Source organism: Struthio camelus, chromosome 9, assembly GCF_040807025.1.
Source record: "Struthio camelus isolate bStrCam1 chromosome 9, bStrCam1.hap1, whole genome shotgun sequence".
NCBI lineage: Eukaryota > Metazoa > Chordata > Aves > Struthioniformes > Struthionidae > Struthio > Struthio camelus.
The window spans coordinates 4,759,283-4,890,467 of record NC_090950.1 but is presented as its reverse complement, the minus strand read 5'-3'; the positions used below and the strand labels follow the sequence as shown (position 1 = coordinate 4,890,467).

Below are 131,185 nucleotides of genomic sequence, written 5' to 3'. Positions count from 1 at the left end.
GGAGTGTCTAGCAGAGCGGTCAACAAATGACTGCTGTAACTTGACCCTCTGTATCCCCTCTTTTTCCGTGGGGGCAAAGCTAGGCCTTTTTTTTGAGGAAAATGACCTCCCCTCTGCTTTGGTTGATGTGTTGAGGGTGGAAACCAAGCCAAGAGGTGGCCCGTGACCATCTGTCAGAGCTGGAAGAATGTGCACGAGGAGTCCTGACGTCTCCATCTCAGCTCTTCCTAGGGCACAGAGCGCCCTGTTTAGATTACCATCATCTCTTCCTTGTCACCCTACCTAGGCTCTGTTCAGCAGACCGCTTCGGCATGGGATAGATTTCCATATGTCACTTGTCTCGTTGACTGCAGTGGAATTCCCTGTGTGCTTAAAGGTTGGAATACATTTAGATAGTTTTTTCCCCTGGCCCAGCTTCCCAGCCTGCAAGAGCGAGGAGGTTTTTCCATCTTGACCTCAGCTGTGAAGATGGATGAAAAGAAAATGCTCAGGGCTTTATTGCATTTTCTTCTGGTGGTGCTGAGCATTTACCTTGAGAGACTTCCCCACGACGTGGGGAAGAGAGTGCTGGGTCAAAACCTGCTGCCCACCCCCTCCAACAGCTTCAGCTTGGTTCAGTTTCAAACGTGTTTTTCTGATAAATTTTTTATTTAGGAAGAGAGAGCTTTGCCTTTTTCTCATGGTCAAAAAGGAAAACATTTTCATGAAAACGAAGCAAGCGACGGAGACCTGGGGTAATTTGCATAAAGTTTAGGCTTTGTCAAAAATCCCATTTTCCTCTGGGAGGAGAGAGAGGGCAAGGCCAGAAGAAAGCACCTAACGTGTGTCGGGTGCTTATGAGCGTTAGCATAACTTGTACGGTATTTGCCTTTGTTTCCTCTGCCGCCTCCTCTCGCCACATTCCCTCTGACAGGGTCTCCGTTGCAGAGCCTTCTGCTTTTCACGCTCTTAAAATTGATTTTTCTATAGCGCTGGTTATTTGTTCTTCATCTTCCAAGCTCCGTCTCACTCCACCATTGGCCTCTGAACTTCTCAATGGGCTTTTGCCACTATATTTTCTTTTTACTTACTGTAATCATTTCTGTTTCCCTCTCAGAGTCCCTCTGACCAGTTCAGCAGATTCATCTCTCTTTTAATCATCTGCTCTGCATTAAAGCCTCGGAAGCAGTTGCAGTTGCTGTCCTCAGGCCTGCCCTTACCGAGAGGACTGCAGGATGGGCACGAGCTGATATTGCTGCCACCCCTCCCTGCTGTACATCCACCTTGAGAAATGTTCCTTTTGAGATGAATTTTCTCAGCTTCTCTCTCCCGGCTCCTGCAGTCTAAGCTGCAGCAGTGATTTAGCAGAATTTGTTTAGACAGTAGCAAAAGATATTCCCAGCCAATTAAAAATATGATAATAGAAGATGGGAAAGAAATGCAGTGCTTCCTCTGCTTGAGGGGTTTGTTGTGAGTTGTCACTGTGCTAAAGGGATTAAAAGAGCATACTGGAGGTCCATGTCAGACTGAATGTTAAGCTCCCAAGCTAGAGCCACGCTCTGGGGAGCGGGGAAACAGTAATTCATTACTGGTAGGGACAGAAGGATTGCTTCAGTAATTTGCTTATTGACTTGTGTTCTTTCTCATGCCAGCACATACACGCGTATGCACAAGCACATACAATCACAGCACTCGTTTTATTAGCATCTTGCACTGCAGATGGTTGAAATCTAGGATAACTTAAATAGTTTGGTCTCAGATAAAGCGTTCGAGATACCTTGGAGTGATTATTAATAAAGGGCCGAACGATGAAGGCTGGAGGTCTTGGAAGACTGAATTCACATCCCTCCTCCCGTGTAAGGTTCTGGGATAGTTGTGGTAATTTTGGCCAAATTCAGATGCCTTCAAGGAGTTGCTCTGATTTTGTGCATGTTTCTCTCCAGAGTATGAAAAAGGATGCAGGTCTGGCAGCCCTGGGTAATAGATGGCCTGAATTGCTCATCATCCTCTTTCTCTTACGTACCGTAACGGGCACCTTAAGCTGTCTGAGGATGCCAAGTGGCATCTGGAATATAACTCTTAGTTTCTGTGCCTTGTTTTTCTGTCCATAGAAGAGCCCTGCTAGCAATAGCTTCCGTGGTGCTGATGACATGATGCAGACAGCATCAAGGGTTAGCAGGGGCACGGTGTCTGTGGTGACTGAGGCTGTGTAAATACATGAGATGGTAAAAATGGACTCTTCAGAAGTACGTTGCAAATGTTGCTTTCCACTGTGTGCATGGTGCGCTCTGGTTGCTGGGAGTCTGTGTCCTGGTGTTCTTAGGTGTTTCAGTAGAGAGAAATAAAGCCGGGGTAATCTTGATGTGACAATTCAGGGAGTTTTCAGAGATGTCACTCATCTTACAGCAGAAATCAAGGATATGGGGAAGAGCGGTGTAAAGAAATGAGGTGCATCCATCCTCTTGTTCCAGGAGAGAGGCATGCTAGGGAAGCAGGAGGTCCTTGCCTTCACGGGCAGGATCTCTCTCTAAATCTCTTCTATTCTCTTTTTGTCTCCCTTGCTCTCCTAGATTCACTGCTATTTGCTTGGTCATCATCTTTGGAATCTCTCCTGCCCCCCGAAGGGTTAAAACTCCCCAGATTAAACTAGAGCTACCAATTGCATTGGAAGTGTGTTGTGCTCACGGGAGAGGAAGCTGGTGAAGGAGTTCAAATGTGTCAGGCAATTCCTGTAGTCCCATTCTCACCTTTTGTGGTGGGGAGAGTCATACCGAAAGGGCAGGCCTAGCAAAACCTCCCCTACCTGTGCCTGTGGGTGGTAGCAGGAGACTGAGTTCAGATCTCAAATTATACTTTGGTGCTTAGATTCAGACAGACACTCTGGGAAACTTCTACTTTTGCTGCATTGAAACCTGAAACATGGTTAAGTATGTAGCACTAATGAGTAGCATGGTGCCCTGCTGAGCAGGGAGATGCCTCTGGAACCAGAGAGGGGAGCTCGGTTGTGTCTCAGCTGTGTGACTCTCTTCTTGAGCAGGGTGTTTTGCGAGTGATCCCTTTTGGGGCTGGGCCAAAGCTGACGGTGCAATATTGGAAAAAGTGATGCCCTAGGTGAAGTTACGTTTCTGAGGATAGTCTCGCAGCACCAGGAGAGGCTATCTGACCTCCTAAAATGTGGAGAAAATGAAGATGTCTGGGCATAGCTGGAATTCTTCCCATTTGTTCTGCAGGGAGGGCAGCTGGGCAGTGAGCTCCTCGGGAGGTATCTTCTATGAGGGATGCTCTCCGAGCCCATCCCTTGCTTGTCTGTAGACAGTGGACTGAACCTGAAACGTTCCTATCCATCATGACTGCGTGCAGGACCTCGGAGCAGATCTCAGAGAAGTCCCTGTGCTCCTATTTCTTCTCCTACCTGTTGTCCATTGCAATGGTAAACGCATAAGGGGAGGAGTTCCCTTGCTTCACTGTTGGTGTGCACAGGAAGGCGGAGCTCCTAGGATCTCCTCTAAGACAAATTATCCTCCTACTGCCTGGTCCAAGATCACCCTCAGTAAAATTGTTCAAGGTTGCTATGCAGAGTGATGTAGGGTTCGCTTTCTTTCCCGCAGGGAGCTGGAGAAGCATGAGAAGGGTTACAGGAGACAGCAAGGAAAGTCAGACTCTACAGCAGTGTTGTTTTTAATGGGCAGCCCAGACTTGTAATATCAGCATTTACTGAATTAATTTGCTGTGTAGCACCAGTAAAGCTCCACGTTCTTATGGTGAATTCTAGTTTTGAGAAAAAATCAAGAAAGTAATTACTTGGTTTGGTCATTAATTACTCACTACTGGACATTTTCGAAGGTGTAGTATGAAAAGCCTGAGGCAGCTATTAAGAGCGGCTCTAATACTATTGATCTATTTGTGTTTATCGTGAAATGTCTCTGCTTTTATGACATTTTATTGAACCAGAGGGTACAGGTGTGGGCAGCTGGGGAGTGTGAGCCCTTCTCTCTGATGTTGTGCTCCTGGCATTGTCCTGCCGGCGGGGCACCAGCAACTTCCAAGAGTGTCCTGCGGAGGAAAGCCCTGGGCTGGAAAGGGTGTTTCTGGGGCAATGGGGACTCGGATGGTTCAGGCTGCTCTGCACAACCAGGGCTTGAAGACTCCAGCAGGGCTCAGGGCTGTGCTCAGGACTGGTGAGCGAAGCTTGAGATGGCGCACACTGATAGGACAAACCCGTCATGGGAGGGGAAGGAGAAGTGGAGCCAAGTGCTTTCATTTGCACTTTTGTCAGTGTGTCTGGCTGGAAACAGCTCTCCAGACCTCGCTGCTGCTGCAGACAACCCATCACCACTGCTTTCTCCATTACATAACTCCCTTCTCGCGGGTCACTCCCACTGTGGTCACTCACTGACGTGAAGTCCTGGAGTTAGAGACTGTCTGGAAGTTGTCTGTTGAGGAGTCAGAAGGGCAGGTGAAGGATGCCCGGTTAGTGGTATGTGCTGCTTTGATTCATTCCTCTGCAGACTCTAGGACAATTTCTTTCCTATTCCCTCAAAATCACGTGGTCCAGGTGCCATGCCTGAATGCCCTAACCCAGAGATAGGTTAACCCTTTGGAAAAGGTGTAAGCCAACAGTAGTGTGACCGTTTCCCAGTGAGCTGGACATGCAGCAGAAATGAGTGGCAGCTTCTGGCAAACCACAGGCCCATCATTTGGTTTCCATGAGGGTTTCTCTGGGCAGACCAGGATCTTGTGAGGTTGGCATTGGTTGAATCAGGATTTATTTTGGCTAGGTTCCCAGCAGTAAAAGGCGTGGTCTTGCCATATATAAGCTTAGAGGGAAAATGCCGCTGTGCCATTATTTTTTTCCTGTACCCTGAAGAGCTGGGAAAAGCAATACACGTTTAACAGTGCCAAAGGGATGCGGCAGTTCAGCTGGTCCCTCCTGGCCTTTCTCCTTCTCCCATCGTATTTGCTATGCAGAACTGAATCACACCCTTTCTCACCCGCTTCCCACAGGGGGAAAGGTGGCCTTTAAATCATCATATGATTGCAGATGATGTTGCAGAGGGGGAAAATGAGATGAACTTTAAACTCCCCTTTGCTTTACAAATTTGTCCGTGTCTTCCCTCACAGCTGCTTAGTCATGCCTATTACTTTCACCGTTTCCTAGGAAGGAAAAGTGGAACTGAATTTTATTTCTGTCAGCATCTATTCAGCATCTGACTTGGTCCCTTCCCCCCCTCTTTTGTCTGGCTTAATCAGAAATTTGCAGAGGTTTTGATTGGATTCTTTTGATCGGAAAGCGGAGTCCCCCAGGTATGGGATCATTAGTTCTCATTAGGCAACGAAACGTTTTCTGGTGATGGTGCACATCCTCGTACGGCTAATTGAAGAATCATCACAGCGACTTTATTGCTTTGTTACTCTTCATGGGTACCTTAGATGCCTGCAACAACTGACCAGGTTGAAAATGAGTAGTATAGAAAACAAAGAACGGAAGGGACCAGTCATTGAATTAATGAGGAATTGCTAAAGGAAATGCTTTGCACCTTTCCGTTTAGGCTGTGTGATACAGTGTTACTGGGTGAAATTAAAATCAAGAACTTGGCAATTTTTTTAAGGAGGCTGGGTCTGTATTTGCATATCAGAAGTAGCCAAAATTGTTGGAACAGTAACACACATTTTGAAAGGGATTTTACAACTTGTGTTTGAAGAGTTAAATCAGTTTTGGGCTATTAGAGACCGCAGGAGAAGACCTGATTTGCATACGTGCTGTCTGTAGGAATCTTCTCTTCAGGCTGGCACTTGGCCAAATTGGATACTGGACAAGATGGCCCTGGGCCTACTGCTGCCTGTCAGGTCCCCTGGTCCTGGATTTGTGGTGATGGAATGGAGGAAGTGGAAGGGAATGGGCAGGAGGGAGAATATTTAATAGCAAAGAGGAACATCTCAGCAGCAGGCTGAGAGCCAGCAGGTCTGCACCAGCCGGGCCGAAGTCTATGCTCAGAGCAAGTTGCAGAGCTGGATCTCAGCCCTGGCGCTTTTGCAGCCGTTTCAATTAATGTCATCGTTCAAGGCAGAGCTTGGGGATGGAAAATCTGCGCTACTGTGAAATGTGATAGTGTTGTGCCCTAGGGTTCTTCCTTGGAAAACGCTGAAATACTCGGTGCCATTTCCTGAAGTTTAGAAGGCATGTAAGAGGCACCTGGTACCTGAGGGCTCTTCAGTAGGTAGTGTCAGTAGAATGTGACCCACTGGTTCAAATTAAAGATAGCAGACATCTGTGTGGGAGGAAGACGCATCTTCATGTGTTTCTTTTTCTTCCCCTTTGCAGAAAAAGTGCTTAAATGCTGGAACAGGTTACCAAGGGAGGGGGGGGGGGTCAGTTATCCTTCATGGGAAATTGTTCAGGCGGTGCTGGATACCTACCTAAAAGATACGACGTAGCTGCAACATAAGACACTGGTTTTCCTAGAGGACTTTCTGCTGCTGGGCATGGCTTAAACAGGCCAGACAGTCACATCAGGCCCCTGGCCTTCAAATCTAGAATTAGCTGAGGGATTAGAAAATAGGAGCTGTTCCTTTGGACTGGAGAATAAAACAGTGAAAGTAAGAAAACGGTTGGTAAAGCCATTGAGGGAAGGAAGGATTTTCTTACAGGGCACTATCCTCTCACATCTGCCTATGTATGTCCAAGCCGATCCTCGAATGCTTTGCCAAAGAGGTGAGGGGACTGGAATGACAGTGCAGCCCTGTGCCACTGCTTGGCCTGAGGGACACAGCTCTGTGGACCCCCACAGAGAACTTGGAGCAGGTCAGAGCAACATAGTGGCACAGATTGGTGGGACCTACGTTGCGCAGCACAGCTAGCAGAAAGTGAGCTTTCGGAGTGATTTGCAGCAATGGACAAAGCTGTCGCTGCTTCATGCTCTTCCAGTGGGGAGAACTTCTCTCTTGGCTCTGCTCTCCTGTAGCTGTTAGGGGACTGTGCAGGAATCGGTGGGATGTGCCAGTGGCCTGGAAAAGCAACAGCTGGGGCAGTGGCTGTGCGTGGAGGTGTTGCAGCAGCTTAGCCAAGCAACCAGTCTGGTGTGGACACGCTGAGTCTTGGCAGGGCCTTACACTGCAACAGAGTAGTGTTGGTCCTTGCTGCCCTAGGAGTGGTGCCTTTCAGTGGCCCTGCTGCATAGCTGGCCTTGACCAGCATAGGGACAGCCTGTGGAGGGTGCTGCGCTTCAGGGAAAGGGCTTATTGGTAAAGGGACAGAGAGGATGAGGAGCTAGATTTTTTTTTGATTGAATTCTTTTGATCAGGAAGCGGAGTCCCCCAGGTATGGGATCATTAGTTCTCGTTAGGCAACGAAACGTTTTCTGGTGGTGGTGCTCTGTACGTGCTTGTTCACCCTGCTTGGACCTCCGCAAGGCCAAGTGGGCTTTCTTCCACCCACAACAAGCAAGGCAGGTTGCAGAGAGCCTCCAAAGACCCTGCAACATTACTAACCTGCATCCTTGCTGATGGTGTGCTGCGCTAGAATGGAGCTGTGCAGGGTACCCAGCCTCTTAGGAAGAGGGTCCCTAAAATCCTCCTCCTCTGCTGTGACCTGGAGCCATGGCCTAGCTCTGGAAGACACCATCGCGTGGGGTTCCTCGTTTCCCAGTGCACCACCATGCTGTCAAGTGAAACACAACTGACACTTAATGCCCGGGTTTGGCTTCAGGTTCACAGAAGGCTTAGAACAGTCCATGGGAGGTAGGGCTGTGAAATACAAGGGGATGCACGAGGCTCTTTCCATCCTTGCACATCCCTTGAAGATGGCCTGCTGGAACCTGGAGCGTGTGCAGTGGGAAGGGTTGTTTGTACTTGCCTCATTTCGTATGCCTTTTCTCTGTCATCTGCTGTGAGAAATGATGCCTGGGGTAGCCTGACCTGTAAGCTGATGTGGCCTGGCCGTTCCCGTGGTCCCACGTCTTCCATCTCTGACTTGGGGGTGTGTGCTTTGCCTGCATCGTCAAACCTAGCTGGCATCTGGGAGCGGAAAGGTGCTGAATGAACACTCCCTCCTATTTATCATCCTATTTTCTGTGTCTGAAGGGGACACGTGAGGCAGTGGGAGAAAAGGGTGTGAAGAAGGAGTGAAAGGCATTTCTGAGCTGAAACTATTTATCACCATCACAGTGGTACTCCGGTGCGGCAGCCAGGCAGGCACACACACTCCCCCGGCCTCCTGATTGCGTTATTATATTACACCTGACATTCCTTTCTTCCACTAATATGTTATTTTTGGCCTGACAGCTTTATGAGGGAGAAAAGAGGAATCGAGAGCGAGACGTGTACCCGAACAGACACAGACAGTATTCGTTCCTTATCAGCAAGGAATGGGTCTGACGCAGATACGAGAGATCTGCTGATGGAAACATCTTGTTGTCTCTGGCGGCTCACGCTGTGCTGTGGAAAGGAGATTCTCCCTCTGCAAAGGGGACGCAGAGGGGCAGGATCAGGTCTGGAGAATCAGTCTTCCAGCAATCTCACCTTCTTAGCCTGAGCTGTTCCCCAAACTGTGTCTGGTTAGTGGGAGAAATCAAGCTGCTGCCTATCTTGGCCTGTAGCTGCCATGGGGGGCGTATGGCCACCTGTTTGACTACACCATTGCCCACCTAGTTCTTGTGTTGGGTTGATCAGGCTCTACAGGCCGTAATGGCTTGTGGAGAGATGTCCCGCTTGGGTAAGCGTTGCTGGAAGAGCAACGAGTCCAGTGCATCAGGAGTCTCAAAGCCGATTACTTTTTTACTGAGAGGAAGAGGGGAAATGACAACATGTGTGTGGGAAACGCCGTATCAGACATGGCCACCAGTTATTGTGTAACATCCAAAGGCCACTAGGCAGAAGGAAGCGTGTATGGGAAGTGGGAGAGGCAGGAACGAAACCTAAAAAATTGAATGTCGTGACTGTGAAAGTGAGGAAAAAAAAAAAAGGAGTGTAAAATGCAACAGGAGTTCATTTGAACTGGATATTTGCTGTCAAAATGTAAAAGTAGGGAGGGGGAAAAAAAGCTGGGAATGAAAATGAGGGGAAAAATGTTCCAGTACGAAAATATTGCTGAGCTCTTGTCTGTTCTGGATCCCATGATTCATCAGGTGACCTGGAAAATCCATGATCTTTGTTCTCAGCGCTGAAGCGGAGGTTACAGGCCACCCAGAGGCCATTAGACTGCCAGATTAATGATCAGGGCCACAGTTAGAGCCCAGGGGACTTTTTTAATGCGCTTGCCAACTGGAAAAATAAACCAAAACCCAAGCCAGTATCCTACTGATTCATATGCTTCTCTGCCTTTGGCCCATGCCCCATGCCCTGGATGTACAGTCTCGCTGAACACAACAATATTTGCAATGGGCAGCTTGTGTGCTACCCCCGCAACACCCCCTTTTGCTAACAGCCTGTTCCTTTCTGAGAGAAAACAGCTTCAACCTTCTCCCTTCCCACCTTTCAGCAAAAGTGCCTCATTCCCCAAGTGTTACGGGAGAGAGGCCGATCAAACAGAGCAATTAATTCAACAAACAATACAATTAAGCCGTGATCCCAGTGTAGTTTCCACCCTGCAACAGAATAAACAGCCTTCCCAGCATGGATAAATAAACTCGCAGATGGAAGCTTTTGTGAGCGGCAAAGTTTTCCCTCTGCAGCCTTCTTGAGAGCACATAAAAATTGCGGAGTACATAAATCTCTGGCTCGCAGTCCTCCTGGATCATAAGGGAGGAACTGGGCGCCTGCTGCGGGGCAGATGTGTGCTGGCTTGTGATGCCGCAAAGGGACCTCGAGCCGGCACGGAGGAGTGCGTGGTGAGGCTGCGTACAAGCAATGGCTGCTGCAGCTGCCTTCCCCAAGCATCTCCTGAGGCCGTCTCTCGTCATGGTCTTGACACAAAACACATGGCGTGAAAAGCTGTGGAAGAGAAGAGTGACCTGCTTCACACTTGGCTGGACTCGCTTGTTACTGCAGGAACTGATGGAAATTCCCTTTCTGAACTCGGTATCAAAAATGTCTGGGCTGCTGGTGGAAAAAAAGGTATCTGCAGAATCCTTGGGCGATATATAGAAAGCAGAATGGAGTCATTTATCAAAAGGAGAAGGGAGGTGACTCTTCCCAGAGGTGATGCTGGCTGTATGGAGGTGGAGGGAACCAGGTTGGCTGCTCTGACCTGTTCTAAAATGAGCTAGAGACCATTCTGGGAAAGACCATCAGTGCTGGCCTCCATCCTGAGCTATGGTTCTCAGTGAAGTGTGGCCTCCCGTGAGGGCTTCCTGAATGCAGGACCTTCAGCCTGGGGAAGGAGATGGGAGATTTGGAGCTGGACACTGAAGGAAAGAGCCACCCCTTCTGGAGTGGAGGTGCCCTGCTGGCATCTGGCGAGACTGCTGGATGGAAGGGAGCAAAGGGCAGGCTCAGGTTATACTGCAGCTTGCACAGTATTTGGGTTCATTTCTCTTAGAAGCAGCCAAGCCGGAAGCAGAAGGTAATTGTGTAGTTTCAAAGAGGTGTGAAAAGCCGGAGTGATGTAACTGTGGGTGGAAGTCACTTTGCCCAGTTAAGCTCTCCCCGAGAAGAGGTGAAGCCCAGTTTTCTCCTTTTTCCTGCTAGAGGATGTTTCTGTTATTCTTTTTTTCCCTCCTTTCCTGCCGCCGGTTTGCTGGATGTGTTGCTCAGGATTCAGGAACTTGTTGAACACCTAAACGGTTTGATTTAGTGTTCCGAGGTCTCTGAATAGGGACTTGAGGCAGTGAACCTGGTGTCAACCCCTGCCGCTGCTGTTTGAGCCTTGGCAGACTGTTGTGCTAACGAAGAAATTAGCTGGGGGAAACTCTTCCCAGCCTTGAATTGGTAAATCGAGGGAGTGGGAGGAACAGTGCTCGAAGGGTTCAGGCTTATGGCATGTCTTGTGTATGATGCACAAATTTCAGGGCCTGCAGGATTAGCACAAAAGCACGCTCGAGTCAGCAGGCAACTTGTGAGTGCCATGAAAATTGTACAAAGGGAGATGGGCTCCCATATTTGCAATAAGGATGTTTTGCGCTGAAGACATTAGCCTGTCTTGTTGCTGAACTGCAGAACCTATGAGTAGATGCCACTGCTCGATCAGCTCTCTGTTCTCTCCCTCCTCCATAGCCAGTTCGAGACCAAAGGGTGTGTGTGCCAAAGACCTGTTTTTTCTCTTCACAACTAATCTCAAATACAACGGATGAGCTCTCCAAGTAAAATTCCTCAGACACATCCATTAAATGAGTCCAGTGATAACAGCAAGCGTGCTACCAACTAGCTTGGGGTTTCTCACAGTGTCCAAGAAGTTTGTTTGGATTAATGGTGTATTTTCCAGGATCTACCCTGCTGTGGCTTCATATATATTGTTGCCTGTTAAGCAATGGTTTTGATCATAGCAGCGCAGACTTTCTGGGCCTATATATACTGCTCGTCACACCCTAGGTTGGGTTTTGACTTGGAGGAAGAACAGGGAAAACATTCCTTTCCTCCTCTGCCTGGTGACTCCCACAGGTTGAGATCAGAGCCCTTCTGCATCCAAATGGGAAACAGCTGCCATGGTGTGCTTTCTCCGAAAGCTTCTAGAACTGGCTATCATCCAGCTTCCCTTAGAAAAGCCCTTCTACGAGCTGGGAGGCTGCAAGCCGAGATGCTGCAGTGTCTCCCTGCTGTAGGCACTGACACAGGCAAATTCTGGGATGCAGGGAGCGCTGAGGACCACATCGCAAAGTTAGGGGGCAAGGGCATAGCACGTGTTTGGGTTGAGACACTTTGCAGTGGGAACGGCCATATAAGATTTTGAAGGCAGATGCATGCCTGTGCTCTGAGCAGTTAAAAAATCCTGTGGCTGCAGTTTTGTGGTGCTCAGCTTGAGCTAGTGAGCTTCACTGAGAGGCAAGATACTTTGGCTTGGACTTGGCACCACTCTAGTTTAACTGCATGACTTCTGACCATCTCCAAGCAGGTGCACACCTGCCTGTAAAAAGTCATGTGGCTGTCCTGTTTCATGGCAAAAGCCAAGAGACTTACCTCTTATTCAAGGAGAATGCTCTCCACGCAGAGCAGCTCTCACCATACACGAACCAACAGACACAACACCCTCTTCCTCCCACAGTTTGGTTCATTTCTGTGCATGTGTTGCTCGTTTCCCTAGTGGGCCATTGCACTGTACCTGATCAGAGATGGAGCAGAGATCGGATCATAGGAAGACAGCCTATTTTCACTTCTGCTCCCATGAATGGAAATGCTGATGATTGTTAACGGTTCTCATTGCAGGTGTGCTTTGCTCCCAGCCTGTGTCTGCGCAGTCTGCAGGGTCACTCTGCTACAGGGGGTTCACAGCAGAGATCTGGGAGGTGGTAGTGTGCTTCCAGTCGACAGGTAAGCCATGGGGGAACCGTGACTCCGGCCGTTTAGTCTCTGCCATTAACTTTCTGTTCCTGTTGTCGTTTGCAAATTCTGGGCCCCCTTTCAGCAAATCCTGTTGCTATTCCCTAGCAAAGTGCAATTCTCTCATTGGCAACCCTTTTGGGATATCTGTTGGACAGACTCTGCTCGTTGACATGGAACAAGCTCAAGCGAAATGAAATCATTTGTAAAAGTCATGAAAGGATTTGGATATTAGTGGTTCATTTCCTGCTGCGTTCACCCAGCTGTAATTAACACTGGCCTGAGAGATGACACGGTGCTGCTTGTCCCATCTCTCCTCTTTCATCCCTTCCTTCCTCCTTCCTCATTTCCTTCCCCACTGAACTGGCCGTATCATATGTCTCCATTTCTTTCTCAGTCCTTTTTTTCTTTCTCTGCTCATTTCTTTCTCCATTGCACCCTTTTCGTATCTCTTTATACTTTGTTGCCTCTCTGCTTTCCTCCTCTCTTGTATCTTTTTTTCTTCCTCTTGCTTTCTTTATTCTCTCTCTATATTTAAACCTAGGCAGAAACAAATTATTTATGAAGAGCTGTAATTTATGATGCGTTCTTAATGTCTTGGAAGACACAGATAATTTATTTAATGAGTAAAGACGTGATAATTCATAGATGATGATTCCCGTCAGAAAATTAGTTTCATTAATTTGCTATAAATTCTCTGCCTTGATTTAGTGCAGGAGGAGTTCCTGAAACCCAATACAAATCTTTGCCGCGATATTTTTTGTCATCATAGTATCAATGTACAGGTATGATGGCTTTGCCACCCCCTACAACAGAATTATGCTGTTGCATTCCTGCTTCCATCCTACTAACAATTGGCCACAGATAGCAGAGATGTTTCTTCACTCTGTGTGTAGTCGGGAGGCTGGGGGGTGACAGAGATCAAGGAGGCATTCCAGTGCCAGGAGATGAAGTATTTATGTTGCAAAACCACATGCTGTTCCCCAAGATTTTGCATGATAAGGTGAGATCTAGGAGGGAATAAACGGTTTTTTTTGTTTTTTTTAAATAGAGTAGCAAAGACACTTTTTCAAATAAATCTCAAGGCAGACAATTTTACAGTAGAACATTGCTGATAACTGCGGTATATATAAATATTATAGAAAACCTCTAGAAGTGATTCATGGAGCGCTATTGATCTAATCAGATTTAACTAAGTGTTTACATCATGCCTTATTAATCACTGATAATAGGGCTCCAAGGACACCTTGCAGAATCCAGGCCTGGCCTCTCGCAGCAAACGGGCTGAGTCTACCAACTCTAGCCGTAATCTTTCTGGGACCACTGAAGCTCAGGGAGTTTTCCCAAAGAGGAACTCTCCTACTAAATTTAATATTTTTTTAGAGAAGGTCTGTTGGCCCCCAGGGTGGGATTGTATTTGGTGCTTACAGACTCGGAATAAGTTAGTTCTGGGGTTCATGTTTTGAGTAGCTCATCTCTTTAGCATGTAATATGTGATGGAACTGCAGCATGTGAGTCTGTCGTTGCCTCTCATTGGCTTCCTAGCTGTGTAGTTAGTTGCTTTTCGCCTTGGTGTTACCCTGCGCTTGGTATATTTTGATAACCGCAGTTGAGTTGATACAAGTAGCTCTTGAAAAGCCTTTTTAGAAAATTATAAATGTACATCAGACCTGGAGATTCCCCTGCCCTCCTCCTCACGTTCACTACCTGTGAAATCCTGTATAAAGGACCACTCAGGGCTGTGGTTGGGTTGGGGGAGCTGAGAATAACTGCTTTAGCAGAAGGATAAAACCTGCAGTGAATCTGGGAAAATGCTTGAAAAGTGAGGTTCGAGCATTGATTATATGTCCAAACCCTTTTCAAAAATAAGTGATTTTAGTGAGATTTGATTGTGCAACTCTTCCAGGGTTCTCTGAACAGCCCAATCAGCAGGTGCAGTAGGCAATAGCTAATGAAGAGCCGCAAAGGATGATTCCTTTTGCTACAGAGTCCTGGAGCTCTTTGCCTACTTGATGTCCTCTTGAAGCTCGTAGAGTGGAAAAGAGCGTAGGGCAGAGAACTCAAATGGGTATATGGGTCCCTGGGTTTGGGTTGAGGCAGGTGGGTGGTTGATGGGGTGCTGTGTTGGGGCTGTACAGAGCTAGGCCAGTCCTTTGGCAGTTGAGTGCTGCCTGTGCACTGCCTGTGCTTCTGCTTTTGGACCTTGGGACTGCTTTTCTCTTGATTATATCATGGGATCCAGACCCTTCTTGCACAGGTAGTGTACAGTTTTTGATGGGCACTTGGGCCATGTAAGTAATCACAGCGGTTCTCTTGCCATTCGGTGGTGGCTCTGCTAAAGTGAGGGGCGTGCAATTCAAGGACTTAGCTCCTGAGGGCATGCTTGTCTGAGACTTGAGCCCTTGGTGGGAATCTGAGGCACAGTGACTCATTTTTGGACTAGCGGAGCCTTGCATAATTTCTAGTTGCCTCTTAAGAGCATGTGCACCTGTGCCTGAACCCATCTGGCTTTCTGAGGTGCAGGGCTTAGTGGGAGCTTGCTGTGGCAGTGAGCATCTTGGGGAAAGCGTGGCTGCTCTGAGAGCAGCCTGCTGTGAGCACGGAGCTGGAGGTTCAAATGGACCATGGCACATCCTCAGTCAGTGGCTTTGGAGCAGAACCCTTCACTTCTTGAGACATTGCTTTTGGAAAGAGGAGGTGTGGGCTTCCCTGTGCCAGAGGGCAGGATGGGTGAGGACCCTTGAGTGGATAGGTTGTGTCACCTTGAACCTGTGGGCTGAGCCCCGGGAGGGACCTGAAATTCAAGCCTTGGAAGATCTGGTACCACTAGGGACCTAAGCCCCTGAAGGATGGGAACTTTCTGTGGGAAGGTCACCGTTGCCTAACGAGGGTGGTGATTTCAAAGCCTACTCACAGCCTGGGGAACATAATTTTTTGCCCTTGGCTCGGGCTGCCAGTCAGAGCTCATTGATCCTTCTTTACTAGCAATCATCACAATGTGACTTGAGCAGGAGTTAGATGTTGGCAGAATTTGTCTTTCTTCCTCTGCGTATGGGACGAGGGCTCCCCAGGTGCTATCTCTAGTGGACACTTAAGAGCGTTTGAAACCTCTGCTTGAAACTAGACAGACGAGGAATGAATATCCCGTGCAAAAAAGTCACACCTTTCTGCTGCTGCTGTGGTTTAGCAGCATGTTGGAACCAGCTGTATAAACCCTGGAGTGCCATTAGGGTGTTCCTTGGCCAGCCACCCTGCAGCGTGTCCCCCACAGACAGTAGGACTCTTTTTCCAGAAGTAGTTGCTTCCCCCTCCTGCTACCCCCCTAGGGCAAGAAGAGCAGTCACACATGGTATTCTTGACTTCCAGTCTGGCCTCATCCCTCCGTGTAGCTTTAGAAGATGTGACTCGGATGCTTTGGGTTTGATAATACTCCAGCCGCTCTTTCCCAGAGCGGTCAACGAGGGCCCTGTATATGAGCATCCCCACCCCCCAAAATGTTCCACCCTGTTAGTCAGATGCAGTGTCCTTGTTTCTTTTGGATGACTTATCTCTTTTCCTACTGGCGTGGCAGAATTTGCCAAGAAGGCCCATAAATTGCTTTCCCTTTGCTGTAGGTGGGAATAAATGAACCCTGTCACTCTGGCCTCTGGAGCAGCTTGGCTGGCAGTGGGTTAGGTAACTTGTGGGGTAGTCCCCCACATCCCCAAGATGTCAGGCTGCGCTAGGAGCTTGAAACAAGAAGCTCTTGAGGCCATCATGGTCCAAAATTGAGCAGCTGCTCAGACAGGCTCCCAGGGAAAGGGGGTAACTGGCCTGGGTCCCCAGTGAGGAGGAAGCAGTTGCCTCCTGGAACAGCTCATGCTGCTTGCTGTGTGCAAGTCTATGCCCTGAGACCCTTTGCAAAGCGCATGGAGGGATATCCGCCTGGGGAAGGCAGTAAGTGGCGAGTCCACAAGCCAATCTGTTTGTGCTAATCTCATATGGCACATACTAATAGTGTGCAGAACTAGCTGACCGTTGGGCAAACTTTAGTGTCTTTTTTTACTCATTGCAGAAGCTCAAGCTGATCACCCTGGGTAAGCTACAGCATCTGCTCCTTCGAGAGACCTGGGGGAACTGGCTGGAGCCTGGGTTCCTCCTGGGCTGCCTCTGTGGGGCTCGAGAGCGGATGCTTCAGAGGAGGAACAGGGAAAGCCAGCTGCTCCCCCGATACAGTGACTGGCAGTGAGAACTTGGGGGACCCGTTCTTGTTTGCATGCTGCACTTCTTTTCCTCCTACTTAGCTTCAGGGCTGTCCTTGCAAATTGCTCCCCATGACTTGTACCCTGAAAATGCGCTGTGTTATTCGCATGGGGGTAGCTAGTGCCAGGAGCTGCAAATACACTGCTGCACCCTGGCATATCTGTTCCAGCATCGGCTGCCCTCTCCCTAGAAGCGTCAGGCTGTTCATTACCATTGCACCACTCTGTACATAATGAGCTAAAATGAAAACAACTTCTCTCAGTGCAGCTATGTGAGCTGGGAACTCATAAATGCTAAAGCACTTTTAATTATGAGCTTGTTCCGATTATGCCCAGGCTTTCTGTTTCCTCCCATGGAGCAGGCCAGCCCTCAGAGGTCAAGATGAACTTGAGTTACAGAACTGCTGGCACATATGGTTAGGAAAACTGAGAGTTTCTCCCTCCTAAAACTAGACACCTGCACTGTGTGATCTATTGTTCCCCAGAGGCCCATTCTCCTGGCTATAATGTTGCTGAAAGCAGAACAAACACATTTATTTCTGGGCACGAAAGAGCCTTTCTTTTTTTCTCCGGCTCTGCAGCCCACCAGGAGCCCCATGTTCTTGCAGCTGTGAGATCATAGGGTCTGATGAAGCAGGGGACCTTAGCCTGGAGTTAGCTCAAGCTTTTGCCATTCCTGGTCTTGGAAATGGTCCCCGAGCTCACCTAGAGCCTGGGTTGGGGAGCAGCGCTGCTCTCCTAGCAGTAGCCTGGCAGCTCCCGAAGGTGACACAGATGAGCACCAGGCCAGTGACCGCCTGGGAGAGTGTGGCTAGTGTCACCTTCCCACCCCAGCTGGGAAGGTCTCGCTGCAGAGAGTTAATGCCAGCAGCTGGTAAACTGAGGAAAGAAGGTGCAGAGGGAATCAAATTTCTGCAGTACTCCAGGGACCCTGTGTCTTGCGGCGCTGGCCAACCACGTAGCAGCAATGGGAGCAGGCAAGGTTCTTCTAGGCCAGGGTGTCCATACAATGCCTCGGTGCGTATGCGTTTTTCTTTAAAAAAAGGCATTCTGTGAGCTAATGATGCTGGTTTCCTATGGGTTCGTTTCTTGGTTCAACTGCAGGACCTTTTTCCTGATCAAACTCTGTTGAAAGCACCCCATGGCCTAAAAAAAAAAAAAAAAAAAAAAAAAAAACCCAATGGGAGTCAGGACTGACTTTTCTTTAGGAAACAAGAATAAGTGTGGGGTTAGTGCATCGGAACGGATGTGCTTGTACATCTCTTAACAGCATCGTGGGGGCAAAAAGTTCATTTTATCCTGGCTTGAAGCTGGGTTATTGGGGACATTTTCAGTGACACTGCATCTCTACCTAAGAATCGATGCCCTGTGTTTTGCTGGATGCCAGTACAGCTGTAACAGTTACGGCCAATTAATTAGAGCTGCTTCCCCTTGTTTTCCCCTTATAAATCACTTCCTCTTTAGTTAGTCCACAGAGAAAACAAGGGAAGAGCAAAATAAGTCTGCAGTAAAATATGAATCTCCCTTTTATTCTGTAATTCAGGCAATAGTGGCCCCCAGGACACCCAGGGAATAGGTTTTCTGAGCCAGCGCTCTGTGAATTCACACTCTCTTTATGAGCCTCTTCAGTGTAGAAAGTGAAGTTTTTAATGGCCGTTGCTGCTCCTTTGGAACAGCTGTGACGTCTGGGTCATCATGGATGGGAGTAACTCCCCCTCCCTCTTTGCTGTTGGCATAATTAATTCTTCCAAATCGCAAAGCGTGATGAAGGTGGCTCAGTCCAGAGCTCTTCCAGGATGAGGCTCTTAATCAGGGCTCTGGCCAGTGTGCCGGCCCTAACTGGAAAGGAAGAGGGGGATGATTTCTTGTTGTTGTTTCGTTTTGGTTAAAGGCTTCCAAGGAATGACCTTGGGCCATCTCTGCGGGTAGAATACTCCTGCCACTTCTCAGAGGGGATTTATCACCATTACTACTTCACGTGCTTGTGGGGAAGAGAAAGGAGGGACCCTCCAACAGATTGGAGACTTGCCTAAAATCTTGTGCTCCCCTGAAGCTAGGACCAAGTCCCATGTGCAAAACCTTTTCCCCTACTCTGTTACTCCCTTGCCAGAGGCTCTGGTTGCTAGATCTTCCCATGAAACCTCACTCCATGCTGCAACCATACTGTTGTGTGACCTGGTGTGTCCAAGGAGCACAGTCTTGTGCCCTGCGAAAGGTGCTAGAGAGGTGTCTCCCTCTAGCCACTGGGCGCTGTGGTGATGAGGGAGAGCACGATGGGAAATGGACCAAGTTATGCATGGGATAAATTTGGGCCGTTGTACTTGGAGAGGTGGTTAGCAGGTTGTATGATTTTGGCTAGGTTTCTTTAATTAGCCCAACTTGGGACTCTTGTCCGTGTGTGCCTCCCTATAAAAGGTCCCAGATGTGAACGTGATTTGCCTGTAAAGCAGTAAATGGGAGACAGGTGTTGGGACCCTGCAGGGGCAGCGTGATGGATGGATGTGATGCCTGGGGCTCTTTGAATGACTGGATGAAGGGGAAAGGAATAGCCCAGCTCTGCCTTCCAGATGTCTTTGCCAAAGTCCCTCCCTAGAGGGACAGGTAAGGTGGTAAGATAAGGGTGACCAGCAAGCTGCTGGCAGTTATAGATCAAAAACTAGCTAAGAGAAGTAACCGGTAATGCTAAATGATTGCAAAGCTCCTGCCAAGGTGAACTTGGCCACAGTCTCTCTGTTGCTTCCCCACATTGTTCCCTTGTGGCTTCATCCTCTCTCTGTGTTCAGTACAGGAACAAATGGTCCAGTGCTGTGAAGCTACTCACATCTCTTGAGTCTGGAGACAAGTTAGAAGCTGCAGGAAAACCCAGACAAGCCTGAAGAATGAGTACCTGTTACGTATAGCGCACTCAGCTCAGGGACCTCAAAGCGAAGGCTTGGGTCTTCCAGTTTGGAGCCTCTATAGGCTGTGCAGACACAAGGCCGGTATGTGTTAGTAAATCCCATCTGGCCAACCCAGGCAGCTGTGCTGATCACAAGGATTCCCCCACCAGTCCCAACAGTTCTGGAGTGAGCCAGAGTAGACCTTTAAGGAAGATATTCTGGGCTAGACTTAAAGTTCACTAGGAGCTGGAAAATATGTCAGCCTCGACTTAGCATCTGTCTGCAAGATGGGGCAGGCCAGGGAACTTGGCTCTTGGTCCCACTGCCCATCTCTGAAGTGATCACTCAGGATCATCCCAAAGCCATGCTGTTGATAGGAAGCACTTGGCTATTTCAGGATGCTGTTGGATGGAGCGACTTGCACTTTCTCCTGTCCTTTTCTTTAGAGTCCACGCTGCCTTTTGTTTTCCATAAGCTATTGTTTGCAGTTCTTCATCATCTTCCCAGATGCCTTTGCAAGCACCCTCCAGAATTGCAGAATGGTTGAGGCTGGAAGGGACCTCTGGAGACCATCTATTCCAACCCCCCTGCTCAAGCAGGGTCACCTAGAGCGTGTTGCCCAGGACCCTGTCCAGACAGCTCTTGAATATCTCCAAGGATGGAGCTACAGCTAATGATACAGCTAACAATGAAACGTGCAGCCATATGTATTTCCTAAAGCTTTAATGGAAGGGGAAGTGCAGACACTATGTGAACCATGCTTCGTTTCTCTTTTCCCCAAAATTCAGAGAGCTTAAACAGAATAGCCCCATGACCTTGTTCCTAGGAAACCACTCACCAGGCAGTCTGAAATAATCACACAGATAATTTACTTGAACATTGCCAATATGCACATTTTAGTCTTTCTTTCTGTTTCAAAAGAATTGAGAAAGAGGGGCAACGTTACTATCTTTGAGAAATAGTGGAGGTGGAGGAACACCAGCTCTTAAATTTCTTTTGTAGCATGAAGGGGAAATTTAAAAAAGAACCCTGTGAGATAGCAATAAGTAAGGAAATTTTGTTCTATTTTAATATAGAACAAAGATTTTTGGTGTTTGTTTTTGTTTTTCTGTAAAAGTATCCAAAGGCTATTTAGACTTCTAATGAGCGAATATATTGGTCCCTTGTTTTGAAGGGGGATTAACAAAGGAGTTTGGGTGGGAAGCAGATTTTGGCTGACACTGTTGAATTGTTGCAGTCTTCCCCCCCTTCCTAAGTTTTCATCTTCCAAAACTACAGCTTTTAATTAAAAAAAAAAAAAAGGGGGGGGGGAGGAGATTCTCGGCCTTTCAGCTCGGCAGCACATGCAGACAAATAAATTAAAAAGTGGGAGAAGTGGAACTAACCCAATAATCCGTGAAAACCTAATTTCCCTCACAAGCGTCACTGACGTAAGCGTCTCCCCTCTCCCTTCCCGTTCTCTGGTTCAGGGGCAGTGATTGGAGAAATTGGCTAACAAGATCAGAAAATTTAATTACCGTTCTGCCACCCCTTCCCAAGAAATTGGATGTCACACTTCCTTGTAGCTTGTTTTTAAGATGTGCTATGGCTGGTTTTCACATGACTCGAACCTGCCTCTGCCCTTTCCCTCCACCTTTCTCCCTCTGTTCCCAGTGGAAATATCCATCCATTGTTGCTCATTTTTTGGCTCAGTAACTGAGACAAGAGGGAGATCATGGTCCTGTTGAAGACAAAACTCCACCAGCACTAAATGCCGGGCTTCATCCGTGGCATTGTAGGGAGTGCTGAAGGTGAGAGAATGGGTTAGGTCGTCTTGCACTGGGCACCGTCGTCCCTGTGTGCTCTTCATCTCTCTGTTTCAAGTTGGAACAAAGCTGTGTGTGTAGTTGTTGTTCTGCGTGTCTTGGCTTGAGACCTCTCTCAAGGTTGGGGCCTGGTTGTGTCCTGGCTAGTGGAAGGAGATGGAATTGCTGCCTGCGATGGTCTACAGTCGCATGTGGCTTCAGTGTTAGCCACTGATGGGAGTTCAGTAGCTCCAGATACAGCTTCTGTGGACTTTGCTCTGCAAATCTTGGCTTTAACAGAGGAGATGGAGACCGAAGGGTCTCCAGCAGTGCCACAGACAGAAACCCCTCACCAGAGAGCCTGAGTGCAAGTGGGTCAGCAGCCCTCGCTGGAGAGGGCTGCTCTCTTTATTTTTCCATTGATATTCCCAGCATGTCCCTTTTTCTGCTCACTGTAAGCCTGGCTTAGAAATTCGGTGCAAGCACCTTATCAGATAATGAATAATGATTTATTGAACAGTGCGGTAAACAGCATAGATAAGATAAATACGCTTCAGAAACACAGTCTCATTTGTAAGAACGTATGCCAAATCAGCTTCGTGGCTTTCGACTCTGTTTGCCAGAAGACATCTTCTGCATGGGCTCTCGTGCGTCCCCACGGGCTCCTCTCTCTGTGCTTAGGCACATGCGCACCTGCAACAGGAGAAACCTAAGTGACGGGGAGGGAGGGCCAAGAGAAATGCCCAGGGACATGTGCTGTATGAGCTGGTCCCATGAGGGTTAAACTGACCCCAAGTACACCCCGGTCCAGGTGAATTCCTGCTGCTAGGATGTTGGGACGAGCATCTGTTTGCATATAGTCCTAAACGTATGGGGGTGCTCTGCCCAGGCTGACTGCACTCCGGAGCGCTGGGGATACGTGAGGCAGTTGCATCCACAGTTATGTAGCAGCTGGAACCCAGGTCAAGGGAAAATGAGCCTGCTTGTGTCCACGTCTGATGTGGAAAGGGTGGTGCTGGCTTCCTAGGAATGCGTTCGTATCACTGAACCTTTTCACGTGCCTAAAGCAGCTTGCTGGGGTCCCTTGCCAAGCTCTGCCTCACATGTTACTCACATGTCGTATGGTATAGCTTGGCCTCAGTGTACAGCCTGCAAAGAGCTAGGTTTGTTCTGCAAGTGTCACATGTGGGTACCTAATATTAGCTCCTTGTGCTATAACTGCCTCTGGAGGAAGATGGAAGACAGGATTCACTTGTTACACGTAAGTTTTATGTGTATGAACGTGGTTTTGCAGCTACTGTTGGTGGCGATCCAGCACAGCTATGTTATGAATTGTCTCTGCTCCTCTGCTAACCTCAGATACCCGTTCATGCGCCTCTGGGCATTTTCTCTTGCGTCTCCACGCTCTTCTCTGGACGTGGCACGGCCTACTTAAAGTGATCTCTCCCTCTGCAAGTGTCCTGAGATGCCTCCAGAGCTCCCTTCTGCCTGTGGACGAGCTCACAGCAAGCTGGCCACCTTATTTATTCCCACTGCTCTCCTTGTTATCTCCTCCTTCACCTTCTGATCAGGGACCCTGCCATCAATAAGCCAACATTATTTACATTTTTCCAAGACCCCCGAGGGTCATGGTTAAATGAGAGCCACTCTTTCCCCTCTCTTCTGTAATCATCAGTCACCAAAGGAGTGATGTTCAGATCCTGTTAATGAGAGGAAAGTTGAGCCATATAGAATTGGTTGCTAGGTGTGGAAACCACATATATGACAGGGATGTAAAAGACCTGGCTAACCCTGAAATATTTTAATTCAGAGGTGGCATTTTGACTGTTTTGATGCCAGCTTTCAGAGCTGAGGGAAGTAGATAGAGGTGATGCGTTTTATTTTTCGAGCTAATATGTAGTAGTTCTCTAGGACACAGAAGAGAGACAGTCTTAACGTTTTTCTGGGTTTTAGTAGTTTTTTCTGTTTTTTTCCCCCCAGCAGGCCTGGTTTGCCGTCATGTGACTTCTGAGTTAAAAGGTAAATTACAAAAGCCTGGGGACTGAAAGCTTGATAAAGCTTTGTGATCCAGTCTGTTGGTGAGTACAGCCCTGGAGATGATTTGAGTTGCATACGTTTTCCACCCTGGATTCCTCCAGTCCTATTGGGAGTCACCATAGTTCACACCATCTTTGGACCGTGGGGCTTATCTGCATGCAAGTGCACCTACTTTACTGAAGCGATTTTCATACTATTGTCCTCCCCGCTTCCTCTCCATCAGAGGACTTTGTGCTGCTAGAGGGACTCTTTGATCTGAGTTAATTCTTTGATGAAGCTTCACAAGACAATAGCAAAATGGAGCAGCTCTGGGGAGAACGTGTCCGTCTCCAAAGAAGCGGGAATCACGATAGCGAAGCAGTGACATGGTGGAGCCCAAAGGCAAAGAGCCTTTCTGCTGTCACTGCCTGTGTGTGGTGCTGCTTCACTGGTGGACACCAAGCTGTGAGGACTGCTCTGGGTAGGGGGAAGATGTGGGAAAGGCTGGTTGCCCGAAGGGTGCCCATATCAGCACGGGAGGAATTAGGGTCAGTGATTATCCTTGGAGATATTCAAAAGCTGACTGGACGCGGTCCTGGGCAGTGTGCTCTAGGTGACCCTATTTGAGCAGGGCGGTTGGACTACATGATCTCCAGAGGTCCCTGCCAACCTCAACCATTCTGTGATTATCAACGTGGCTGTGGGGAGAGCCTCCTGGGTTGAGGAACAGGGACCACATGCACTTCCCTTGCTAAGATGCTCAAGGAGGATGTTCCGTGATCATGGCAGTCTGAGGTGGGTGGACAACCCTGTGGTCTCTGCTGCTTTTGAGAGAGACCCGTACTATTTCAGTCTGTCCCAGGGGTTGCTGTTAAGAGGCATGTCAGGAAGCTAAAAGTTCCTCTTTCTTGAGGAATGTATGTGCAAGAGCACGGCTCAGGATGAGGGTGAAGGGCTCTTGGCTTTCACCATGCAAGTCAGGGTGGATGTAATTACGGATTCCGGTCCTGTCACATTAGACTCTGAGCTTATCTTCACCTTGGTGAAGCGTTTTGCAGAACAAAGCTGTGTACCAATGCCTGCATTTGAGTTGGGTGCTCCAAAAGATTGGCTCCCGTGGGAAAGTTAGCAAGCTGTATCTTGTTGGTCTTAGTCCTTCCTCGTTCTCCTTCTTGTCTGGCCGCCCTGCTAATTGATTACCCCAATGTCCTGCCATCCCTTCTGGAGCTGAATACGTTGAGTTAAATTACAAGAGCAGAGAATGGGAACAGCGATTCAGAGCGCCAGGCTCGCATCTGAAAGATTACGGCACAATCTAATGAGCTCATTAATTTCATTTCATTAACCAAACAGTGCTTGTGAAGAACGGCAAATATTTAAAGAAGCCCAGCAGGGTCAGAAACACATTTAATTAATGTCGTCACATGATACAGAGAACAGGAGGGGGGAGAAAAATCCTGATGCTATATATTAGCGTCCATGGTGACTTCTCTTTTATATTTAATGTGCTTCTCTGGGAGCAGTTTGGGAATTTATTAATCTCCGTATTGTTGAGATGGGCTGTAACCTTCTTTGCCAAAAGCTCGTTTTGCTTTGGGAGACTACATTCATTTGTAGCTCCAGAGCTAGCTCTGCTGTGAGGTGTCCGATGGAAGCCACGTTTTGCTTTTCTGATTGTCTGGGTACGCTCTGCTTCTTTGTGAAAATGGAGTTAGGATGGATAACCTTGAGATCTGGCTTTTTCACTGGCCAATTATTTCTGTGGTTTCAGGGAGAAGGAGTGTAATGGCAAAACCAATCGCAGTTGGAGTGGAATTGTGTTTTTACTTTGCGTGCTGCTAATGCTCCTGTGTTTGTGCTAAGACGTATTACTGTGCTCTTAGCCTTGGCAAAGGGCCCTGCTTCAGGGAGGGGGAGAAGGTGGCTCTGATTTAGGGTTAATGGTCCACTGAGTTCACCTGAGATGTTGCCAGAGCTGAGCCTGCAGTTGCAAAGGGCTGGGGAGAGGAAGACAAAAAGCAGAAGTAGGTAGAGGGTCTTCTTTCCCTTTGCTCTGTGGCAATTAGCTCATTAGCCCATCACTCACCCCTCGATTAGTCATTGCTCAATTCTACTTTATTGCAATAAAATGAAGCTGCGCCGAGGGCTTGGGAGTTCATCCTCCATCACTGAGCACCAGCCCGTGTGGCTGGAGGCCAGGCTTTCCTGGATGTACTCAGTCAGCGGGAGCATTGCTTGGCAAAATTTACTGCTATCCATGGGACTTATCATGGAGAAAGGGGCTGGTAAGCTGGGCTGGATCTGGCCCTTGGCTAGTGCTGAGAGGTGAAGTCCCTTTAGGGATGCCCAGGGATAAGTTGCAGTTGTTCCCCTATGGGAAAAAGGGCACAGTGCTCAGAACTGCAATAAGACTGGGTTTTAGCAGAAATATCTGTTGATGTAAATACCTGCTGGTTGTTTGGTTGCTACTTGAGCGTCCCTTTTTGTTCACCTAGATGGGAAGACTCTGAAATGAAATCGTCAGGCCTGTCTCCTTGGCTAGCAGATGTTATCTGCAGGCAGCCCTGGGGCTTACACTATATGAGTATTTGGCCCTTAACGTCTGAGATGCGGATCTTAACGGATTCCATGGTGAGTTAGTTGCAGCGTCCTTCCCGTTTCTGGCATATGGGTCTCGGGCAGTTCCAGCTTGTGCCTTGTGCTTGGGTGGATGGTCCCAATATCCAGAGTAGTATGGGAAGAGGCAGAAGGCCTCATTTTCAAGTGGGAAGAGCAGTAGTAGAGCTTGGCATGAGGGAAGGTCCCTCCAGTCCAGGCTTAGATAGCTTGATGCAAGAGAAGTCTTTGCCTTGCTTGGAGCTGTGGTGCTGGGCTGGAAAACTGGCAGGGCAGAGCCTTATTTTGGGGGATCCTGCCAAGCATTTTTGCTGCTGGGAGGCCAATACCATTTCAGTTGGCTCAGTAACCTGTGTTACTCTTCCTCAGGAGGCTCTGTTTTTACCTTCTCTTTGGATTCTGGTGATCTCATCTCCTTTTGGCTGTGACACTGGGTTTTGCTGCTGCAGTAATTGCCTTGTAGGGAGTGCCAGTGGGGGAGCGTGATGTAGACTGCCTCTTTAATGGGACCATAGATAACCTCTCCCTGCCCTCTTTTTGGGCATGCAAGTAGTCCACTGAGAGATGCAAGTGGTCGGGGTAGAATCTAGCTGGTGAGCAAGCACCCAGGGGTCTCCTGGGTGGAGAATCAAAGCTTTCTAGTTTTAATGATGTCTCTTCTGTTGCTTCTCAGAGGAGGAAGCTAGAGTGAAAAACCCCGTAACAGCAAAATGCTCTCTGAAGTGCAGCTATTTCACACAGTCCCGTTCCCAGGCTGTTTGAGTGAGTGTTTGACCAGCTTTGAAGATAGGTGTTTTCTAATTCACTGGGGTCATCCTTGAATAGGTTTTCTTGCCCCACTCTCTGAAATTTGGACCATGACCAGAAGTTTGCTTACCCCTTCTAAACTCAGGATGCTTGAATCCCTGTCGATCAGCTGGCTAACTTTTTTTTTTTTTTTTAACCTTTCCATCTGTATAACCAAACCAGAATATTTCTGGGATCAGTAAAAATCAGCTTTGCCAGCAGAAACCGTCGCACTGAAGGGCAGAAGGGAAAAACAAAATTGTGGATTTCCACAGAACTTAAAATTAACATTACTGTTGCATTTTTTGGGTCTTTTTTAGGGAGCGAGTATTTCCCATTTGTGAGCTGAAAGGCACGTATTTTTTCCAAGCTCTACCAGTGCCACCTTCTGCTGTCAGAATCGATGGTTTAAATTCTCAAGATACTTCAGGCTTCAATAGTTTGGCTCCCTTAATTGAGGTATTACAGCCACTATGGATTATTTTTAGCAAATCCTTTACTTTTTGTTGTTTTCCATGGTTCAGTGGTTGCCTCCGTAGGTGAACTTGGAGCTCTATCCAAAAGGTAAACAGAAATACTTAAAAAATAATAAAAGAATAAAAAGAAAGTGAGGCTAAATATAAATCTGTCAAAATCAAATTCTTCTCTGCAGGAGCATTGAAGGAAACCAATTGATTGCTGGTACCCGTGTCCATGAGCTGAGTGAGTGAGTCCGGGGGAATATCCTCCATGGGTTTGTCAACGTTGGACCTGGCAGCAGTGGTGCCAGGTGTCCATCATGGAGCTGGGGTCAGATCCATGAACTGCAAATAAAAACCACACAAATGTAGTCCTGACTCTACAGGAGTCTGTGGCAGAACCTCCACAAGCTTCCATGGATTTCATCCTGGAAAAGGAAAAAAAGACATGTTCTTCCTCTCAAAGTGTCTGGACTACAGGACTGTAGCAAGCATTTATTCATTTTAGTCTTCCAACTTAGGTTGCTAGTTGGCAGCAATCGTCATCTTCAGAAGATGCCGTGTATCTACCTCCTGAAAATCCAGCTTCTTTGCTCTTAGGAGATGCGTGCCCAGAGGCACTAACAGCTTTTGAAATTACTGACCTTGGAGAAACCCACAGAAACTGGTTTCCCGCACCGCCTCTTTGCTCTGCATAGTTTTTGGTAGCCCAGTGCACTTAGTCCAGGAAAGAGGGTGCATCCCTTGTCTGCCTCTTCCATTGCAGTTCTCCTCAGGCGCTGTGGCCGTCGCTTGAATTCAGGGTATTTTGCGTTGTGGCTGAAATATTTTACTTTGCACTTTTTTACTGGAGAAGACCCCCCCCCCCCCATGGAAGTTTAGACAAAAAAGGTTTTCCTTTAGAAATTCTCGTGGGGAAGGACGAGGAGACAAATCTTGTTTTCTGACAAACTCTTACTTTAAGTATCCAGACAAAGAGAATCTTTTATAAGCCCTTTTAGAGGGGGGATTGTCAACAGAATCGTCCATGAAACTGTCTTGTACATCCTAAAAAGCGCTGGGTCGTCGTCGTATAGAGGTTGCAACTGCTCCACCTCTTCTGATTAAATACTAACACACATCATTTAAGCAAAGCCTTCAGGCAAACTTTCCATATTCATAAGGCGACAGCTTTATCAGGAAAGGAGGCATTTTGGGGAAATGTCAATACGAATATAACAGTCTTTTTGCTCTTTGTATTGTCCTCTAAGTTGTCAAAGTGAAGCTGTAGGAGATAATGTGCAATTATGCTGTCACTGAAGTTTGTGGATCCATTTATAGAAGCTTTTGAGAGATATCCTTCGAGGCACAGAGGGGCTGTACACTCCAGTCTCCTCCTCCTCTCTACTGTGCTTCAAAATGGAATGGAAATGGTGTTTGAGTGTATGTGCAGGGGAGATTGACTGATGTTTGAGTGAGGGGTTAATGCTGTCTTCTTCAGGGATGACAGTGGGGCAGCACAGGAGTGGCAAAGAGGCTCCAGAAGAGCCTCCACTATTGATGCTTCCTGTGCCTTCCTTCAGGAACGTCCCTAGACTTCCTAGCAGTCACAGACTCCACGACCTGAAGAATGTTGTAACACAGTTCCTGCCCCAAAAGCTTTTCTTTAGTTGGTGTCAGTTGTCTTCATCCACGTGACATGGATAGAAACCAGGGGGTCCCATCTTGCCTGGCTGCTCCTTGCACAGAGCCCCGATCTGGGAGAGGCTCAAAGAGAGGCAGCCTTCGTGGAGAGGAGGAGTCTCTGGGCTCAGGAGGGAGGGGTTAAATCACTCTGGGAAATGGGTTTTGGACATCTCTGTGGTTTTTGGCAGTGAAAACCTTTCTCTTGCCACATGCTGTATTTCTTGTTTCAAGTCACTGAGCGGTTCTGTGAAGCACTCTGAGCAGCAGGTCCCAAGAGGCATGAGACTGAAGGCCTGCAGCGTTGCGCTTCTGGGATGGAGAAGCTAAAGGGCAGAAGGCAGTGTTTTGCCCGTGGTGACTCAGCAGCTCTCAGAAGTATCTTTACCCCTTAGCCAGCTCCTTAATTCTGCTGAAGGAGACAAATGAAATGGCATATGAAATTGGTCTAGGTCCCGCAAAGCATAGTGACTGCCACTCCACATCCAGATGAGAACAGACAGTGTCTAATGCACTGCCACCAGCATCTCCCAACAGGAATGTCAGCACGCTCTCCGAGGGGTGGAGGAGAGGCTGGTTTCTTGTTTGCTGTCGCTTTTTACAGTCCCAGGGACAGGATCCCTTTGCTGCTTTTCTTCTTGCAGGTGATGTCTCCATTTAGTGATAAATAATATTTTTCATTCTATTTATTATTTATTCCCCCCTTTAATATTTAAACATACTCAATCTATAAATTGCACAGTTTGTGACGACAGGAGCTAGGAAAGCCAGGAAGAGGCAACATGGATAAAACACAAACATGGCTAGAGAGCATGTGAGAATGAGTTGGGAAATGGTTTTAACGGCCCTGTTGCTTCTGGGATGGGTTAACCTCTTCCTTGCCGCTGGGACATGCAAGAGTCTGTCCTGCTGGCTGTTATATGGGCCTTGTTCCAGTGAAGCCCTGGAAGGTGCTGAGGGCCTGCTGCAGCAAGGACTTGGGATTGCTGGCCCAGGAGGTCTCTCCCACCTCTTCCTTTCTTACCCCTTCTGAGAAGGCAAAATCCATTTATTCCTGACAGACCCAATTGTATAGCACCATGGAGCCAGGCTAATGCAGAGTGGGGCTTCATTTAGTTTTGAGATGAAGTGTCCTTCTGACTACCCTGGTTGTGCAGCCCCAGAAGGTCTGAGCAACCTTGCAAAAGGAGCTCGTCTGCCCTGTGCTCTGCTTGAAAATTCCTGGCCAGGTTGCTAGGGCTGTATTGAACTTGTGTCCTGGGGGAGGAAAATGGTTTTCTCACGTACCTGATGCTTGAGACAAAGCTCCTTGGCTCCTGGTAGCCAAGGGGGAGCTGCTGCGCGTGGATGAGAGAAGGTGAGGAAGCCCAGGGGAGCAGTGGCTAAGAAAAGCCTTCTGGTGCCAAATGAAGTGGTTTCATTGCAAGTCTTACGGTATTTACTGTGTTTTCCTAGAGCCCGGTTTTGTGTAGTTCAGCTGTCGCTGAAAGCAAATATATATTTCTAGCCCTCCTGGCTCTGTTGACAGGCTGAAAAAGATGATTTCTGAACATGAAAAAGCCAGGAGGCAAATACCTTCTCCCCAAAGCATCCTCTCTTCAGATCCAATAGCGAAACCTCACAGCTTGGGAGGCCACACTTTCAAGCACGTGGGGTTCATCAATACCGAACATCTGTCCAAATTCTCCCTGGCTTGTTCAAGCTGTTTCCAAGACCCAAAAGGCCTGGTCTGAAAATGGATCATTCAATGGGACTGATCTCTGTGGCAGTAAGCTGTTTTATTTAATTGTTCTTTGTGTCCTTGGGCATTTGAATTGTTCTTTGTGTCCTTGGGCATTTGAATTGTTCTTTCTTTGCAAGTATGTCCTTGCTAGTTTAATCCTACATAGAGTGGTCTGGGGGAATCACCCTCCTCATCATTGGCCAGGTATGGATAGGGGATGGCACGGTGGCTGTGGGGACGGGGCGATGCTTGTGACAGTGGGTGATGGAAACATGACAGAGAAGTTGGTCGCTGGCACTATTGGGAAAAATTGCTCTGGGATAGTTTTGTGTTCTCCTTCCATGCATGAAACATTGGGTTCCTGTGGGGGCGGGGGGGGGTGGGGGAAGGATTTGGAGCAGATGATGGAATTTCAGCAAAAGGAGGTGCAGGTTGACTGCAGAGAGGTGCAACACATCCTCTGTCCTCATTCCTTGTGAGTGAACAGCTATGATCTTCACAGGGAAAGACGTGAAGGTGCATGTGGGGATCTCAGGTGAGGTTGGTGCACCCCAGCTGTATTTTATGGGCAGCGAGGTCACAACATCTAGGTCCATAAACCTCATTCCGGGATATCCAGTAGCCAGCCCCAAAACGCAACAAGCCTCTCCAAAGCCTGGGCAAGCCTAAAATGACATCCCAAAACACTAACACAGTCACCTACGAGACTGCAACAGCAGACTATCGGTGGCTTGGTAGTGGTTTTGGGGGTTCGTATTAGTGGGGCAAGCCAAATGTGGACCTTAGACTAGCTTGTTGTGCATTTCCAAGGAGAAAGTGTGAGATACTTATCTCCTCTGTCTTCCTGCCCAGGGATTTTGGGTCTAATTTGTCCCTTCTTGGATTTTGTTTCTCTAGACTAAGTGAGCTGAGCTCTTTCCATCTCTTGCAAAAGGGAAGGCAGTTTGTTTCTCGTATCACCCTTTTTTGCAACTCTTTCTGGTCTGAAATAGATACAGCCTCCTAAATCCCGGCTTTGCAAGGCGACATGGCCCCTTCCAGGGAGATTTTTTTCTGTTGTGAAATATGATATATTAAAAAAAAAAAAAAAAGGTAGAATTGATTGCTCTTGGTGGCTGATTAAGGGTTAATCGATACAAGAACAGTTGCCACCTTATTACAAAAAACGAGCTGATTAGAAACTTGATGAATGGGATGATTTTTCCTGGCTGTAATTAAAACACCGCATGGCTTCTCATATAATTGATACTTAATGCTTTCGTGGAAAGCTGGTTGTCTGTAAGAAACACATTATTACTATTATTATTTTTCAGTCATTCACCCCTGGGTAGGGGAGAGGAGGCCAAGCAGTGCATCAGTGCTGGGAAGGGAGAAGAGGGTGGGAGGAGGTTGATTGGGACCAGAAAGCAGCTCTGCTATTACTAATGATACATAAGAAGATCAATGTCATGCAGCCATGCATACGCTAAGGCATAGCTGGATTATTTTTTGAACTAACATGAAATTTTGGAACTCACCCTTGCCACCCCCCGGCATGAAGGACCCAGGTGTCTGTGGGAGACCTCACGTGCTGGGGGATGCTGTGGAGGGTCCAGGGTCCTTGTTGGCCAGGTCCACAGAAGACAGCTATTCTCCTAGGAGAGCAGAGGAATTGGACATAGGTTTTCAAGCAGGTAGTGCTGGCGGCTTTTGAGAGAGAGGCTCTGGAGACCGTTGATGGGATAAGACCATCTGCAAGCCAGGTTCTCTTTTGCCTTGTAATCAGCCAAACGGCAGAGAAATCTTTGGTGTAGCAACTTCTCTTGTCGATTCCGTTTTAAAAGTAACGTGATGGAAGGAGTGGCATATGCCAGATCTGATAATTCATTTTTTTTCTAAGCTGGGACTGCATATGAGCTTTTGGCTCTTCTTTGAAGGAGAGCAGGAGAAACCACAGGATTCAGAAGCTTTTACGAAGCCGGACTCCAAATCTGCCTCCGAGATGTAGCTTTGGAGTTTCTTTGGAGTGAACTTCCCTGTGTGTGTCTCACTATGGGAACAGGAAGGAAACTGCTTGCTGATCACCAAGGGCCAGGAGGGAAGAATAAATTAATTAAAAAGATTAAAAAAAAAGAAAAAAGTCTAGCTACTTCCCATTTTCCAAAGTGCCCATTTTCTTAACTGTTCCTCCAAATTACCATCTCGTTAGATTTATTCTGTTTCCTTGATGATGATGTTGTTCTGTTTATCCCCCATCACTCGGCAAACGTCTCCCGTCTCCTTGCAGCCAACTTGCACAATACGTTACAATTATATAATTACGCCATTGTAATCAAATAATTAAGTTCCGCATTAAACACGCATTAGAGCTCCCGAAGGCAGGAGCTTCAGACACAGGCACTGAATAGCAGGGAGGGAGCCAGGCAGTGTGGGCACTAATTGCAGCTGGCTTTTAATGACTCAAGGACTCCAGGTTTTGGGTCTCAGGTGGCAAAATGGGAGTGGGTGGAGACTGAGTTTTAAATAAGCCAGCAGGTTTATTGAGTAGAGAGAAACAAGGCTCAGTGACCAAACACACAGAAATAAAAAGGGAGTAATTGTGAAGACTGTTGGCTTCAAGTCTATTGAAATCTGCGTTAATTGAAGGACAGAATCATCTTTCCCAGGAGAAAAAGGGCACCTGTCCATTACCATCAGGAGACTCAGCTGGTCTAGCAGGAGGAGGGCATGGTTTCTTTTGGTTGTAGTAATTTAGTAGAGGTAGGAGAAGAGTGAATTACCCTGTGTGCAAGTCATCTGCTTTTTTTTTTCTTTTTTGTATTTGTTGATTTGGATAAAATAGCACCAGACAGGCCCACAGCTGTAGTTTGGCCTCATCCTGACTCTAATTTGCTAACTGCATAGAGAAGCATGGCAAGGAGTGGGTTGGGGGTCTCTATTCAGTTTAGGCCCGTGAGACAAAAGCTGTGGTGCTGCTGCTCATAATTCAGTCCCTATAGGCTAAGGTCCTCCAAAAGATGCAGGGACCAAAAATCTGCTTTTTGGCATGATTTTGAGTGATCCTTTCAGAGGATCCTCTGAGAGTACTCGACAAAACATCTTTGAATCCTATATCTCAAAGGTAACGCCTATCGTAGCTGGCAAGTGGGTTTGCAGAGAAGGCTGAGACAACATGACTGCTTTTCACCAGAGTTCAGAGGCAGGCTGTTCTTCAGCCCTGGAGAACAAGGGGTGATCTTGACCTAAATCTCCACACTTGTGGCTTGTGTGGTAGTCAGCAAGTGGCATGAGAGCTGATGGTGGAGCCAAGCTTCACTGAGGATACACAGCAAAGTGGGAGAGTGGAGGTGTCTCGTTTCTGAGCTCTGCGTTCATTTACTAGGCAGCTGTCCTAGGGAAACTGGAGATGGAACTGAAACAGAAATTGTAGGGGTGGAGGAAGGATTCCTTAGAGAATACAGTAAAAGTGTATCCTGTTTGATACATTCTGCTAAAAGGGGCTATCTGCTAGGTCTTTACAGGTTTATGTGATAGGTCTTTGCAAGTAGGCTCATGGTCCCTTCCTAAAACCTTTGATTAATAAGTCTCTAAGAGCTTTTTTTTTGAAAGGGCTCTTTAAATTTGCAATGAAAAGTCTTAAAAGTAGCCAAGAGTTGTGCTCTGTAATCACATGGGGGAGGTGGGGGGAAGGATGTTCTTGGATGTGTGAGTAAGCATTAGAAAGAGAAAAATGTTTATGAATCAGAAAACAATGAGCCACAGTAGGTTGTGAGAATCTGTCTTTTTCAGTGACGTGAAGGTCAGTGTGTCAGGCCTTGGTCTCTTGGGAAATCAAAGCAGTTGAATCCAGCAGAAGCCCACTGAGAAGTGAGCAGCAGCTATGTGCTCCTGAGAGGTCCATCATGCCACTTGCCATTAGCTTGGGTTCAGTGTTGCTAACCAGAGCTCTTTAGCACTTCCCCCTTTGGAAATGCAGACTCAAAGCATTTGGGGGAACAGGAGGGAGTGAACTGAAGGGACTATCACCATGTTTTCCCTTGAATCTTGAGAAGAGCATAGTCCAAAAGAGTTTTCATAAATCCCTACTTTGAGCATGCATGCACATAAAATTGGTGAGCTGTAGATAAGGGCTCTTTGCTCTGCTCAGTCTGATTTACTGCGTTTCTGTACTACGTATAGACCTCACAAAATGCGAATTGTGCATATTAGATAAAATAGTTATATGAAGGGGAGGGGGGGAAAGTATCCACTCTTGGAAGATGATGCAATTCGATTAGCAGAACCAACGCTGTAAGTAGAGATTGAATAGGCTATAAACAATTTAAGGCTTGGGAGAAGGCCAGCATTGGCTGGGTACTCGTGCGTGGTCCAGTGTGCTGTCTTGTTAATCCACTAGGAGAAGGCAAGCAGGATGGGGAGAAATTTCTGGGCAGAGCACTCTTTCACACTGAGAGTTCATCACATCATCTTCAAAGATGTCAGCATCTTCATGTCCATCTGATAGTCCATGCATACGAAAAAAAAAAAAAAGCTAAAAATACTGAAATCTTAGAGCTGTGTATTTCTTCAGCCCTTCTTAGCTCTTCAGCCCTTCTTAGCTCTATTGGCTATGTGTGTCTATCTGTCTTGTTTAAACCTTGTTCTTTCTTTTGCATTCACATCTGCATGAATTGCAGGGGATATCTGGGTGAACTACCATGAGTGCCTGACAGACAGGTTACAGGTAAATCCTGAGGTTGTCTTTGGGACCCTCATAGTGAACGTTGTTCCTTCTTTCCTGTTTTCTGGACAAAGAAGCAAGCAAAAAGGGGTCTGTGCATGACTCTTGAAAGGTTATGTTTTCCAGAGGAGCTAGTCAACAAAACTTTGTTAGACGTTTTTCCTTTGGAAAACACACTTTGTTCAGAATGGAAATGCGGCTAAGATTTTTGCTTTGAAGGAAAATTTTTGGTGATGTTGAAATACCCCATTTTGATATTTCTTTAGAGTGAAAGATGCTCTTTATCTTTTCACGATGACTGCTTTTCTAATGGTTTAGCTGTATTGAAGTCAAAAGGAATGGTGTTGGGGAGTTTTCCTCTGGCCCCTCTTCCCCCAAGCACCTTCTTTTGGGCACAGTTTGAAGAGTTCTGGGTTTTGCTTAACAGCATCTGTAAAAGTGAAATATCAAAATCCTTTGCAGAGCAAAATTTCCGGTTGCAAGGGTGCTTTTGAGTCCATCTGTAAATCTGTCTGGATAGACGTTTCTCTCTGCTGTTCTTTATTTTACACCCTGATTTCTAACCTGCCTCCTAATTTGTTTTATGTTCCTGTCCTTCCCTGGTGATGGCAACACCTCCTAATATAGCATAGTCTGCCAATTCCATTATTTGCTCTTTACGTCTTTTTCCAGCTCGTTAATGAAGAGGTGATGAAAGATGGGTGTAACAGCGATCTCTGCAGAGCTCCACCAGGCCCATCTCCCCCTCTTGACAAGATGATGTTTCTCATTTTGCTTGGTTTATGATTCCTCAGTTACTTTCTGAAGCACTCAACATCTCTCATGTCCAAGCCAATTTGAATGGAGGCTCAGAGTGCACTTTCATGGGATGCTGAATCAAATCTCTTAAAGCTGAAGTATCCTTCTGCTCCAGTTTGCTCTGTGGTGGGGTGGCCAAAGGACGTTGGCTGGGTCAGGGCTGGAGAATCTTATTCTTTTGGCTGCCTTTGCTCTTGCATAGCCTGCAGTGGATAGCTGAAGCTTGGGAGACTGACAGTGTCTGTCCCAGTCCTGGTGATCTCTATATCTGTGTTTGGCTACAGCTCTGTCCCCTGAGCAGGTGTGAAGCCTTGAGGTAAGCCTGCTGCTTCCTTGCAATAACCAGCAGCTAAGGCTTGCAGGGGTAAGCAGTACTTCTCCTTGATGTACCTGAACATAAGGAACAAGCTGTCCAAGTGCAGCGATAGGTGAGGACGCAATGGACCCTCTCTGACGTCCAGATGCAGGCAGCAATGTGGAGGAATTGAGGGCCTTTGAGGAAACAAAACTAAGAAAAGAGGTTATAAGACAGTGCTACCCACCCATCCTATCCCAACGAAGAGCTTCATTTCTTGAGGGGCCTGGTCTCTGACCAACACATTCCTCAACAGACACCTTCAGGGTGTGGTTGCTGCGAAACTGGGGAGAGAAAGGCAGTGAATAATGTGTGGCAATTTGGAAGCGCTTCAAAAAGAAGCGTGCTTTGTCTTTCCTCCCCTCCCTTGCCTGGGCACCGCAAGGAAGTCTTTGCCTGGCCCTCCTCAGATCCAGCAGGATATCTCAGAGTGACTGTGGCCCAAAATGTACTTTGCTGTTATGCTGGCCTGGATTTACCTTATGGCATCTGATGATTTTTCCCTCCTCCCTAATTGGTTCCGTTAATTTATTGTGGACAGGAGCTTGTTCTGCCAAGTGCTAATTGCAAAGGTTATTGTTTCTGCCCTTTCTGAAGAACAGCAGGAAAACCTTCAATTCCGTTGCATTAAAAATAAGATTAAAAAAAAAAAAGGCAGAACGTTTTTGGCCTGGATGTAAGCGTATCCCATGCAGTGTTTGCAACCTGGAGCGAGTGCTGCTCTGCTACTATCTTCATGTTAACAAAGGAAGCCTCCTCTCTCTGCCCAGGACACGGACTTGTTCCTTATCCTTGCCTCTGTTTACAAATAGAGGCCAGAAAGCTGGTAAAGCGGTGCGGTCTTCTCTGTGGCCATCCTTCCTCCCCACAAGCCCATCTGGCAGCCTCTTCCCATGGAACAAGGAAGCAGCCTGAGTTGGTGCAAGGTAGTGGCAGTCTGTGCTCAGCTGCTGTTTTCTTGGTGTCATATACTGCCTTCTCCATCAGGTGGATGATGCACAGGTTGTTGTTAAGATAGCTCAGTTCTGGCCCATCCTTTCCCTGTGGAAGGGAGCTGGACACGTTTTACTTTGTGGGACCACTGTGGAAGAGATTTTCTGGTATTCCTTGTTAGAAAAGTCAAGTTGCTCAGGTGCAGTGGGGTTTCTCAAAACCCAGGTTTTTACCTGGCACATGAGAGGAACAGTTACCTCTTGGCTCACTTTTCTCTGGAGCTGCCATTTGCTGCCAAGGCTTCAGCATCTGCCTAGATTGACCTGGACTTTATGGTGGGCACCAGCCATTTAGCCCAAGTGGCCAGCATTGCTGTTCTTTTGTCTTTCAAAGGTGACAATCCCCTATGGAAAGGTCCATCTTGAAGAGGCCCTCAAGGGGTTGCTGTAAAACTTGGCTTGGTTCTCCAAGCTGTCAGAAAACCAGGTAGCACAACCCTCTGGGCTGTAACTGAGGACATCTCCCTCCTTCGTTTGGCAGTAGGTGTTCGTGCCACGCACAACAGAGTGCTTGCCTCTTGTTTCATGTGGTCTCTCTCCCTTGTGGCTCCGTATTTGCTATGCCGGGCTTTGTTTCCACTGCAGTATTTACTCTGGCACACGTCCTGTTTATCACATAGCGTGGCTTTGTTTGGTTTTGTTCCAGAGCCCAGAAGCCTTTGGAAATGCCTGTTTATAAACAGAGGGTTGTTGGGGACCAGATTTTGCTCCGTTGTAAAGCAGCAAACTGCAGTGACGTATTATACCAGTTATGGATCCGAATTTGTACTTTTTCTTCTCTATTCTGGCCCCTGTCTCAACATCCTCCTGCTTCAATCTTTTCTCTTTTAACACTCCAGCTCTCCCGCTCCCCTCCAACTCTCTCCTGTCTTGCTCCCAGCGTCTACGCAAGGCCAACCAGCCCTCAGCAGGCAGACATGCTCAGGGTACCTGATGAATGAAACTTATGACAGAGGAAACTAAATACTACCCATACATTTATCTAGGAAGTCTGGATAGTATCTGTGAGCAGCACTTTCATGTGAAGGAGGCACAGTTAAAATCTAGATTCTTGGAGAGGTGTATATATCATATTTAAAGGAGCTTTTGAGCTTACAGTATAAAGGAGAATTGTATTTTATATAGCAACTTTAAGAGTTGAGGAGCTGTATCTCAGAGTGCTTTACAAAGCAATAGGTAGATAGTGGTGGTTCAGGCAATGTGTAGGAGAATGTGGCAGCCAGATGTGTAGCTGTATCTCACATGCAGCCTTACTCTTATTAGTAGGATGAATTGGCCAGGTTATCAAGACCATGTCCTGCACTTCTGAAGCAGTGCTGTGTTGTCTTTAACGTACAACTGGCTGGTGACAGGAGGTAAGCCAGCACTGTCTTTCTGAAGTGCAGTGCTCTGAGGACCATGGCAGCCAGCAATGGGCCCCCAGGTCCACCTTGCCCAGGCTGGGGTTTCTGCTTGTGGCCAGTACCACATGGAGCAGGTGAAGGTACTTCAGGAAAGGTGTTTTTTGGTTATCCTCCTTTATGAAAGAGCTCCGCTGTTAGCAGTCCCATCCTGTCCGTTCATCCAGCTGGCATGGGGAGCCTTTGGGAGCACCCCTTTCAGTAGGCTGTAACTGCAGCGGTGGGACGTGTTGCACATGGCTTTTGCCATGTTGCACAGTGGCTTTTGCAGTAGTTAAGTGACTTTTCCCTTCAGCTGTTACAAGAAGTTTATAGAAGTGGGCAGATGAGTCCCTGCCACCTCCCTGGCCTTACCAGGCGCCTTCTCCTTCTTTCCGTGCTGTTCATGAGCGTTGGTGAATGTAGGCCAAGCAAGCCTCTCAGCTTAATTCGGTGGCCTTTTCTCTCCATAGTAAGAGAGAATGATAATATATCAGGTTTCCTTCCATCTTCCGCAAAAGCTTGACCATATACTGCTGACTGCATGAACCAAATGATGAAGCAATTTCACAGCCTTTACCAAAGAGAGACACTGCAGATGCATGTTCTCCAGATGTCGCAGGACTTATCCTAGAACTCTTAATGGTGCTCCCTCAATGCCAATTGTAAGAGAAAGGCGGCTCCATGTGTTCTGTAAAACGTGTTTTGTTTCATGAGCCCTACATTGAGCAAAAATGTTGGTCATCAAAACAAATAATATTGCCAAGAAATCTTTCTTAGTTATCCAATTTGTGCAATATCTTATTATAGGGAGAAACAACTGTTATCTGCCTCGTAAAGGTTAATATAATAATAAGCAGATACTGACTTCTATTGAGATGAACATGATGATTTATTGACCCAAGAGGTAAATATTCAGTGAAGCGAAGTCAAGGTCAATACTTACCATGAGGAGAATAAATTCTTGTATTTTCTGCAGTGGGGAGACCATACAGAACAGTCACCACTAAAAATGTCATCTGCTTTGGTGATGGCTGTTGCCATTTGCAACGAGACAGCTAAATACGGTAGTCTACTGCTAGGATCTTCACTTCATATTTTTAGGGAAACTATCGATTAAAAAATGTTTTCTTTGGATGTTTTTCTTCTTTCTTAAATATTTAACAGTACTTTCCTAAAAAAAAGAAAAAGGTAAACCCCCAAATCTGAGTTTTACCATGGTTTTGAATTGCTAGGCACATTTCCTGCATCGCTGTTATAAATTCATTATGTTTTATTTGATTTTACTCTATTAGAGAGACATTCAGCTTCCAATTCGTAAGTCTGGCAACTTTAAACCAAAGCGGAGATTTTCCACGCACGCATTCATTTTGATTGCAAAGCCATTTTTCTTTTTGAGAAATGCTTCAGTACAGAAATGTCAAGCATCTCTTGTAGTTCCTGTGGATAAAAGACAGGCTCTGAAAGTTGGCACCTGCTTCAACGCCCTCTTCCCTGGGCAGGATGAAGTCTTTCTGATGCCAAATCAAGGGGAAAGGAGAGGACGCTGGGGTAGGACACTGTTGTCATCTTTACTGCACTGTTTCACTAGTGATGTGCATGGTAGAAACCATAAATACATTCAGTGAGGGGGAGGGAGAGGAATCGCACTATTATCCAACTTGAGCAAAGTGACATGAACAAGGATATTATTTTGGTAAGTTTATCTCTTTTGTATCTATGGTGACAAGATCCTCACCAGCGTAAGACAGACTTACAGGCTGTCTGCGCCTTGTTATCTCAGTGTAGGATGACAGTATAAGTATCACTGCTGGAAATGTTATCTATCCTTTATTATTTCACTTGTGAGGGGCTAACAAGACTGTTATCAGGGTATTTACAATCAAAACACGTGCAGCTCGAGTGATAAAAGGGAGAACAGACATCTGATCTCCAAGGATATGAAGACAATGCTTCAGCCTTGAGCAGAAGGAGATGGATCTTATTATTGAAGACGGTTTGGCAGGCTGGGAATGGTCAAACCAGCCCAGGTGACGATTCAAATCATAAGCTTGAGAGATGGAGTAGGGAGAGGCACATGTACGCGCACACACATAAACTCACAGCACATGAAAAGGCAATCGTATCAACAGCACTCTCGGCTCAAAGAGAAATGTTTTATCCAGTACCTTTTTTTAATGGTTTTTCTTCTGGGCTGTCCTCTCACTTGAAGTGTAGATGTAGCAAGCTGTCAGGAGCAGCAAGTGGAGTTGAGTTTCTTCAAGTAAGTCCAAAGCAGTGAAAGCTTAGCCTGGGACTGGAGGGTGGAGAACAGGCAGCTGCCAAGATCACTTATCAGGGGGTTTATTTAGGTTAATTCATTATCTTGCAGAAGCTTTCATCAGTGCTGTGTTAATATAGGGTTTGTGCAGGTAGAGGATTAGCTGTGACCACAAACCCTATCCCAGATCTCTTTAGGGACGGAGAGGCTAACAACTCCACAGAGGACAGAAATCTGGCCCTGGGACGCTTCTGTTACTGATGCTGAGAGGAGTTCCCGGAAGTAATAGAGGTCAAATTCTCATCACTGTGCAACTTATGCAAACCAGGTGCAAAATGGTGTCAAATTCTGACCACCTTCTCTGACGTGGATTAGCCTTGCTTTGTTAAAGATGAGGCTCTGCAACACTCCATCCAAATCTAGGTCTTATCCTAGAGGTGGTTATCTCATGTAACATAACCTGGTGGCTGGTTTTCTCTCGTGTTGGAGAGGTCACGGCAGGGGACAGTTTGCGTCTTCATTCTCCTCTTGTTATTGAAGTTCCCTAAGCTGAGCAGAGGGCTTCTACACCATAGGGCACAGAAGCTTATGCTCTCAAGTGCATCTGGGATCTCTCGTAGATCTCTGAGCCAGGAGGGCATCCAAGCAGAAAGCACAAACTCCAGTACCAGGTTCCCAGTCGTCTTTTGAGAAGGAAATGGAGAGGATGGAAGGTGTTCCTGGTGGCAGCCACTCTGTGGGATCTAGCTGGGCCGCAGACATTGTGAGAGATGAGGCAGGTGGGCTTCTAGAGACAGCCCCATCTCTGAACATCTCTATTAGTTTGGCTGTAAGGCTAGGTGGAAACAATGTGCAAAGTAGGTAGCTTCTTCAGATAGCGAGTAGGGAATGAATGTGAACTTCTGATGTGCGGCGTTATTCTGCGTTAGCCTGTCTGATTAACTCCGTATTCACCTTGCTTTGGGTATCATGTAAAGCGAACTACTTTCAACCTGTCTAAATGACTCTCGTATCACTCTCTAATGGCTGTTGACCACCAGTAACCCTTTTTCACCTGTGGGGACCGGCAGCATCACCTCTGCCTTGTTTAGGAGAAATAATCTGTGGTTGTAATACACAGCGTGGTTTTTTTTTTCTTTTTCCCTTGAAATCCTAGCTTTGGAGGGCCAGTGGTCTGTTTTGTATGGTAACGTGTGACCTATCACCCCTCTCCTGCCCTTCATCTCTCGCGTCTTTAATTGCACTTCTGTTTCTGAAGCATATGGAATTCATTATTCGGCAACAACGTCCTTTGTGATATCAGCCTTAATTAACTGTTTCCCTCTGTCTTTTCTTGCTCTTATCTTCTCCCCATCTTCATACCGAGATGAGCTGACAGCCCCCCACCTGCATCAGTGCTGGCCAGTGAGCCATGACCAGATAAGAAGAAATGGAATTCCTTATCTCTTTATTTATAAATACGTACACATACACACAAACGTGGAAAAAGGTCAAGGTTGGTGGGAAGGGAGAAGGCCCTCCAAGACAACAAAACCCCCTTCTCTTTTAAGTCTCCATAGCAACAAGATGGAGCATCATGGGATGTCAGGATGAGAGGGGCCTATTCTTTTCCTACAGCACTCTTTCCACTTCATTAGTCTCTTTATCAAGTATCTCTGCACTGGGTTGAGCCTTTTTGTTTTTGTTTTTTTTTTTTTGTGCCAGAGAGCAGTGCAGATGACTCAAACGCACGTTGACCTTTTCATCAGGACTCAGGAGTTCCTTGTCGGAGTTGTATCCTCTTCCCATCCCTTCCTCCCCCAAAACCCTCTCGTCTCCAGTTCACACGACCTCCGTCTCCGGGGCCTTCTAATCAAACCCCTGTGGCTGGTGAGGTATGAAGAGTTTCTTTAAAAAGAGAAAGAAAGAAAGAAAGAAAAAAGCAGCAAGAGTATGAGAATGTCCTTCACTGGTGCTGGAGGTGTCGAGACCCTAGCTGTCAGAGCTGTGCAACTAGGGGTAAGATTAATGACTCCGCTCAGAGAAAACCGAAATAAAATAGAAGAGAAGTAGTACCAAGTAACTGTGTGGATGATGAGGGGAAGGAAGAGGAAGGGACCAAGGTATTCCTCAGTCTCAGGCGTGTTTAAATTCCCCGGGGACGGACAAGTTAGCCTAGGAAGGCTCTTTAGTTTTATTCTGGTGGTCTTGAAGGGACATGTTTGTCTATCTGTATTTGTGAGCACACTTTCAATGTGGTAGCTGTACTGAGGTACAAACGCTGTGTATCCTTATCTTGGCTTCTCCGGAAAAGTCTCTAACCTTTTGTTTGCCTTTTGTTTTAAGCTTCCCACCGCATAGCCTGTTTTGTCCTCAAGGTGTCTTGAGTTGCTTCACGAATCAATGCACCAGTTGTTGTTATTAGGAAACGTGAGTGTCTGCGCTATGTCAGGCAGTAGCATGCAACACAGTTCCTAGTGTTAGGCTTACGTCTGCAGTGGATGTAAAGTGATTTATGCCTTGCTAGTGGATGAAGGAATTGCAGAGGTTTGCACCGCTGATGAAGCTGGACCTTGAACCTGCCTCCTTGAAAGTACCAGGGCACCACCGTTAGCTTTTAAGATGATCCTTTGGATTTTCACTTCTTCCAGGAAGCCATTACCTGACAGTTTGCAGCTTAATTTGAACAGACTTCACACTACGAGAACCTAGCTGAGCTTCTTACTGCAACAGCTCACGGTGTGAAGCTCTGTATGTTTGAAACTGTATGTACTGGACAGGAAGAGGGCTTGTTAGCATGGATGACTGACAAGGCCAAAGTCATCTGAAGAAGTGTTTGTAAAGAGCCTTGAACCTGGATGCGCTTCGACTGTGTGCACCTAAGCTAAGAGATTTACATGGGTGTTTTTTAGGGAGAAAAAAACATATAAAAATGCTCTGCACTTAGCGTAGGAGTCAGGGTTATGAATATCCCAGTCCAACTGCTTCAGTTCTCATAGGAGTAATTTTGAAGTGGGAAATCCCATTAAATCATAACAGGGCTCTTAAGTAGTTCTCTCTGATGAATTTGTGGCACTCTGCAAGTCCCATAATTTCCCCTATACCAATGAGGAAACTGAGGTTAAGTGACTTAGCCAAGGTCATGCAGCAAATCAATACCCACTCCAGCCCGTGCGGACACCTCTCCCTTTGGCTTCATGCAACTCTGGCTTCAGCGAGCTCGCTGTCAGTGCTTAACGAATGGGAATAATCGTCCTGTCCGCTGTCCCGGTCCTGGCAAAGAAAGTCCAAGGGCTGCAGTCCTGGGATTTATTCCTCCCTCCTCCCATACAGTACTTTTACCTGCTGATGCTGTCCCATGCAAGCAGCCTGTCACATAAGCAGAGAAAGCTGGTAGAAGCCCCCCCTAGATCGTTCTGTCTTGTTCTTCTGTATCAAGGAGAAGGTCTCCGTGGGAAGGTGGGTACAGCTTGCAGCGGAGGTGTTACAGCTCTTAGGAAGGTCTCATTTTTTCAGCGAGGCTTGGCCATGCAGGCAGGGACGATTGGTGTAGTCTCCCCCCCCCCCCCCCCCCCAGCCCAGAGCAGTGCTGGTTAAGCAGCCCTGACGGATGGCATCTTGCTTGTTCTCGCCATCCTTCAAATACGGAGACGCCGCAGTCTCCTGGCCCTCCTGCTGTCCCAGTTTATCCCAGTGCCCTCTGCCATCTGTCACAGCGCTGTTGCTTGCATTTGGCATGGCAGGCATCAATCTGAATCCCATCGGCTCCATCTGTGTGAGGTGCTCGAGCTGTGCTCCACAGTGTGCGTCTTGTCAGCTGTGGCTTGTGTCTGAAAATACAGCTATTCTCCTTAACTTGTTTGGGCACAGCGATATTTCCCTCTGGGCTTAGGGAGCTGTGCTTTTATACCCTGGTGCAGCATGTTTTGGAGTGTGTCTTTGGCAGGTGGGTTGATTTTTGGGACAGAATTGTCACACACAAGGTCTGTCTGTTATGATGGAATGTGAGAGCCTCTTCCAGTATCTGTGGGAGACTTGTCAACCTGTTTTCCTTCCTTCCTGCTGATCAAGTCTCATCACAACGTGTGTTTGAGCATCCTCTACTTGGTGTTTTTGTCCTGGGTTCATGGAGGGGAATGTGCTGGTAGTTTGAGGGTATTTCAGGAGTGGAGATGTAGGTGTTCAGCCTAAACTTCCTTCCCACATGTGGTTTGTCCTGAGGAAGCAGACTGTTTTTCCCAGGAACAGGCAGGCTGCAGTTCTGGGAATCTTTAGCTTGCTCACTGCAGCGACGTTGTTGTTCATCTATGTATCTTCATCTTTTATTACTCCTTCCAGCACTGCTAGCTGGAGTCCCACAAGAACGCAAGGTGCCAAACGTATGTAGACATCTAGTGTGACACGAGTCTTCAGCAGGAGTGTTTCCCCCTCCAGAGATGGCTTGCTTCCCTGTTCCTTTTCTTTAGCTAATTCATAGCTATTTGAATTGCTGCTTCTGCTCTCACTGTTCACTGTGGCCTGGTGTTAATGATCTGCGTTTATCTCCCTTCCCAGGTAAATGGGACAAAAAGCACAGCGAGTTAACTGGGCATGCTGTCTGAAAGAGCATGTATTGGGATTAACACACTGCCAAACTGCCTCACTGTATTCTCCGTATTGTCTCCTGCAGCCAAATCTGGCAGGTTCTCCAGAAGGCTGGACGTCAGTGGTCTGCGATGAGATGTAGTTCTCAATGCCAGCTTCCGTCCTTCGTTGCTGCAAGGTGCCCCAAGGATGGCAGGTATTTCAGGTACGTCTCTGCTTTCTCATCAGCATTTCTCCATGCGTTTGACACTTGCTTGCCCATCCTTAGTCCTGTTTCACCAGTAAACGCAGCATGATCCGCTCCAGACGAGTCAAAATAGGCTTAACTTAGAGAAAAGGAGGAACTCTGAGGAGCACTGCAGGTACAGCCAGGGGGCAAGGAGCAGGTTAGCAGGTTTCCAGAAGTCTTTTCCGTTGCTATTTTCCATTGCTTTCGGGCACCTCTGGCTTTCCAGCTGCTCTGGAATGGCTCTGATATGTTCCTGAGAATTTGTCTGTTTAGCGACCTTCGCGTTAGCTCCAGCTGCCTGCATTGCTAGCACTGAGCTCTGTGCTCAGCCTGTCTCTGTAGCCCAGCAACTGAGCGGACAGTGTGGCACTGGCACTGGTGTCTGGCCATTCTGGCAGAATGATGGATGGCACCCCTTGTAGAGTGTTGTATAGCTCCTGGAGGTTATCCAAGCCTTGCTTTGAAGGTGGCAAAGCTTGTTCGACACTTGTCACATCTTTGGGCAGTTTTCTGAATTTCTATTGGGGGTGAAGATCTCAGCACCCTGCACTGGTGCTGGAAGAATGTCCTGGGAGAGAGACAAATGACAAAGCACTGATACACAAAATTCAGTGGGAGGTCCTGGAGATAGTTTGAACCTCAGACTGTGGCTTTAGAAACAAACCCCAGCAGTGGTTGAAAATCTCCTTCCTGAAGTCTTACTGACCTTAAAATTACGTTGCTTTGCTTTTTGTATGCTGATGCTACAGCAGGACAAACTTGTTCCACTGATTAGTAGGACCACAGGCATTAGCTGGTGCTTTTGCAGGAAGGCTGACTTAGACTCCCTTTCTCTGCTCTCATGTGGTGTGATTTCACCTTCATTCACATCACGGTGTTTCTGAAAAAGCTTCTTGTTTTGTATAGCAGCTGTGTTGTCTTCATGCATCTGTAAGGTGTGTTTGTCCAAGCCTCACCTTTGGGGTGCTGCAGGACTAGGAAGATGTTTTATTAGATCATTCACAAGACCAAATAATCTCTGTAAGAGAGCCTCTGTAAGATCTTTGGATGTCAGCTGTGCTGCTTCCACGTTGTAGTAGGGGGCTGTAACCTGAAGATGGGCAGGTCTCTTGTGTGTGATCCTGTATCTGAATGTAGGTTCATCTTGGAGAGCTGAAAGCTCCGCTCTCCTGGCTGATCCTAGCTGTCAGGGTGGAGTTGGTCCTTACCTGCCAGATGCTAAACTACGTGTTTGGAGTTCGCCCATAGACCAGCATAGCTCCATCGCTTGGAGCATTGTTCATGCAATTTGGAGGTGGCACTTAAGGTCTTCTCCTGCAGACTGGGTCCTGGACAGCGTTTTCGGCCCCTGACTGCCAGTAAGGCTGCAGCTTCCCTGGCTGTGAAGTGCTACGTGTGTTCTGCTTCCAGAGCTAGAATATGCTGAATCCTTTTGCTTTTGCCATAGGAATTGGTATTTGTTCAGTCTCTTGAATTTAGATGGGAGCTCTGTGACCAGCGGTGAAGTTGCTCACTGGCATGCGAATGTGTTATTTGCTAGGCTCCTTTGCCTCGCTACTTACCGTGAGTAGGAGACGTTTCTGGACTGGGAATGCCCATTGGTCTAATAATGTGTTTTTTTTTTTTTTTTAATGTAAGGTGTTCTCTCCAATATATTGCTCTCCTTGTACATAGTTGTAGGTGTAATATGCTTGAGAGCCATCCCACGCCTTCAAATACCATTTGACGGTCCTTCTTGGCAGAGATGGTTTGGGGATTTTAGAAGTCATTCTCTCTTTCAGCTTCTTATTGTTTGTGTCTCTACTTTATATTCATTTGCTGCAGCTTTTGCCTTTGCCAAAAAAAACCCCAAAAACCCACCTTTTGCAGCTTCATGGATGAAGTTGTTTTAGGCTCATGTAGTCAGTTCCCCACTGACTGTCCTGCTTAATATTTCAGTCTCTGTAGTTTTCTTTGGCATTCAGCTTATGACTCGTATTTATGGTATTGTAATGGGATGGAATCATCGTAATTTGCCTGTATTTTGTTCTCCCATTTTTCTTGCAGAGAATGCAGGGGAGATCTTTCCTCTCCAGCATGTTCACTGATGATTTACTTGGCCATCTCTTGCCGTCTCTTTGCCTACTTGTTTGTAAACTGCTGGTTTCGTAAAACTCAGCTGGGAAATGGATACAAGCCTTATCCTTTGGCTGTTCTAGTCTGCACTGCATTTATGCCTGTTAAACACAATGCAGATCAGTAGCTCTTTTGAGGCTTTTTCCTATGATGGACTTGTCATGCTATTTAGCAACGTAAAGGCAGATTTAGCATCATGTCCACAAGTGCTGAGGTGGCACCTTTTGTGTTTGAGGTTTATGTGGGTTAAAAATGGCTTTGTGGAACCCATCCAGGGTTTTGTTTTGTTTTCTCAGCTTACTGCTGACATGGCCAGTAGCTCTTGCAACACAGGTCAGCCTTTCCCTATAGATGTGCTTGTTATTGCTTTGTTTTCTCCTTTATCCAGCTCCTCTTGTAGTTTTCTGGTTTTTCCATAGTGAGCTGAAGAGCATCCTATGGCTGAACACAACCCTTTTTGAGGCCATCTGCTCAGGGACAGGATTCTGGGCTACTCATCAGCTGTTTTCTCTATTTATTTTGTTTTTCCTCCTTGCCACGTTCCTATCCTTCTGCTTTCATGGACCTGCAGGAGCCAACTCGCTTCTGGCACCATGTTCAGTCTCCACACATAAAAGAAAGTCAAGATGCAAAGATGTTTAGGCTTTCTTTCTTCCTCCATACCTGCTGTTCTCTCCCATCAAGCACTTCCTAAGGGTAGGGTTTTCCAAGTTCCTAGTCATTACCCTTTATATAAGCATAATATAGCGCTGTAACGCTCCCTATGGGGAAGCTATCTATTGTAGCAATCGGTAAAACAAAAACTGGCTTGATCCTTCTCCTATTGCTCTCAAAAAAAACCCCGCATGCCGTTCTTCAAACGGGACGCCTGAAAGCCTTCATCAGAGGTCAGTTCATCCCTACATGACACTTTACTTGAGCAAAACTGAAAGCAGGGCATAATTTGAAACAGCTAAGCTAGCCATTAGAGCAGAGCCACGCAAATAAAATGCCTGGGTCGATGTAGTTGAATATGGTGCAGTTAGAAAAATGATAGTGTGCAAGGAAAAAGAAAAACTATTCGAATGAATGTGAATAAGTAAGGAACAGACTTCCAAGGCAGAAAAATCAGATTGAGTGTGTAGGCTGTTATGTTCAAAGGGGTCAGGTAAGAAGTACTCCAGAAGGTACCTTGCGCAACAAAATAGGTACCTCCACCTCCAGACACAGCGGATGGACTTGAGACCCAGGAGACATAGCTCCTGGTTTTGTCCTTGCTGCCAACCTGCTTCGTGACCTTTCTTAGATTGTTGTACTTCCTTGTGCATCAGCTTCCCGGCCTGCAAAACGAGGTGGTCATCTCACCTAAAAAAATGCTTTTTAAGCTCTGTAAAGGAGAATAGCTCCAAGATAGCCATCTGAAGTTCTTTGCTGTAGGGACTCTCTTGGCGCCAGTCGTCTTCCAGGAGCATCACTAATGTCTATTAAATATGTAGCTGGTTCTTTAGCTTATTGTTTCTGGAAGAGAAAGAACTGTACGAGGCATGAAATGGTTTGTTTCATTGATGTTGAATTTTTAAGGATTTACTATGTGTGATTATACTTAAGGAACTGAGGCTGAAACAATACAGTTCACATACAGTGGCTCTTAGCGGCTGTGGGAAAATGTTGCTTGGTTTTGGACCAGAAAATCTGACCTGGAGGAATTTGTGTTTTTCTAAAATCAAACACATTTTTTCCTTGGACAATCTTGCAGGTCACTGCATAACTCAGAACTCAAGGTCACACTTCTTGAGATGATTATGAAACCCCCAGATGCTCAGCATGATAGTCTAGACAAGGCAGCAGAAGGAAGTTCCTCTGATTGGGACAGAGAAGAAAAGCCCTTTGCATGGACAGCTTCCAGGCAGAGCTTTCTTTTGGATAGTTCTACCTTCCTGCTTCTGTGAAGAGGAGAGTGACTCCAGCTGAGTCCTACCTTATGGTCAAACTCCTAGTTACAGGTGAGCCACCTTGTCCAAATCCTGTCCAGCTGGTTCCCCCCAACCCCATGTCTGAGGTTGACAGACTCACCACTTCTGATGGGGAGGTAAACCCTGAGAATTTTAGCTCGGATATTTCAGCGATAATTATTCAACTGTATTATAGAGAGCAGTCTGGATTAGGCATACTGTTAAGTGAATGGTAATATAGAAGTTCTCCAATAGTGGCTGAAATACTTTATCTCTTGCTGGGAATATAAGCCAACGCACTTTGCAAAAAGCAGAATTCCTCTGATTGTTCCTAAAATTATGATTCCTACGTTAGTGATATAAAAGTGAAGGAAATTAATTGTCTTTCATCCCAGTTTTAGATGCATAAACAAGTGCCTGAGCAGCAGCTGATCTGAGGATATTGTGCATGTGTATATTCTAAGTGCACAGCAATTGAGAAGTATATCCTTGTAATCAGACTACGTCACATTTTTTGTAGGCCAGGAGTAAGCACACGGAAGGTTACCATGAATTAGCTGGCACCCAGTAACTTGTTATCTAGGCAAAACTTTCTCTCACATTGGAGCCTGACTGAATCCAAGATTAACTGCTATAATTATGTACAAAATTTGCCTTTAGTAATTAATTTCTTGTGCTGTCACCAGCAGAATGGGAGCTTGGGTACTTTTTTAAACCTATACAAGTAAATATCATTTAATTAATCTTGTTTATTAATTTAGTTAATGAACATTAATATTAAAAGCCAGGGTTTGACAGTGCTGCATGGACCTTGACTTTACCCCATCCAAACTAATTTTCTCAGATTACTTGCAACCCTAATTAGAACCCAGTTTGTGTCAGGGCAGCGAATGCACCAAGAGGCTCTGCAATCCCTCCTCTTCTCCTCTCCTCCTCGGGCTCAGCTCCGATAAGGCACAGCTGCGTAGCCTTGGGTCAAACTGCTGTGGAAAAAGATGTGAGAAGCCTCCCTGGGGCCTCTCTTCCTTGCTCAAAAGCTGTGTTGAGGATATGGCTCCTCTTTATTGGCTTGTGTCTGAGCTGTGTTGCAGCCATGTTCATGGCAGGCCAGCTCCCTTGCAGATCCTGACCTGCTGACTTGGCTTAGGACCTGTCTTGTCACTATGGATTTGCTGAGCAACGTGGACGCGTGGCTGACCCTGGTTATGTCACCCCATGCTTGCCTTGCTCAGGGTAGGGTGGGACTGTGCCCTCATCAGTAAGGACTGTGCCCCATCTGTCTTGCTGTCACCCTCGGTGCCTGGCTCACCCTCCCGTATGGAGCAGCCACTTCTGCTGCTCTACAAACCGTATCACAGGTGAAGCAAGATCTGCCACAGCCATTTCTGCCAAGTCTACAAGGTGCCAAGGTCATTTGATTTGCCCCCTGCCTTTGGCTTTCAGCTGCTCTTCTGGTTCAGTTCTGCACTCTCCCCCCCCCACCCCCTCAAAGCTAAATATTTGAGTAGGGTATGGCTGCAGTGAGTTTCATCCTAATGAATAACTAGCTAAACAGTCTTTTCCGGTGTTATTTTCCTGCTTCACCAAGCTTTTACTTTGCTCTCTTTATCTCTGAAATACGTGAATGAAGTTAGTGGACTGAAAGATAGCAGGTGAACATAAGCACGAGTTGAGGCGGTGATTCATAGACTCAGGGCAAACATGCTTGGTGTACAGGTGCATGGGGAAAGAGAGTATTAGAGCTAATCTAGAGAGATGAAATCTCTCGGGTAACGGGTCCTGTGAGTTTCCCTGTCTGGGTCGTCTTCTGTGGAAGGGTCTCAGGATCTGTTTTCGAAAAGATGAGAAGGTCTCAGGATCTGACAGTCATAAAGTTGAGGCATGAGTGGAAATTCAGGGTGCTCAGTGCACTAGTAGGTACTCAGACCTCACAGTGCCAGGTCAGAGGAGAACTGGTTGTGCTTGAGGCCACAATGTCTTACACCAAGTGGAGAGTGAGGAAGATCACAGAGAGACAAATGCTCTTGGGCAAATAATGAATGACTTAGAGAAGAAATGGTGCCAACCTGGGAAGTAGCTCTCATGGCAGATAGGAAAAGTAGTCAGTGACTTGTCCCATAACTTTGATCTCTCACATAACTTTCTCAGCTCACGGTGCTCTGTTGAGTAGAGTTGCAGCCAGGCCCCTGGTCGTGTTTTTCCAGCAGCCGGGTTAGGAAATGCTCTTACTTTTTTGGCCTCTTTGGATTTTACGTTGGGTTCTTGCTGAGACCCCTAATGCCTCATGTTGTCCAGACGTCTGTCTTTCTGAAGGCATTTTAAATCTGCTTGTCAATGTGCAGTTTTCCAGCTTTCCCAACCATACTTTTAAGAGGGGGAAAACCACCTCACTGCGGTTGGTTGGGTCACCTTTCTTTCACTAGCTTGACGTTATTTGGTTTTTAATAAATACTCTCATTTTTATCCAGGGCTTTATTGCTGAAGAATCTCAGCATGTCCAGGCACTTTCATTTTACTTAGCAATCTCCCAGGTGTAAACCTGCTATCACCTCTCTCACAGCTTTGTTTGTTTCAGTGAGAGATGTAAAGAGTGCTTGTTTGGTGGGCAAGTCAGGCTGTGATACGGCTCCACACAGCAGCTCTTAGGAAAATCTTTTGCTGCTGGTTTTTGGAAGTGGTTTTTTGGTGAGTTCGCTTGAGAATGAGTACTGACCCGCTTCCTTGGCTTCAAACAGTTGCTCATACCCTGGCTTTTCCAGATAGGGAAACTAATGCTGTAATTTTCTGTCAGCATTTCACATGCAATATTTTTGGCGTTTGCTGTATGTTGTTCCGTTCTGAGCCAAAGCGCCAGGCAGGGATCTGACCTTTCTTCCCCTTAGATGGGGACAGGCTGACTGGAGAAGACCACCTGCTCAGGGCTTGCGGGGGAGAAGACTAGCTAAGAACTTATATTCCCTAATTTGTAAGTCTTCCTATGAGAAGAGGCTATTTCACCTTTTGCAAAATGATTTAGCACCACATGCAGAGTACAGCACGGTTCAGAACAGGGTTTCTAGATGAGCGTTATTTATTACTTCTGTAGCATCTTCCAGGGTGCTTTCTTTGGTGTCGTGTTGGTTCTCTAGGGATGAAAGAAACAAAGGAAAGAAAGCACTCATCGGAGTGATAAAACAGGAGTAGGACTAATATCTTCTCTCTCTCTGCAGTGTTTTTCCACAGATCAGAAATCAATTAAGGGCGAATTTCACTGGGAACTCTTTAAACAATGTAATATTTCATTAAAGATTATTGCAGACTCCTTCACGTTTGCAGCCCAGGTGTGAATTACAAAATTAGCCTGATTCTTTTAATAATTTCCTCAGAGGTAACATTATTCCAAGCACCCTGTGTTTAATGCAAGCTGTGCAGCTGCTGTTGGAAAAGGCATATTTATTGTCTCCCTCCATGCCCTGATAGAGATACCAGATTGAAGGAATGGGTTTTGTAGCGCGATGGTGGCTGGGTCAGGCACAGTGGTTATGGACTGCAGGGAGATAATAACCAAGACAAGAGGCCAGACTCTGATGTTATGGGAAAGCTAGATAAGGCCTTTAAGATGTGTGGGTTTTTTTTAATCCCTTCTCAAGATGTCTGCTGCTAGCACAAGCCTCACGTCCCACCCTTGAGAAACATCCCTGTTTCTATAGCTCACCATCTCCTTTCTGAGATGTTGCTTGCCCTTCCTGAGATTGCTCCTTGCCTTCTAAACCCCATAACACTGGAACAAGAAGCTTCTGGTAATGCGTTTTCTCTGCTGGGCTCTTTCTTTCCCTGCGTGTGCAGGTGATTCCCACAGCAGCCTGTTTCGAGCTGCTTTCCCCCTTCCCTCAGCGCCTGATGACTTCTCTGGTGCTGTGTTGGCATGGCTTTCTTCTCCACTCCTATCTGGAGTCCTTCAAGTCAGCGTCACAGAGACAATCTGGGTTTTCAGAGAGGAACCTGGTGGAGTTAGGCATGCACCTACTGTTAGCTTCCCAGTGGTATCATACATTAGGTCCTCTGGACATCTCAGCTCTCCTGCAGCTCTCCTTTGAAAATTGTCTCTTCCTAAAGAAATGAAAAGCTGAACAGCCGTGCTTCTGCTCTTCCGCTGGCAAATTCCCCCTTTCAATCATTTGTCCTCACTAGAACTTGCCCTTTTCAGTATCCATTTACTAAGCGGTGCATCTTTCCTTATTCACAGCCTGATTATTGATTCTTATTTGGATATCATCCGTCTTACTGAGATGCAAGGAGTCAGAATTTGGAGGGAAAGTTATTAGTTCAAGTGTGATGTGGTTACAGGGAGGGGAATAGATGAGCTTTCGGGATGCACAGGGCCTGCTTAGACTTGATAACGGGCTTGTTTATGCAGAAGGCTGACTGCTTTCCCCACTCGAGTGGTTGTCCTACCCAAAGATGCTACCTCTCCCTGTAAAGTCCACCTTGCTCTTGCCCTAAGACCATCACAGTTACAATAGCACAACTACAGGAGCTCAGCCCTCTCCTCCTGATGCTCCCCTCCCTCTCGTTTGAAGTTGCCAAGACCTGGACTAGAGTCCTAAAAACAACCGTGCTAGTTCAGACCTGTATCAGGCTCCTCCTGGATTAGCTGGCCTTTCACAGGGAGGATCCTGACAACTGCAGAGACTTTTTTTTTTTTTTCCCCATGTCCCCAACATCAGTTGGATTCTCTGCATTTTTTATCTTTCTGCATAGCTCTCCCCTTCTCCAGGAGGGCTGGGAAGGTTCATTTAGGCTGATTGATACCTGACTCTGCAGGGAGTACCCAATAAAGGAAGTAGCAGTTGCTTAAAAAAACCCCCAAAAAACAAAAAAGCTCTGCAAAAACCCACTGGCCATAATTGCTTTCCTAGAGAACAGTAAGAAGAGGCAAGCATTTACGACGCTTTCCCTGAGTACTCTCTTGGGCTCCAATTATTTTCATCTCAGGATATTTTTCTGATAAGACTTGTCTATCTAATAATCCTTGCCGGATCTCTCTCTTCCGAGTACTCGCCTTGTCTTGCCTTGAACCCCTATAAAATTTGTGTATTTGCATCTTCTGGCAAGGGTCTGCTACCCGTTACATGAGGATCTATCTCCTTTTGTTTGTTCTGGACCTGTTTCTGATTGCTTTCTTCTGATGCCCCTAGATCTTGGCTTAGATGAGATGGTAATGTGCAATCCTCACTCGCCTCCTCCAGTTGACTTGAGATTTTGTAGACCTCTGTTATATCCCCCTGAAGTGCCTCTTTGCCAGGCTGAAGCGTCAAAACCCACTTGGCTGTTCCTCATACAGGAGCCCTTCCAGACCTTATAACGTATGTGTCCTTCTGTGAGCCTTTCCCAGCTGTATTCCCTCTGCTTTGCACCTCTTGGCTAGGCAGTGATGCTATCCTTGCAGGAGACTTTTGTGTGGCTGGAGTGATCAAAATTAGCTGTGTCTTTTGGAGAACGTGGCCCCTTATTCGCAAAGGTTTTTATTGCGTGAACCTTTTCAGTGAAATGGCATTTATTATGAATCCTGAAAGGGGACTCTCTGCCACTTCCCATTACAATTCTAGCTGCATCTGATTTGAATGTCATTTGCTATTTAGGGAACATTGGAAAACACATTTTGGGAGGTGTCTTTCATTTCATTTAGGGAGCCTAACGCTATTTCTGACGCTAAAGGAAATTAAAAAGTGCTTCCTGCTTAGAATCAATTAGTTTTAATGAAAAAAAAAAAAAAAAAAGGTTGCTGTATGCTGGCCACATGGCAGCCTCTCTGTACAGACAGGAAACATGAGTAGCTGGATGCCAGGATGGGCTGTTTGTGCAACTCACAGTATCATTGCACAGTGCCTGGGAATGCTTTCCTGTTCTTGGGCTCAGATCTACCTGGAAACGTGCTCACTAGATGAAAAACAAGGCGTGGTGGATTCCAACGTTTATGCAAGTGACTTTATTGGATTTTTTCGGGGGTTCACTCAACTCAAATAAAAAGCAGGCTGTTGCATGGTAGTCTGGAGCCTTTTGGTTCAGCCTTGGAAGATTTTACACTTTTTAGAGTATTTACTGCATACTGAAATAAGAAGAAATAATTGAAGTGGCATCATGCAAAAATTACATGTTCAGAATGAGATTACTACATTTTTATCTTTCACTGGAACGAGTGTGATATCTTGCCCTCTATTTAAATCAAGTATCAGTTCAGAAAAAAATTAAAAAAAGAATCCCCTAAACCAAAATCCCGCTAAAAGAAAACACTCCATTGCACAATTTTCCTCCTGTTTTTGTGTGGAAAGGTGGTATGGGGTAGTCGGGTTGGGAGGATGCGAGAGAAGGCGACAGATGTTAGTCATGTTGTCGGATGCTCAACCTCAAGTCACGTTTGCGAGGCTTAGGAGACATAGGAACATAACACAGAACTTTAAGTAATTAACCCTAATTTAACTTGCTTAGGCACTGTGTCCAATTTTTGTCTGCTTATGCAGCAGAAGTTCTTGCATGTATGTTTTTATTTTAAGATGCATATTGTCAGGGAATTAAAATTTTTTTTTTTAATTTCTGAGAAGTATTCCTAACTTGATTTGTAACTTGTGGAATCCTGAAAGCTGGAAACTCCAGAAACATTTGAATCTGTTGCTAACTGCATGTGCTGGAGCCTTTACCTTGATTTGGATGATGCATTTAAGGTGAGGTGAGACTGAATGAGTAGGCATGGCCCTGTGTTACTGTGTGATGGATTTTACAGGCAGAAACTTAATGAGATTTGTTGCGTTTTATTCAACAGTGCTGTTAACCGTTTGCCGCTTCTCAAAGCCCAAATTCTTACTGGAAGTGGCTTGGTGTGCTTGTAGGCTTGTCTCTTGTTTTTAACTTTGCATCACAGTGGAGGTCAGAGTTAAGGATATTTATGGTATTTGACCATATTAATCTCTTTATTTTCTTGACACGTTTGGGTTTTTTTCAGTGTTACCTCAATACTGAATCTTCTGGTTTCCAAGATGAGTATATGCTATTGTATTTAAGGATCTTTTTTTTTTTTTAGGCAGTTGGGATGTGTCTACAAAGCAAACATATGGGAATATGTGCTTGGACCAAAATTACGTTCCTTTTCACCCCAAACTGGGTGACCAGTGAGATAAAGCTTTCACGAGTGCAGCCTTGCATGGTTAACACGAGCTGAAATCTGGAGCTTACGGAAGTGATTGAAAAGATTTAATTAGCTTCTGCGTTAGGCTACATCATGCTAGTCCTGACATCCTAATGTGGGAAGGGAGAGAGCCTTTGGTCTGGGCTGTCACCCAGCATGGGAAGATGAGCTGCTTTCTATGATGGACTGAGCAATGTGGCTGGAGGCCATGCGTCAGCCTGCCACTCCGCAGCTGGAAAGCCCTGCTTAGCCCTGAGGGATGCAGTCTATTTCTCCATTCAGGGCTTTCTTCCCACTCACTTGTTTAAACTTTGCTAATCTCTTTGGTACAGTGGGTATTTGCTGTTGGACTTAGCTGTAAAGCTCCTGCAAAGCTCAGGGTGAGGGCAGGGAGCAGCTGGAAAGATGCTCCTCTGATGGACTCTCTTCTCCCCCTGCCTCACACTCTTTTCTCCTCTCATCTCTTTATTTCTCTTACTGTCTCTTCATTGCCTTCTCTTTGCTCCCTGTATTCCACTTTGCGCTTCTTTTTCACTGGGACCTGGCCAAGGCTTGCAGAGTTCCCATCTGCCAGGAGCTCACACTTGTCCCCGATGGCACGTGTCCTTTTCCAGAAGCAGGTGAGGCTCTTGGAGGGCTGCATTGTTGCAAATTAACAGCAACTCATTTCTTCTCTCTCTGAGCAGGGCTGCCTCAGTGACACCAGCAAACGAGGGAACAGCCAGAGCAGAAGCCCGCTGCGATGCTGCATAGTCACAGTGACTCAAGTCAAGACCCTCATTGCTTTTCTCAGCTCTGGTCACGTGATAGCAGGCAGTTATCTGAAAGATTTAAGCCCATCAGACTTTTACCAGCTATGCAGGTGAAGGAAATCCTCCATCCCTCTCCAGCTCTCTGTAGACACCAGGTCCCTGCTGGGTAGGTTGCCAGCTGTGCACACACTAATTGGAGCTATCATCAGAAGAAGGGAGTTTCCAGGTGAGCTGAGTTCAAGCAGGTCTGGATCTGAAGTGTGCAGCTGCCCATTTCATTTTGACTTCCTTCCCTTTCCGTCTTTCCTGTTTTCTCCTTTCTTTCTGGTTATATTTTGAGGTTATTCGTGGAAAGGTGCTCCCCTGAATGGGGTGGGTGATGTTCAGTATCTAAGTTACTTTATGAAAGCACAGAGGCAATGTAATGTGGTGCAAGGCTCTGCTGAGGTGAGGCAGGTTGAGGAGAGGGTGTTGTGGTGGTGTCAGGAGAGGTGGACGCTATAACATGTTTCTTGTCATCGAGCGTGTTACTTTGTATCTCTCATCTACCCTCTGGAAAAAGTTTGGAAAGGGGGGAAGCCTGAAGTAGCAGTCACAGAGGTGTAGTTGAGACATCGCACAACTGGTGAGCTTCTGTGAGAAGACAGCCCCAAACACGGTGGTTCAAGCCCTCTATCAAGAAATTGCTTCTGTTTGGCTTCCTCCATTGGTCCCCAAAGGCATCAGACCTGTGCACTCCCTATTTTTTTCATTCTTCCAGGGCTATGGTAAGGTTTGAAGTGTGATTTGGTCTTCTGTGTCATGACAATAAGGAACTCAGGAGTTCTCCACGTCTGTCACATGAAACCATTGACCTAGCCCTTGCAAATGCCTGGGGTGTATGAGGTATCTGGGCCCAGATGTCCTTGGGAGGAGGAACTGGGCAAAGACTCGTCTGAGACTGTAGACTGGGGCTACACCTCTGACTTCTGCTGACGACCACCTTCCACACCGTTGGGATACCTAAGCCCTGAAGTGCCCCCACGTTTGTCCGGATTTGTCCATAGTGCACCACCCAGCTGCACCAGCCCTATTGGCACTGGCTCAAGTCACCAGATAATGCAACTCCAGCTCTTAAAGGAGCTAAGTTCTCTCCTAGTGCATTTGGTGTCAGAAAATGTGGTAGGCTTTGTAGAAAAGAGGTTCCTAGTAGGGCATCTGATTCCTGTTGTAATGTCACCTAGCAGTTGTGTTCCCAGGACCTCCTGGAGACCGATGTGATGCCACATGTGCTGGCGTGATTCCTCAGCCCATAAGGCTGAGGGAGGGAGTGGAGGGAGAGAGGAATGACAGATGGAGAGACAGCTCAGTGCTGTGAGAAAGCCAGGAATTATGTGATTAGCTCAGAAGGTGACGCTCCAGGTTTTGCAGATTGGGTTTGGCTTGGGGACACTGCTCCAGAACGCATACTGAGTGAGCACCTGTGCTGTGGAGGTGGGATTTTCTTGGGGTGGTGGGGTGAGGATGACAAGGGTAGATCACACCTGGCCTTTGCTGCCTCTGTGGAAGATGTGAGGAATTTAATTTAGTCCTTATGCTCACAGTCATATTATTAACAGAGTGGAAGGAGACTAGGCCAAGTCCAGACTCTCCTCCTTGCCCCTGCATCATCAAAGCCAAGCAATCGGGAGCGAAGGGTGACGCCAGCAGCTCAGAGCTGTCCACTGTATTTATTTCATTCTCAGGAACGTTTTACCTTGCACACTGCCAGATTTACTGAATGCTGGACTGGGGCAAACGTGGACAGTGCTGCCTACCGTTGGAAGCCCTGCCTCCCCTCAAATCCCGGATGGACACGGGAAGAAGTTCTAGGCGAAACAGAGCTGTGCTGCTTATGCCTTGGTGGGATTTCTTTCAGCTAGCAAAATTCATGGCTTGGGAGGTCAGAAAGCCAAATGCCACCAATGGGTTCCAGAAAGGGCTGGATGATTTTATGGCCAATAATAACATTTGTAGTTATACATGCTACAGTAAGATAAGGCTAATCAATTCTCATGCTTCAGGTCAGCAGCTGATTGCTGCAGGGGTCAGGAAGGAATTATTTCCTCACCATTTACAGCTTTATTTAATTGGGCAGATGCATTAAGAGCCTTTTAATTATTTTTTTTCCTCTTCTGTCCTCTGGCGCGTATGGAATTAAGCACTTCCAGAGACAACTTTCTACAGTAGTAGGGCACCACTGCTCTTGTTTGGCAGGGCAAATCTTTCCTGTATTAATGAACCTTTGTAACACTGGCATTGTTACTGGATGCTAGCAAGGTGTTTCTATTCTAAAAGAGGCTATTTCACAGTGGTACCTGGTAACTCGGAGAGAAGTTCATTTGTTTCTTCTAAGCGAATGCTGTGTACAGGACCTGTCCTCAGTCTTGTTCCAGAGCTGCATGGGAGTTTCCTATTGCAGTTTCAGTTGTGCAGACAAGGCAGTTTCTCTAATTCTTGACTTAGCTGGCACTTTAAAAAAAAAAAAAAAAAAGAAAAAGGAAAAAAAAGAAAGAAAAGTCCAACTGGGTTAACCCCAAACTGAAGAGCGTTGGTTTGAGTTGAGTAAATTGTTTGGTGTAAGTAAACCAAAACCTGCAGTTAGAAGCAAATGCAGCGCTAGAGAGATTCTGCCAGGCCTTGTTGGGAGGAATCGCCACTGGGGTGTTCTGTGCCTTGGTATGGGGCAGACGCAATCCATTTGAATTAAATGCCTTTGCATCTTTAGAGGAAACGTGCTAAGGAATTTTTCATTTCAAAAGCTTTTTACAGAAAATCAACCTTTTCCAGGGAGTAGTTTCAAAAATTGATTTTCTGGTGTGATTAAAACAACAACAAAAAAAGGAGCAGACGTGTAATGTTTGAAATACTCTCTTTTAAGTTAAAAGCTCCAGTTGCTGTGTGGGACTTTTGGATGAGATAAAGGTTGTCACATTTCAGGACTGGAGCACCACAATCTTTGGATCAGATTTGTTCCCTGATTTTTATTGTTGTTGGCAAATTTCATGAATTGCTGACCTGTTGTCTGGCTCTGGGGAGGGAAACGTCTCTAAAGTCTCCCCGCCTCTTGCAGGACAGCAATACGTGCCCTTCCCTGTTCTCCTTTGATACGTTTTTCTTTTAGTGGACATCCTCAGGAAACCTCTAGTGCAAAAGCTCCAGACAAAACTTAGCACTGCCCTGGGTGTCAGACAAGTAGGTTGTTAATTAAGAAAGCTGTAGAAGTGGGAGAAAGCAGCAGGGAGGAAATGATGTGAACCTCCACGTTACATGGGCTACTGCAGAGTCTTCAACCAGGGGCAAACTCCCGAGTGGGGAAGCGAAAAGGCAATTAGAGATTGCTAGAAAGAAAGGGGAGGTGGTCAGAGCTGGATGAGGACTGAGGGCAAGGGCAGGATGGCTTTATCAGTAGCCATAAAGCTGTAGCTCAGGGGACGTCCCTGAGGTGCCAGCCCCGAGCAAAGGTGTGGCAGCCAACTTGACGTGATGCTGAGGTGGCTAAGAGCAGCTTAATTTAATCCAGGACTGGGTTCCTCTTAAGGCAGTTCCCAGCTTGTGCAAATCGTTGCCTTAACCCTGGTTGCGGTAGAAGATACTCAACTTACTGTTTCTCCTTAAAATCTTAGGCTAGTGATAAAGCTGATTCCTAGTGACCTGGCAGTTCTGTGAGAGGGAAATTTCAGGGGCCTTGGGTTGCTCCCAGGGTCGTGTATCTCACACGAGCTGCTGGTGGTGCGTCGGGCACAGAACTGAGGAGGCTGAATTCAGAGCTTCTAGCGCAGGCTGCCAAGCTTGTCAAGTCTCCTTTGGCGAATGTTGCTTGCTAGTAGAGTTTGGCTCAGAAGAGAGGTCCTGAGCCTTTTGGAGTCACTCTGGTCCTATCGTAGTCACACAGGCCTCCCTGGGGGACTGAAGAAACCTGGTTACTGCATCTATCTCTCTGTCACTCTCTGCTGAGCACACGTTCTTGAGAGCAGCTGAGGGAACAATTGGTGGTGAATAATTCATCTTGTGGTTTTTGGCCTTTTCTTTTGTTGGTGAAGTGCCCATAAGCAGTTCATGCTTTTTCTCAAATTGAAAATGATTTTCAGCATTGTCCTGAGCATAATTCTTGGCCAGAACAGCATTTGTGGAAGGTTGTGGGGAGTATTCACAAGTCTGAAATGTGAATTTCAAGCTGTGTCAGTTGGATTCATTTGGACATGTGTGACACATGGCATTGCCTCTCTTCCCTGACTGGATGGAGCTTCGTTCTGAGGAACAGGTTTTGGGTCTGCATCACTGCATGTGCAAGTTCAAAATCCCCATGCCCTCCAAGGAGTGAAGGATTCAGATCTCGCATGATTTCATGGGGAGTTGGGCACTTCCTTAAGGTCGGACTTTGAAAAAAATCTACGTCTCAGCTCTGCAACAAATGTTTCCCCAAAAATTCTATTCTGCCCATCTATGGAGAGAGAAAGAGGGCAAATGAACCCTGCGGAAGACTCGACGTTCATGGCCAAATCTGTATTTTTTTACCTGCGGGATCACAGCCACAGGATTTGACTTCCTTGAGTAGTTTAGTAAGGATGAGGAAGGGTTGCATGCAGCTGAAAACATGCATGATTTTAACTAGCAGCAGAGCATCACAGCGTTATTCTCATACCCAAAGGCAAACCTGCTGGGTTGCTCCGCTCTGATGGCATAGCAGGGGGAGTATATTCTTGTGTCTTGGCTTCTGTCATTCCTGTCTCTGAGCACATCAAGACTTCAAATGCACTTATTCCCATGGCAAATGTCTGATGCAGGTTAATCTTATTGTCCGGCATTCGCAGAAGTGGATTAGAGAGGCTAAGAGATGTAGAGAGGCTACGTTGGACATCTGTGACAGAGTGGACTCTCTCCGGTTCGAGCCATTGCCCATAGTTTCCCTAAACCCACCGCTGTCAGAGCTGCGGGGCCATATCTTGATCCGCAGGAATTACTCCCCTCCTTTTTACCTAGAGAGATAGTAAAACATTAATGGAGGATTATTGATTAGACTAATTGTAAATCCTACATAAATAACCACCTTTTTTCCCCATCTGTAATGACTTGCCTTCTGCAATCAATTAGGCACTGCCAGTCAATACTTCAACCTTCTTCAGTGCCAAGGCTGCAATACAATGGTTTGTGCATTGAGCTGGAGTAGCATAGACCAAGAAATCATTATTGTCATTGCTTTAATGTAGGTTGGGAAGAGTGGGGTTCACCTGCTACAACTCAAACTCATGAAAAAAATGCAATAAAAAAATCACACGTTACTTTAATTTTCACTTGTGGCTTGCCACCTGCTGAGCGCAGAAGGCTGGAGGCAAGGGGGTGTGTATTTGCTGACTGATCGTCATCTCCTCCAACAAGCTCTTCTGGGCCTCTTGGTGAGGAGGTCCTGGCTTGGTTTTGACCGTCGTAGCCTGCGGTCTGCGCTTTTTTGAACGTAGTGTTCAAGTTACAGCTGAGTTTCAGAAGAGCTGGATAAATTGGGAGAAGCGGAGGGAGATTTGCACCTTCCCTCCTAGTTGCAAAAATCTGCTCTTGCTGATTAAGAAGCAAATGTTGAAACATGAAAAATGCGAGTCAGTTCTCCCGCATCTTGATATTGCATAACATACTGGATGGGTGGGAGAAGCAATGTGACTAGTAATAACAGACAGATTCTCTATTTCCTTTAATTGTTTCTGTAATTAGATTTACTTTTAAAATGCTCTGTGGATGCTGTGCTTGTTCACCCTTCTCTTTGCATTGTTATCACTTTGCTTTCTGGACTGATAAAGCACATTCATAATTTCTTTTCCTTTGGGGTGGACAGATGCAGTTGTTCTTAATAGCAGCTTGCTTAGTAAGGGAGCTTCTGGCGAAATGGTTAATATCAATTTAAACCTGAATAAGCAATTTATCAGGAAGAGACAGAGGTATTTTGAAACTAAAGAAATCACCTTATGCACGTCGTGTGAAGAGCACTGAGGAATAGCTGAGCAGGATGAAATTTGTATGCAGAGAAAGGAAAAAGGTTAGTTGATACAGCTCGGAAAATCAGGGAAGCTTTTTGGGAGCAGAGGTATGGAGAGCATGTTTTGTCCAAGTCTTTAGACCATCAAGGCTTCAGGAAGCAACCACCAGAAGAATTTCTAAATGCCCTGAGGACCTCACTTGGCCATTCGGGCTTAAGTAGAACAGGGCACTTTGAGTACAGTCATGATTATATTCACAATGTCTGTGTAACCTGCAGTTTACCAGCATGTTAATGGACACAAGAGCCTGCATTTATATACGTGTGTGTGTGTGCGATTGTGTTAGGAAGAATAAAGATCGTGTTGGGGAATAAAGCTAAGTGTCCATCGCGTTCAAGATGAGGTTGTTGCTAATCTGGCCCTCTTGAGTATCCCTTTGCTTCCCTTCTACACAGCTGCGTTTCTCTTCCCTGCACATCACAGGCATGTGGAGGGCAGATCCTTTTTTCCTCCCACGTGGAGATGTTGCTCAGTTCTGCTCCCACCTTACTGTAACTGGTCAAGAACAGCTGCTCGTTTTCTATGCCATATTCAGGGATTCAGCCGGGTGTGTTTCCCCCTAAGCTGTGCACCTGGGTTCTCCTCTTCTTTCCCACCTATCTCAATAGCATTTCTTCTTCCTGTGGAACTGCTGGACATCTTTGCTCATCTAGTGTCCTTCCCCCAGGCTCACTGAAAAGAAGGCTGCAGCAGCTGTTTTAATTCCTGGTTTTGACCAAGGCTTATCTTAGCAGAGCTGGGAGAGGGCAGGCCTGCGTATTGTCCCTGCTCCCTGAACTGTCATGTATTTTTACTTGTGCTGCTCTCTGAATTAACCACTGTAAGTAACTGGAAGAGTAGAGAGACAGCTCTATCTTCATCTGTTTTGCGCGCTAACCACTGGCCTGCAGAGTCATGCTTCCTCTTGCCACCTGTGCCCCGGCAATCTTGTGTTCTTATCTATGCAATGGTCCAGCCTCAACAGGAGGAGTAAACAGCCAACAGCCCCCTGAGACTGGTTGGTAGCTGCTAATCTGGGTGTTTTTCTGGGAGATTTAGGAAGGATGGCATATATGGACTGGTGTCCCTGCAGGCAGTGGAGGTATTTAATGCAGGATTAGCACACCTGAACAGTTTTACCACTGTTACCAGTTTTAAGTGAAGTGGTTCTCATTTCATCCAGTGTATCCCCTGAAGTGTGTGATACCTGGTTTGTGAATCCCAGTCGACTCTAGCTGGCAGGTAGGTGAAGGAGTGATCACATAATTTTGCTTCCACAGAACTTCCAACAGGTTTCTTTGTGGAAACTGGGGTGTCTACCGCTCCTGAGGGAATTAGGTAGAACTTAGGGGATTCTTCTCTTGGGTTCATGTGTCTAAAGTCCACCAAAGTTGTACTTTTTCTCGAAGATCTTTCCTTGGATTTTGCCCTGTGTATTAGCCTGCATTTCTCAGGCCACTGTTGCTGGTATTCAGAGGCCGCATGAGACCAGTCGGGTTTGGGAGGGCTCAGCTCTTCCAGGATAGAGGTGTGAACGGGTGGCTAGACCTTGTGAGAGCTTGTAGGCCTGACAGTAAATCTGCTAAACTTCTTGCAGGTGCCTTCCAATGTCTGTTTACTCAGTGGATCTGCCAGAAAGGAAGCAAAGAGGGAAGGACATGACTGAGAAGGTATGTCCATGTTGTGATCCTTCTAGGAGTTCACGACCACCCTAGCACCATGGGCAGCTTAAAGAAAGAGGTAAGATTTCTCAGTCTGGTTATTTCCACTGGAGTACTGTTTATGGAGCATGCTGCAGTAGTTGCTGCTGTTTTCTCGGGAAAGCTGAAAGCCTTAGCTCCGCAAAGCTGTCTGCATTTAACAAAAGCTATCCAGAGATTGGGCTGATTGCTTTTAATTTTGCGGTGAAAATAACCCAAACTGGGCGAAATAAGTGTTTTGAAGATGGCTTTTTGATCATGAGCCAAAGCTGAGGGCCATCTTATGTAGATGTTGCCTAAGTATTTTCTTGGGGAATGAGCAGCCTGGAAGCTGGTCTCAGAGAAGAGTCACAGCTGAGAGTTATTAGTAGAGATTTTTACCAACACAAGACTTGCACTCGAATTTCAATTCAGATAAAATATGCCAATTGAAGAGTATCTTCCCCTTGTCACTTCTGCAGAGAGAGATTTTATTAACACCAATTGCATGGCAACAGAGGTCGACCGCACTGCCCTCATGTAGATAAAAAGACATTAGTGCACTTAGCTGTGACAGCAAACAGCAGCTGGTTTTATTTTATGCTCCTTTTGACTTTGGTGGGAGTTTTCTGCAAGTGGGGTGCAGGACTTTGGGGCTGAGTTCAATGACAGATCTCTCTAATGAAAATTTTCAAAGGAAAGACTGAAGAAACAGCGTGCTGTCAGCCCGTGACATGTAGCATTGGTGGGAATGTCTGGAACGTCCCCGTCTATGCGGTAGTGGTCCTGTTCTCGACGTGGTATGGTGCTGCTGTTGCTTCTCTGTCGTCTCATATCAAGGGACAGTGGTGTTTTAAAGGTTTTAAAGCTCTGCAGCATGCCTTTTTCCTGCCTGGCATAGCCAACTGTGATGATGGATGTGTCTCTCCATCCTCGGCAGGAGTTGTACAAAGCCTCGTGACTGTGCTGCCCGATCGATTAGTATATCTCCTTCAATCAAGCAGACTATTTTGTGCGAAGCTGAAACTGGCTTTCTCAGACCTATGTTCCAACCTGTATGTGTATTTTGCAGTGCGTAGACCACCTCCCTTCTAAAACGGGTGGGATTTTGCTTCTGGAAAAGCTTTCTTGTTCTAGGCCCTTTAATTTGAAGCTCTCTAATAAAGAGATTGCTCGACCTTTTTTGAGAAAAAGGTCCACATCCTCTGATAGACGCAAGTATTTTAAGATAAGTGGAGGAAATGGCCTTGGTAGCCTGATTTTGATAATGATACTGATTTTGTTAAGAATAGCAAGAAATCCCATCAGTGTACTGCTCATATCTCCACAAATGTGGCTGATATCTTTTTTGGCAGAGCCAATATCGATTAGCACCAGGTAGTTTCAGTAGAGACTTTAATTTGTTTATCAGCTGCCTTACAGAATGCAGGAAAAGCAGCTTGAATTGTTTTTAGGAAAAATTCAGTTAAAGCAAACGTTTTTTGGCTAAATACGATCACAGCTTTCTGAGTCGGCTTTTCCAAACGTGCTACGTGCTTGCTAATTAATTACTGTAGTGACAATTATTCATATGTTGGTCAAAATCCATTTGTAGGTGGAGACTCTCTTGTTTCGGGGAACAGGTCCAAATGCTAGAAATCCTTTTATTCAGGCAGAATATGACAGGGGTTGCCCCCTTTTTTATAGTACTGAAGAAGCCATGAGGGCTAAGAAGGTTTCAGGAAGCCCTTTGCTTTGGGGCACTTGAGAAGCGGTTCAGCACAGGTCTGCATTGCATTGTTCCAGGCTGCGGGCAACTGACTTTGAAACTACTTTCATGTGGTATGTGCCTGAGAAGGTTTTTGGCTGGTGTGGTTTTTTGCAAATGCCTAAGGGAGAGCAGAGAGAAATGTGCTGGGACCAGTGAGCGGTATCTGTCGTGGTTACAGTGCTTGCGGTCTTTACTGTCTCTCCTGAGTGCTAGTTAAAATTTTCTGAAGTTAGGGTAATGTAGAGTTTTTCTCAAGCAAAATGGGGTTTTTCTCCTTGTCCAGAATTCACAAAACATGGCTCGTGTGGGATCTGTTTTCTTCCCTGCACAGTTTGGGTCTCTGTGGATTGTCATACGCCTTCCACAGTCCCAGCATCCTTTATTCTGCTGGGCTAGGATGTAGCACAGGCACACACTGAAAGCTGATTAACTTCTCTCATCGTGTAGACCAGTTATTGCTCTATATCTCTGGCTCAAGCCAAGGGCCTGTACATGTTGGATTTCTTTTCTAAGATGCCAAAGTGACACTCTGATGGCTGAGCCAAAACACCAGAATGAATACTTCTCCCATCTCCGATCATGGTAGAGTCTAAGACTGCAGTAGAAGCAACATATTTCTATTACTCAGCCGCTTACTGCCAGGAATTGTGTGCCCTAGCAGAAGGCTGAAGATCAGTTTGCTTTCTTCATGTTTGGTACGTCCTTGCTATTGTTTGCTCCCTGTAGAGAGAAGCATAAAACTCTTTCCAGGGGACATTCGCAGAAAAAAAATGAATTGTTTATCAACACCCTGGCAATCAGTAAGTGCAGTGATAGGTGCAGCTGTCTCTACTGGAGTTGAACCTTGACTGTTGTGTAGCCAGCTTTCTTGCTGCAGCCACCTGTGGCTGCAGCTTGGCTGTTTCTGTGGGGCCAAAGTGTGGAAACGGGGAAAGTGTGGAAACGGGGAAAGTGTATCTCGGGGCTCAGATCCCCCGAGGACAGGGCCAAGTGCCCAACTTCCATGTGCAACTGAGGAGCGGAGGGCTGGGAGTTCCCTTGGGTCTTCCTGAGCCCTTCCCTTGTGCTGGGTGGTGGCGCTCACAGGGAAGAAACGAACCAAGAGATCAGATGCCCGCTGCAGTTCCTCCGCCCCAGAGGAATTCGCCATGAATTTTGAAATCTTAAGTGAAGTAGTAGCTCATCTAGCTCCACGAAGCCTTCAGGGTCTCCTCCTTGTTTCTGAAGTGACCCAACACCTGTATTACCTTTCCCTTACTCCTTCTCTTAACATCCTGGGCTTGGTGCTGGAGGAGATGGGCATGGAGGAGAACCAGATACTAGGTGCTGGGTTCCTGCTATGGGAGCGGGTGAACTTGCTTGCTTCCAGCACCTCATACTTGTAGGCATCTCCGGACATCCTTCTTCTCCTTCCTTCTATGCTGCCGTTGCTACAGAGCTGCTCCCTTTGCTTGGGAGACCTGCAAGCTTTCGCTTTTGCTTGAAGCTGTCCCTTGGAGTCTCATTAAGAGAGTTAATTTAAAGGTGACCCTATTTGCAGAGGCCTCCTGCGCCAAAACTTGCCTGTCTAACCAACTTTGAGCTCTCCGACTGACCGCCATTCGGGCAAGACACCCCCTTGCAGAAAACACAGCTAGGAATGGAAGAGTTAACATCGGCAGTGCACAGGCACGCTGGAGAGTTACATCATGTTGCTGTGGAAACTAACTTTCTGAAACCACAGTGATGTATGGTAAAGCTTTGGGTCAGCGGGTAATAAATTCTGTTTAAAAAGTGATTTTTTCCCCATCTGCTGATGTAAACATCATTAAGAGAAATGACGGCTGAGAGATGGATTTCTTTTTATATCAATTTTCAGACAAAGAAAATAATTTTTTTTCTAATAAAAAAGTTGCTGGAAATCAGAGAGTGCTATAAATAATAAAATAAAGAAAAAGCACTGGTGATGGAACAGAAATTTTCCCCGGTGATTGGTTTACAGCCTGCTGTCATTTAATGGAAACTCGCAGCTCCCTCTGGGAAGCTTCAGCAAAGCCCAGGATGGGCCCCATAGGCCAGCAGCTGCCAGCAACTTGGCTGGCATTAGAGGAGGTTCCTTCGCGGTAGCCTGCAGCGTTTGCAGCAGCACGTAAGCACCATCCCCCGTTGTCCCCTGCACTTGGGTCTGGCTGGGTCCGTGCAGATCCCAGCCTCCCTCCTGGGCAAACCTACTTGTGTTGGCAGGGGAGGGAGCATCTTGGTGAGACACCTTGCTGAAAAGCAGTGAGAGTCAGTCTGGGTGAGCTTTTTCAGCAGCCTGGTCTTTGTTCTTTTGCTATTTGGCCTGATCTGTTCAATAGCTTTGGAAATTGTAGCCTAAACGTCAGTCTTCCGGTACTTCGGGACATCATTGGTAGTATAAATGCTGCATTTTGTTGGCCAACCCGTTGGCATTAAGGGGACTTGCTTCCTACCTGCACGTATTAGGACAGGGCCTGCCATGTTACTGTTGGAATACTCTGTGATTTTTTTTTTTTTTTTTTTTCATCCCTCAGGACCCAGGACGGTCTGGAGCGAGGGAGCAAAGTTAGCTCAATTTACGCAGAGTCCCAGCTAACTGCAGGTAAGCTACTGGGAATGCAGACAAAGGTGTCGCTGTGATTAATGGGGTAATTAATAAGCAATTGATGTGCTTTGGAGCGTGACTATGCCTTTTATCCCAGCCGTCCCCTCAGCACTGGTCCGCTTTCTCTGATGACCAGGATTCAGAGTAGATCCGGTTAAGGTAAACGATACTTCCAGATCTCCTCCTTGATGCCACCAAGAGCACCTCTGTGCAACTCTGCATTGGAATGGCAGGCAGTCTGCTTCAGAGGGAAGGAGAGGAATGTGAAACTGTGTTTTGGTATTAATTCCTGAAATGTAAAATGATTCAGCAGAACATCTTTGAAATGGGTGCTCTGAAACTTCTTCCTTTTGCTTATTCTGAGTTCCCATCCCAAAACTCTCTGGAAGCTGGCCAGTGTGCAGAAACCTCACCTGGCATCACAAATTCACATTTGTCTAACCTACAGCGTGACTCTCAGCTGCTTCTCCTGCCTTCTTAGTCAGTCTGTGTTTTCCGTGCCCTCTAACAGCCCGTGTTAGCCCTATCTCGCCGGAGCATATTTTCCATTTCATGGCAGAATTCCTGAGTTTAGTTTAAATATATTTTTTTCTTCTGAAATGTCCCTGTGAAACCGTTTAAAAAATTGTTTACATATTTTGAGTTGATTTTGGCATTTAAAGGGAATTGTAATATAAAATAAACTTTTAAGTGAAAAGTTGTTTTTAAATGAAAATCAGAGTATTCTATGCCCTCAGAATAACGAAACATGATATTTTGATTTCTATCAAAAATGACTTGGGTCATTTTTTGTTTTGGAAACAAGAATGTGTTGATATCAACATGCCCAGGTGAATCATTTATTTTTCGAAAAATCAACGTTTTCCTGATGGAAAATCCCCAAGCAGCCCTAGCAATATCAGCCAAACCTTACCCGCTTGGGTGATGCTATCCTTGTAACTCCTCAACCCCAGAGCTTATGCTCTGTGAGCAGTTCCAAAAGCTGATAATTAAACAGCTAAGTTGCTTAGTAGACAAACAGGGAACGTGATAGCAAAAAAATAATAATGCTCCGATGCTTGTGAGTGATGGGCTAACCAGGGAGGGGAAGGAGGACTCGCTGAAGAACCCAAATATCTTGGAGGATGTGAATGTTATAATGCAATTTAATAAAGAAGAAATGAATGTGATCAAAAAAATGTTGACCAGGTCCAGGTGAGTATGTGGCCTTTGAGCTCTCCGATGTACTCTTTATGCTGTCGGTCATGAATCGGAGGAATACGTGTGGGAAGCCCCGTTGCAGCTCTCTTGTGTAGAATTCACCTGTCTGGTGGCTTGAATTTTGCAGGCTTTCCTCAACTTGTGTGGTGCGAGTCCCTCTTTCAGTAACGACTGGAACAATTAAGGGTAAAGAGGCAACAACTATCACAGATCCGACAAAGATGAGAGATTTTGTGCTTTGCTGTGCACTGATAGAAGCAACAGCAAATATGAAACCAGCTCATTGGTTTTAAAAAGAAAAGGAAAGAAAAAGCTGTTGTGTGTGATAGCAAGAAATATCGTCTCCTGCAGGCCGACACTGAGTCTTCCGGTACATCTGTCAACTGAGCTCAGTGTTTTGGGATCTTAATTATTTACGTAGACAACATTTATGAAGACCTAGTGCATTTAAGGGGACTACTTGTGTGCTGCTCTGAACGTTAGCGCTCACCAGTATAGATCCCTCTGAAGATGCAGATGCTGATTCAGGAGGACGCTTCTCTTAAGCACATGGCAGATTTCACTGTGACTTGGACATGTTCAGAAGTCCTGGACTGGAACGCTGCTCCGAACAGTGGCCAGAGAAGGTGTTAGTTTCTGATGTCACCAGTTGAAGTTCACCAAGCTGTGCTGTACCCTGACCTCATGGTCTGGGGGAGTCCAAGCGTACCTCGGTCCACTCACCTGTCAGCTCAGCACACAGAGCGTGCCATACCTCCCAGCCCAGACAAGCTTCCCAATCCTCTGAGCATTCGTGTGACTTACCGGAGCCTTTCCCAGCTTTGGACGGCCTTTCAAGAAGTGTGGAAACCAGAATGACCCAGGCCCACAGTGCCGGTCTTGCCTGTTACCAGAGAGGACACCCTGTCACATTGCAGCTTGCCGCCTCCTTGTTCACGCTTCCTAGAACTGGGTTATCCCCTGATGCCAAGAAGCTCTCCTCAAACTGGCTGTTGCCCACCACATATCTTGCAAGCGTGCCCATCATTTTTCGTTTCTAGGGCTGACATGCGGATGTTTTAAAGGCCGCTTTTAGACAGCCAGCGTATCTGCCAACACAGCTTGCCTACCGTAGCTGACTTGTTCGTGTCATCGTTTACTGCTCCTCCAATATTTGTGTCAGGCGTGATCTTTGCTGGCAGCAAGCTCATATTTTTCCTTCCAGATCACAGAAAAATATCTAACAGCACTGGGCCGAGAACAGAGCTTTCTCTGAACTGTACTTGCATTTATCTGATCTCCCAGTTTCTTCAGAATGAGGCATCAGTGGCCTCATTAGCTTTGGTGGAGTCAGGATTTCAAGTCAAGGCCCTTTAGTTCTTTCACCTCCTTCTTGCCGGCCAAGCAGAATTATAGGCTGTGCACTGGGAAAATTGCTTTAGCTGTGGTCGTAGCTTGACAGCAGTGATGAGAAGGGGAATGATCTTTCCGTCAGCGTAGTGAAGGCCATCTTATGCTATTGATTTTTTAATCAGAACCCCCCCATTCAAACCTGTGCAAAATGCTGTTTTAAAAACCGATGCTTTTCCCCACTGTTTTCCCTCTCTGCCCCCCATGTCCTCCCATTCCGTTACGGGTCCCCCAAACGATCGGACAAATCTGGAGAAAATTCCCACCGCATAATTTTGTAGTAGGTCAAGAACTGTACATGAAGCAGTCAGTAGTACTGCTTTAATGTAGAAGCAAATTGACTTTTATTGCCAGTGCTGAAAGCATCTACAAACATAGATTTAGCATCAGCCTCCAGGCTTAAGATACAGCTGTTATATTTCTCTTTCTTCCTTTAATTTTTTTTCTCTCCTTTGCACTAATGTAATGCTTACTTAGGAACTGCAGCCATCTGTGTCTGCTATGGCTGGCACTGTTAAATTTGCTATTGCTTTCTTTCCCCTGGTTTGAATGAGACTCCTGGTGCATAGAGAATTTCCCAGGACAGCAGAGACTTTCTTTGATTACTTTTTTGATTCTCTCAGAAAAAAGATTGTTCACAGTGCTCTTCCTGTCCCAGAAAAAGGTTGTCAGCTGGAGAGCTGAAGCTCCCGCTTTTCTCTGGGTCAATGAGGGGAGTTCATGAAGAGCTAGCCATAGAAACTGATGAAAGTGGTGGTGGTGGTGGTATTTGCAAATAAAAAGGGAGGGAAGAAGGAAGGACTGGGACCCAAGCCCTTCCCATACCTCGGCAGCTTGTGGTTGGCGGTGAGGCAGCTCACCTGGGGACTAGGAAAGTTGCTACATTCCAGGGATTTTTTAGTGTTTATCACGTGGAGTAATTCCGACTAGGCAGAAGGAGAGAGACACATCCCAAGTTAGCAGTCCAGTGATCAGCACATGCCGTGGGAAGCCAAGACACAGCCCTGTTTGGTCAGGCAGAGCAATGATGATTGTGTGGTTTCACCATCAGGTGCCTGGCTATTTTTGTCAGGCAAGGCAGAAGTTGATTTTGTTGTCTTTTGTCTCTGGGTTACTTGCAAATGGCTCATTTTTGCCCTTGTGAGGGAAAGGTGAATCTTAAAAATATCTATGACCAGAAGAAAAAATGTTTCTCATTTGTTTGGGCGATGCCCTGGACAGAAATCTGCTTTGGGTAGAGCCCTTAGTTCTACAAGCTATTTACCTTTCTGCCCCTGTCTCTTTGACTTCATTCAGTGCTTTCTGTCTCATCTTCTCCCTTGAACTCTTCTCCATGGGAACCATAGCTCCTCTTTGCTCCCAAGCCTTCTACCTGCTGGCTGATGGCCCTCCTAATGGGAGAACTAGTAAGAAGTTTATCTGATAATAACTTTTTGTCTTACAGTTGAAGGGCCTAGGCATTAGCTGGTGGAGGTGCCCCGTTATGGTTTGTAGTGGCCGAGGTGTTGGGAGTGTTTCTAACTGCTACTCCTTTGACTGCATCTGTCCACGTACCCTGGACTGTTCCTTGACTCTTCTTGTAACGCAGTGTGTCTGCATGTAGACTGTCTGTTTGAAATGGCACCTGGCTTGTGCTGTCTCCCAGAATGGAACAAGGAGTTACCTGAAACAGTGATGATTGGTCTGGTTCAAAACCACAGTGTAGGTGGTCAAGTTCCAGATTTCAGGAATTTTGGGTGAATTTACTAAGAGGTGTGTCCTGAAGGCCCCTGTGTGCCTGAAGTCATGGGCTCCCTGGCAGGTTGCTAGCTGCCACCAGGACTTCTGTTAATGCTTCCCCATCCTTCAGATAGTCGAGAGCTCATGACCGTGCCTTAAGCTACCAACTTGCATGCTCAAACCTGTCCCTGGGAGAGGTCACAGGAAACCCACAGAGCCCGTGGCACGTTCAGTTCCCTGAGCCTCGCATGTGACTTCGTACCTGTGATGCTGAAGACGCGTATGCACACTGCTAACACCTGAGAGCTCTGCAATAGGGTTTTGCAGCTGTCAGCATGATGAATGGGTGTTATGTTTTATTTCCTGCTTTATCAAATACTAATTATGTATATGATGATTTTAAGCACCACCGTTACTTTTGGCTCATTTGTTTTTTACTCTCTAGAGATAAAATGGGATATTTCTATCCCCCCACTCCCATTCTTGAAATTCTGCTTTAATTGCTTGTCTTCAGCTTTTGCTTAAGGTTTCCTATTCTGAGTGGGTCAGTGTATTGATCCTGCACTTTGATAAGGTCAGCGGAGATCGGCTGTGACATTTGGAAGAGATTTGCTCCTCCCCTAATGGGCTTAGTCATCAGAGAGTTTTTCAGGGGACAGGGCAGGAGAGAGATGGAATTTAAACCCTTACATCTATTTATTTAGGCAGCCTTAAAAGGCTCTGAATAGCGTTGTCGCTTGAGAGACTACATCATCTGATGTACAGGGTAAGAACTCTGCACAAGTTGACTACCCTAATAGCAAAACTTTATTGAACCTACATATTTATGATCCACGTTACACCAGATGCTGTCCAGATAGCTGACTGGGTGAGGTGGCACTAGCTGATCCCAAAGGGGCAAGGCATGGCCTCATGCTACAGAGAAAGGTGACCCTCCTCCTTTTCCCCCTGTCTCCTTTCCCTCCCGTTCCAACCCATGGGACAGTGTCTGCCTGGTGACAGTTTGCCTATGGGATTGAGATATGCCAGCCGGAAAGAAGGCTTTTGGTACTGCTGCGAAGCACTGGGCTGCTCCTCCAGCCTGGTCTCTCCAGCTGCAGCTAATCTTGGATGATTCAGAGGAAGGTGAGAAAAAGAAACAGCAGACAACATCTGTCTGGCCAAATGAGCCTGGAGGAGGAAAACAAATAAATGAATTCCTTCCTCCTGTCTGCAGGCAACCAGCTGGTGTCTTGGAGAAGGAGATTTGACTGTAGCTACTGCCTTAATGAGGAGCTTCAAGGCTTAGTCGCAGATAACGCAGAATTTCCTGTTCTTGTCATGGCTTGAGGAAGAAGGAAGTGAACAGGGGCATACCCTGATTCCAGGGCCAGAGGTATGCCCCAAGCCATCCAGCCCGACTCCCTCCAAGCCTAGGCTTTGGATTTTCTCCTAGAACCTGGATTAAAGCCTATCTCTTCCAAAATTATCTACTGCTATGCTAAAGATGTCAAACGATGATCATCCACACCCTTGCAAACTCCTCCAGTGTTCAGTTTCCCACCCTTCTGGGAAATTGCACTGAATTTGGGGGTTTATCTGACCTGAACTTCCAGGCATTGAATCTTGCCATGTCTTTGTCAAAAGCCTGGAAAGTCCCCTGCAACCCAGTGTATTTCCACGTTTCAGATGTCTAGACATCTTTTGATCTCTTAACCAGCTCTTTGATAAACTGAACAAATTGAGCTCTCTTGAGTTACGATTTTTTTCAGGCTTTCCGCCATTTTGTGGCCTTCATTTGAGTACTCTCTAGTGCTTCCCCTCCCTGTGTGGACACCAAGGGCTGGGTCCACCGAAAAGCATCATGACACAAGCGTTGTGAAGTTCTGACTCTCGGCCCCTGACTACCTAGCAGAACCTGTGATCGGAGTAAGATATATCTTTGTTTTTACAGTGTCCTACCTTAACCTCACGTGGTCTGGCAGGCCCGCTTGCCCCATAGGCTCACAGCTCTACTGGCAGTGGACGTGTTGATGTCCCCTGCCTTCCAGTGTGTAGCGTGCTTCCTGAACTTGCTGAAGAAGGGCCAGTTCTCTTCTCTGCCCAAGACATCCTTGCGTCTGCTGCAAGAGTGCTCTAAACGCAGAGGTATGGCGTGCTCTGTGCAAGGGCTTTCTGAGTCTCTTGTGGAAGCGTTTGTGGGGGTATTTTTTCATATGGAGTCGTGTAAACATGGGTAAAAGAGGGAGCAAATGCAAATGGCCAGGGAAAGCCTGGTCCTAGTCCCTGCTCTAATGAATATTCGGTTATTCCACGTGAAGCCTCTTTAGCCTTCGTTGGAGTCAGTGCTTTCCAAGGTAATCTATCATATCGTAAGTAGCTGTAATTTGTGTTCATTGCTCCTAGAGGCGTTACCTTGCATTTTGTTGCATCACAATACATTTTTCCAGAGGGCAATAGTGTAAGTAGGCAATGTAGATTGGGGTGACCACCTTGTTGCCAAGAACCACGTGTCCCTGAATAAAACAGGCCTCCGTGTCATATCATCTACTTCATCCATGTATGAATGTTTATCATCTCGGTTCCATGCCTGGTCATGCGGATCAAGGGGCCCTTGATCACGGGCCCCAGACTGTTGCCAAGTGATAGGACAGGGTTACACCTAAATGTATTTAGTTCCTCCATAATGGGCCATGCATCCTACCCACTTGTGTGTAATCTCACTTAGCTCACTCTGTAACATGCCCTGCCCACCTCATTACTTATTATGTGACTGACTTTCTGCTGTTAAATAGGTGTCCCCAGCCAAGAGTCACTATCACTCCAGTAAAAATGGTGGATAAAATGCTGACTGGTGTGGCCAGTAAGCAGAACATTGGCATTGAGCTAAACTGCCTGGAGGTCCTTGCAGACCTGAGAGCAAAAGCTTTTTGTTGGTGTTTTTGGACAGAGAAGTGAGTCCGTAAAGTTTCCAGGATATCCCAGGCAGTGGCAGAGCAATTCATTCAGGCTCTCTTATCAGATTCTCTTTGTCTCTCTTATCTTTCCCCTCTCTTCACTCTCACGATAGGAAATGCCTTCTCTAAAGGCTTAGTTATGTACTGCTGCTATGGGCAGGTGCAGTCTTTAGCGTAGTAAGCAAATATGAAACTACAAGGTAACTTAAAAAATCAGCTGCTTATATGTCCAATGAAACATTTGGCCTCCAGGCCCTCCCCATCTCCAATCCTGCACACCCTTGTGCCTTTCCAGCCAGGATTTCACCGTTAGGCTCCCCCAGGAAGGGAAAGACATGTTTCCTTCCTGTTGTATGCTCACAAGAGTCCCCTCTATGGAGTATTTCCAAGGTACCAGTCTCTGAAATACTCCTGGCTATTTCTCTTCTTAGAAGCCCTGGTGAGACGTCATCAACTTCAGGCTACAGAGGGATGTCAAGGTAGGTTACTTTTTAGTCCCCTAAAACTAACTTTTCTCATCTGGGTCTGAAGTAACTCAAGGAACAGAATAGCCTTGCTTCTCTCTCTGGACTGTGGTCCCAGCCCTACCCCTGCAAATCCTCTGTAGCTCGGTGAAGGCAGGGCAGGGTGAGTAAGAGCAGAATCAAGTGGAGGGGTGTCTGTAAGCTTGGGAGGTCACAGACCCATGCAGACGGATTGGGTGTTGTGCCTCGGTCAGGATGATGCTTTGCAGGCACTATTTCCGGACGCGAAGTGATGGCTCCAATAATATTTAAATAAGTTTGGAGAGCGGAGACCAGATCCTTAGGCTCTGGTGTGTGTGGAGCAGGACAGTAGGAGGCTCAAAAATGGATTTAAGATGTATTTCTTTTGCCTTGTTTCTGGTTCTGTCTGGCTCACCTGTAAGTTAGAGCAGCCACCAGGCTTCCACAGTTCAGAGTTTGTACGAGTGCTGGCTAACCCTGAGGGACCTGGGTATCACCAAGCTGCAGTGTGCTCAGTCACGTCCCAGTGACGCTGCCGTGAGCCCCACCACAGCTTTCACGTGTGCGTTCCTGGCTGCCTGGACACTATGAGAGCTGCATTTGCCATGGGCCTGCAGTGGTGAGGGAGCAAGGTGCAGCCGCTAGGCTTGAAATACTATGGGAAGACGGTTTGCCAAACGTAACTTGGATCTCAGCGTTGCTGGTGTTGTCAAGATCTCCCTGCCTTGACGCATCCTCAGATGGGCAGCAGAGATTTCCCTCTTTTTTCCTTCCTTTTTTTCTTTGTTCTGTTGCTCTGTTAAGCTCTCTTCACTGCACTCAACCTAATGATCCCTTTCTCACTTTATGTCCTTCAAACTCTTCCCTTTAAACACTTAGTCATCACTTAGCTAAACTACTACATACAAATATAGCTCTTTTGATCTTCCTACATAAATCAATACCTGCTGCCCTTTAATCTTTGTAGTGGCTTTCTCTGAACTTCCTCCAGCTTAGTAATCCATGTGAGTTGTGAGTAATCCATGTGAGTTGAGAAAGTGAGTTGTCTTTTGGGCCTGATTGTACCTGGTTTTAAATCTCCTGAAGCCCCAACACCTGCCTGTAGCAGGAGTACGTGGTGGCCTCTTGGCTGCCCCATTCATCTTCATATGATTCAAGGCCCTAGGTACAAGGCATCTCTTGTCCCCTTTGGCTGATACGGCTCTTCTCAGGTAGCTCAGCCCTTGCCAGAACTAACTGATGATGCAGTCCTGGTCTGCGAGTGGTAGCCTCTTCCATCACTGTCTGCGGGGTTAGACTGCAGACTCAGAGGGAAGTCAGACCTGGGAAACCTGTCCGAGATCCGTGTGGGCTGAGAGACACTTGTCATCGCTGTGGGAGGAAAGGACTGTCTCTTGCCAGCTGCTCGGCTGTGAAAGAAGCTGTGGGAGCACCTGGAGTGTCCTGCTGGTGGAAAATGGACAGTAACCTTGTGCCTTGATTAAATGCAAGGGTCAGACACCAGGCCCCCACACATCCTTTAACCGAAGTGTTTAGCCTGTTGGTTATGTTACATTTAGTAAATGAAACTGTCAGTGAAGTAGTCTTGAGTATGTTACAGTGGCTTTCGGGCAAGAATCAAGGCTCTTGGTAGGGCTGGAAGAGCCCATTCTACAATTCCTTCCCCCTTCCCCATCCTGACAGTTGCCTCCAGCCATCCCCTAGGACCATTCCGCCCTTGCGCAGAGAATGCTGGGAAAGTCACTTAAAGCCATTACAGTAAAAAGCCTTTTTTTTTTTTTTTTAATGAAAGGGAAGGTTTATAATAGCAATAAACCCCTTCTTTTAGCATCTCGTTATGGGTCAAATAAAAGCTGGTCAGAGCATGAGACAGAATTTCATCACTCTCCTCGTCCTCACTGGATCAATGTAGTAGTGCTGCCATGGGCCATATAGCTTAATTAGTTGCTATTCTCTGCTGTTGCTTAAAGAGGAAAAAAAAAAAACTTCTCAAAGCCTAGGCAGGCTGTCTGTGTCGTATTTCCTGTGTTCTTCGAGGTGTTAATGAATTCATTAATCACTTAATGGCAAGGAGGGTCTTTGGGGACCAGCATTGCAATTTACTGCTCCCGGGAGGCAGACTCTCTCTGTTGCTGATCTAAAAGTTTTGGCTCCACTGATTTGTGCCAGCGGAGCCGGCGAGCGTCTGCCTGCGGTCCTCATTGCGCACGTGAAACTCCTGCTGTTGTGGCTACCGGGAAAATCGCAGCAGTGCACAAAGTGATTGGGGCCTGGTTGCTGGGTATGGCATAGGTCTTGTAATGAGTAATTTTGGAAGTGCATCCTGAGCCTTAGAGGTTTCTTGCTGACTTACAGGGAATATAAGATAAGGCCGACGTGGCTATAGAATATGGACTGGGACTGCAGGCTCTGCTGGGAGAAGTGAATCTCTTCTAATTGAAGAACAACAGGGTGGTAAATTTTGACCGAATTTGTTAAAATGTGAATTTGAATGTTTGCATTTCTGTTCCACAGGAAACATTCATTATTTCAGTCTCTTGCCCCCGTTATGGGAGAGCAGCTCCTGCCAAAGTTCCGTACAAAATGGCTCTTTTGGCTTCATTCTGATCGTGCAGTCATTCAGCACACGCAAGAGAGCGAGCAGAGCCCTTCTTGCTGCTAAGTCTGTCCCACCAGCCTGTCATCGCTTTGCGATTGCACCTTCCTGAAGGTTTTTCTCCCTGCTTTTCCGTGACTGGGTTCTCGCGTTTAATTTCTTCTCTGATTTCTCTTCCAATCTTCCCGCTCGTTCTGTTTCTTTTCCCGCCTGAGGCTCGAGGGAAGTGAAGTACCGTAAGGTGAGGGATAGCTGGGAGAGCGATGCCCTCGGTCCAGAGCAGGAATACAAAATCGCTTCATTGTAGAGAGCACAAGAGGAGACGATTTCAGTAAATGCCAGATGGTCAGAATTAACCAGAGATGTATGGAGCCCTACACGGCCAACTGTTTGCTTTGGCAGCAATTTGTCAGCTCTTCACGTGAGAGTCTTGCAGCAGCCCCTTTCTTCTCCTGGGCCTCCCTCTCCCCCTTCTCTCACACTCTGGACCCCACTTCTTCCCTGCTCTTCTCCCCTGGGCCTTTGTCCCATCCTCTTAGCCCTTAGGCCATCGTTCACGGTGGCAGCAGGGTCACTCGGAACCACACCGCGAATGCTGGCTTGGGTGACTGTAACAGGGAGGGGAGCCCTCCTGCCTCATGATGTGCTTCAACTACAAGGAAATGTCCTTGTCCCACCGCAGGCACCTACTGCGTGGTGGGACATTGGGCAGGTGGCCTATATCAGGTAGGACAGTACCCGCAGAGTTGGTCTGCAGGCATGGAAAGGCAGCGCAGTCAGAAGCACTGGACTGCTCGACCTCCTACCTGCCTTCTTCTCTGGCGTCATCTTTTCTCATAAGCATTAACGTCTTCCTCCCTGGCAGACAACCTGCCTGGGTCAGCCTTTAATTTTTGTTTCCACTGCGGACTCCCTTGTGGTTTGGCAGGCAGGGGAGCAGCACGTACTCCTCGACTCGCTGAAGCGGGGAGGGGGGGGACAACACGTGGTGTTGTTAAATTAAGGCCCACTGCACAACGTGTGCCTCGAAACAATGCGATGAGAACGGCCCTTGTACACCGCAGACCGAGATCCAGCTAATGACTGGCTCTTTTGTGAGTGTGCGCGCGTGTGTGTTCTGTACCTTCTAAACATTTATTATTCTGAATTGCCTTCTGCACATTTTACAATAATTACGACTAGTGTTTGCCTTGTTATCTCCACAGTTGCTAACAAGAATGTCGTCATTATTCCAGTCATTAGCAAAATGGATGTTGTTGTCCAGAGTTGCCGGCTGTGGGCCTGTTTTCAGGAGGAGTCTCATGCTATCCAACCTTGCTTGCTCCGTTCTCCCTTACAGAGGGATATTGCTGTTTTCAGTAAGCGCAAACGTAAGGGAGCGAGGGGGGATGAGGATTGCAGGAAGAAGAATTGGTTTGTGGGACTGCTAGCAGGTGCCAAGATTAGCAGTGGTGAGGCTCAGGAAGCTGTTAATGGCAATAGTAGTAGAAGCTGGAGGCCAGCAGCCGTCTTCCCATGTGCCTTATGTATTTGGCACGTCTTTGGTCCCTTCCTGGTGGCGCAAGACCGATAGTTATCTCTTTAAGGTCATGTTGGTCGGAAATGAAGAGATGCATGTTGCTCTGATAACGGAGGTATGCCAGCAAAGGAGAAAGATTGGAATTAAGCCAACTGAATTCAGCTGCTGTAACGTTAACCCCAGCGACGTGCAGTCCTTAGAAGCCCCAGCAGAGATTCTGGACCCACGGGTCTTCCTTGGATAAACTCACAGGTCAGGTAGATTCAGTTTTTCAATGAGCCCACTTCCTCTGTGGCCTCCCTCCCCAACTTTGTCAACCCTGAGAAACAGTTGGAGATTCATTTAGGTTTTCCCCATTTTGGGGAAGGGAAGAGGGAATGGATTTATGCCAAAATACCACCCTCCCTTTTCAGTTTGAAGCCTTTGATTTCCCATTTTCATAAAAAAGAAAGCTTTAAATTTCAGAATCTCACATACCTTTCTCTTGAACTCTTACAGTTGGTAACTGAATGAAGCATTTAAAGTTGAGTAATAGGTTTCATTCAAACCCACGTGATTGTTTTTCTCATTTAGTTAAAAGGAAGAAGAAAGTCTTTCAAGTTTTTGAAATTTTGGGGGGGACCAGTGCTGTTATTTACCTAGCTCACTGTGAGACTCCAGGGGAAAGGTCTTATCTGCTTAGAGTATAAAGACAAGATGCACAAAGACAAATTACAAGCAAGATTTGGTTGTTTCCCCCCAAAATATCGATCTTCTGGAGCGCAGTACAAATCCCACATTCTCCCACAGTTCAGTCTCATAAAGCTTGGTTTCTTACTGAAAACCCACTAACATCTTTGTAGGACAACTAAGGCCTCAGTATTTTTTTTAACCACAGAATCACGTTGGCTGTCCTTGATTATAATAGCAAGGAAAGAGAAAAATCATTATTTATGGGCATATTTTCCTCCTTGCTAAAGCCACATTATTAATTCTAGGAAAGCTATGTAGAATCATTTCCTGATATTAGGTATTTTTTAGTGTGTTCACATCTGAATGCAACCAAGCAGACCTTTTTCCATTGCATTTTTGAGAGAAAAGTGGATTTCAATAGAAACGCATTTTTGAATAGTGATTAAAGTAACTGAACAGAATTTGGAGACTACATGGGAAATAAGGTATAAAATGGCATAAGTAACTTACTGAGTTAAATTATTTCCTGCATCTTAGAGAACTATCACCAGATTAAAACTTAACTAGGATTAAAAAAAAAAAAACCTTGTAAGATAGATGATAAAGTAATGTTCGTTATAATGAAACAGGAACTTTTCACGTTCTAGGAAACTTGGAACACAAGAGAACAAGTAATATACATGTATATTGAATGACCCAAATGTGCTGCAGAAGGCGGAATCTGCATGCATATTGAATTATCCCAACATGTGATATTTGAAAGATATGAAGGGTCTTTTCCAAGTCGTGTGTAAATTCGAAAGAAAAGATGATCTTTGATTTTTGTAGGAGCCATCTTTGCCCCTGAGATGATACTACAGAGACAAAATTAGGACATTGTGATGGGCAGGTCCCTAGACTGGATTGACAGAGGTGCCTAAGTCTTGGTCCAAACCTTTGAGTTCTTCCTTTCTGTGATATTTGTAGGAGGAGATCTTGTTCCTCAGTAGCTGTGGTTGCCTTCAGGGAAATCTGCCCTGCTCCATTCCTCCTCTCCCCCTTTCAGTGTGCGCAACCTACACTGGGTTTGCAAGCCTCATAGCTCCGTTCTGTTAGCTCAGCCCTACAGGACTAACTCGTATGAGCCCACAGATACCATGACCATGAATATCAAGCGTCTTTTACTGGCTGTGAAACTAAGATTAAGATAGTAACAATGCCGGGAAGTGGGGAAAGGAGGGAAACGACATGAATTATATCTGCAGCGTTGAGTGAGGGCTAAGGAGGTTAGGGGCAGAACCAGAGAATGGAGGTTTGTTTGGAATGAAGGCTGCAAACTGGAGTTTTTTGGCCAAAAATGTGCCTTTTCATGTGTGTCTGAGCATGACAAAAGCCTTTTCTGAGAGAGTCTTTGCCATTGCCCTGACTTGATCATATTGTCTTTGGGCCATTTTAGTTCACTTGTATCTGGAGGTCACTCAAGAAGTGAGCCTTGAGCAGTGTGCTCATGGAGGGCAGGTTTCCATTGACAGCTTGCAAAGCTGAATCTCCGAGCCAAACTGTATGCCTTTGTTGGCTTCAAACTTGCAAGTTCTGTCCATTTATCCTGCATGTCTGTGATTTCCCAGTGCTGTACAAAGTGACCTTGAAGAGCAGGTACACAGTGAGACTGCTTGCAAAGAACAGACAGGGAGCTGTGCTGAACATTGGCTGTGGAAGAGTAAGGGAGGGCTTGTGACTGGTTTATTATCATCTGAGCGTGAGGGAGGTGTGCAGACTTCTCAAGGAGTCCTTCATTGCCTGCTAGTTCTAAAAGAAGGCAAAGAGTTGAGCTGTGATAGGCATTGGGCTTCTACGAGATAAGCTGCAGTGGCGTAATGATGAGTTGTTCCTGCAGCTTGGAGAGAAGAAGCTTTCAGGGTCAAGGAGTGGGGTTCTCAGCAGTCTGCAGAGTAGCTGACACAGCCCTCCTAGGATCATGAGAGAAGCACCGCTGGGTCTGGCCATAAAAATGTCTTGCTCAGGTCTAAACAGGGGCCAGATGTACATCCTTTGGGAAGAGTGTAAGAACAGGAAAGCAGTTTGCAATAATCCTCCTAAGATATTCACTCAGCCTCCAGGCGTTTGTAAGTCGATGCCTTCTTGAGCCAGTGGAGGTATCTTTGTGTTGAATAGTTTTGAAAAGACTTTTCTTCCAGGTATGTGACCTGTCACCTTTGAAAGGAACGCAAATGTGTGGGATCCACAACTGCTCAGCAGGTCCAGAAGAAGTGTTGAGAACATTTCAGTCTCTAGAAAGCCCTCATTGATCTTTGATGCGGTAAACCCAACCCCTGAATCTGATAAGTCTAAGAGGACTGTGCAGTAGAGTTAGGAAACAAAGCTGGTGACAGGACCCTGTCCGATGCCTGTTTGGTTGGTATTCCACGGTACTTGAAAGGAGACAAGACTACTGGTTGATTCCACTGCTCTCCTGCAAGGTGTCACTGTGATACGCTGTGGGCGGCCTGTATCCCAGGAACATCTAAACGCATCCTCTGAAGGGGATCAAACTTGGTGACGTTGATGTCCTATGCCGACCGAAGACCTTACTGCGTTAGTCCTGGCAAGGTACACAAGAGCATCGCTAATAGCGCTGCAGTGACCAGAGGCCCGGGTCCTGCCATACTGGACTCTCCATCCACCTCTGGTAAGAGAAGCTCTTGAGGAAGCATGCTTAATTAAGCAAGATAAAGAGGGCAAGGGAACCAGAGGGGTTAAAGCCGGGGCTGAGTAGCTGGGAGTTGAGGTCGCTGTAGTTTATGCTGAGTCTCTCCATGGGGGCTGTTCTTCAGTTTGTCTCAGCATGCCAAGAGTCCTTTAAGTGAGAGGCTGCGGTTTACAGAGTCAACAGATTTAAGCAAGCTACGAATATTAATTATTAATTAGTCTTGGAGCGTGCTATACATTAGATAGTGAAGTAGTTAACAGCTCTGTCTCCTCCTCCCCACAGACACACTCTTGCTGTCAGATTTCTCTCACTGCCTGAGACCCTGGTGCTAGAATTAGGCCAGAAACTATTTTCCAGTCGAGTGGCTTTTAATGGGCTCTCCAGATTTGTTCTTTGCATCCTGTGAGTGACTAGATACATGGAGAGGAGAGACAGTGGGATTGTTTCTTACTATAAGAAATATTTGAGTTTTAACTAACTGGGCTGTGGTGCTGTGGTAGCTGCCTGAAGCCTCACAGTGTTTGTGTCTTGTACTCCAGAAGTGCCCACCAATTAGCCGTAGGGCAGTGGTTTTGCTGTGTAGGCAATACGTTTACAGGAGTCCTTGGGGAAATGGCGTTTCTGATGAAAGGTACACCAGCTGTCTGGATTTTCTCTTGGATCTTCTCTAGAAGCTTATGAGGGCTCAGCATGTTTCTGGGAGTCCTTAGTCCACCTCAGCCATGGCAAAATGAATTAACTGGTGTGTTGTGTAGTCAGCGTGACGATTTGGAGGTGGTGGCACGTCCCAGCTCTCTGCAGATGTTGAGGTGTTTGAGTGTCACAGCTGTCAAAGCCATTAGGCATCTGAGTGCTGCTGCCCTCTGAGGCCGTTTCTCTCTGCGTGACAGACCAGGTGTTGGTTGTGTGATGTGTGCCATTAAGGTCACCTGGACTGCCTGGTCTGGAACTTGGCCCACGGAAAGAGACTTGACATGAGGGATGAGTGCCATGAGGGAAGGCAGTTTGGGATGATTTTGGTGGGGTCTTCTGCTGACCCAAACCAGCACAGTTCCCCAAGCTGTAGAGATAGGTCATAGCACCGGTGAGCCTGGGGGCTCGTGTCACCATATAGCACCAGCTTACTGAAACTGGGAGTAAGCAAAGGGCAAGCTGTGTCTCCTCCCTTTTGGCCTCATTTCACTCTCTAGCTGTGTGAGGAGCAGAACATAGCCTTCCTCCCCCTCAGGCTGTGCTCAGCCTCACGTCCCATCCAAGAGACATACCCGCTCTTCAGCCAGACATTGCAGAGCAGTGGCCAGGCATGGAGCTGGGAGCTGAGCAAGGCTCTGTGGGCTGCAGCTGAGCAGAGGGACTCACCAAGCAAAGAGCCGGAGCCTCTTAGGAGATCCAGCTGACCACTGGCTCCAGCCCTTGACCTGGCTGGGTTCCTTCACTTCTTGGGACGAGTCCTTGGCATGGCAAGATTGGCAATAAGGGACAGTCCTAACTCTGGAAAGTGCTCAAGCAACAACAAAAAGGGCAGTGGAGAACGTGCTCGGGAGCTTTTTCTACAAGAGGAAGGAATATTGTGATCTGTTAGCAGCGGCTTGTTTCCAGACACCTAACACACTTTTGTTCATGCACTGTGTTGAGTAAGCCTGTAGAATTAAATGCCTGTGGGAAGAAAACCCCAAACACCCCCCACTCCCTACCCCCAAAGTGCAGCAGTTTTGTAATTGGACTGTGACAAAACTGAATGCCTCCTGATCAGGGGGTTACTGTTTTTAATTCTGCATCATAACAGAGATGTGGAGCGATCCGACGTCTGGGCAGACAGTTTGGCACGGAAAGTCACAGATGGGTGATTCTGCCTCCCCCAAGCAGGGACTTTTAGAGTGAAAACGCTGACAGATCCATAGCAATAGCAGGCAGGACTTTCATAATTTATTTTTAATGCCATGGTGTCTTTAACTGTGCAATTTCCTCCAGGGTGTTTGCTTTGAGATTGCGAGATAATTACATCTCAGAAACCAGGCTAATTACAGTTAACCGCCTGAAAAACGAAGGCCCCCGTTTCCCTCCCTCATCAGGTTTTTCCACCCGGATTCTTCGCGAGTGCCTGTGAAAACGCAGAGCAGCAGCGGCGAGGAAGTGGCTTTGGCACCGTGCTGCAACGGACGCTTCCCGTCCTCGCCCCACCGAGGTGACGCCCCGTTGATTTGTGTTGGGTGGGGACATAGGAAGCCCTGCCAGGATTGCGATGAGGAAGGCGATAGTGGGAAGGTCATCGCTGGTGCGGAGGGGAGGAGAAGCTGATGCTGAGGCTGGCCCGCCTCCCAGGCCCGGAGGACCAGGAGAGGTTGAAGCCTGTGGTCAGAGTGTCACTGCCCTCTGTTGGGTGTGAGAATGATGTTTTCTTCAGCCGAGTGGAGAAAATCCTGAATTTTCCAAGCCTCGCCCAAAAGGTTCTAGGTCCAGTATCGTGCAGTTAGCTGAGGAGCGTGTTTTCTCCTTCCAGGTTTCATACCCTTCCTGTTATCGCCTTCAATTACTCAGGGGCACATAGGTCACGGACCTGGGTGTTGGACCAGCTCTTGGGCTGGGGATCTTACTGTCTGGTCTGCCACTGACTTCCCCTGTATCAGAGTGAAAGATGCTTCCCCTTCCTGCTCCTGTGCTGTTTTTTCTCCATTTGAGATACTCATTTATTATATTAGCAGTGGTAGGGTGATCTATGGCTTTTGCAGGGTAGTTGTCAACTGTGGTGATCTATGGCTTTTGCAGGATAGTTAATACCTTTATTAGTCCAAATGATACATCGAGGGGAAAAGGGAAAGAAAAAGAAAAATGGCAAACTTGACAAGCTGGTGGGTTTGGAGTCTCATGAGACAGGAGCAGAATATGCATCCAGGACCTGTCCTTGCTTTCTGTCTGTATCAGCTGGTCTAATAAAAGCACCACAGGATCAAGGGGAGGAGGCATGGTACTCTGACCCTGGGCCTCCTGTGGTCCTCCTGCTCCTGAGCTCAGCACCTTTCCCAGTGCTGGATCTAAAGCTGCTTCTCTTGGCAAGGCAAGGGACTTAGGCTTCTGCAGGGATACGTAAGGCTATACAATAATATGCCAGGATGATCCTCTCCCCAGTTCTGTCTGCTTCTCCTCCCACATAGGGGACAGAGAAACCAACAGTTATGGTTAGGACTAGGACAACATATTATGTGTATATGAAGGGTGTATATGAGAATAGCCCATCAGAGTCTTCCTGGTCAGAAACACGGATGGGTGGGAGGGATGCTAATTTTAAGGGGAAGACGGAGCATTCAGTCCTCTCCAGGAAACGTGGACGTGCTTTTCCCAGAAGTACAGGGGTAGCCCTTTGCTGTCCAGGTCCTCACTGCGTCTCTGCAAGCTTCACTTTTCTTGCCCAGACTGAACTCGGGACAGCAGAAGGGGCCGTAGGACAGCCTCCGAAGCTTCCATGCAATAACTGCGATGCTCAAGTCGTCTCATGTTCTTTGGGAAACACTCTAAAGATGTAAAAGGCGCCTCCTGCTCTGCACAGGATTGAACTTCTCCTTGCTGTACCAGAGGGTGGTTGCCAGGCTCCTTGGAGAAAAACAGCTAAGAGCATCAAAGGAATACACAAAAGTCTTTCTTGCAGCAGCCTTAGATGGTATCTGGCAGAGTATGCATACGCTTACGCTTCATATTTTTACAGGATCTGGAAGGTTGGCCTCTAATTCTTACAGCCTTGAAAAGTAATTCATTTTCTCTTCTGGGATTCCAGATCAGGGATTAATTTAATGATTTTTCTTTCTCATTGTTTGTTTTTAATGATTAAGCTGATAGTTATAAATTGTTAACAGGTTCTGGTGGAAATGTGATCCCTGGGAACTTTTTTCTGCTGAATAAAATAACAGCGAGATTGATTTAGCAAAGCTGGTTGAGTTGCTATGTCTTCAAAGATTATCTCGGTTCTGCATGAAGGGCCAGATTTTTGAGAAGTATTTAGGCCTAACCGAAGTCAGGTGCTCGAGTACCTTCAAAATAAGAAAGGCTTCTGTCTGTAGGGAGTGATAATATTGTGTATTAAATCAGCCAGTGTATTAGACCTTATATTTTTGGCTGGGTAATTTTTTCAGGCAGATCATTTCCTCTGCTCCAGGCCACAAACCCGTGAGCTGGCACAACCAAGCAGGCAAGAGAGAGGCAAGTGTGTGTGGGGGGGGTGAGGTGAGGTGGGACTGCTGAAATCACTGTGGTGCAGTGGGTAACTGGGACGTTGGCTTAATCTAGCTACGTTTGCCAGGCTGGCCGTTTGAGAGCGACAGGCAATTAGCTGCTGTGCAGTGAAGATGGCTGCAAGGAGGAGATCTTGGAGGCCAGAAGACACCGTGAAACGCATAGAAGAACTTTATTTCCCCCCGAGTCAGAGGAAGGATCAACTGCTGATTGCAGGGACATGAAGCCCTCTTGCTGATGAGTATTACCCATAATCCTTAATTTTCTAGTTCCCATGCTCACCTTCTGAGGGTTGTGCCCTTCTTGAGGATCAGGCCTGAAAAGTCAGAGATAGTGGGTTTTGTTTTGTTTTGTTTTTATGAAAAGCTTTCCGCCACTGAGAACAGCCTGTGTGTCTGGAGGTTGCTGGGGCTTATACAGGTCGCTGTTTGACCAGTGACATTTCCATGGCGGGGCTTGGTGCGTCGGCATTTTGGCATGAACAGGTCCATGAGTTTGCGTGGTTCTGGTGGAGGCAGGTTGTGGGGGGTGGACTTGGCTGGTTTTGCTGTACAGTTTTACTTTGGTCTACAAAACATTTACTCCTGGAAATTATTCTGGTGAGGCAAGGGGCTATTTGAAAGCTACAGACAGAGGCTTCTGGGGAAATGTTTTCCAGGGATGATCTTCCAATAGGAGCTGTAATTGTTTAATGATTTTCTGTATGGATTTGTGTGTGGGCAGATATGGGGCAGTCAGAGCTGTTTTGTCAGCGGACAGTTTCTGCTTGTGTTGAATGTCCTGGTGGCTCATTTGAAGGTGCTCTCTGATCCCCCAAAAAGCTCAGTTGCTAGGTTGAATACTGCCTTTAGGTTGGTCAGCTGGCTTCTGCGAATTTATCCCTATCTTTTGTTTCGTTTTAACTTGATTTTGGCTGTTCCATGTCAGACCCAAACTCCAAACTTGTCATGTTTTTCCAGTTGTATCAGTTGACCTTGTACAAATACACTCCCTTTTCCAATACACCTTGCATCTCTGGCATCCTTAGCCTGCATGGCTACAGTAATGCTACTTTAAAAAAAAAAAAGAAAAAGAAAAAAAAGAAAAAGGAACATAGAAACATAGGCTTGGACAGTACCTCCAGACCGTGAAGTTCATTTCTCTACCACTGTAGACAAGGAAGCATCTAATCCCTTAGACTGAAAAAAATTTGTGTTACACTGGCTTTTCCCCTAATTGTTTGGACAGTAAGAAACCTTATTCTAGTTTCTCACCTAAATTTATTCATGGATGGTTTATGACCTTTTGCTGATGTTGTCCTTTCACCTTAAATAGCGCTTTCTCTTCCTTTGAATTAAACCTCCTGGTACCTCGAGAGAGAGCAATTTTATCATCTCTCCACCTTCATTTTCTTAGGCTAACAAGTCGAGCTCTTCTAGCTGACTCTCATAAAAAGGCCAGCTTTTCTCTGATGGTCCAGCTAGCCTTTCCCTGAGCCAGTTCCAGTTCGAGTTCACCATCCTTGACCTTAATTTTGGGTGACAGGGATTGCATAAAACTCCACACACGGACTCACCAGACTGCGCACAGGGACCCTTCATTCCCTTGAAGGCCTTGCAGATGCTTATGGAGCCCCCCTGTTTACAGGGGACTCCTGCAAGATAGGAGTCTTTCCTGTCTATTTCAGCTGTGGGTTTTAAAGGTTTGATCCCTGTGTCAATGAAGTCACTGTTAAAATTCCCTTTGATTGCTGAGGTGTGTGTCCAGGACTTAATAAGTCTTGTTGCTCTGTGGCAGAGGTGGTGAACTCCTCTGGCGTGATGGGAGGAGGAGCGCCAGGAGTGAGTGAGCGCTGATGGTGCAGTGTCAGTGATTAAGACATGAGCCGTCTGTCTCCTCCTGCCTCCCCTTTGCATTGCTCAAGGAATAAAGATCGTATAAATATTGTTAAATCATTTTTAAAAAAAGAAGAAAAGAGGCAAAACTGAATGCTTGGCTTTCTGGTGGAGGTGGGAAGGATTGCCGCGGGTGGGAGCAGAGGCTGTACAGGGCTGTGAAGGACTCCAGCGGCCCGTGATCCTGAGTCCTGCGCAGGTGAAGAGGCTTTGAGCACAGCCAGAACTGCAGGCTGAGTCTGAGATGTTTGAGTCGTTTGACATGGACGGGTGCTTTCAAACAGTGGTCGGGAGAGCCCTGCCACAAGGTGTAGGAGGGACCTCCCTTTCTTCTCATCGCTGGTGATGGTGGGAACTGCAGTGGAGTCCTGAGGCTGGCTGGAGATCAACCAGAGATCCTGCACAATGGAAACAGAATCCTGCTGTTTCCTGATCTAAGCCCCGTAACACAAAACAGATGCAGAGGTCCAGCAGAGATCAGGAAATCTTTTGTGTGCAAGGTGGAGGAAAACAGCAGTCGTGTGTGCTGCCAGCCCGAGGAGTCAACGCAAGGAGAAGGCAGGTACGTTTGCCTGGGGAGAGACCTGGCTCGGAAGGGGAGGGGGCTGTATGCCTTGTATAAAGTATAACTTAGCTTTCTGGAGTGGGCCCAAGAGTTAACGGGAAAGAGTAGTGCCACAGGAATAAAACAGAGGAAACGCAGCCTGCTTGCATTTCTGAACTTAATACCCTCCAAGCTCTGCCGTCTGGGGTTTCTAAGGCTGGATTAGACCTGCTCTGCCTTGTCTTTCCCTCTTCCTGTGAAGGTACGTGGATGACTGATGGCCATACGGATGATCGTGGATGACTGATGGCCATCCGAGTCAAATAACGTGCGTGTGGTATGACCTACATCCATCAGGCGGATGCTGGGCCAGGTTCTGCGCAGAGCCCCTCCGTCTCCAGCCCTGCGCTGCAGAGGGCCCTTCTGCAAGCGGCCGCCTCCCGCGTTGCGGTGGTGGAAGCTGCTAAACGAAGCAGGGGGAAATCAGGCGCAAGCTGTGCAATTTGCAGATGATCTGTGTACCTGCTAGTTTGTAACAGATGTTTTCCTTTGCGTGACCATTTGTGAGCTGCTTCCTAGTCGCGGTCTGTAGCAGTGGTAAGGCTCGGGAGCGAGTGATATCTTACACTTGTACAAAACGGTATTCCCGCATATAAATTTGGTTTGCAATTCCAGAAATCTCCTGTTATGCAGTTTTATATCCAGTGCAGACGAGAGCAAAATAAGACTGCATGATACTTGGGGCACACGCTTTAGAAATGCTAGAAGAGGGGAACTACTGGAACTGGACTGGGTTCACATAACTCCCTGTACTCTGGAGGGGTTGCAAAGGAGGCACGAAAATGCTGTAGGCATATCTGCCCTGCATTAGATCTGCTCGTGCTTGCAGCGTTAATATCACTTTCAACATACACGTTGATTTTTAGCTGTTGTAACTCTGGCTATTCTTGTTATCCGTAGACATGCCTGCTTCCTCTCTGCAGTGTCCCAAATTCTTGGCCACAACAACTTCCTGTGGAAGTTAGCGCCACGGTTTAATTATGCATTGTGCAAAACCAGTGTTTCCTCCTGTAAGCCTGTGCCAGGTGGTGTCAGCAGCACAAAAAAGCTGGGTTCAATTATGCTAGGGCTGCTACTGAACAGCAAAACATCAGCACCGCTCAACTAGCACTGGCTCAAGTTATGTTTGGCTTCTCCGACCTCTGGCAGATGAAAGGGCTGCAAGTCTTCCTCTCCTGGGCAAGTTGGCGGATGAATGGGAGCGTGATGCCTTCTGCAAAGGAGAAGGAGGCGTGTCTCTCAGAAAGACTGTGGATTTCTCCTGGCTCCTCCGAACCGTACCAGTGGACCTGCAGGCTGCTATTTCTGGGGAATATGCAACAAAAAGTGAAAAGTGCCAGTAAGAGTCTTGTGCTGCAGAGACAAACTTTGCAGAGAGCTTTTTCCCTGAGATGTTGCACTTTTACAGGTAACTGAGATCTGTCGGTAGCCTGAGGCTTGTCTGCCTAGGGCTAGAGGTTGGAGTGATCCCTGCCCCTCTGTGATGAGAGAAGGCTGTTTTGTCTGGGAAATCAGCGCTCGCCCTGCCCACCTGGATTGCTTCTGTAGCTGCGGTGTTGACACGTCCCGGAAATGCTTTTCTCCTCTGCTCTGGAGGCTGATAATGCTAAACCACAGAGAAACCTGTTGCACTCCCAGTCTGCTCCTGTGCTCATTTTGCACTGCATTCCCATGTGGGCACGCCTGCGGAGAGATGTGCTAAGCTGCATTCCCCTGGGAGCTGCCAGAGCGTGCTGTAGTCTGTTGAGAACTGCTGCTTGCCATCTGTTGTTAAAATGGGCAGGAGAGAACACAGGACCGTGATAGGTTGTAGTGAGGTACCTGAGGATATAGCACCCTCCCCTATGGCTCTGTCCAGACCAGCAGGATCAGGCCTCTTGGAGTAGCTAAGATGATACTAGAATTTAAATTTCTTTCCCAGATCCAGCAGAGGAGAAACACATCCCTTGTTCCTAGAGGTCTCGTGGGAACAGCGAGATGTCTCTGTCGTTCTGCCTATACAGCTGGTTCTGCTGGTTTGAGCTTGTTCAAGTCCAAAGCTTAGGGATTTCTACACACAGGGATGTGCTTGGATTGAGGAACTTGCAACAATTTCCCCCCTAATGCACGTTCAGTGTGTTAGCACAGACCCACGTCTTTTCCCACATGGTCTGGCTGGATCAAGCGTGGCCAGAGTTTGTTGTGCTCCTGCCCAATAGTGTGAGCTTGGTTCAGTGGGGACGTCCAGAGGCCAACAGGGCTAGGTACAGGTGGAAAAAGGGAGTGTAGGCAATGAGGTACAACCAACCTGCTGTGACAAGATCCTCAAGAAGAGATTTTAAGATAGCTCCTGCCTTTAGGGGACAGTAGAGGTAGGTGATGGGAGTTTTGGAGTGACGATTGGGCTAGGATGGAGGATGAGCAATTCTGTCTGAGGAGATGCATGGGTCGGCAAGGAGCTGCAGATAAGGGGGAGTCTTACTTGAGGCATACGTGCTCTGGAAATGAGGAACTTTCAAGGCAGGCCAAAAACAGGAGGGCAGGGGGAGGCAGTGAATATCCCCTGTCTTAGATGAGGGAAACGGGCATTTTTCCATGTGTAGCTTCAAGGAACTGGGACAAAACAGAAGCCAAAAAATTTCCTCTGAGACACAACTCTAAATGACAGGATTGTCCCAGCTGGTTCAGATCTGCTGGTGACCTGAGGTGAAGGGGCCCAAAGTAAAACTCACTAGTTAACTTGGAAATTTAGGACAAGGTCAGGCGAGAGGGGAAAGTTTTCCCCGGGTAGCAGCTGTGACATAGCTCCAGCAAGTGCCAGGGAGGGTCCTGCCAGCAGGACTCAGGTCTGACCCACCTTTGCCACGCGCACAGCGTAGAATTTTTCTTCCCTCTCAGGTTGTCAAATTCATGCCCAGCTAACCGGCAAATCCATCTCTTCAGAGATCAATTACAGTGTCTGGCTGCGAAGCCTGGAAATCCAATTAACTCCCAAATATATATTTTTTTTCTGTTTGAAAAAAGAGAAAGAGAGAGGGGGGAGAAAGAGAGAGACAGAGAGAAATAAGATGGAAGCGGGGGCATAAATCAACTCGAAAACATTCCAAACATTAAAACAAACAAGGCTGAATTTCAACTTCATTTGTCTTTTTTTTTTTTTTTTTTTTTTAAACCTCTGTCATTGATTGATTTTATTGCTGTGGTCCAAACCTGATTTTTGTCTTTGCTCAGTTTCAGAATCACTTGATGTCTCTGGAGTGGAGCTCTGGGGCCTGATGCCTCCTAGCAGTGACTCCTAGTACAGCACTCTCCCCACTTAGGTCTTCATCCCTTTTGCAGAGCTGTGATTAGCTCACCTGAGATTTGAGGAGGTTAAACGGATGCCATTTGATAGGGCATTTGTGGACTGATGAAAATGGTTGCCCAGCTGTTTCTAGATCCAAATGGAATTGAGAGTTTGGGTGAGGAACGTGACCTGCCTGACTTCCAATGAAGAAATAACTCTGCTTTTTAATCACAAACTTCTGTGGGTTTTTTGTTTTTTGAGATTTTTTTTGTGTAGCCCTTAGAATCTGGCTGTTCAGATTTAACCTCTCTGTCTTGATCTCACAACCTTGATCTTTTAGGGAACACAACCCATTCCAGCACCTTCACAGTGTTCTCTGGTCTCCCGAGGGCTTAAAGGAAACTCTTCTCTACCAGACAGTGAAATACTGTCCGCATAGAAGCACACTGTGTGCGTTCAAGTGCCTGAAGGTGTATGCAAGCCCCAGGGGTGGCTCAGACAGATGACCTAGTAAAGTAAGAGAAGCGCTAGGAAACAGTGGGGGAAAAAAACGGCCAAAAAGAAAGGATTAACATATATGTGAAGTCCCTAGCTTCAGAAACCAGCCAAAGGGTAAGCCTAGCAAGGGATCAGTGATATGACTGGTTATGGAAACAAGTGGCGGGTTCACGTATGGGTGTGCACTTGCCTCAATGTTGGTGAACAAGCAAGGCAATGTACGCATGAGATGTGGTAAAAATCCCCTTTGCCCCTGACATGACTCTCTGCCATCACGTACCCTGATATCTTGCCTGGTGGTATCAAAGTCTTTCTGGGATTTTGGGACTGACCCCACTGGCACACAGCAGTGCTTCTGGTGACTGTAGCTTGATGTCATTGTGCCAAAGTTGTGCATGGGTCATTTGATGTAGAGGTAAGAGTGATGGATAACCTTGTCTTCGTTTTGAGGATCACACCTTAAAAAGGAATGCGGGCACTGTCACTCCTATAGTTTAGCTTTGATCTTGATTGTGGTCAGCCAGGGGTATGACTAGGAGGATTCAAGAGGAATATTTTTGCTCTCTTTTGTCTCTCAAATCTCCACTGTTTGGCTGAAGACATTTTGAGGGTAGGGTTGCAGGCACCTAACCGTGGTGGGTTTAGTGTCAGTGACGGATATCTGACATTTGTACAGCAGCTGCAGATGCTCAAGAGCCGGGCAGTGAGAGTAGTTGCATGGAGGTGTCAAGTCCTGGTCTCTGAGGCTGGAAAACCTCTACTCTCACTCAGACAACGGGGATTTGAACCTTAAGCATCCGTGCTTTTGTCGGTAGTCCCTGTTCCTCTCCTTCAAGAGGCTTTAATTTCCATTCCTGAGTAGAATGAATAATCCTTGGGGGCTGTTGTGAAGAGAAATTGTCACCCTTCCTTCAGCGCTATCAGAAACTCTTCAAGAGGCAGGTAACAAATAACCTTCCCTTGGGATAAATTAGCTCCCAATCCCAGTTCGATAGTTGCTCATTTTAAGATGTCCTTGTTACCTTGTGCGAGTGGCTGATCTTCCTTTGAATCCTGCTGTGTTTTCAGACCCCGTGATTGCTACAAGCAATCATGAGTTCCACGTTAACAGTTTTCATGCACTGATTGCACTGAGCAGTCCCAACACAACCTTTTGTGAAAAGTTTTTTGAAAGTTGAGCTCCATGCTATGCTATCAGAAAGCTACACAGGTCTCACTCCATCACATATTCTGGCAAACTGACTCTTTAAAGGAGAAGTCGTTTCCAGGGGCTAGGGTGCAAAGAAGATCTGTGCTTCCAAATTCCAGGGTTAGAAAGAAAATCTTGTCTGCATTGTCAAGGAAACACGTTACTGGTGCAGAGTTCTCCAACTGAGCCTCCAGGCAGCCTGAAGCAAAGGCTGTGAGATGTGCAAATAGTAATCCAAATTGATCTTTTTTTTTTTTTTTCTCCCACCCAACATTACTATGAAGTAGGAAGGTGGCATCAGAATAGCCTAGAAGAGAAGAGAACTTGCATCAGAAAGAAAATCAGCTGCCATCTTGTCTTGTCTGGACCTTCCAGTGAGAGAACTATTCCCAACGTTGTCGAGAACTCTCTCATGTGCCAAAGTTATTGCCACTGTTTGCAAAAATAAGATATCCTAGATAGTAGGCCTCAGCAAAACTGAAACACATGATTTTTCAAGGGTGCTTTAATGTATGTCCTTGGCTTTGAAGATCATTGTGAGGTTTTTATTTTCTCTCACACCAGCAGCGGCGGCTCTGGTTTAAGATACCTTATGTCAATTAAAAATCTCTTTAATCAAACACTGGCAGGGGAAACGTTCAAAACATTTGAAGAATGACTCCTAAAAGCTGCTACTTGACTGTGAGTGAATTCATCCAGAGATTGGTCTGCCAGGCTGGCATGCGATTCAAAGTCTCAACTTGCCTTTATTTCCAAAGCTGCCAGCAAACTGCAGTGGTAGGTATCAAGAGAAATCTGCGTCAAACAGGACAGAGCAGGCTGTGGCCAGTTCTCTTCCAGGAGGTATTACCCCAGCAAACCTTCCTTATAGACAAAACCCAGTAGTGAATTTATCAGTCCATACTGGCCCTTCAAATTCCTGTATCGCAAATCCATGGGATAGATTAGGTCTCTTAATTTGAAATGTGAAACTGGGCTAGAAATCATTGCTGTGCAAATCGTGTAGGTCTTTTTTCTTTTCTTTTTTTTTTTTCTCCCTCTGTTTCATGGCTGAACTGGACTTCAAAAGAATAAATAAAATCTGTTCTGGTAGCCCCCAGTGAGGAGTGTGCTTTTTTGGAGAAAGAAAGAAAAAATTAACCAACCCAATATTTTATTCAACCCAGAGTGAAGCTTTTCAGTTTTGGTGAATTCAACTAATTTTCTTACTCCTCAAAATAGGTCAACTTTGAAATAGAAATGTCATGTTGAAACAAAAAGTTGAATAGATCTGTTTCGAAAATGTAGAATTATGTATATATTTGGGAGTTGAACAAGCTTGCGAATGGGAAGGAAACATCCAAGCTATTTAGAATTAAATTAGACTTGAATTTGGGACGAGTTTTCAATTTCCATACACTGCATTTTTTTTCATTTAAAACAGTCCCCTTCCCCCATACTCTCTTCAAAAATCCCTTTTCCCAGCTGTAGTTGAAAATATATAGCTATAATATAGCTGGAATATAACTGGAACAATTATATCTATCAACTAATTGCTGATTTTTTTTTTTTTTTTTTAACTTTCCCAGGGCTCTTCAGACATCCAGGCGTGTTCACTTGGGAGTATTAGCGTTTGGGACTGAGGTATGGAAAACCGAGGCTTATGCAGTTGGAACGATTATCATGGAAAATTTATTCCAGCAACCCTCTCCTCCCCTACAGGACTTTTCAAACCTTTGTCTCTTTTCTCCCATTCTGCTGCAGATGTCGTATACCGCACCTTCCTTCCGTTACCAACAATCTTAAAAAAACACTCTCCTTTCTTTTTTGATTGTTTTTCTATATTTCTATACCGTCTCTCTTTGCTACGTTGGTTATATATGTGTCAGTAGTAAGTTATTCTCCGTTCTCATGCTGGGGAGGGGTTGGGTTCCTGACTGTTTATTGAGCAATAAAAAGAGAAAATTACGAGCCGTTGCCCAGGGATAACGTGCTAATAATTTTATGACTGGACAAATGGTTGGAATGGCCCACAAATGGTAGTAAGCTGGAAACCTAGTATCTATTGTAGATAGAGCCCCGCCTCAAGGAGATAAAAAAAAAAAAATCACTTCTGGTAATCAAAGTTGATGGAACAACTGTGATCTATTAAAAAATTACTTCAGGGATGGGTTGGGTGATCATTATTACTTTTGGAACAAAAGTGGCAGAGATGCTTTTTGGAATGTGTTTAGAAGTTAGTGCTACAAAGAAGGAATGGAGCAGACCACCATGTCTGCATGCGCTCAGATTCACACCGCCCACAGCTGCAGAGCAGGAGACGAGGTTCTTGGGAAAACCGAGGTTAAAGGGTGTTAATGCTATCAAATAAACACAAATCATCCCAGAGATAAGCAATGTCTAAAGAAACTTAAACCCTTTCATAATTATATGGCACCCAAGTCCACTGAGTAGTGGCCCAACTTTGGTGTGGCAGAGCAAGAATCTTCTGCTACTGAGTAAGCATTGGCAAACCCAACAGTAACGGTCTGTGTGACCGTAACGTCTGTTGTAACTTCTTTCCAGTGCTACAGAGGTCAATGGAGAATTGGGTCAGACTCTGTGTCTGTCTCCCGTGAAGCAGGATGAGCTATACCTATTCCAAACCAGCAGCAAATCCAGCCCTTGAAGCGGGCAGGAAGCCATGCAACTGGGAGTAGCTGTTCTCAGCTGCCAAGACCTCACATTTGTATGTTAGTGATGCAGACAGACTCTCGTAAACCAGTCTCCATCCTGCTTTACTGCTGATTTAATGGTCGGAGGAAGAACTTGACTGTTTATTAAAACATTAGACAGTAAAGTTTAACAATAGACAGTGAAGGGTTTTGTTTTTCCATCCTTCTGATTGTTAAAGCAACATCGAATTGGCTTGGAGAGGGACATAACCTCTAACCTCTCTACCCAGCGCTCATGGCACCGGATCGAGCTACGACTGGGCAGCGCTCCTTCCATCAGACAGGAAGAAGCAGCTGGCCTGGCTACTTCCGTGCTTGGTAACTCCAGTATCTGAAGAAGGAAATCCTAAGTATGGATGAGGCCTCACTTCATTGGGTTGTCTCACAAGGCTGGCTAGCTAATGGCAGAAGGGATGCAGCAGCCCAGCTGTCTCTTAAGCCCTCTGTTGTTACTAATCAGCAGTGCTAACTCTCACTGTACAAACCTTGCCAGAGGTATTTGCTTCATCACCCACTGCTTCTTCCTCCCTGGCAGAAGGCATCTCTGCTAAAAGGCCCTGGTGGGAGCCAAATTCTCCAGCATGCTGCATGAGTGTGGAGGATGGAGGATCTCTGTCAGCTCTTTTGTCCTCGTACCAGCCAAAGCTCTTAGCCAGTTTGGGTCCAAAGCCCATTTGATAGCTGGATTTAAAAATATGTTCAGGCATCCGCCGGTGCAGCTGGACACGTAGTTTTGAATTATGAAAGTGGGTCCTTAGGTTCTTTTGTAACTTCCACGGGCAGTGGGGTTTTCTGTCCTCACATTACCTCTTAATCGTGGTTCCTAAGCTGAGCTGGCTGGCTGGGCTTCTCCTGGAGTTGGTGGAGAATGGCAGTATTTCCTGGGTTGACTCGTCCTATCTAAAGAGTTTAGTCAGCCTCTAGAGGGTTGGTGTCTCTCCACAGGCTGTGGTGGGACTCTAGATAAAGTCTTCTGGAAATTTGACGTATAGGCAAGTTAAGGGAGAAGAGGCAGATCTTAGTTTTAAGCCCTAAAACACTTTTGTAAATTTGGCCCTCGGCCTCCATCTCCTTGGTCCCCCTTAGAAAAGCCTGATTGTAATCGTGGCAGTCCTAGTGAGGGAGGATTGGTGGGCTTCCTTACACCTTCATGATTTTTTTAAGCCCCAGGCAAGCCAGAAGCAAGTTGCCTTCTAGCTGATGTCTCAGTCCTGACAGAGGTTGCCATCCAGCAGATATCTGGTAGATCCTGCTGGACTGTGCGAGTCGTTCAGGTGTAGTAGAAGCTTGTGCTCTCCTCTCGTGTTGCAGTGGAGTGTGAAATCCAGGTTCCTCTGGAGGCCAACCTCGTGGGTGAGGAGAATGGGATGAAAGCTCATTCATGAGGGAGCTTTATCCAATGACTAGGTGCAGTAGGATCAGACTCCAAATCTGAGAATAGAGTAAGGTGTGCCTTTGCTGGATGTGAAGGGGAACGAGGGACAGAAAGCAAATGCGCACATGTACGGAGAGGAAAAGAACGGGTTTAATTTGGTCGTGGTCCTGGCATAAAGCAGTATTTGGATGAGCTCCGAACATTAAGAGCTTATTAGCTGCTTTTCTAAAGCCCTCATAAAAGACTTTCAAAAACATAGGTACCATGGGATAGGAGAAAGGTGCTGTTGTGGACAAACAGCCTGCTCAAACAAGGTGTGAGAAAAAGTGATGCCTTTTCACTGTGAGGGGGGATTACACATGAAGTCTTCAAGGGGGCTGTGGTAGGGCTGGTGGTGTTCAACATATCCATGAACGATCTGGAAAAGGGAGCAGACAGAGAACAGAATGTGCCAGGGCACAGAATTATTCAGGACAGCGCTACCAAAAGCTGCCAGTGAAGAAGGGCAGAAGGACTGCGGCGTGCCGATGGCTACGTGACAAAATGGCAGAGGAAATTCACTGTTGATAGCTGCACACAGAGAAAAATCAACTGTAGCTGATACCTATACGGTGACGAGGTCTAAATGAACTATTACCTCTCTGGAAGGAGACTGTAGAGGCATTGCAGACTGTTTCTGAAAATGTCAGCGGCAATCACAACGGCAAGGGAATGTTAGGAATTACAGAGAGAGAAACAGAGACTAAAACAGAGCCTGTCATTACGCTACTGGATACGTCTGTGGTGCACCCGCATCTTCAATGCGTGTGTGTAGTTCTGGTGTTTGTGTATCAGGCTGGCAGCTACAAGGAAAGATGTGAAAGGGAGCCGGTTATGGAGTACCTTTTGTAGCAATGGGACCTCAAGAGATCGGGACGCCTTGATCTGAAAAAGACAGAAGTGAAAGAGCAAACTAGGCCAAGGAAGTTGTGCTGGCATGGGGAAGGTGGACATGGAGCTAAATAGACCTCTGTTCTGGCCAGTGCTGCATAGGAAACCGCACCCAGGCTTGGTTCTCTGTATTCGATCGTTGCCTCAAGAGCGTGCCTGTTGGGGAGTGCCGGGCTACCCGCAAGGCAAGCGAGATGCCTTGGCTGGTTTCTCCTCTTCTTCAGGGAACTGCTTCTAAGTGCTAAATGCGAGTAGAGGAGAGATTGCGTTTTGATGTTAGGTACATACGAGTAAGAAGGCTCTACTTCCCTTAAATTCTCCCTGGGACAAAGGCCAAGGAAGCACGAGACCAGGCTGGCTGATCAGGGCCAGCACCCAAAAAGTAAATCATTGAGGGCACATTGTAAGAAGTGGCACGCCTGGCTAGACCCTTTTTATCATTTGCCCCTCTTCGTCCCATGTCGTCCTTGTCCTGGCCATTCCCCGTGAGCCACCTCTGGCTTAGGAACAGCTGTAAGCCTGTAAGCCAAATGCTAGAGCAGGAAGGTGCCCTTGTGCCTCGCTTTGTCACCTGGGCTGCACTGGATGACAGATCTTTGACCTAAAAGACTTAAGCGGACTCGCCCTGACTGCTCAGCCTTGGGAAATATCCATAAGTCTGAGGATACAATTCTGGCCCCAGAAAAGACAACTGAGTGTTTTCTCATTGACTCCATTGGGACAGAATTTAATTCCCAATTGTAAAGATCTTAAAAATCAGCTGTGATATATAACTAGTCGTCTTGGCCTCTGAATACTTCAGCAAGATTGGCAGCGCTTAGGTGGGGCCGTGGTCTGGATTACTGGCAAATTCATAGGTCAAGCCAGAAAATGGGAAGCCTGCCTTGAATCGAATCGGGCTGGAGAACTGGAATTGCTTCTGGTTGTGACTGCAGTGTGGGGAAAGAGCTCTCTGTGTCAAGCTGAATAGCAGCAAGAAGTCCTTTGCTTTTTAAGCACCTGAATGCTCTTGATGTATTTTTGTTTGTGCGTATGCAGTTTGGAGCGTGTGTTTGTGCGTGACTATTTATACGCGTACACACATGCACACTTACGTCCCCACACGTACATGCACCAAAATTTCCTCAACCTGTGTCTTTCTCTTAAGTTAGGAAAATACAGACAAAAGAATAAAAATAAGTCTCTTATCATTGCTAAGTCATCAGAAACTAGTATTATATCTAGTGGGCTTTTTTTTCCTGAAACATCCCCACTTCAAGATCCTAATTTAGTGATTCTTTCTGTAGCTCTTTACATTGTATTATTTATAAGAAACAATATTCAGCCCTCCCTTGACAGTATTTGCAGGGCTGCAGAAAGCAGTGCGGCAGAAAGGTGGTAGAACAATTTTGGTTATGTTTCCATAGCTACCTAGCTGCTAAATGTGGTTTATTCCATTATAAAGTCAACCAACACACACACACACGCACGCATGCACGCACGCACACTCACACGGGCACACACACCCAAATCGCCAAATAAGTATATTCCAGCTAATCTCTGATCTGCCTATTACAGTCTAATGCTCCTGTGATTTGTATATTTAAAGGGGTACTTGCTGCATAAATAAATGGCAAGAGCGTTCTGGCTGGGTGTAGCAGGATGATAAACATATTGTTTCTTTCCCGTTCCCCTCTCCGCTGTGTGTGTTCCAGTTGGTTCTTGTAACATTATTATGGATATTTTTACCAAGCGTTGTGCTTTGAGGAAGTCGGAGGTAGGATGGTGTCCTCTCGTGGTAACTAGCGTCCTTGCAGCCTTCGACCCAGCAGCGCTAGCAGCCATCCGTGAAAAAGAACTGGGAAAAGCCTACCAGGATGTGCTAGGACTGTAGGGGCATTTTAGGGGCAAACCTCCTCGGCCAGAGGTTTCTACTTCTGCGAGCAAATGCAAAGCCAGCTCTGCGGTCCACCTTCCCCTGGTACGGGAAGAAGGTGGAGCGAGAAATGCAGCGCTGGGCTTGCTGATTGTGCACTGTTCAGTGCAGCAGGCTGGAGGTTGCTCGTTGCACTCCGTTTCCCAAGCCCATCACTGATTTAAAAAATAAAGTGAAGGAGAATAAAAGAAAATGAAGGATTGGGATGGGAAGGAGTGGAACCAGCTTTCTAGAGCATAGCGAGTCCATCCTATCAAAGTGCGCCTCTCTAGAGGTAGCTGTAGTGCTGCTGTGTTTAGATGGTGGTTATTGTTAGGGGCCATCCCACAGGTTGTCTTTGTGGGTAACACCACTGCTTCCCAGCAGCTAGACAGGAGGGAAGGGGTGAAGATGGAGAAGAACAGGTTGAAGGTGGCCTTCCGAAATGCCTGTGCTGTCACCTTGGGAGCTGTGCAGCCCTGCCTGTCTTTGCACATTCTTCCTGTTGCTAACGTAAGGACTGAGACCTGCAGCTTGGGCAAAGCAGATGGCTGCAGAGAGGCTACCTCGGCTTGAGCTAGCCATACTGCGAACAACATGGGGCTTAGCCCTTCTGCACCCACGCACCGTATTTCACGCAGCCTGTGGGATTCCTCTCCCTTCCAGATACACTTTTCCCAGTGTCTCGCTGGTAAGGCTGCTCGCTCGCTCGCTCGCTCTCTCTCTCTCTCTCCAGACAAGGGAAGGTAAGAGCTGACAGCAGGACAATAAACGTCCAGGGACAGCAAGTAGAGAGTCCAGAAGAACATAAGACAAGGGTGAGGACACACCCACCATCAATTCCCTGCCTTAAGGATTATCTGAAAGTGAGTAAATGATCTATGAGGAGGGCAGGTGTCTTCAGTCATAGCATTTAACTGATGTCCGTCCACTGTGGCCTGAGAGTCCAACCCCGGCCTCTTTCCGTGCCAGTACAGCATCAAGTGACGCTGTGGCTCCCACAAACCATGTGGGTCGTGGTGGCTTCGTGCGGTGATAAGTACGCGTAGCACGTGCTTGGATGGGAGTCTAGAGGTGCTACAGCAGCTACGGCTTTCACTAGGAGATGGTGTGATCACTGGGTTTGTTGCTCTGCTGTGGCCCAAGAGCCTGTGCAAGCCCAGCTCAAGGGTTTCTTGAGGGCCTTGCATTTGTCACTGCCCTGATTTACAGCTCTTAAGGAGTTTGTGGGTGAATCCAGCTTAATTTTTCTAATTTCCCTCTGCTTTGTGGTTTAGGACTGGCATTCCAGGATGCCCAGCTGGTGGCAACATTCGGCAGAGGGACGTGGGTGGGCTCAGTCTGACCAAATTGGAGCTTCTGAATCTGTCCCAGGTCTTCCTACTTCACGCTGCACTTATTCTGAGTGCAGCTTTTGCAGTTATTTGCCTCTTGGTGTGTCCCAAGCTGGTGACTGCTTGGGCAACAAGCAAAGAAATGCAGCAGTGCATCTGTGCCAGAGCGCTCTTGCTGCTGTGAGCATGATTGACAATTAGTGATCGTTTCTGCACGTCACCCTCCAAGATGCCTGCTCTGTGGTATCAGCTGGTTACTGGTCCTCTCTGTCCCCTCTTACCTTTTGCTCTTGGTGTTACCGCCGAGTAGGAAGCGCCGTCATGGTAATGTTGCCTTTCCCTCCCGCACAGGAGTCCTGGCTTAAGGGCATGAGGTCACTTGTAGATCTCCATGAAAACGTCTCATAAGTGGCTTTTTTTCGGTGTAGGGGATGGAGGAAGGTTATCTCTTGAGGTGGAGAATTTTTGTGACACAATATTTTTTCTGGCCAGAAAAAAATAAAAGGAGAGAGAAAAAAAATGTTGCTGAAAACGAGAACTTAATTTTTATTAACATTTGTAACCAGGTGCAAAATAAATAAACGATTATTGTTTGGAAAAAAAAAAAAAATCTGACCATCCATCATCTGTACAGATTCTTTTACTTTGTTTTACAGATTCCTTTCTCTCTGCAAGGTTTCCTGGGTTCTGTGAAGATACCAGCTGGAAATTAGTCACGAATGCATGCTTCTGAGGTGCTCTCATTGCGCCTACATGAAGCAGGATGGAGCGGTGGAGAGATGTCCCAGTTAGCAGAGAACTTCAGGCAAATTGCTGTGATTTACCTCATCCCCATTCAGCTGTGCCAGCACGGGAAATACAGTGTGACTGTATTTGCAAGGAGCTCATGTCTCCAGAATGCCCCTTGAAAACCTCCTCTGGTTTTGTGGGGAGAATATTCCCACCACTTTTCCGGAGCTGTTTCTGTGGTGCTAAGCTGTTCACGATGCTTCTTCCAGAGCCAGCCCCTTTCTACCATGTGAGGTGAGATCCCTTTTTGCTCCCTGAGTTTGCTCTAGCTTTCAGTGGCTGCAGTACCAGCCACCTTTCTCCCCAGGTGTCCTCCAGGCAGTCATACCCTTTCACGGACTTGGTTTTCCTCACATGGTTGCCATATTTTTCGTGCCTCTCTGACGCCCGCAGAGCCCGGACCATAGGGGCAGGTTTGAGCCAGGCTGGTGAGCATGGGCATGAACTGCTCACAGGCTCGTCACCTCAAATCTTGGTTGTGCAGGAGCAAAGGCGTATGCATGAGAAGGAGAAAATCTGAAACCTTGTAAATAAAAACAGCTGCAACAGACCATAACTATATTATTTTCCTCCACCATATGAAAGCCAGCAGTGGGCTGAGGGAGGCCATCATTAATATGGGCATCTAATTTGTGGCCAAGGCACGAACAAGTTCGTTGCTGACTTCCCTCAGGATTTAGAGACATCTGTCATTATTGCTTTCTGTTGGACCAGGAAGGGCTTATGCTAGAATCGATTCCCAGTGGCAATGGTGCTCTCCGGTTCCGTCATTATGTACTATTATAAACAATAGCAATAATCATCGTGTCACTGTTTCCAAGGCAAGCTTTGCTGTCTTTGAATTGGCAGTCTTTCATCTCCAGCTCAGCAACAGGCAGATGCTTAGAGGTCAGAGTGTTTTGTTGGGTCTGCAGTGACAGGTAATAATCTGAATTTTACATTATCCTCCAAGGATCACACTCCGGGCCCCTCTCTAGCAAGAATCATGCAGGCAGGTAGCACAGAACAAAATCTTCCTGCCTTTTTTTTGCCCATTTAGTGACCTGTGCCGTGCAGGGGACTCATGGGACCTGGCAGAATACAGCTTTGGTTTACTGCATGCTAGGGGAAAGGGGTGGTCCCGTTCCCATTGCCCTAGAAAATAGTACCGTTCCTAGAGAATGCCGCAAAGACGTGGCTGACTGAAATATTCATCAAGACCTCCTCTCTGGATTAAGGAGGGCTTTTATTTTTTTGTAATCGGTTCAGTGTTTTACAGCTAAAACTGAGACAGAAGCTTAAGAGCTTTAAACAATGAAATGTGAGGAAGTGTTGGCATGGATGGGCCATCTTGCCTCTTCCTCGAGCCCATGCGCAGCTCCGCTTGGCATTAACCTGGGGAGAAAATCTGGGCCTCAGCCTTAAAAGATAATCGAATGAGTTAATGCATGAGTGGTGCTCCCTGAGGCTGGGGTCGGAGAGGGGTCTCCAAAGGCAAAGCCACCTGAGACGTCGCGCTTGCACAGCCTCGTTCCAGCTGGACAGCGCTGCTGGAAAATGATTGTAGGTAACTGCCCAGCACTCGGAGAAGCTTGTTGCTATTCAGCATCTGCAGTCAGCTGCTGTCTGCTCCTTCGCTTGGGCGAGTCTGAATCCCAGTGAATCCTTGCTGTCCTCCGCCTCTGCCTTGGTCTCCCTTGTTTGGTCTCCGTCACTCTTGGCTGCCTCTTATCCTTCTCTGTCAGTCATAGCAGCTCTTTTTCTCTCTCCCTCGGTGTATTAGTCTCATATCACAGAGCAACTTTCCAAAGCAATAACCTCACCTCCCACCTCTACCTCCTTGTAGGTAATGCAAGAGGCAGCCATCGACCAAGAGGCCAAAAAAAAGACCTACGAGACAGATCGCTTCCTGGCAAAGGTGGCTTTTTCTGTCCACCATGGAAACGCAGCTGCCCACAGGGTTATCGTGCTGTCAGGGAACAGAGTCTACCTAAAGCCAGGATGGCGAAGGGAAGCTCGTATGAAGTCCCTGCTGGGCACCAGCAACTTTGCACCTTTTCCTTTCCAGTAAGTGCTGCAAAAGACATAAGAATACTTCATCTGAGGAAGGGCAACTCTTCCCCAGGTTTCTGGATCAGATCCTCCGGTGGTGTAAATACAAAAGTGCTAGACTGCTTTATTCGAGCTGCAGCAGGTGAAAAATACTTTTTCTGAAGCATTTTCCTGCTTGGATTTTTTTTCTTCTCTTCCTCCAACTGAAAATGTCATCACTAAAACGCAGATGTGCCGCCTGCCACACCTTTTCCCTTCCAGACAGGGCAGGGAGAGGTAGCCGGCAGGATAGCTGAGAAACAGCGGATACAGACAAAAACGCTACACGTAAATTCTTGTAAATAAGGCAACCAGCGTTCTTGGCCAGGCCTCCCAATACCCCCAAAGCGCACAGTGAGCATCCTTCAAAGGCATGGGGCAGGTGGAACCAGCAACATGGGCATGTGCCAGATGTACCTAGAAGGAGAGTGTTTTAAAGGACAGCTCTGCAGCTGGTGTACATGGCTCTGCTGAAGTCCAAATGTCCCTGTTAAGCCCAGCATCTTGGGTGCTTTGCTGTGGGTATGATGGGATAAGCACCACAGCTGCGGTCCTAAATAACCAGGAGTGAAGGGACTTGGGCTGAAGAGATCTTCTTAAACATTTCCGTTACTGCCAGGTCGGTAAGCTTGTATTTGAAAACACCTTCTTCCAAGTGAGCCATCTGTGCTGTTTTCACTCAGAATCATAAACACTTAAGGGTCACCTGCTTTCTTTAATCTCCGAAGGCTCTTATTGGTCTGAGCTATGCAGCTTATCAATTATCTTCCTCGTTCCTTGTCCGTACCGACATAGTGGTGTTGTGACTGCTTTTTATTTTTATTGTTTGTATGCTCTCAGTCACTAGCTTCAAATATTCTGTAACAAGGGAATGCGGTTTCCTGATCACCTTCCTTCATTAAGAAAACTTAATTTTAGTGCTGACGGGAAATGAATTGGATTAAAGAAAATAAAGCCACCTAAAGCAGCCATAAGGTTTCTGGTTAGATTAAATATTAAAATTAATAATCCAGTGCTGCATTCAGCCCCCTGTATTTATGTTAATATTTAATTCAATAAAAACACATGTTTCAGAACAGTTTCCCATTTGTTTAAAGCCACAGATGAAACTGCAATTTCTGCATAAGCTGGAACAATACATAGCTAACTGTTTTATGGTAATGAGGAAGGATAGCAGCTCAAAAATCCTCTACCTAGAAGGGAGGGGAGGTTTTAGCAGCGGGAAAGCGAGAGGATGGTAAGGCTGCAGCAGAATGCAAATCCTGGTTGCTGAAGGAAGGCTTGATAGCTAGAAAAGAGGCTGAAGGTGGGCAGTACACAATGCAAACCCCAAAGGCAGTAAGTCCTCTTAATGTGGCAGCTGTTTTAGTTTTGAAGTGTGTTTCACTCTCGTTGCACTGGGCTGTATCTAGAGAGGTAGCGGTAGAGGGCTTTCAGATGTTTGCTACTGGGAAGGAGCTGGGTCAATGCTGGGACCAACAGTCAGGAACAGGTCCTGGGCTGGGAGGTCTATGCCAGCTGTCAGAACTGACCTGCTCTAGGTCACGTTTCTTGGAAGTGCCCAGCTTCGGTTTTGACCGATTTCCAAATAGTAAAAATATTAGACACCTTCACTCGGACTCAGTCTTTTGCCATGGAACACCCCTGGAGGCCTTACAGCCTCACTGCTGTTCCTGTCTGGGGAGTTTTCTTTAGTGAACCCCTCTGCTAGCAGAAAAGTAGAGCAGTGGATGTGTTGCCACATAAAGTTTGCGGTTTAGGTGTGAGCTGGGACCAGACCAGGAGGTGGGGTTCTGGTTTGAGGCTGGATCCCCTGATGAATTCTCCCCTGATGGCTCTGAGACATGATACCTGCAAACTGTGAATACCAGGCAAGGTTAGCTAAGGAATGAGCTTTACCAGAACCAGGAGCTCATTCCCTTTTCTAGTGCTGAATCAAACCTAACTGAAGTAGACCTAAACCTCTGCTGCAGTCCTGGGATTCAGTCTTAGCATCCCAAAGGCAAAGAGAATCAGTTGCCTTGGAGGTTTCAGTTTTCAGCATGGAAAAATCAACTGGGAGGAACTTGAAAAGTCCTATTCAGCTATTTCCCGATTCCAGAGGAGCGGTGGGCAGAGCCTCTTGCAGAGGATAATGCTTGGGTATTGCAGATTGGGGGATATTAGAACAGCCGTCTGCTTTCCCAGGGCAGCCAAAATGTTGAAGAACAGCATAATTATGTTGTCTGACATCCCAAGGAGGAAGAAAATGGAGTATCTAACAGTGATCAGGAAAACTTAAAATGCTTTGGAGGTGGAGTATGAATGAGTTTTCCAGAGTTCAGCTACATATCCAAACTTCCCTAAACCTTTTGGGGCCTAATTAAATTTAAGGGGCTTTAAGAAAAAAATCTACATGGAAGATAATACTTTTTTATATTAAGGACCTGCTTCATGAAACAGAGTGTGTATAAAATAGAAATACAGGCCCTGCAAAGGAAGAGAGAAAAGACACTAATGAACAGTGTCTAAGTGTTAATGAATCACATTAGCATTCCATTACCTGCAAATATTATAAATAGATCAACCAGTTTCAAGTTCCCGTTTCCCCAAAGAACTTTGTGATTTCTGAAGGTGGCCTGGTGGGGGTAGTCCTATCTTGTAGAGGGGGAAACTGCAGCAGGAGCATGTGACCTGGATTCACCCCGGCCAGCCGAGCACTGTCCTGCCCTGTGTGCGCGCGTGGAAAATGCGTAACTCCGGGAAGTGCTTCCCTACCTGCATCAAGGATTTTTTGCTCCTCTCCCGACCCCTTTGTTTTCTTGCTGGTGTGAGGTCTGTTTGGGATCTGGCATTGATATCTGTGATGGAGAAGGCTCAGCTTAGAGTGGGATAGGACGAGGAACATTGGGCTGGTTTAATGGTAGTATTGCTAAATACACGTTCGTGGATGTCTCTGTCAGCTCAAAGGTATGCTGTGGAGAAGGGGATTACTGTATTTTATTTGGGCTTAGTTTATAGAGCCTGACTTTTGGAAGGGAGGTGGAAAAGAGATAAAATGCCAGTGTACTGGGGAGGGGAGAGCAGGCGTGGAGGGTATGCCAAATTCACAGAAGAGCACTCCTTTCTTGTTATTATTTGGAGTGATCCTCCACGTAGTCATGATAGACATGTTTGATAATATTCTGGATAAAGAAGCAGGGAGGAGGCGCTACTAATAATTGCAAAGAACGTCAAGAAGGAAGAACTAATGTATTTTAACATATGGACTGGGACTCATCTTTCCTAACCAATCATGTAAAAATTAGGTGCATGCTCATTTTTGTGCTCTCTGTAGTCCATGCGGAAGCAAGTTCCTTCTGGAAGACAACTTTCCCTCTCCCGAAAGAGGTAGCTATGACAGATGGGTTCACTTGTTCTCTGGAGGAGTCTGTCTTCTCCTATTTTCAGTAGAGGGAGTACAGACAAGTTTTAGGCGAAATACTTAACTTTCAGTTGGTGCAGTCAGCAGAGATGAGCCCTCCTCCCTCCTGGAAGAAGTACAAATAACTTTGTAATTTCACAAAATTTCATGACTGTTAGTCTTCATTTTTTTAACAGCCCTAGCTGTCAGGAATAGCTGGTGTATTTGAAGAAGATGGGTCATGGTTGTAATATGGAGAGAAGAAATGGCATGTAACTGCTGTTTTCTGGCTGACAGAGAGTGATTGCATTTTGCGGTGGCTCTCTGGGGCTTTGGAGTCTATGTCCAGGCTTTTAGAGGACATTAGGCATTGGCCTGCCCAGCATGGCTGGACTTAGGTGAGTTAGGAGCCTTGTTTCCACATTCAAGAATTTGCTGCAGTCTTACTGAAAACCAGTAGGGCTTTATCTCCTACATGCCTACATAGTAGAAGGAAATGGATTCATGGCTCCTAGGCTATATATGGGTGCTGCCGAAAAATATACTTAGTGCACCAGCAAAGAAGGTCAACACATACAGCAGATTCTCCTCCATAAGGTTGGAGTAGCAAATAAGAAAGTATTTTCTCTGTCCATTTGCCTGGACAGTTGGGGGGGTTTTTTTGTTGTTTTGGAGGAGAGTGTAAATCTGTTTTACGTCTGCTATTGAGGAAACCTAGATTCGCAGGAGGTGGGTTGCATGGCAGGCTTTGTGGAAGCAGAACCAGACGTTGTTTCGGGCTGGATTCACGCTCTGCTCCCTCCGCGTTTCTCATGCTTCGCTGGGCCAAAATGAAAGCATTGCTTCCCTGGGAGACGAATCTTGTTCCAGGCTGGGGATGCCAGCATGCCCTTGCAAAGGAGAGGCTGTGTCCTAGAAGAGCTGTGGTTGGCCGTGTTGCTACGTTTTCCATCGCTTTGTGAACAGATGAGGAAAAAGAAGACACAGATGACAATATTTTGCCATCTTTTACTGCTGCAAGCTAGGGTGAGCAGATTTGTTGTGCCGGCCACGTCTCTGCAGGCTTCTGGCACGTCGTCCTTGGACCACGGTTCGTGATGGCCCTCCTAGGGAGCAGTCAGGACACGCATCTGCATACCGACATCCATGTTCGTACTGTCAGGGAGCGATCACCTATCCCAGGCTGAGCATCCGGCTGGTTAATAGTGTTTCAGCTTCACTGGCTGCAGTATGGGAACAGCCTCCATACTCCCCCACTGCCTAAGGCCATCCAGAGTCCAAAAGCCCTTTGATTTAGAGCAAGCAACATCTGCCCGCCCACAACGAAAGATGCAGCAGAATTGCAAATGTCCAAGCCTACTAGGATTTCGCTGGAGCTTCAGCAGCCCTGTGCTGTTTTCACCTTAGGGGTTTAGACTGAGCAGCAAGTCCAGTAATGAACTGCTACTCTGGAAAATAAGACTTTCATTAGGTTAGGATTCTGCCAGGCTATTTGCGTTCCTTCATAATGAACCATGATATTGTGCCAAAATGTGGCGTAGAGCGGAGTGCTGCTTATCTCACTGCTATCATTTAGCCTCTTATCGCAATCAGATTCTCCCGCCTCCGTCAAATACTACGGCTGGAAGAAGAGGAGGGGGAAGGTGCAGGGCTGGGATAAAGTGTCTGTCTAGCTGGAGAAGCTTTTTGGGAGTTTGAATCCCCGAAAGAGCCAAACTGTCCGTCAGCATCTTTAACTGGTGAATGTAACGCTGTCGTCTTGTTATGAATGTCCTATGAACAAACACTGATTTTTTTAAATGTATTCATTATTCATAACTAGCAGGTACTGAAATTGCAATGTGTTTTAGTTCGGGGATGAAAACATTAATAACTGCATTGGCTAAGCACGGAAAGATCATTTGTTTTACAAATATGCAGAAAATTCAAACCAGCTGGGATTAAAGTACAGCATTTCTTTGTAGACAGTGCTTTCAGGGCAGGTTTTACCATGAGAAAGAATTGGCTTTATGCAGCCCTCTCATTCCACAAACAGACTCTGCCGGACAGTTAACCCACCAGTCACCAACATAAGCTGCTGGGATACTGGTGGTAAAGAGCAACAAGATCACATGATCAGATTTTTGCCTCACTGACATTTTGGTTGACCTATTTGCACTGCAGTAGTCGTGGTTTGGATGGGATGCTCCATGGCAGGGGGACTGGACATCCCGTTTTGGAGAAAATGGCTGCCTTGTATCCCTCCCGGAGAGGTCTGCTCTGCTGCATAGAGCCAGGGCTGAGCTGGCGGTCCTGCTGGGTTCTCACCAGCTCCACATCCTCCGTGGAGGTCGGGTCCAGCCAGGCTGCTGCCTGGGGAGAACCTGCCATGGGGTGAAGCAGACTGTCCCAGAAAGGGCAGGTGATTGATTGACAGCATGTGATTTTTTCCTGTCGAAAGCTGCCAAATAAAACATATGTACAGACAGCCTCGGAGGTGGTGCACCAGTCGGGACAGGTGCAGGTCCCGGGCTGTCCCGGGGCATTTTCCTCCTCAGGAGACTGCTTGGAGAGCTGCTGGCCAAAAAGAAGAGCCGTGGATGCTCTTTGTCCCATGCAACGCAGAGGTGCAAGGCCTGGGAGCTATTTCAGCACTCGCTGGAGGTCTCCATCAAAATCCACGCTGGGGTCATGCTTGCCTATGCAGGGCTGAATCTCTCCTCCATCTCACATTTGATTTCTGGAGCAGCAACCTGTAAAGAAATATAATGAACGACTGAGTTTGCCTCTGCGCTGGGGCTGGCTGAGCAACGCGTCTGTTCACAGAGAGGGAAGCCACAAGGCGCTACCACTACTTTCCTCAGTGATCCCCTGGATGTCGCTCCGCGTACCTCACCTCCGCCAAGGACAAAGAGCAGTAAATCCCATCAGCCTTCTCCAAACATTTTAATTAAAAAATGACATAAAGGGAGCTTTAAAGGACATGAAAGAAAACAGCTGCGGAGCTCCCCTCTTCCCCCTCGCTGCCTCCCCTCCCTCGGCAGGGCTCTTCAGAGCAATTCCCTGTAAAAGTGGTTTTATTCCCTTTCCTCTGGACACCATCGTCGGTTTTTGGCGTGGGCCCTGTTCCCCGGCAGTGAAATGCGTGCCATTTGCCGAGGTTGCTGGAAATGGTGGGTGGCAGGGAGGAAGAGGAGGGCTGAAGCTCCTTCACCATGTGGATGGACGGCCTCGCCACCAGCTCACGCAAGGCGAATGAGCGCACAGCTCAGATCCTTGTGTACGTGGATGCATCCAGCACAAGGACTGAGGCAGTCGGCGGGAACCCAGCCTCACCGAGAGGTCTCTCGATGTCCAGCTAGAGACCTGACCAGCCGATCATGCAGGGAGTCTCCTTTGGAGAAAGCCAACCCCTCAAAATTGAACCTAAGGTGGCCCTAGCTTAGCTGGTCCCTCCAAGGACTTGGGCCAATCACTGATGTATCTCAGCCCAGTTTTGCTATTTGTGTAACTCCTTTCCTGCTTTGGCAGTCCTCTCATCTGGAAGTGTTTCCCAAACAGGGACTGAAGCGCAGAAGATGATATAGATCTCTGTCTACATCGATAGAGAAATGCTGCCAATCAGATGTGCTTGGGAGAGGTTTTGTGAATGTACGTATGCAGGCAGGAGCTGGCGGAGGAGATATCAGCCCATTAACCACCGAGAGGATATGACAGAGACCGCTGTATCATGGCAGATACCAATGTGGATGCCGCCGCCGAGACCAAGCGGCTGAAGGTTGAAATCGGCAATGGGCACTGAGGAAAGGATGCAAAACGACCACAGCGTGGAGTTGAAAGCCTGATTGCCCTTGCTTCGAATGAGAACTGGAGCCTGAGGGACTTTTCTGTGCCTGTTCCGGGTTTTGTCAGTGGAGCTGGTTTACAGCATCTGGAGTAGCTAACAGGAGCATGCTGTCGGCAACGGGTGCCTTGGGGCAACCTCCCAGGGCCTCGGGGCTGGCCAGTGCAACGAAAGAGGTGTTTTAGGAGCCAGGTCCCTCTGGTCCGTACAGGAGAGGTATTCTGTGAAATATTTTGTGATTTCCCCACCATTTTCTAGGGGTAGTCTGGTTGTAAATGGAGGTTCCTTTAGGACAACTTGAGAGGGGGCACACTGGAAAGCTGCAGCAGCTGGGTGTCTCGCTCCTCCCTGGCTCACCTTGTGCACATCTGGGCAGAGCACCACTTGGGATTAGCAGTTCTAGTGGGCACTCTGATTTTTAGGGAATCCAATGAAAAGGAGGAGCTCGAAGAGTGTAAGAGCATGCCGTGACCTCTCTTTGATCCTACCACCTCCTCCCCATTCAGCATGTCCAGCATTTCTGGCTTAAAACAAGCAGGCGAGCCATTAAAATGAAAGTAACAGCAAGGCCGTATCCTTCCCACTGGGACTGTTTGCACTTTATGTTTTGCAAATGTGAAGTACCCATCAGTTCAGGGCTTCCAATTAGAGCCAGAGGAACGAAAACCTCTCAGTTTGCTGCCCAACCTTCAACAAAAATTTCAAATAAGGAATGGTTTGGATCAATGGGAACTACAGACCCTTTGATTTTTTTTTTCCTCTACCAAAATAATCCCTTCTCCTCCCCACCCCAATTAATTTTAGATCAAGCGTGATGTTTTATCCAATTTCAAACTGAAAGGGCATTTTGGAACATTAACTAGACTAATACTCTGTTTGAAAAAGTGGCAGAGCGAAACAACTTTTGAAACTTTTTTCTGCCTAGATGGATGTTGGCACAAAGTTGTTTTCCAGTGGGAGGGGGGAAAAAAACGTGTTTCTCCTGAACGGTTGTGCTTGGCACCTCTTGGCACTGTAATCCGGATTTGTCCCCAGCAGAAGGAGGTGTGACTGGTGCGTGGTGGGCTGACCTCTGGATAGCTGTGCTGTGTGCAGCCTAGATGGCAAAAATCATCTTTATTCCCCAAGAGCTTTCTCCTCGTTCTCTGCTGCCTGCTCTTTAATCAGCCATTTAAAACCCAGCTCCGAGACTTTCATTGGTTTCCAAATCGCTGAGACTTGAGGGAAAAAAAATTTAAAAATCATAAAAAATGAGAAGGTATGCCGTCAGTGGCCAGCAGATGGTCTGAGCCTGACCCAGAGCTGAGAGCTGCGAACACCCTGCAAGGAAAGTGGGTCTGGGACAGAGAAAGAAGAAGGAGCTTTGGAGGGGGCCGGAGCAGTAATTTGGTTCTCATAGGGTCTGAGAACAAACTTCAGTTTTCAGTGTGGCTACAACTGGCATCACAGGCGGATCTGGAGGCAGAGCTCCAGTGGGATTAGTAAAGATTTATTTTTCTTTTTTCTGGAGTGAGATGAAAAGGGGGAGGGGGAGGGAAAGTCGAACACGAAGTTCTGCAGAAAGGAACTCATTATTTTTTATCTTTTCCAGTGACCTTGTTTTTTTTTTTTTTTTTATTCCTACTTGAAAGCAGCTGCTTTCCTTGCGAAAGTTTGGAGATAGCTGGGGATAAAAAGGGAGAAGAAAAAAGGAGCTGGGCAAAGAAAAGATACGTGGAAAATAAATAGAAGAGGTGGGGAAACGTCTCTTCCTAGCTGATGTTTCTCCAAGGAGAAACCCCCATCCAGGGCTGACACCTCTACGAGCACCATTTCTGGGGGAGCCTGGTTGGTGCCAGGAGCATGGGGAGGGACGACTGGTCCTCGGGGTGAACAGGGCAAGCCACGCACCTCTTGCCACAGGTGTTTAGAGGTCAGGATTGTGCACACGTGTGTGTGCATGTGCTTGTGTGCGAGGGAGTGTTGCTAGTCCGGGGCAGGGATGTGATCGTTGCTGTGATGCTGCAAAGCTTCCTCAGCTACTGTACCCAAGGAAGCAGGTACCCACGGTGCCTTACGAGGTGTTTCTCAGCCTGGCTGTATTTATTATATGTAAAACCCAGAACACGTGGGGAGCAGGACCATCTTTTTTTGTGACTCCACTGGTTCTCAACCTAATCGTATTTGTGCATCTCCTAAAGGAATTGCTTTGGAGCCATCACAAGAGGATTTTTTTTTTTTTTCCTCTTTAATTCAGTGAGCTTTGATTCAGGCTGGAAAGTAATGAAAGATCTCTAAAACATCTACGTTCTGCTTCTCAGCCCACGCGGGCAGCTTGAAAGGTAGAAGTTGCCACTGGGGATTCATTTTGCTCAGGGTCTGAAGTTTGTCTTGCTGCCTCAGAGGCCTCCATTTGGCCTGGCTTTTTTTCCGTAAGCACTCTGTTCTCCAGTTAGGCTCTGTATGAAGAGCTTGTGGACCAGGAGCAGCCCAGACTTGCGATGGGGTTTATGGCCCCAGAGGTGCAAGGTGGTGCTGTCCAGGCCAAAGGAGCACTCCGAACCTCAGCCACTTCTTGAGGGACTGGTGCAGAAGGGTGGACTGCTTCAAAGGAGGGTTTTGGATGGGAAAGGGATGGTTCACTGTCAAAATTCATGCCACCAGAGGTTGCAGAGACCAGTGTCATGTGTTCAAAAAGCAAATAGATTCACAGGTGAAGTTCATTCAGAGATAATAAGCAGAAAGATAAGACATCTTGCTGGGGAAAGTTCTGAGACACAGGTTCATGGAGACGGGGAGGTCTTCCCAGAGCAACATCATGCTCTGTTCTCATGCTTTGCCTTGGATTTTGCTGTTGCCCTGCCAGGGAATAGTGAAGGGGGTAGGGGTCTGGCTGTTTGGTCACCTCCTTTATTGCAAGGGAGCGGCAGCAGGAGCGATGTTGGAATAGACATGCTGAAGAGAGGGGATGCAGAGGTAGACATGGGCTGTCCCTAGTCCTGCAGATGGGGAGGAGGAAGCAAGAGAAGGAGCAATACATGGAAATACCCAAGAGACTCACCTGAAGACTCAGCATGGAAAGATGCTCTTGTTAAGTTGCCTCAAGAGCTTCTTTGCTTGCAGGCATCCTCTGTTACGTACCCCATGCTGGAGCCGGCGGCTGCAGAGAGCTTGGTGTGAAAAGTCCTTAGCCTCCCAGCTTCTCCCGGTGCTCCCAGCCTAACTGCAGGTTGCCTTGAGTTCCTCCAGGAGCAAGTCCTCTTCCTGCTCCTGCTGCCTCTGCGTTCCCATTCCCACACAAAATGACCCTTTGTTTCTCCTCAGCGTGCCTCACTTTGCTGGGGTCCAGTTGTTCCTCCATACCTCCCCGTCTGGAAGCGGGGGCCAGCCGCGTGCTGGAGGTGCCACTATCTGAGAAGTTCTTGTGAGTGAGCTAGCTACTGGCAGACACTACCTTTAGGGGTTGAGGAGAGCTCACAGGACCCTCCTGCCAGAACATGGTCAAGCACTGCAAGCTGTGGTCCCTGTAACCTCCCAGTCATCCCCATAATCCCTGTGGTCTCTGGGGCAGGTGGGCCCAGAAAGGTCCATGTGGCCACAGCCACTTTTATAGGCAGCTAGGCTTTGTCCTTGAATTGGAAAAACACAATTACACATTCTTTCGCCTAGTCCCTGCATTCACGTTAACAGCCCCTTCGTTTGCATTAAATTCCTGACATTTAACCTTTAACTTGGCATGTTAAAAATTAAAAACTAAAAAGCAGGTCTCCCAAAAGTGCAAGGACAATCTATTAAGCTAGGGGGAAAAAAAACCCTCTCACCAACACAGAAGGTGGCTAATTTTAGCTAAAACCCAACTCTTGCTTTCCACTGGCAGCTTGGGAAGATCTTCTCATGGTTACTCATAAATACTTATAAAAATGCTTCAAGTGCTCGATTTGCATAGCTATAATGTCTCATAAATAATTCTAGGTACTGCTATTTAATTATGTGACCTATATTGTGGAGGCATTTTTACCTCATTTATGGAAATCAGAGTCCTTCTGAATGGAAACCAGGTTATTAAGTGGCCATTGAGTTGCTGTCAGAGCAGCTGTAGAGAAGAAAGTGGTGGGGACCCAGCCCAAATGCTTATCTGCAGCTTCCTATTAGTGTTTGTTAGCTCTAATTAAGAATAATTTAACTAAAACTCTTATGTCTGCTATTGGGAGCAGCATTTTAGCCACCCTGAGTCTCAGGAGAGTTGTCCATGTATTACAAAATCAGAGCAGCCCATTTAGGAGTGGGCTGTCTTTCCCAGTAATGTTGAGGTACGTGGGCCTTGGTATGTGCTGGAAACACTCACTGCACGACTCTGGAAGTCCGGGGACTCCATCGCTTCTAAATAACATGCTTGCAACAAAGATATTAGCTGTTTTGCGGTGCAAATGCAAGCTAGCCATGCATGGAAAAACCCTGACTAAAATATGGGATTTGAGACTGGATCTGCCAAGCCCTGGATTCAGTGGGACGTTTCCCACTCTCGGTTTAGTCCTTAGACTTGAAAGGAAATACAAAAAAAACTGACTTTTTTTTTTGAACACACTCCAGTGTTGAGTTGTTTCTAAAGCCCTTTGAAGGGAACAGGTGTGAGTATAGGTTGTACTATGGGGAGCAAAGGGAGAGAAGAGGAAATAGAGTAAAAAAGTCTTTTTAGTAACTGTGGTTCAGCTAAAGACTCTTAGCGGATGCTGGCTGAGGTCTTGTGGGCATCAATGGAAACACAATGCAGGCGCAAAACCGAATCATCTTGCAGGTGCTCTCTGCTTCTGGGAGTATGTATAAATAATCCCAACCCCCTACCCTGAAACTGCAGCACTGGAGAGAAATGGTTAAATAAATCTAACCCTCATACAGACGAAAACACTTTTCATTTCAGGAGGGGGAAAAAATGGCCTTGCAGCGTGGACTTGTCAGGCTGGATTTTTTTTTTTTTTTGCCAACTTGATCAAGGACTGGACAAGGTTTGGGTGAGCTATAAATAGGTCTGGCGGCCAGCTCTGCTACCCTGCGGAAATGCACCTCTCCAGGAGCTTGAGTGACCTTATGTCAGTGAAGAAGTGATGGGGAGAGATTTGGGCATCCTGGTAGGGCCTGGAGCGCATTGGTGACGGGGATTGGGGGCCTGGAGCGCATCGGTGATGGGGATTTGAGACCTGGAGTGTGTCAGTGATGGGGATTGAGGACCTGGAGCACGTTGGTGATGGAAATTTGGGGGAAACCACCTAATTCCTGCGCCCCGCAGCCTCTGCCCAAGCGCAGCCGTACTGGGCTTGGCCACCTCCAGCCAGGAGGCTCCCTTGAGCATCTCATGGGCTGCAGACGGCTCAGGATCCCCAAGTTGTCCTTTTCCACTGCTCCTTTCTGCTCACGTGTGCGTGCCCGGCATCCCAGTCCTGCTGGGTAGACGGCCGTCACGTGGAGCTCGCTGCCAGCATCTGACTTTTTCGCAAGAGCCGCCTGTCTCTAGTAGCATGAAGCAGTGATGTTATTATAAATAATTTATTCTTGGGCCACGGGGTTGGGGAGGGGGAGAGACTGAGCTTTTAATTAAAATGATATCTTACAGATCCAATAAATATGAATAAGATGCCAAATACAACTGTATGAATCCCAAACGTTCTCTTGTGTTTTAATTATTTGTGTTGATAAAACAAGAACGAAGGCATTTTTACTCTGCTTAGAGGGCAAGGAAGCAAAAGGTTGTGTTGGCATTTTTCTGTGTTCTTCTCAAGGAACAAATGTTTCAGAAGCACAGATCTGACAAAGTATAATTCTTATCAGGAATTAAATTGGGATTTAGAGAACAATTGTTAATATTTCAAAGTAATTGTTTAAGAAATTATCATTTTGGTATCTGCCTCAAAAATAATTACCCACCACTAATTTTTCTTTTTCAAAGGCTGCTGTTTGTCGGAATTGTGGAGAGAGGAAGATTTTTTGCTGTGGGGTATTTATATAGTTTGAACAAGGAGATAAACAGGAAGGGACTTTCATGTTACCAGGCAAATGAATCTGACTAATGTAGGGCTTTGAGCTCAAAAATGGGCCCTGGATTTATTTGGAAATTTGGGGAAGGTTTTAATGGATGGGGTTTGCGAGTCACAAATAGGCAACTGAAGATTCAAATCTGTGCGTTTTGATCAGAAACAGGGACAGGAGAATTCCCTACTGCTTCAAGAAATCCTACCCGGTGCCCGGGGTGGGCTGCCAGCGCGGTGGCTCTGCCTGTGTCCATGCAGGTCTGAATCAGGCCGCCGCCTTTGCCCTGTGCATTTGAGAATAAAGCCCTTTATTTGCAGCTTATGTGTGTGCTTTTGCAGCCAGTCTTTCGAATGTAGCCAGTGCCATCTCCCAAACGGTCAAAGGAGACATGATTGTGGTCTATAAATGCACTCCTGAGCAGTATAAATGAAGGAAAGGAAGAATTTTTCAATAGCATATAGCCTTTTCCAGCCTCAGAGGCTACAATCTGCCTAAGGAAAGACTCCAAACACCCTTATGATGTCTAGGGAGCACAGAAAAGCGCTGGATGCAAAACCTAGGTGGGGTGACCACCTAGGGAAGGAGTCATTTCTAGTTCTGCTCTTCATACAGGGCACTGGTAAGCTGATTTTTCTGTGGCTCCCTAGAAAGGGGTTGGATGCCTGAATATTTGGATAATCATGCTAAAAAATAGGACAAGAAGGTCTCATAAACACCATCTTCTGCATCCCACAGGCTCAGGGCAGGGTTGTTTGGGCTGTTCTTGTTGCAACCTCCCCTACCCTCTCCTGTGCTGCACTGCTAGAAAGCGCGTCCTGGTGCGTTAACTTGAGCATCCTTGTTTCACTCTGAGCATCTTGCTCCTTGCCGTATTTGCAGCAGCTGGTGAGAAGACTGCCTTCCCTGTGCCCTTATGCATTTGAATATCGTCTCCTTGTCCTCTGCCTTGCATCCTCAGGTACTCAAGAACTACAGCACCCGTCGACTTGTCAGCCCTCATCAAACCTCTGCGGCTGCCTGTCTCCAGCTTGCCGGTCCCTTGATGTCATCTGTCACAACTTGCGCCTTATCCCTCGTGTAGTTTGGTCAGGCGTGCCCCCTTCTGTACATCCCAAGAGACGCCCCCCCCCCCCCCCAAAATGCTGTGTTGCTTTCGTGCAGAGCCTATGAGGCTTGCACGCTCCTGCGACCTGTCTCTCTGAGCCAAGATGATGGAGGAGATGGGCTGCTGCTCTTCTGTTAAAACATTGGCTTTCGGCAAGGAAAGGAGGAAAACTGCAGCAGTGATACCACTAGAAAAGGTTCAGCAAGTGACAGTTTCAAGGAATTGCTGTAGACTTCTCTGAGCAGAGATGATAACACTGGGAACTGTTTTCATGAAAACACAAAATTTCAGATGTGTGTCTGAAGGAGGAGACCTCGTTTCTGTTTTTCTATATTTTTTTCTGCAAAATTACTAACTCATTTTTTGTTGAGAATAATTCTCAAATGTAGTTTGAAATATTTTGCTTACAAGCACATGCTTTTTTTTTTTTTTTTTTTTTCCGCCAGCTGGCTTTTCTCTATGTGATGCTGATGGTGACGACAATTTTTAAAATGCAGAGGGAGAAGTGACATTTTGTATGAAGTGTCATTCTGGGAAAGGCTACTTTTCACTGCACAGAACATTTTTTTCATGCAAACTGTTTAAATCAGCTCAGTGTCAGGATACCCTCTGGCTTCCCTATCTGGTCTTCCACGGAGCTTCTGCCACTGTCCTGAAGGCCACCAGAATGCTTTTTTTTTTTTTTTTTTTTTTCAGCCAGACGACGTTTCGTAGCAGGTTGGTCCTTCCAGCTGGTGAAGGACCCATACTGTCGACAAAACTGTCAATCTCCCTTGGGGGCAAGCCCCCATGGCTTGTGGGTTGCTAATTTGTCTTCCACCCGCTTCATCCTTTGCCTCCTTCTCCCCGTAAATCTCAAGGGCTCGAGGCACTCTTGAAGACTAGTCTGGAAGCTGATGAGGAGCGCACTTGACCTTTGCAGACGCCACCATTAGAGATTACCAGCGAATGCTGGGGAAGCAGAGAAAACTCTCTTTGGCTTCCTCTTCCTGGCTTGTTGTGAGTATCCCAATTACTAAGCAGATCACAGGGGCTGTGCTGGAAGGCGCTGGTATCAGCAAATTACCAGGCTGTGGCGGGAGCAGTAATTAACGCAGCTTTGTGCTGCCCTGTGTTTGGGGCTGTCACTCTTGTTTACACGCTGTTGGGACTGCGGGTCCCCTTGTGTGCCTGGGTTTTGATATCCTGCTACGCGAAGCGGCGGTTTGTACTGTTTGTGCCGTGCTTTTCAAATAATTGCCACTTTTCAGGAATTAATTGCAGCAATTGCAGGCAAGGGATGAAACGGCCAACGTGGTACTGATTTGCATCGTGTGGGAAGGAATGGCAGCGCGGGGAGAGCCTTGACCTGCTGGCTATGGCCAGCCCTCAGAGGCACCCATTAAGACGTTGTCCATCTGAGGATGGGCAGAGTGGTAAAAGAGAAATCAAAGATGGTTTTTTTTTTTTCTTTTGCAGTGAAAAGTTCTCTTCCTGATCTCTCCAGGTGGAAATGGGAGGAGGGCAGCCTTTATTCCCTCCCAGCCTCCTCCTCTCGCAAGGCAGCAGGTAGGTCCGGGTACCTATCTGGTGCACTGGAGAGCTTGGAAAATATTGGGAATCACTAGCCGCTTTGCCAGCAGTTCTCTGCTACGTGTTTTACTCTAATCTGGCTTTAAATGGATCAGGCAGTAGAGTCTGCAACCCTTCCTCTGGGAAGGCAATTTGTAGAGTAGATCTGTTCATAACAAATCTCTCTGCCAGGAAGTTTTTCCCTACTGTTAAGCTAATATTTTCCCATTCTTAATTTGAGCTATTACTACTTGTTTTGCATCTGTGTGGAGACATTAAAAAAAAACCAAAACTCCTTTTCATGTTATTTATCATTTCTAAATATTAGAGCTAACAACCTAGACTTCCCTTGCTCTTTTCATCCTGCCTTGTAGATCATCCACAGATTGTCCAGATCATTTCAGCAGCTCTTCCTTCCAACCCCTTTTTCATCTCGCTGTTAGAGGGGTAATGGGAATGGGCTGCAAAATTCCAGTTGCATCAGATCTGAATTGGTTGTCTTAACCCTGAGGCTAGAGAAACAATATTCCCTTGCTGTCTTGCAACATGATATTTCATGAGGACTTTTCTTCCCTGATACATCACAGTAAATTGGACAGGAACCTGAAGAAACCAGCAGTAACCAAGACTCTCTGTCAGGATTTCATGGTTCCCGATTCTGGATTGGGGAGACCCCTATTCTTTTTATAGTTCCTTTACACCCACTGAAGCTCTAGTTACTGACTTGATAAATATCTACCATCTTTTTTTTTTTGCCATAAGGCTCATTACGGGAAAAAGAAGAGAGGGAGGTGGAGAGGGAGAAGCCAATGATGCCAGCTGAAAGCTTGCCATCTCTGAATGCATCCACTTGTGGTGGCGCAGAGACTGACGCCTCCCCCGTGATTTCCTTGCAACTGCTCTAAGAGTGGTCTGCCCACCCTGCAGCTCTTGCCAGCAGGAGAAGGAGCTCCTAGGTGTTTTGTGGCAGGATTTGGCTGCTCAGAGGGCCTGGCTCCCCGCCTGGTCCCCCTGGAAGTACAGTGCTTGCTCGAACACCTTTCCACCAGCAGCCAAGGACTAGATTTTGAAGCACTGCTGCTCTGTGAAGGATGCTTGGAGGGTCACCTAGAAGGACACTAAGAGCAATGGCAGACGCCCAGATTGCTTTTCACACTGATTTTCCAACAGCCCGAGTAGTCCATGAAACGGGACACCTGCTTCCCACCCAGTTCCATCTAGGAGCGTGCTTCAGCACAACAAACTATTCCACCTTTGGGCCTGAGTTCTCGCCTTCCTCTTTTTATTCCTTGGAAGGCTTAATAATTAACCAACTAAGTTGGTCTCTGTTGTGCTAGATCCAGAAAACACCCTGGATCCATGAGCATCTTCAGCGTCTTCAGGCATTTGAACTGAATATTCACCCAGCTAACAGCTGAGGTAGGCCACCACTAAGCACATGGAAGAACATGGAAGAATTCATTCCTTGTGGGACATCGCAAGCAGCCAGAATACTTTATCTACATGCATATCTATTCACAAATGGTCATAGTAAACCATGTTTGCTCAGTAAATGCACCATGGGAATAGTGCAATCTATCATCATGGCAGTGGGGCACAGCCAATGCAACCAAAAAGCAGAGACTGGGTACTAGTGGTTTCTGGAAAAGATTTTGCAAATATGAACATGCTCTCCCAAATAGTCATGAATGAAGCAAAACAGCAGAGGCTCTCAGACTATCAGGAATGGATCAGCAATGCTCAGCAGAGCAATTGCTGGGAATTTGTGGAGTGCTGGCTTATTTGGCTAAGGAAGCAAGTGCTCCAGCCGAACAAAGCAGAGCGGATGATTTGAATGCATGGTCTGATGAAGGAAGAGATGGCGGTGGATGTGTTTCCTCCCATAGGAAAACTATGTATTTGTACTAAAGACAACTGAAAACAGAGATGTGTGCATCTCTGTAGGATGTGTCTGTGTTGGCAATGCTGCAGGTCCCAGGAGGCTCTCTGGGTGGTTAGGGAGGTGTCCATATATTTTAGTATACAGGGGAGCTGTTTGTGAGGAAAGCGCTCTAATTAGAGGAAAATATTTGATCTCCATAGGCTGTTGGTGAAATATCTGAGAAAGGCAGCAGATGTTGCTGAAATGTTTTTATTCAACTGTTTTCCCCTTTTTTCTTCCCATGTTTTTTTTTTTTTTATGATGTGGCACATTGAATTAAAATTCAATACGTAGCTCACAGCTATTTATTGGGGGTGCCAAAATCTTGCTCCAAATCAAAGCCGGTTCCTCATCTGAAGGATGTGTGTACATGCACACCCACCTGCATCCCAGAGGCCTTACTTCCAAAAGCCGCAAGTTACCCAGATTTTCCAGCTCACCCCTGGGGAGCTATCATATTCATCAGAATGGTGCAAAAGGGGTCCCAAAAAGGTGGCAAACAGGAGAGATGGCTGCTCCCTTGGTGTCCATCACATCAGAACAGTGCAGGGCCACCAGTCACGTAGGTCCTCCGGAGGACCATATACATAAATTCTCAGCAGCCTGTGTATAGGTGGGTATATCTCAGACAAGTCTGCGCCAAAGACTCTCCAAAACATCTCATAGCACAGCCTTCCCAGCTAGCCCATGTTCCTCCACTAGGTCTGGCGTTGCCCCGATCACTCTGCAGCATCCAAATGATACACACTTGCGTGGTCCCACCTTGGATCCCTCCTTTGCCTGATAATTCATCTTCTTTGAAGAATTAGACGGCTGCAAAACTAGCTCTTCAGTCTCAAAAGAAAACTGACACAAATACACAACCGCCTTAAGGTCCTTCCAAAAAGTCTCACAGAGGCATCTAACTTTTTCAGAATGGCTTCAGAAGAGGAATATTTCAAGACAGGAACCTGAATACAGGTGTGAACTCCTCAGTTCAAGGAGACTTGAGAGAGAGAAAGCCCCATTTTAGAATATTACATTGCAGTAGTATTGGCCGTCTCAGTGTTGGCCCCACTAGGCTAGCTGTGAACCGACTTACAGGGAGAGACAACATCTGCCACAAACTACACTGAATGATGGAAAAGTGGGAAAAAGATTATCCCTGTGTAGATGAGGAAATAAGGGATATACAGAGAATAACATGGCAGTCTACAACAGAGGACAGGTGGAGGCTGACAAATGCAAATAGATGATTTCGCATCCCTCTTGTGACACCTTTTCCCTTTAATGATGTCAGAAGTAGAGGGGTTTTCCTCAAAGAAGGGGAGCTGTTCTTAAACCCCAGCAGACCACATCCTAAATGACATCGGTACGTCCAACAAGCCCATGCAGCACCATCTACGTAAGGAATGATGACATACCGTTCTCCTTGAAGGGCCATTGCCCAAGAGTCTACGGAGAATCAGCGAAGTAGGCTGAACAGGAAATGCCGCCTCAACTCAGAAGCCCCATTGGTTTTGGTGTAAAGTCAAAACAAGAGTCTGTATGAGTTTACTTGTTTTGTGTCACCCCGAAAGCATATACAAGACACCACATTCAGTCCCACAGGACAGGTCAGTTAATTATGTTGAGTGAGTCAATACATTGATCAATTTATCAAATGATAAACCGAGTTTCTGCTTTCATCCGGGTAGTGAATATTAATTGATTTGACAGGCTACAGCTTGGTAAAACAAGTAGAAGGGGCATCAGGGCATCACTGTATTAATTAGCTATGTTGAAGCTGCTTTTAGCTGCTTCCGAAGTTTAATCAATATGCTACATTTGAGTCCCAAAAGGCTTATGAAAACAGCCTTTGAAATCCTTTAAATTGTTGCCTCTGTGAGGTTTTAGATTTTTCAAGTATTCCTGTTCGGTTGTTTTTCTTTCTTTTGCTTTGCCTTCATGAAATCAATAGCGACCCATACGGATTGGTAGGGGAGGGTTTTCTTATTTGTGTCACAAATTTGTATTCACTAGGAACAGAAATAAAATGAAAGAGATCTTCTGTTTTAGTGCAATAATAATAATAATAATCCTACACATTAATGAGCTGCCCTCTGCCTTCCTGTTTCTATATGCAGTAAATTACCTCTATAGACTTAACCTGATGTGAATGGGCAAGGCACCATTTAAATCATGTTTTTCTGAGCCCTTGCATAGTGCTCAGACTGTGATTTAATACCAAGTAAGGTTCGAGCTTGTTAAGAAATTTTACTGAGCGGGAGGAAAGAGAAGGTGGAGCTGAAAATAAAGCTGGAACTTGAACTGCAGTGAGAAAGGGATAAATGGCTGCCTTCCCTCTGCTGTCCCAGTGACCCCAGTGGGATGGGGGTAGGGAAGGCAGGTAGGGTGGAGCAGCTATGAATCCCTGAGTCTCAACATCTCATAAAATAGCCAGGGTGGGGGGAATGAAAGCAAGTGGAAGAGATGGTGGGAACACGGGGCAAGTGAGAAGGAAGAAGCTAAAGCAAGGGTGAATCAGAAGAGCATAGGCGGGCTTACCCCTGGTCTCCAGTGCTCAGGCGACTTGGCTGTTTGGTGTGTGAAAATGCAGCTGAGGAAGAGGGAGCAATTCACCAGGGAAGAGGACTAGGAGTAATCGTACTGAAGCACAGCAGGGGAAACGTAATTTGGGCTTTCAAAAAACGTCTCTTCCCTTCAAGCTAGTAATGTCCTCAGACTGCCAGGGAAGGCGTGGTGTGCCTGACACCGGCCATCTTTAAGGAGAGGCTGGACAAGTGTCCTTCTGGTGGGGTAAAGGAAGAGCCATACAGAAGTGTCCTCGTGACCTGCTTTCCCACGCTATTTTCTTTGAGTCTGTGGTTATCTCACTGCTTGCCCAAGAGCCTCGTTGCATCTGGGACACCCTTTTCTCCCAGGGGAGAGTCACCCTGAGAATCAAAGTCTTCAGTTTGTTGTGTCCTCACGGTGTGTCAGGGAGAGGCAGTCCTGCTGGAGGGAGCAGGCCAGCAGAGCCCCAGGACCAGACCACCCAGCAGGGCTCCTGGCAGCAGCCCCAGCAGACATGCACAGACCTGAAACACGTTTTCTGATCTTTCTGAATTGCGAGTTTCTGACCCTGTAATTTTTCACAGCGTTCCGCTATTTTGATTTCTCACCCCCTTTCCAGACAACACTCCTCCAGATGTGCCCATGCAGGCTGTACCAGCACACTTCTTCCAGCACCTTCACCAAGTCTGCTTGTGTCAGCTCCCCTAGGTCACCATTACAGATGTCGCACTGGCAGAGTCAACACTAGAAGACTAACAGTGCTCGAAACAGTACTCAAGGTCCCTGCATAATTATAACAATTACAGAGTCGGGCCCTGAGCTGTGCTTTCTGATGCACACATCTGCCACGCAGACTTCATTGCGTGTGCTAACACTCTTAATAATGGAAGATGCCCCAGTCCTTCCAGGGGCAACACTCTTTTCTACGTGCAAGGTACTAAATCACATTTGAAGTTTCTAGGCCAAAACATTTTACTTTTATTGCTGAGAAATGAAGTTTCAAGGAAATGTGAAGCAAATTTCCAGGCCTGACTGACTTGGCTTACCTGCTAACAGGTAGAAATGGGGCAGCCTTGCGGTCTCTTGCTGTGTATCTCACCTGGGCCAATGGTGAGAGCTAGACCAGCCCATATAGATGGCATTTATGTGATTAGACAAGAGAAGATGGAGCTGAAGTGGACCCAAGAGTTGTATAGGCCACCCCGTCCAAGGCAGAGTTAACTCTATCACTCCCGACACAGAGTCTGATTCCCAAGAGATGTGAGAATTTATCGGCAACTTCCACAGAGGCACCAGTGATTGGTTGGGTTTTTTGGCTCCCCTAGAGCTCCTGCTACCTGTCTGACTCAAATGCAACATGAACCTTGGAGCCAGAGGAAGGTACAAAGCCCTTTTACTGGAGGGTATTTTGCAAGCTTGGGGTTAGCCAACAGGTATCTAGGAAATCTCCTTTGTCTGGACTTGAAATAAATCTGGGTTTCTGTCTTGCGAAAGCTTGGTGCTTCCCATCCTGCCCCACTAATGCTGCAAGCACCATGGGGCATCCTAGGGCCTCACAGCCTCCAGCAGGGCAGTTGGTAGAGCTGGCTTGCTGGCACCCTGGCTCTTGGGCAACCCAGGCTCTTCTGCACGTCCAGATGGTTACACTGGCTGTGTCCTACTCTGACCTGAGTTAATCCCTGCTGCCGTCTCAGCAGAAGAGAAACTGCAGTAGAACATGAAGGGAGGGGAATCTGATGCCATCCAGGCCTGTGGAGCCTGACTGTGGGTCTCCCTCATGCAGCTGGTCCCTTGTTTTTTAAATTCTTTCTAAGCCTTTAGCCAAAGGATCAAGGATGTGGTGCAAAAGGCATGCCGTAGTCACATCTCAAACATATCCTCATTATTCCTGGCCTCAGGCACCACCCAGCTTCTGCCTGTGGTGGAGTTGGCCCATCCGGTCCCCCTTCCCAGCAAGGCCACTGTCCTTTCTTTTCACCAGGCTGCCTTGGTTAGAGGGCCTCAAATTCAGCAACAAGGCAAAAATCTTTTCTGTGTGGAATGGCAGTTTAGGAACCCGGTCTGTGTACAATTTGTGCATCCTGGTGACTTTTTTGAAATTGTACCCATGAATGTCTTTGTGGATGCAGACTAGGCTGTACAAGGTCAGAACGCTCTTTTGGGCCTCGTACAATGACAGCAACCAACGTTAATAGCTTCCACTCAGAGAGATGAGTCTGAATCCCTCAGTAGACCAAATAGTCTGAGACTCATTAGTCTATGAGGATAGTTCTCCAAAGAGGTCTCCCAAAGAGGAGAACAAAAAGATGGGAGATGTCAGAGCTGGGGCGGGCAGGGACAGAGGAAGAGAAGGGAGCAAAAGTACATTTTTTTGCCACACTGGCTGTCCCTGTCCTTGGGGATATTTTTCCTGGCACTGCTGGTGCCTACCTGAGCACCCCGGCACCCTCACTGGGCATGATGACCATCAGGCAGCAGGTCTAGTGGCTGGCCTCTGCACTGGGCAGTGTCTCCCCTCTCCTGCTCAGCTCTTGCAGCGCTTGAGGTGCGGGGCAGGGTGGGGGGAAGAAAATGTTGCCCAAATCTGTCCCTGAGATTTTCATCTGTTCCCCCTCTTCCCCCCCGCCCCAGCAGCTTCATGGGGCAACAGGGAAGGTTTCTGGAGCCCAAAAGGGAAGACCCAAGTGACCTGAAGCGGGAGACCTGGGCAAGAGAAGCCCAGGCAACGCTGGGCTGCAAAACCAGCAACGGGGCCTCTCCATCCACAAAATCAGAGGGCGAGCGGCTGTCACGTCTCGCAGCAAGTGCTGATGAAACCCGTGGGCACCACCAGCTGAAGAAAATGCTGAGAAGAGGAGATTTATACAGAAGAGATTCACCTGCCAGCTTCCCAGCTCATCTGGAAATGAGCCCCGTGTGAGCTCTACACTGTTGCTATCATTTCTGCCTGCTTATAGGAGACCAAAGGGAGACCCAGCAGTGTGCATTGCCGTTTATGACAATCTCTAGTTGGGATTTGTCCAGAAAAAGATCAGAAAAAATGCATGTCCTGTTCCAGTAGAGTATGGGTATGT

The 131,185-nt window shown here is 46.8% G+C and overlaps 2 long non-coding RNA genes across 2 annotated transcripts; both read left to right on the top strand.

Moving 5' to 3' along the window:
- The first annotated feature begins 12,273 nt into the window (after positions 1-12,273).
- On the top strand, positions 12,274-72,766 carry LOC138068161 (uncharacterized). The gene is made up of 5 exons (XR_011142816.1): positions 12,274-12,378; positions 45,684-45,803; positions 65,411-65,553; positions 69,777-69,844; positions 71,175-72,766. It is a non-coding gene; the product is annotated as an uncharacterized lncRNA (long non-coding RNA).
- Positions 72,767-89,306: 16,540 nt separating this feature from the next.
- LOC104154213 (uncharacterized) lies at positions 89,307-108,862 on the top strand. The gene is made up of 4 exons (XR_011142892.1): positions 89,307-91,712; positions 98,275-98,329; positions 105,589-105,955; positions 107,547-108,862. It is a non-coding gene; the product is annotated as an uncharacterized lncRNA (long non-coding RNA).
- Positions 108,863-131,185: the final 22,323 nt, after the last annotated feature.